Source organism: Harpia harpyja, chromosome Z, assembly GCF_026419915.1.
Source record: "Harpia harpyja isolate bHarHar1 chromosome Z, bHarHar1 primary haplotype, whole genome shotgun sequence".
NCBI lineage: Eukaryota > Metazoa > Chordata > Aves > Accipitriformes > Accipitridae > Harpia > Harpia harpyja.
Genome location: NC_068969.1, coordinates 91,699,128 through 91,800,349, shown reverse-complemented (window position 1 = coordinate 91,800,349; position 101,222 = coordinate 91,699,128). Strand labels below are relative to the sequence as shown.

General features: G+C 44.0%; 8 protein-coding genes across 10 annotated transcripts; all 8 read left to right on the top strand.

The window, feature by feature from the left end:
- Positions 1-5,402: 5,402 nt before the first annotated feature.
- LOC128137131 (zinc transporter 5-like) lies at positions 5,403-30,257 on the top strand. 2 transcript variants are annotated; one of them, XM_052777809.1, is made up of 16 exons: positions 5,403-5,644; positions 5,957-6,079; positions 7,932-7,998; positions 9,301-9,386; positions 11,365-11,452; positions 13,243-13,330; positions 16,072-16,148; positions 17,284-17,454; positions 18,069-18,357; positions 18,718-18,926; positions 20,013-20,170; positions 20,812-20,941; positions 22,422-22,620; positions 24,070-24,296; positions 26,231-26,359; positions 26,966-30,257. In XM_052777809.1, the coding sequence occupies exons 1-16, from the start codon at positions 5,571-5,573 to the stop codon at positions 27,134-27,136; spliced, it is 2,286 nt and encodes a 761-aa protein (XP_052633769.1). In that variant the 5' UTR covers positions 5,403-5,570; the 3' UTR covers positions 27,137-30,257. The 2 variants fall into 2 exon arrangements, with proteins under 2 accessions (XP_052633769.1, XP_052633770.1); XM_052777810.1 differs by lacking the exons at positions 13,243-13,330; positions 16,072-16,148.
- Positions 30,258-31,646: 1,389 nt separating this feature from the next.
- Positions 31,647-34,676, top strand: LOC128137050 (G2/mitotic-specific cyclin-B1-like). Its single transcript, XM_052777654.1, has 7 exons — positions 31,647-31,900; positions 32,032-32,214; positions 32,603-32,761; positions 33,117-33,353; positions 33,758-33,895; positions 34,180-34,290; positions 34,572-34,676. The coding sequence occupies exons 1-7, from the start codon at positions 31,652-31,654 to the stop codon at positions 34,674-34,676; spliced, it is 1,182 nt and encodes a 393-aa protein (XP_052633614.1). The 5' UTR covers positions 31,647-31,651.
- A 751-nt stretch (positions 34,677-35,427) lies between these two features.
- LOC128136685 (centromere protein H-like) lies at positions 35,428-44,095 on the top strand. The gene is made up of 10 exons (XM_052776622.1): positions 35,428-35,470; positions 36,263-36,668; positions 36,820-36,875; positions 37,560-37,608; positions 38,514-38,588; positions 39,264-39,320; positions 40,218-40,281; positions 40,581-40,632; positions 41,801-41,964; positions 43,517-44,095. The coding sequence occupies exons 1-10, from the start codon at positions 35,428-35,430 to the stop codon at positions 43,607-43,609; spliced, it is 1,059 nt and encodes a 352-aa protein (XP_052632582.1). The 3' UTR covers positions 43,610-44,095.
- Positions 44,096-44,635: 540 nt separating this feature from the next.
- Positions 44,636-50,044, top strand: LOC128137626 (alpha-ketoglutarate dehydrogenase component 4-like). Its single transcript, XM_052778737.1, has 4 exons — positions 44,636-44,744; positions 45,555-45,618; positions 48,470-48,672; positions 49,951-50,044. Exons 1-4 carry the CDS (start codon positions 44,718-44,720, stop codon positions 49,966-49,968), a joined length of 312 nt encoding a protein of 103 aa, XP_052634697.1. The 5' UTR covers positions 44,636-44,717; the 3' UTR covers positions 49,969-50,044.
- Positions 50,045-56,053: 6,009 nt separating this feature from the next.
- On the top strand, positions 56,054-80,891 carry LOC128137095 (zinc transporter 5-like). Of its 2 annotated transcripts, XM_052777742.1 has the most exons (16): positions 56,054-56,295; positions 56,592-56,714; positions 58,567-58,633; positions 59,936-60,021; positions 62,000-62,087; positions 63,878-63,965; positions 66,707-66,783; positions 67,919-68,089; positions 68,704-68,992; positions 69,353-69,561; positions 70,648-70,805; positions 71,447-71,576; positions 73,055-73,253; positions 74,703-74,929; positions 76,864-76,992; positions 77,599-80,891. In XM_052777742.1, the coding sequence occupies exons 1-16, from the start codon at positions 56,222-56,224 to the stop codon at positions 77,767-77,769; spliced, it is 2,286 nt and encodes a 761-aa protein (XP_052633702.1). In that variant the 5' UTR covers positions 56,054-56,221; the 3' UTR covers positions 77,770-80,891. The 2 variants fall into 2 exon arrangements, with proteins under 2 accessions (XP_052633702.1, XP_052633701.1); XM_052777741.1 differs by lacking the exons at positions 56,054-56,295; positions 56,592-56,714; positions 63,878-63,965; positions 66,707-66,783 and having other exon boundaries at positions 58,377-58,633.
- A 1,389-nt stretch (positions 80,892-82,280) lies between these two features.
- Positions 82,281-85,310, top strand: LOC128137054 (G2/mitotic-specific cyclin-B1-like). Its single transcript, XM_052777659.1, has 7 exons — positions 82,281-82,534; positions 82,666-82,848; positions 83,237-83,395; positions 83,751-83,987; positions 84,392-84,529; positions 84,814-84,924; positions 85,206-85,310. Exons 1-7 carry the CDS (start codon positions 82,286-82,288, stop codon positions 85,308-85,310), a joined length of 1,182 nt encoding a protein of 393 aa, XP_052633619.1. The 5' UTR covers positions 82,281-82,285.
- A 751-nt stretch (positions 85,311-86,061) lies between these two features.
- Positions 86,062-94,730, top strand: LOC128136684 (centromere protein H-like). Its single transcript, XM_052776620.1, has 10 exons — positions 86,062-86,104; positions 86,897-87,302; positions 87,455-87,510; positions 88,195-88,243; positions 89,149-89,223; positions 89,899-89,955; positions 90,853-90,916; positions 91,216-91,267; positions 92,436-92,599; positions 94,152-94,730. Exons 1-10 carry the CDS (start codon positions 86,062-86,064, stop codon positions 94,242-94,244), a joined length of 1,059 nt encoding a protein of 352 aa, XP_052632580.1. The 3' UTR covers positions 94,245-94,730.
- A 540-nt stretch (positions 94,731-95,270) lies between these two features.
- Positions 95,271-100,679, top strand: LOC128137627 (alpha-ketoglutarate dehydrogenase component 4-like). The gene is made up of 4 exons (XM_052778738.1): positions 95,271-95,379; positions 96,190-96,253; positions 99,105-99,307; positions 100,586-100,679. The coding sequence occupies exons 1-4, from the start codon at positions 95,353-95,355 to the stop codon at positions 100,601-100,603; spliced, it is 312 nt and encodes a 103-aa protein (XP_052634698.1). The 5' UTR covers positions 95,271-95,352; the 3' UTR covers positions 100,604-100,679.
- The last annotated feature ends 543 nt before the right edge of the window (positions 100,680-101,222 follow it).

Genomic DNA, 101,222 nt, shown 5'->3' with positions numbered 1-101,222 from the left:
GCCGCGCCGGGCAGCCCTCTCGGGCGCGGCGGAGACACCGCCCCGCCGCCCCCGCCCCGCCTCCCGCCGCCCCCGCCCCGCCTCCCGCCGCGGGCTGCGACGACGCCCGCCCTTTCCCCGCCCCCGCCCCCTTCGCACCGCCTACGCGTCCTTGGCAGTGGGGGGCGGGGCCTCAGGCGGCTGCGCGCGCAGGGGGCGGGGCGAGGGGCGCGGTGACGCCGGCGGTTGCCAGGGGCGGGGCTGGCTCGCGCGCCGGAAGCGGCGCGGGGCCCGGCGCGGGCCGTTTTTAAAGCCCCGTCGCCGGCCTCGCTGCTGCTGCCGCTGGTGCTGGTGCCGGTGCCGCTGGTGCTGCTGCTGCTGCTGCTGCTGTCGCTGCCGCGCCAGCCGCCGCTGCCGCCCACACCCTCCCCCCTGCCAGCCATGGACGCGCGGGCGCGTGCCAAGCGCTACGAGAAGCTCGACTTCTTAGGAGAGGGGCAGGTGAGCGGCCGTTGGGGCGCGGGGGGGGGGGGGCGTGGAGGGAAGGCGGGGCGTGTGTGGGAGCCCCCTCGGCTTCCCCCCTGGCCCGCCGGGTGCGGGGGTCCCCTCTGAGAAGTACATCACTTAGAAAGTGGCAGAGGTCCTTTTTTGCATCAATTGCCCCAAGATCTCATTTAGTGGAAAAAATGAAAAAAATTATCCTCCCACATTTCTCTCAGCCTTTCTCTTCTGAGTTTCCCTTGGTCTCACTAGGTCGCAGCAACAATCAGGTTTATTGTTTCACAGGGACATTTCTTAGGCATGTGTTCTCCTTCTTACCATGTCACATTTGCATTGAGGAGTAACACAGATACCCTAGGACCACTGCTAACACTCCAACTACACTTTTTCCCCAGAGCTCCAACCTTTTAGATACTCTGATTTCACAACTCAAGTATTCAGGAGCATGCAATACAGGCTTTGCAAGGCTTCTCCAAAAAAAAAAAAACAAACAAAAAAAAACCCACCTAAGCTTTATACACATTTAGAACTAAAAGAAACAATAGGTGTTCATACATGATTTTATGTCTTGATTTTCTCACCATTTCTCCATGTTTTGCAGGGTTTAAATAAGAGCCCTTTCAAACCCTATCCAAGAACCCCATATCTTCCTGCATATGACTTCTCTTTTCAATCATGAAGTCTCTGGGTTTGGGTCTAGTCTTCCTAAGACTTCAGTTTCTCTCTCCTTCTCCTGTCCCTGTAGACTCCAACTTTGCTCTAGTCAATAGTCATTTGTTTTCACCATTCCCTTGAACAATCCTAACCAGTTTCACCAGGTGTTTTTTCTTCTACAATTGTTTTACCTACCTGTCCCCTGTCTTTATAGCAGGGCAGCAGCCATCTATGTGTGCTCCACTTGAATATATGACCATCCACTTTTAACAGCCCTCACAATGACCCTGGCAGGGTCTAGTAATGCATATTTTCACAACTAGTGGAGACATTATATGTTTTCACACATAATAGAGTTCACATGCTGACACCAAGACACCTCTTGGCCAAACCAAATACCACTGCACAAGGCTGACAAGCCAGGGGTGGATTTCCAGTATGTCAAGATCACAGGCAGATCCACTTGCACGTAAGCTCATCTCCTAGGTACGCTTCTGTAGGTACAGGTGAGGCAGGACAGCCGGTGTAGCGGGATACGTGTCCTCCTGGCGGGCTCCTTTGAGCCAGGTGTCCTGCCAGGGTGCACAGCCTGGGCAGGGGTGCCCTTCCACCACTCCAGCCCAGGACACCCAGCACCACCACCAGCCAAGAGGTTGCCACCAGGCACGGCTGCTTGACATCCGTGTTGAGGAGGCGTTCGGTGATGGCCAGCTGAGTAAATTGGCAGGCCAGCGTCTGGGACAACACAAGGCTTGTGCATGCTGTCACCACCCAGGAGTCACAGGCGAGCCACTGCAGGGCGGCAGCCTGCCCCAGCATGCCGCATAGTCCCACCCTTAAAAAGTGCTGAGGATCCATGCCTGCATCCCCCGGTCTTCACAATGCTGTCATTTAATTCACACGTCTATTTTTTGTGCTTCTCCCAGTTTTGGTCCCAGAAAGCTCTCCCCTGTGTCTCTCTAGCCTTCTTCTCTTCCCCCCTCTGCACGAGTCTGACCCAGCAGGTTGATTCTCACCCTCTGCCCGCTCCCACAGCACTCGGTCTCCCTGCTCGGTTCCCGGGCCACCCACCCACCCACCCCTGCCGCTGGTTTGCTGTCCTCTCCCTTGTGCTGTTTGCCAACATCTCCATCTCCCGGACGCAGCGCACACGGCATGTAACTAAACATCTTTTTTTTTCCTGTCTCCAAACGTTATCGACATCTTCTGGTTGATCCATGGGCTTCAGGGAACTTCAGGCTGTGAACTGAGGGCTTTTGGACAGGAGGCAGGACCGGTGGATTAAGCTTTGAAGGGGTCTTCACAAGGCAGCTGAAATAGCAGAGCCGGCATTTCTTTTAATAGGTTTATGCTTGCCATGCAGAGCTCCCCACCTGCACTGGGAACAATTTGCAAATCTCCAAATAAAAAAAAAAAATCTTTGACTTCTGACCAGTGAAATTCTGTGTCCTGGTTTCAGCTGGGACAGAGTTAATTGTCTTCCTAGTAGCTGGTACAGTGCTATGTTTTGAGTTCAGTATGCGAAGAATGTTGATAACACTGATGTTTTCAGTTGTTGCTAAGTAGTGTTCAGTCTGAAGGATTTTTCAGCTTCTCAAGCCCAGCCAGCTAGAAAGCTGGAGGGGCACAAGAAGTTGGCACAGGTCACAGCTACGGCAGCTGACCCAAACTGGCCAACAGGGTATTCCATACCATGTGACATCCCATCTAGTATATAAATTGGGGGGAGTGGGGGGCGGGGGGAATCGGCACTCAGGGACTAACTGGGTGTCGATTGGCGGGTGGTGAGCAACTGCACTGCGCATCATTTGTACATTCCAATCCTTTTATTATTGCTGTTGTCATTTTATTAGTGTTATCATTATCATTATTAGTTTCTTCTTTTCTGTTCTATTAAACCGTTCTTATCTCAACCCACGAGTTTTATTTCTTTTCCTGATTTTCTCCCCCATCCCACTGCGGGGGGGGGGGGGGGGGGGGGATGACTGAGTGGCTGCATGGTGCTTAGTTGCTGGCTGGGGTTAAACCACGACATTCTGAAATTTTCATTTGCCAGCAGCCATACTTCTCTGTGCTCCGACACCTCCACCTCTTCCCACTTAAAAGTTTACCCAAGCTCATTACTTCCAAGAAATCCCAACATGCAGCTGGCCATTGCTGAGACTCATTCAACACATGATGCTAGCAGAAGGGGACTTGAAATAGGCAAGGCCGGTATTTACAGTCCCCCTTCTTCTCACTTGTCCAGTCTCTCCTCTCTGAGACACTTGATCCATATCCCTTTCCCTGTGCCACCCCTCCCCAACTCCACCTCCCTTCAGATCAGTTGATTTCTGATTTCTTTGTCCTGCCTCAGTGCTGAACTAAGGACCAAAATCATGTGTTGGGATGTCCCTAAACCAGGGAGTTTGATACATGGCTAGAAGAAAGCTGCTATCTCACGATATGGGCATTTCCAACCTTCTGCCTCAATGTTGCCACTAGTTTCAGCTGGACATTTTAGTCCCCCATGCTCTTCTGTAGTATCTCCATGAACGGTTACACAGTTTGCATGTCATCCAGGATGTTGTTCCACTTTACCTGTGAGTGAAGCAATCTCTGTGCAGAGACCTTACTGGTACACTGGAGGTGGGGTGAAACCAGCTGGGTGTCAGGCACTTCACTGATAAATACTAAAACTCACCACTGTGGAAGATTTCCCAGCTTCGTGACCATTACCAGAAAATCCTGAGCAACCTAGCGCATGCATGAAGAACCAGCCATATAATAGCTTCACAAGCAAGATCAGGGTTGGGTAGAAGCATGGTCATGTTGATGCCGTCTCCAAGAAGTGGGGGCACGAACAGAGGGAGGCTGACTGTAAACACTGCCACAGGCAGGAGCACCAAGTATTGGTTATTCAAAGCAATGAAAGCTCTCAGGCAACTCACAAGGCACGATCCAAGGTTTCTGGCTCATTCACCAAATCACCAGGCTGCTGGTCTTAAACAAAGAATCTGATCCCAACAATCTGTGTAATTAGAAAATCATCTAGGAAATGAGGACCACACTATGCTTTTGTAGCGCAAGGAAAAAAGAAAAGATACTCGGTGAATGACGGGCAGCAATGGTCCTGAGGAAAAGCAAAAGACTGAATGTAGTTTTGGTGGAAGTACCTGGATGCTTGGAGCCGTCAGCAGGGAAATCCTCTCCTGCTGCTTGATCCTGAGAGTGGTCAGGACAAAAAGGCTTTGCACATAGTAATACAAAACAATACAAAATCGACAGGCTTGCATTAAAAAAAAAAAAAATTACAATTCCACAATTCGCCTCCCCTTCTAATGGAAAGAGGTTGCAATGCTTTACACGTCGAGCAGCTTCTTCAGACGGAAAGGGGTGATGTAACACACTGCAGCCAACTCCTGCTACCGGTTCCACCGGACTGGAACTGCCAGCACAGTGTCCTCCAAAAATGAGTTACTGGTCTATACCATTTTATTAGTGAGGACGGCTGCAGCATACATCTGGTATCAGCCGGCGCGATACAGCCCGGTTTCCAGGGCACCAGGAACACCGAAACCCGCAGAGCCCTGGCAGAGCCTTACCCTACAGCACCGCGTACGAAATTACCGTAAGGCAGGCTGCGTACGTCATGGGCGAGTTTTAAGGACAAACGTGCTTCCTTCACAGCACAGGAACAGTAAAGGAGAAAACTCGAGTATGGGCTGGGAGAGCAAGTCACAGAAAACGCGCGGCACATCCCTCTGTAGCACACATGCGGCGTGTGTTATCATTTTAAGGCTCCGTTTCACCCATGGGCCGTTCGCCCGTGCCCGTGCCCCCCTTGGCTCCCCTCCCACCCCGGCGCCACGCTGCCGGGTCACAGCGCCACGTACCGACAGCGCGGCTCCCTAAAGCGGGCGGGAGCGGGGGGACGGGATGGGACGGACACACGGGGACAGGGCTCGCCGGAACACAATCACCGGTTTTCTTTCCGCATCGGACACCCAAGGCACGCGGACCCAGAGGGGACACGCCCCATCCGCCGACCCCCGCCGGAGACCGACCAGCACGCCCCGCAGCCGGCAGCCCGCTAGGGGCGGAGGCCGCCCCCAGGGCAGCGGAACCCGCCCGGACCGACGGGCCGCGGCCCAAGGCTGGCCCGCCGGGAAAGGCAACGCCGCCGCCCTTCCCGCGTCCCCGCCGCCGCTTCCGGCGCCCGCCGCGGACGTGCCGGCCCACTCCGCTAGGGCGCCTGCGCACGGCGGACGGCGCATGCGCGCGGCGTGGCCTGCCCTCCCGCTCCCTTCCCGCTGCGGCGGCCCTACCGGCCGCGGAGGATGAGGTGCCCCCGCTGCGGGGGAGGCGGGCCGCGCCGCGCCTGAGCGCTCGCACCCCTTCCCTCGCACCTCTCCCCTCGCAGGGGCGTAGGGCCGCGCCCGCTGCCCTGCCCCGGCATGGAGGAGAAGTACAGCGGGCAGGCCTTGGCCGGCGGCGGCGTGCTGGGGCCCGTCGATGTGCCCACCGCCCGGTAACGGCGGCGGGGGGGGGGGGCGGGGGGGGGAGCGGCCGCCCCGCTGGGTGAGGGGGGCAGCCCGTCGCCGTCCCTCCCTCTGGGGAGCAGCGAGCATCGCCCTTCAGCCTTCCGCGGGCGGCGGGAGCCGGCGGCCTCCTCCGCGTGAGGCGCAGGGCCGCCGGGGAGGGGGAGGGACCGGGACCGGGACCGGGACCGGGACCGGGGGCGGGGCCTGGGCCTGGGCCTGGGCCTGGGACCGGGGCCTGGCCCGGGAGGCGGCGGCGTGTGCGTGGTGGCAGGCGCGAACGGCCCTTTCCGCTTTTGCAGGCTGACGCGGTACATCGTGCTGCTGTGCTTCACCAAGTTTTTGAAAGCCGTGGGGCTGTTTGAATCCTACGATCTTCTGAAAGCGGTCCACCTCGTGCAGTTTATCTTTATAGTGCAGCCGGGGTGAGTGTGCAGGGGGTGAAGCCCTGTCCGCCGCTGTTCAGGCACACTTTGTCCATGGTGTTCTCTGTCAGCGTCAAGCTTATACCCCGCCTTATGTTGTTATAGATTAATCGAGGAAGAGAAGGTGTACCAGTGGATCCAGGAAATACTCTGTTCATAGCAGTGTTTTTCTCTCATATCTCTGCTCACTATAATTTCAGAAATGTAGAATATCTCTAGTTGGAAGGGACCCATAGGGATCATCAAGTCCATCTCCCTGCTTCTTGCAGGACTACCTAACACAAAGCCACATGACTAAAAGCATCATCCAGACACTCCTTGAACTCTGACAGGCTTGGTGCCATGATCACTTCCCTGGGGAGCCTGTCCCAGTGACCGACCACCCTCTCAATAGAAAACCTTTTCCTAATGTTCAGTCTGAACTTCCCCTGACACAGCTTCTTTCCATCTCCTCGTGTCCTATCGCTGGTCACCAGAGAGAGGAGATCAGCACCTCTGCTGCCCCCCTTGAGGAAGCTGTAGGCTGTGATGAGGTCACCCCTCAGCCTTCTCTTCTCCAAGCTGAACAAGGCAAGTGACCTAGGCCACTCCTAAGTCTTGCTCTCAAGGCCTTTCACCATCTTGCTCACCCTCCTCTGGACGCATTTAACAGTTTCCTATCCTTACATTGAGGCACCCAAAACTGCACACAGTACTCAAGGTGGGGCTGCACCAGTGCAGTGGAGAGTGGGACAATCACCTCCCTCGACCAGCTAGCTGTGCTGTGCTTGATGCACCCCAGGACACAGTCGGCCCTTTTGTCTGCCAGGGCACACTGTTGACTCATGTTCAACTTGCCATCAACCCAAACCCCCAGATCTCTTTCCACGGGGCTGCCTTCCAGCCTCTCCTCCCCAAATTTGTACGTGTAACCAGGACTACCCCGTCCCAGGTGCAGAATCAGGCACTTCCTCTTGTTAAATTTCATATGGTTGGTGATTGCTCAGCTCTCCAGGTCTATCCAGATCTTTCCATAAGGCCACTTTAGCCTTGAGAAACTTCAATGTTTTTGCTACTTCAAAATTGATCATGCTATGACAGTACTGATCATAGGAAACTCAGACATGTCCAAATTTTCTTAAGAAGGGTGTAGAAGACAAGCTTTCTTCCTTGTAATTTCTATTCCTCTAGTTCTTGTGAGCTTCAACTGCTGTTTTTCCTTGATTGAGATCTGAAGTGTAGAAACTGATAGCAAATATACAGAAACAATCTTTGCAGACACAATCCTGCTTCATGTTTACCTGATATGATGTGGAAGAGCATTTCTGTAATAAACCGGGCAGAGCTGGAACATTTGGAACCTCATTTTTGTCTTCTATTTCAAATTTGTTTACATTTCACCATAGTGTTTTTCCCCACCACTTACTCTTGATCCCAGTTGAGGAAGATGTGTGCTGTTCCTTACCATTTCTAACATGCTGTGTATTCACCATTCTGTATGTGAGTAAGCCTTCAGGTGTATGTATCTTGCTAGTAAAAAACATAGTAGTATTTCTCCTCAAAATTTCTGAGATCAGTATTTTGATTTTTGTAAATCACAGGTAGAGTTCTCATTAGTCATTCTCTGAAGAACTTGCATTTAAAATTGACCAGAACTGAAGTTCACTTGTCATGACCTTTGTACTGATTTCTGACACAATGCAGCAGGGAAAATAAAACCAGTGGGTGTGGTCAGTGTGGCCTTTTAATGAAAAATGTAGAGAAGCCATGTTGTCAACTGAGCCTGATAGGAAAGGCCTAGTTATTTAGAGCTGGTGTGAATAAAAAGCTGACTGCTAATACACAAATAGAGAAAACTTTCTTCTTTTAACAGGTCTGCATTTTTTATGGTTTTGTTTCAAAAACCATTTTCTTCTGGAAAAGTGGTAACCAAGCATCAGGTGAGTTGACACATGTAATAATGATTCACGTCTTTGTAGATATTCTTGACAGCATGGCTCTTGCCAAAAATGAAAGGGGAACAAAGGTTGCTGCACTTGGAAGATGTGATAGCAATTCCCAGAAGCATGTAACTAACTTTGTGTCTAGTGCACTGTAAAAAACAATCAGCATTTTTAGCCATGTATTGTGAAAAGATTGGTCCTTGGCTCCATACAAGCATCTGTTCTGAGGACTGGATTTGCAAGAAGAGCTTAGTCTACTTGGCTGACTTTGACAGTTTCAGAGGGCAGTTTCTGGACTGCCAGAATGTTGAAATGCTCCAGTCATGTTCCCCATGCCAAAAGAGTGCTTTTGCGTGGTGCGTTGTGATGAGGGGCTAGTCTATGCTCTTCAAACCTGTGTTGAGTTCCCAGTATCCTGAGATGTCAGAGTAGGGCCAGGTTGGAACCTGCTGTTTAAGATATTTTCATTTGCTCCATATTCATCTTGGTTTTATGTAATTGTGTGCACAAAAACTTGATCCATGCACGATGTCATCAGTGTATGTGCTAAGTAGAGAGAATCTGAAGGATAGCCTGAGAAATGTTACAAATGTCAACTGCTTTCCTGACTAGACATGTATGGCAGAATTTTAAAGTGTGAACAGGCATAAATTGCATCTTTGATTTGTGTTTGGAAAAATCTGTGTGTGTATTGTTTTGCTCTTGTTTAAAATTTTTAAATTCTGCATTTTGAGGATGTGATGTTTGTTGTAGGTACTTTGTCTTGTTTAATGTATTTCCAAAATGAGTTACTTTTCTTTAAAAATTTGCATTTACAGTTAATAATGTATTGAATAGCTGAATTATAACCTGCATCCTGAAGAAAGAATTTAACACATGCATAAATGTATGTAGACTTAAGGTCTTAGTCTCTTTATCTTGGATGTTTTATCTAGTTCTATATATATTTATCAGATACATAAAATAGATTAGAAAACAAACAGCATCTTTGACAGGTAAATGGACTTGAATTTTTTTCAGCGTTTTTTCAGGCTTCTTATTAAAGAGATCTCAGACTATACTATAGAATCTAGTACTGTGGTAGAAAAGAAATAAGTAATTCTGGTTCATGATATGTCCAAAGAAACCTTAGTTGCCTGGCAAAGTAGTTAAGATAATCGTACTCTAAATTTTGCAGAACTTGCAGAGCGTATGTTTTCCCCTCTATTTCTACAGCTGCTGTGCTAGAAGAATGCTAATAGTGGGGTGTTTATTCTGAAACAGTGGAGAAAATTATAATGAAATACCTTTCTTTTGTAGTGGATCAAAATTTTTAAGCATGCTGTTGTGGGATCTATCATTTCACTCTTGTGGTTTTTTGGCCTTACTCTTTGTGGACCACTGAGGTAAATATATATTAACTGTAAACAATGTGTCATCTTTTTAAGCTAATTTTTGTGATCTTTCCCTGTCTTGTTCCTTTGGTTTTTTGTTTTGTATCCATTAGCTCATGATGCCAGCCTCTTGCTCTATTTTTTGAAATTTTAAATGGATCTTTATGCTTTTTCCAGTGAACTCTGTTGTGCTTGGGAAAAGCTACATGTAATTTTCTGTAGAATTTGTAATTTTCTTCATTCATTCTTTGACAAGATGCCAGTGGAAAGTCTTGATAGTGCTTGAACTATTGATGTGAATGATATGAGATCACTGACTGTGGATTTCATCATTTCCTAGTCTCATTAATGTAACCCCAATTGTTTATGTAACTGTTGGGAGTCCATGGCTTGACAGCTAGTGATAGCAGCTTGTATTCCTGTGCCAGGTAACTAGAATCAATTTCTGCATTTGTTGCAGGGCACTGCTTTATCTAATCATATGCCTGTGCTGTGTTGGAATTGGGTGGCATTAGTGCATATACTCTGAGTAAAATCACTTGTGCTGTTTGTTGGCAGTGCTGACTGAGTAACTAAAAAAGAATAACATTAGACTTCCAGAAATGAAGGTTAATGGATTAGTGTCGTGGTTTAACCCCAGCCAGCAACTAAGCACTGCACAGCCGCTTGCTCACTCCCCGCCGGGTGGGATGGGGAAGAGAATCAGAAGGCTAAAAGTGAGAAAACTCGTGGGTTGCCATAAAGACAGTTTAACAGGTAAAGCAAAAAAAGGAATTCATTCACCACTTCCCATCGGCAGGCAGGTGTTCAGCCATCTCCAGGAAAGCAAGGCTCTATCACGCGTAACGGTTACTTGAGAAGACAGACTCTATCACTCCAAACATCCCTCCCACCTTCTTCCCCCAGCTTTATATGCTGAGCCTGATGTCATATGGTCTGGAATATCCCTTTGGTCAGTTGGGGTCAGCTGTCCTGGCTGTGTCCACTCCCAGCTTCTTGTGCTGCACCCCCAGCCTACTCGCTGGTGGGGTGGTGTGAGAAGCAGAAAAGGCCTTGACTCTGTGTAAGCACTGCTCAGCAGTAACTGAAAGATCTTTGTATTGTTAACACTGTTTTCAGCACAAATTCAAAACGTAGCCCCATACCAGCTACTATGAAGAAAATTAATTCTATCCCAGCCAAAACCAGCACAGTTAGACAGCATCTTTCATTAGAGAGAGGAAGGTAAAGCCTTAAATAATACATTTTATGAAGTTGAAGTTTTATCCTCTACACAGAAGAAGGCACACCCGAGAATAATAGGAGTTCTTAATACTGTAGTGCCTTTCTGGGTGCTGGCAGTCTTCCCAAACAGAACCAGTAACGTGGACCCTAGCAGCCTGGATTGCTGTGTGGAGAATGGCAGAAGCATTTGGTAAACTTGACAGCGATTATTACTGTCATGTTCCACTCTGAAAAGCTGTCAATATAGCTTGTTAGTCAGCCTTTGCTATCTGAAGGAGATAGTGTGCAAGTTAGAATTTCTTATTTTCAGCAATTAAGATGTTCTGAGGTTGCATAAACTACTAGACCATTAACACCTCAATAAACAGGATACAGGACAGGACCTCTTTTTTCTGAGCGCCAGAAACTTTGGTTTAGAGGAGGTATTGTAATGGGAATAATAATTCCATTTTGAGTAAGTTAGTATCTTGTTGTGTTACTAGAAGAAAGTACAACTTAAAGTAATCTATAAATGAATAATTTTAATCTGTTCCTTGATTTAGGAAGTTCTTTGTTTTGTGATGCGTCTAGCTGTCCGCAGCTAGATCTATTGCTGGTGAAGGCAAATAGATTTGCATTTATCCTTTTGAATTGTTTAAACTTGCTATTGAAATCACAGGATAAATCTTTGACTGCTGTGTCATTGAATTTTAGCTGAAATAGTATATATTAAGCTTGTGAGATAAACTTATAAGTGGACATAAGTGTTTATTTCACGTTTTTCTAGGACATTGTTGCTGTTTGAGCACAGTGATGTGGTTGTGCTATCACTCCTTAGTGTCTTGTTCACGAGCTCAGGTGGAGGACCAGCAAAGGTATTTAAAAATTCATTTTACCAAATGTAAAAGATACTGAATGCTATAAATTCAAGTACTTTTCTACCTGGAACAAACAGTGTTTTGGACCTATGTTCATAGAAACTGTGCTTTTTTTAGTTTAATTAGTGGTAAAATTATAAAATGTACTACTTGAAATAATAAATATGACATTAAGAGAGAAACAGTGGGTGAAGCTGCTGGAGATCCATGGCAGATACCTGAGAATTTTTTCTGTTTGAAGGCGGAAAAGAACCTTGAGAATGATTTTTACACTTCAGCATTCTTTGTAACAGGATTTGGGGTCCAAACTGACAAAAGGACATATGTGCATGTCGTGGTCCTGGCCTTTAGGCACTGAAGTCCAGCAATACAGTCTCCAGATCCCTGCCTAGCCTCTTCAATGTCTGTAGCTTTTTCATGTACTTTGTTGGTTTTCTGCCAAAAAGTTCTCTAAGTACTTTAAGGTCTGCATGAGCCTGTGTGTGCTGAATACTTGGGCCCAGTCTTTCACTTAATTAGAGATCTGTACTTGAGACATCCTTTGTCTGAGTCCCATTACACACAATTTCGCAAGGTGTTCTCTAACTGTGCCTAATCAGCCCTAAGTGGAATGAGCTCGTGCCAGCACCTAGGAGTCTTCACCACTTTCACTCAAAAAAGTGGAGCTGGAGGAAGATACCTTATGATGTCATATGCCTGAGGCTAGAATACTTGCTGTGTAGGAGAAGGTCTGGTTTTGGTGCTGCCTCAGGCTGAGAGTTTTGAAAACTCTGAATCATAACTGCTGCTGGAGTCCCTTAATCACTTTTAGGCTGGCCTTAGAGTGAGTAGCACAGTCATCTGCTCTGACTCTCTATGCCCACCCCCCTCAAATTGAGATGCTTAGGGCATCCAGCATGAAGCTCTTCGTCTAGAAGACAAATTTTTTCTCCAGCCAGCCACCCAAGGGGTAGATGCAGAGCTTCAGAGAGGTTCTTTGTCAATCTGTGTTGTGGTGGGCCATGCTTGGCAGTTAAGCTGCATATCTAACGCAGCAGAAACAAGGGAGTGATAACCCTGTCCTTTGAGTATTTCAGCTTTATGAAGTGAACTGTGGCAAAGAGGTCAGCTGACTTTCCAAAACAAGAAGGTGATAGCTGTATTTGGCTTCAGAAGATGAATTGTAATAGTATTTTTTAGCTGTAGAGCTCAGTGTCTTGCCAAGATGATGAATACCAAAATTGCAGTGTCTTAAAACAGGGTGGTGAAAGCTCTGGGCGCTGGGATTTCATAGCTACCTCTGTACCATCCCTATAAAAGCACTGCAGAGCTCTGCTTTCTTAGAGCCTTTGCACAGTGCTCTAGCCTTCGCCTCCCCTAAGACAAAATTCTACAGTTTGTCCACTAGATCTTGTTTATGGCTCCTTGCTGCTACAAAATATTAAATCATCAGGCTAAAGTACCTGTGCACTCTGGCAGGCAGAAACACACCATGAAGAAGGAAGCAATCACACTTGAAGTTTGTAAGATACAGGCTTCTAGCTTGTTACAGTGGTGATTTGCCCTGAGTTATCTGGTAAATCTGAAAACCAGAATAAATATAAAATCATATTGTCCAGGTCAATTTTTTTAAAAAATTAAAAAAAAAAATATTTTTTTCCTCATGTTTTTCTTACTTAACAAAAATATGCTTAGATTGATCAGGAGGAGGGGAGGGAGAGGACTGATTTCCTGGATTTTTTTAGATTAATCTGTTTCAGCACATAAAAATATTTGGGGTGTGTTTTTGTGTTTTGTTTTTTTTACAGACAAGAGGTGCTGCATTTTTCATCACAGCTGTCATCTGCTTACTGCTTTTTGACAATGACGACCTCATGGCTAAGATAGCAGAACATCGTATCCTTTCTTGCTATGTGTAAGAGCAAGAGCAAGTGCCTATTATTACTGGGACAGAGAAAATGTGAAGTTGAGTGCACTGAATTAAATATGCTTGCATTTTTCCTAATAGGAATCTTACCTTTCAAGAATATTATAACATAAGATTTTACTTTTACATCTACATACTGATATTTACAGCGGAATGAATAGCATTGCTTACTTTCAGAACTTAGAACATAGCTATAGATTTTAAATTGTAGTTCAAGGCTCCCTGCCCATTTGCACATCTCAGACCACTTAGGATTGTTAGAAGCTTTTTTGATCAGCTCTCCTTTTTTTTAGAAATTCTAGACATAATGGCTGTAGCCTAAGTCTGTGTATTAAATGGTTGACAGCCTGGCTGGCAGTCTTCTCCATATATCCAGAAAGATTCGTAGAATCACAAAATCATAGAATGGTTTGGGTTGGAAGGGACCTTTAAAGGTCATCTAGTCAAACCCCCCTGCAGTGAGCAGGGACATCTTCAACTAGATCAGGCTCAGAGCCCCATCCAACCTGACCTTGAATGTTTCCAGGGATGGGGCATCTACCACCTCTCTGGGCAACCTGTTCCAGTGTTTCACTACCCTCATCGTAAAAAATTTCCTTATATCTAGTCTGAATCTACCTTCTTTTAGTTTAAAACCATTACCCCTTGTCCTATCACAACAGGCCCTGCTAAAAAGTTTGTCCCCATCTTTCTTATAAGCCCCTTTTAAGTACTGAAAGGCTGCAGTAAGGTATCCCTACAGCCTTTTCTTCTCCAGGCTGAACAACCCCAACTCACTCAGCCTTTCCTCACAGGAGAGGTGTTCCATCCCTCTGATCATTTTTGTGGCCCTCCTCTGGACCCACTCCAACAGGTCCATGTCTTTCCTGTACTGAGGACCCCAGAGCTGGACGCAGTACTCCAGGTGGGGTCTCACCAGAGCGGAGTAGAGGGGCAGAATCAAGTCCCTCAACCTGCAGGCCACGCTTCTTTTGATGCAGCCCAGGATACGGTAGGCTTTCTGGGCTGCGAGTGCACATTGCTGGATCACGTCCAGCTTTTCATCCACCAGTACCTCCAAGTCCTTCTCCGCAGGTCTGCTCTCAATGCCTTCATCCCCCAGCCTGTATTGATACCAGGGGTTGCCCTGACCCAGGTGCAGGACCTTGCACTTGGCCTTGTTGAACCTCCTGAGGTTCACAGGGGCCCACTTCTCAAGCTTGTCTAGGTCCCTCTGCATGACATCCCATCCCTCAGGCATGTCAACTGCACCGCTGAGCTTGGTGGCATCTGCAAACTTGCTGAGGGTGCACTCAATCCCATTGTCTATGTCATCAATGAAGATACTAAACAGTACTGGTCCTAATACAGACCCTTTGAGGGACACCACTCATCACTGATCTCCGTCCGGATAGTGAGCTGTTGACCACTACCTGCTGGATGCAACCATCCAGCCAATTCCTTATCCACTGAACAGTCTACCCATCAAATCCATATCTCTCCAATTCAGAGAGAAGGATGTTGTGGGGGACCATATCAAAGGCCTTACAGAAGTCCAGATGGGTGACATCTTCCCTTGTCCACTGAGGTAGTCACTCCATCATATAATGCCACTAGGTTTGTCAGGCAAGACTTGTCCTTGGTGAAGCCAGGCTGGCTGTCTGGAATCACTTCCCAGTCCTCCGTGTGCCTTAACATGGCTTCTCGGAGGATCTGTTCCATGATCTTCCCAGGCACAGAGGTGAGGCTGACAGGTTGGTAGTTCCCTGGGTTCTCCCTCTGCCCTTTTTAAAAATGTGTGCGATGTTTCCCTTTTTTCAGTCTCTGGGGACTTCACCTGACTGCTGTGACTTTTCAAATACCATGGAGTGGCTTAAAGATTGTTTTGTGCTTTTGCAAATGTGGTAGTCTCAGTTCATCTGCTAGGCTGAAAAGCGGTGTGAAATAGCCTGCGGTAGCTCCAACAACAATGGACTTTAAGCTGCAAGTGGAAGCTGGCTAACATGCTTTCAAAGGCACTGAGTAAATTGAAATTGATCGTGAAGTAAGTTTTCAACAGGTCGTCTCATCATAGTGAAGTGTACTGGCAAAAAGTGGTACATCTTGAGGATGGACAGTAAAAACAAATAAGGTGAAAGTAAACTTTCTCAAGGAGGGATGAAAACATGGAATTACAGATGCAGATGGTATATTCAGGAATAGTATTGATTAACCCACTGAGTTTTCAGTGAGTAAATTCATTGTTAAAGTGCCCTGTAGTAGTTTTCCCAAAAGCTATCATTATTTTAATATTTGCTGCATTATGCTTGTCAATTACTCTTTGTTTTCTAAAGTATAAATATTTAGAAACTGGAAAGATATAGACGATATTTCAGGCAACTTGCTGCTTTAGAGCTTTTAGTGAAAATCAATCTAATTTTTAATGCTGTTGAGTACATTTTTCAAAGTCTCATTGCCAAAATTAACATAAATCCTGTATCATGACTGCTGTACAGTATTTAACAGTGACTATGTGCTCATGTTTTAAAATACTCTTCCCCCTTGTCCTTAATATTTTTAACTATTTTCTGTGGAAATATTTTCATCTTTCCTAAATTTTAAGGATCTGACAAACCTTAAAGCTCAGTTTGCTTACTTCTGCTTTCTGTGGTTGTCTTCTACCTCTGTCTGTTCTTCAGTTAAAAAAAAAAAATCATCAAATGAAACTCTTCCTTAATTTTTTTTTATTTAGCTGAGGGGCATCATGACAGTGCTCTTACCCATGTTCTGTATACAATCATTGCTTTCCTAGGTGTTGCAGATCACAAGGTAAATAACTAAATAACTTGTATTTTAGTAGGTTAATATAAGGTAAGAATTTCACCACCTCAGAGCTAATCAAGCATAAATCAAAACCAAAAAGTTCAACATCTGCACCCCATATTGGAACGGAACTAGCACTTTAATTTTTACATCCTGATTGAGTATGAGCATCTTCAGTATAGCAAACCAAACCATACAATATTCAACTTGTATAGCTGAGAAGGACTTTGCTGTAATGCGTAACCTAAAAAGTCTTATTAAAATTATCATAAAGTATTGTGTCATCAGTATCCTGGATGTTCATAATGCTTTGCATATAAGCTGTTTCTTGCTCACTTTTGGGGTCTGTGTTTTGTTGCTGCTTCTTTATCTTTCCCCAGTCTTTCCTTTATATTAGATGCTTGTATTTGAAGACACAGATTCTGATACTTCTCCATAGTATACTCCCATTATAATTGGTGGCATGAATAACTATCAAAATCTTACTATATGGGATTGACCTATCTGATTGATCTGTTCTGTTAGCTTAGTCTTGTTGCTAAAGTGGCTGCATTGAGGACTAAAACAGGAAAAAAAATATATGGAGCAGCTTAGAGAGACTGGTTAACTGTGCAAAGCAAGTGTGTTCTAAGGGAGATGAGATGCTGTGCGTGCATCTTGTTCATTTGTAGAACAATTTTGAAAGAAAATATTGTGAAGAAATATGGTATGGTGCAATTAAAGGTAAGGGAATGAAAAGGTTATGAAAGGCTTAGAGGCCAAGGTGACATCACACTTTGGGGGTTTACATATGCTTTCAGCACTTTTAATAATGGAAGATGGGAAACCAAGTTTTGTGTGATTTTTCTTTTTCTTCGTATGCTGTTTGCTACCTATTCACTGCTGTTGTATGTCAATTAACACTATTGAGAGTTTTAAACTTCAAGTCATAGTAGGCTGTTGTGAGTAGTGCTGAGGTATAACCATGTATACTATGTTACTGGTTTTAACTAGAGTAACAATTACAGGAAATACCTTGTCTTTGGCTTTTGTTGGTAAGTTAAGGAAAGCATATTAATCTTTTTTCATGTAAGTGTCACTTTGTTTGGAGTGAGGTATCTGGCTCTTAAGAGATGCTAACGTGATCCTTCTGTGTTTCCAGGGAGGAGTACTGCTTCTGGTACTGGCATTGTGCTGTAAGGTTGGTTTTCACATGGCTTCCCGAAAACTATCTGTAGATGTAGGTGGAGCCAAGCGTCTTCAAGCTTTGTCTCATCTTGTTTCCGTCCTTCTGTTGTGCCCCTGGGTCATTGTCCTTTCTCTGACAACAGAGGTAAGATAGCAAGTACAAAAATACATCATTTTTTGTAATGCTTCTGCTTTTGAAGTACAATTTAAATCTTTCCTTTAAAATACCTTTACAATTACCAAAGTTGCCATCTTTATTTTTGTAGTAAGCTCTGTTTGAAATTTTTCCTCTATATTTTGATGTATATCTGTGTGATACCATAATTTCCTCTTCTGTGTGATAACTTTATTTCATCTTTCTAGCTCAGATATTATATCCTGGATTCATATACTAACATAGCACAAGTATTAATGACTGCATAAATACAGGGCTCTTTTATTCCTGAGGAGTAGATTATTAAAGACATGTTCGTGATGCCTGCATGCTTATGGAGAGTAGACCGTTGCAAACATGGCGTTGCATATGGCATTGCTTTTAAGCACACGAAAGTATTTAAAGTAAGGTACTGTAGTGCATATTAACTGTATGTCTCTTTCTATAGCTAGAGTGTTGGTTTTATGTGATAAATTTGAAGTATAAAAGTATTTATGTTTTGATGGATTGCTGAAAACATTTGTAATGAAAGTGAACTAGATTTAATGCTGTATATACACACCTAATGGTGAACAATCCTGTTTGAAATGTATTTTTTGTTGCAGAGTAAAGTAGAGTCTTGGTCTTCTCTCATCATGCCTTTCATAACAGTCATCTTTTTTGTTGTGATCCTGGATTTCTACGTGGAGTCCATATGCTCTGTCAAGATGGAAGCTTCCACGTGTGCTCGATATGGATCCTTTCTTATTTTCATTAGTGCACTGCTTTTTGGCAACTTTTGGACACATCCAATAACAGACCAGCTTCGAGCTATGAATAAGCCACCACACCATGAAAGCACAGAGCATGTTCTTTCTGGAGGTGTGGTAGTGAGTGCTGTCTTCTTCATTTTATGTACGTATTCTTATTTATCTTTTGATAAATCTATTGTCCGTGTGACTGGGAAGCCAATCAGAAAATGGATGTGTGCAGAATTCTTTTGGATGAGCTTTTACGGATTCTTTTGGATAAAAAGGGCCTGTAACTTTGTGCTCTTACTGTCTGTCTACAAAAAAAAGAATGCAATAGATCTGTTGTGAAAGTGATGATCTAATCTTACATAGCAATGAAATCTAATGATAAACTTCAAGATGAAGTTGACAATAACTTTGCTGCCTGCAGATTTCATGTAAGCTTTGACTGCTGATAAAACACATTATAAAATCACTGTGAAGCTTAGAAACAGCAACAAAAACTTCAATACTTTCCTTGCAGCTGCCAATATCCTGTCCTCCCCCTCCAGGAAAGGGCAGAAGGGTACCCTTATTGGCTATTCCCCTGAAGGCACTCCTCTCTATAACTTCATGGGTGATGCATTACAGCAGAGCTCTCAGTCATTACCCCGGTTTATTAAGGAGTCACTGAAAGAAATCCTTGAGGAGTATGATTCTAGGCAGATCTTCTATTTCTTGTGCCTAAATCTGGTAAGTGCCTGTTGGTTTTTTTTGTCAAACCCAACCACAGTAGTACATACATAGTACAGTAAGAAGAGTTATTCTTTAAAAGGGCCTCATGATTGATTGTTTTTAAAGTGACCCTTGATAGAGTAGTTTCATTAGATGGAATGTTAAAATAGAAGATTCTTAACACTAATCTTACAGTAAGTGGCAGGTCACTTTGGTTTGTTGTCACACTGCGGCACTGGTTCTATGTGGTAACTATTATACCAGTAAGTAAATACTTGTATGATGGTACGTTTAAGGTGAGGTATCTCAATGTTACCAGCAGATAAGCTGAAACTAGTAAGGCCTTCAAGGATGGGGACAACAGAAGAGTAAGTGTGGGATTGCTTAGTGTCATTTTGGAGTAGGCTAGTTTTATTTCTAGCTTCTCTTTCGAACAGGAAAAGATCATACAGTAAGCAAGATTGATAGAACCTCATTTGCAAAGATCTCTCTTCATTCTTTGGCAATTATTCAATGAAACGGGGAGAAACTTGAAGTATCCGTGATAACTTTAACAAATTCCATTATAGAGTATAAAAGATGGAAAAGAACGCTTATAGGCAGACCAGTTAATAATAGTAAATCATACAGGGAACATGCATGTATTAAAAATATTTCCTCGTGTACCGTTCTCAAAACTAATTCCTAAGGTTAAACACTCAACTAATTGGTGAAGAAAATTCTTACAGATACATAGACAGCATTGCTTTTACACTAATAATAGATCAGATCAGAGTTGTTACATTGTTTAATGACAAAATGCTGAAAATTTTGTCTGCACAATGTTAGTTTAAAATTCTAAATGAAAACTTAAATTTACTCCTGTGGAGGGTTGTTTTCTTAGGTCTAAGGCTTCTGGGAGTGTAGGTTCAAAAATGTCTCTTCATAGACTTGGAATGTATCGCTTTTGTTTTGTTGGAGGAGAGAGAAAATGGTCTAGAAATACTTCAAACAATACCTTTGAAAACTATCAAGTGTTCTATGATAAGAGTTTCCTGCTAGCTACCAAGACATTAAATTACAAGTTAATCTTTGAGGAAAAATTCAAACTCCCTTTTGTTTTAGGCTTCCACTTTTGTGGAGCTTTTTTATGGAGTATGGACCAATAGCCTTGGTCTCATTTCTGATGGATTTCACATGCTTTTTGATTGTTCTGCCTTAGTGATGGGGCTTTTTGCAGCTCTGATGACAAGATGGAAAGCAACTCGCATATTTTCCTATGGGTATATATATTAGGTTCTTGAAGGACTATCTGAAAATTATTCTACTTGCTCATTTTCAAAATGTCCTGCTATAAAGATATGTTTGGGAAGTTTTAGTGTTGCATGCTTCTGTGGGGTTTTTGCTATGTCTCTTCCATTTGTGGTCATGCTATTCCCCTCTTACCCCTGCAAAAAAGTGTCTGAAATGTAATTTTCATTTATCTCTACAAATAAAACTTTATCACTGTGAATATTATTTAGAAATTGCCTCACTCTGTATATATATATGTATGTCAAACAAAAATATATGTTCAAAGTCAGTGTTTATATGAGGATTTCAATTCTGCTGACATAATCAAAATTTGTATGGCTAAATTGCATAGCAGTTTAGCAGTTTGAAGCCCTGAATGTGCACTATATATAAAAAAATACTTACATTATTATAGCTTTATACTATTGGTGTTTGGACAGTTGCAAACTAGCTTCCTCCTTGTCAGAAGTAAATAACCCAGAAATTAAGGCACAATTTTGTGGCATTGAGGAAAAAAATCAAAGCAATCTTAATGCTGTATTAAATGTATTATGATTTTATTTATTATAACTTTGAAATTTGTTCAGAGTACCCATTCTTCACTCTCAAAAGTACATATGTTTGCTTTCAGGTATGGACGTGTAGAAATTCTCTCTGGATTTATTAATGGCCTCTTTCTGATGGTAACTGCTTTCTTTGTCTTCATGGAATCGGTGGCCAGACTGGTGGATCCTCCAGACATCGATACAAATATGCTAACTGTAAGTTTTGTCATTCTGTTTCAGTGTTGTTTGGCAGTTAATGGTTCATTTATGTTTGTCTTAATTAAAAAAAAAAAAAAAGTTAGGAGACTAAAGTTGCATACTCTAATCTAAACTGTGCCTTGACTTTTTAACATATTCTAATTTTAAAGTCCAAACTTCATCTAGTTTTAAAATATGAAAATATATAGGGGTGAATATAATTTAATTGTAACAGTTAAATTGAATTTTTTTCTAAGATGTTACAGCTGTAATCTTTTTAGATGGTTGTCTTTCTACAATAAAAGATACTGAGTAAATAATCTGTACAAGACTAAATTTGGTTCAGCTGTTATGTATACCAATGTCAGTTATTACAGAAGAGATTTTGTGTTAGTCTCTGAGAAACCTCAGAAATCAGGCAGAATTCATAACATAATGCTGAGTGTGTTACTATGGCATAAACAATCCTGAAGCTGTGCATAGCTAATCTTAACTACACCAGCGTCTCTCTACCTTCCACAGCCTCTTCAGGGGCTCCCTACTTAAATTTTCAAGCTTCCATCCATTTCTTTCAAATGCAATAGTTCATTTTCTTCAAACTAAATTTTTTTTGTTATGGAATTCTGCAAATCCATGCCTTCATTTATCACATTTCCAGCTTCACTTGTTTTCTTTCACACGCACACACAAATTTGTGCTCTCCTGCTCTCTTCGGTAACAAAGAGAAAGATTTTTATGTAGGCACAATTAGAAATGGGCACTGCTGGAACTGAGGCCTGATTTTTTTTTTTTTTTTCTTTTTAATCTTCAATATTTGCTCCATTTTTACTACTGATTTTGTTTCTTGGTGGGGGGGGAAGGGTTGCCCCCTCTATATGAGCACAGTCTGCATAGCCAAGAAAAGGTCTAATAACACCTGAATAGGACTTGCTTAATTCCTCTATTAGCTGGAATTACTCTTATGCTTTGCTTGTTTTTCAAGAGAAGAGCAGAAAAATAGGCAGACAGATAAAAAGCACAACTCGACCAGTAAAGCAGCAGTTGCTGTCTTCAGTTGAGTACAATTTTAGATGAGTGTGCGTGTCCTACATACAATATAGAATTTGGGGGGGAGGGGGCAATGAAAGCGAAGCAAACCTTGTATTCGAACCACTTTACCTCTTTATGAAAGTAGATAAAATCAATCACCCCTTCTTAAAACTAAATTTGCTATCTTGTCCTAATTTGTGGATACCAGGTTTTGCATTTTGGGTGGGGTTCTTGGGAAGGTTGGGGAGAATTGGATTTTTTTGAGAGGGAAGGAAAATTCCTTTGAAACCAGCTTGTATACTGAAAGGAATATGATGAGGAATCCATATTAGAATAATCCTGTTGATGTTAATGCTTCCACAGTTTTTCTTAATTAGGTGCATAGTGTTTCTGATTACCATGTTCTAGAAAATAAACTTGAACTTCTGGGCAGATGTAGTGAAGTTTAAAACTTCTCTTCCTCTCACAGCCAGTCTCTGTTGGAGGGCTGATCGTAAACCTTGTTGGTATCTGTGCCTTTAGCCACGCGCACTCCCATGGGGTTTCTCGGGGAGGTTGTCACTCACACGATCACAGCCATTCTCACCACGGGCACAGCCACGGCCATGGGCACAGTCATGGACATTCCCACGGGACTTCTGGAGGAGGCATGAATACCAACATGAGAGGCAAGTACAGATTGTTGAATCGTAAATGATGTATGTGATTTCCAGCAGGCTTTGAAGATTCTCAGAATCAGACCCAATACTATGCATCATTCTTAAAATCTGTCTCCAGAAGTGATCTGACAGCCATTTAACACGGTATACATGAATTTCTCAAACTGTTTCTTCGTTAGTGAGTTCAACTTGAAGAAACACAACTTGAAACATTTCTTTGCATGGCTTTGAAGAAACATAACTTGAAACGTTTCTTTGCAAGGCTTTCTTAGGTGTGGGTAATACTTAAGGACCAATAAAAAGCATTAATCTACAGCCTTCACTAAGATTAATAAGTAGTCATTGTAAACCTTACTGAATAAGCTTAAAGTCCTTGTTTCTAAGTTCCATCTGGAAATGAAAGTACAAGGTCTCTATCTATAAAGGTATTACCATGCTTCTAGGTATCACATGATAGCTGGTTGTAAAAACACTGGAGGAGGGGATAAGAAGCAGAACAAATGCAGGCCAGCAACCTAGAATATGCTTCTATTTGTGATTCAGAAGATAACAGTGGTAAAGATGAAACTTTCTTTTTCAAATCTAAATTCAGAAGCTAACTGAGAAGGGCAATATATCTAAAATTTCAGCATAGCTACTTCTTAGAATTTTTTCCCCTAGCAGTTAGAAAGTAGTTATTTACCGACCACCTGGCTTATAAAAAAATCTATAAAGGAATGAGTTGTTCGTGTAAGCTTGTCAGAGCATAAGCATTTTAGCGAATAGTCTCATATTTCATTGGTTATATTACTTCCTAATTCAGTTGGCTATTCTGTTGTCTGGCATTTTTGTGAAGTCTGCCCATACTCTTAGCTGTTTCAGTATTCTTTCAAATCCTGACACTTAACTAGCACTAATCTTACAAAAGGTTAGAGATTATTTTTCTATGCCCGTTGAGTGTACATTGAGAATGCTACCCATCCTTAAAGCAGTATAAAGTATAAAATTCATAGCAGTAGCAGATAGACAGTCTTATAAAATTGGAGCAGAACTGGCATACAAAAACCAAATGATACATTAGTGTCTGTCCACATGAGCAGGCCAATGCATTTGCACTGATCTTATCCTCTGTTACGGATCAATGAGTCCCTCTATACGCAGTTAAATGATTATGCTATACAGTACAAATCCCACTAACAATTTAAAGACTCTTCACGTTTGGTTTAATCTGTGAATGCTTGCCTAGATCATTGCACTGCGGAGTAAAAATGGGTTTTTTTACATTGATTTGTAATTAAATTTTAGAAAAGCTAAATGTTTTGTTTAATTTTGCACCAGGTTAGGCAGCTAATTGCCTCTGTTTAGCTTGAGGGGCGTTTATTACGTTTAATAAACCCTACTGTGTTTCCGCTGTTGAACATGTATGTACATTTTAAACAGAGCTGTTCAACTTAATCACTCAGTTCATTTTGTTTTCAGGTGTGTTTCTGCATGTGTTAGCAGACACTCTTGGCAGTGTTGGTGTTACCGTATCAACGATATTTATTCAGCAATTTGGATGGCTCATAGCTGATCCACTCTGCTCTCTTTTTATTGCTACATTGATTTTTCTTAGTGTTATCCCACTATTGAAAGATGCCTGTCAAGTGCTTTTGTTGAGGATACCTCCAGAACAGGAGAAAGATCTGCATGCAGCTTTAGAAAAGGTCAGAACTACAATTCTAAATGTTTTTATACACAAACATACAAAGCTAAAACTTGTTAATAATTATTAAACTCAAGTAGTTCAGTCTGACAGCTTCCGTTGTCTTAGACAACTTAATGTCTTGGGTTGTTTTAATTCTATTTTGCAGATATGTGACAGGATTAGGAGTTCTACTGATGAAAGTTGTTTTGCAGCTAAAAAAACTTGTACTGTTTTTTGCTTTTATGGGTAGCTCATCATTTCAGACAATTATGGTAACAGTGCAGGAAAAGTACTTAGCACTAAGAAAGTAAGGTAGCAATTCCCAAAAGCTTGCGGCCTTTTTAAACTTGATGTGTACAGTTCAGGCTACAAGATTATATCTTGAGCCTGTAATTGCAGGTTTTCTTATTTGTCCATACCATGAAGGGCATGCTGGTTCACAGTAGGTGAGATGGAAAAAGTACAGCTTTTTTTTCTAATTACTTTTTCATTCTAGTCCATTCTTTTCCTGTCTGCTGCAGTACGGTATCTACTTTGAGGTTGTACTTAGTCTTCACTGTTGGCTCATTTGAAGTTCCTGCCCAGAATCATAGTGCAGACCTCAGTGTGGGAAACACCTCTCTGTCAAAGAACTAGTTACATGTTCGTTGAGGATGCCATCAACTAGAGGCAGCAAGGAACACTATCCTGATGTCCTGTCAGTTAGTAGAGAGGGAGATGTGTTCTTGTCTGCATGAGAAAGAAAAGAATGAATGGAAGTTGGCTGGGAGAGGCTTGCTTAGCGAAAGGAAAGTGAGGTGCAGAGTGGGGTTTCACTTTTTGACAAGGGAAGACAGCAATTCTGGGAGACCGAGGGTGAAGAAGGCACTTTTTGAAAACAGTGAAAGAGCAATTCATTGAAAGATAATAGAAAAAGCCTTTTAAAAAATACATCACAGTAAAACAATATGGTTGCTGTAGGTTGACCCCACCCAGCAGCCAGGCATCCACACAGCCACTTGCTTGTTCCCCACTTTACCACCACCACTGCTGGTGGGACAAGGGAGAGAAAAGGAAGAGCAAAAGCAAGAAAAATCTGGGAGCAATACAAAGGCGGTTTAACAAATGAAGGAGAGAGCGAAAAAAAAAAAGCACTGCACCACCTCCCACAAGCACACTGATGCCCAGTCAGTCTCCAGGCAACAGCCACCTTGGAAGCCAAAAAACCCCCTTCTTCCTCTACCCCAGTTTTTACTGCTGAGCATGGCGTTATACAGCATGCAGTTTCCCTCTGGCCAACTTGGGTCAGCTTTCCCAGCTGTTTCCCCTCCCTACTTCTTGCCCACCCCCAGCCTACTCACCAGGGCATGAGCAGAGTGGGAAAAAGAAAGCCTTGACAGTGCCCAAGCACTGTTCAACAATAGCCAAAACATCAGTGTGCTATCAGAACTGTTTTAGGCGCAAATTCAAAACACAGAACCATACGGGTTGTTGTGAAAAGAGTTCACATCATCCCAGCCAGATCCAGTACAAAGATCAATTTAATAAAATGATAAAATTATGGGAAGATACTATGTCTCTGAATTAAGTGCAGCTATGATAACTAAATAGCTGCTTATCCTGGATAGTGAGGTAACAGATGCCCTAGAAATTGTTAAGTGCCCAGCCAGCCTCCTGGTTGGTCTATACGTTGATGTTATTGTGATCTGTACACTAAATGACTTTTTTCTCTTCCTATTTAGCATTGCACTGTGCTCGGTTTTTCATTTAGTTTGACTTTTAGCTTCTTGTCTTTGACAGTAATAGCAAGGTGACCTTTCAGTACTACATACTTCTGAATAACAGCTTAGCTGGAAAGCTGCTTTGTTATACAGCTTTGTTTCCCTGTGAAATATTTGCCACCAACATCCATGTACGTACACAAGTTTAAAATGGGTTCTTAAATTAATTGTTGCTAATGTAATTTCTTTACAGATTCAAAAAATAGAAGGAGTCATATCTTACAGAGATCCTCATTTTTGGTGTCACTCTGCAAGTGTTGTGGCAGGTACAATACATGTGCAAGTGGTATCAGATGTGATGGAACAGAGAATTGTACAGCAGGTAAGGTACAAGGTTTTTAGACCCTAACGTCTTGATTTCTTACTCTGTAGCCCTTTTTCAGAGGCTGAAGTTTGAAGCTGCTGTTTGTGATTATTTTTGTAGTTTTTAGTTAATGTCTTGGAGCTGGTCTCTAGTGCTGTACTTCCTCTTGCCTGCTAGCTTGGAATTAGCTGCATAAAGAGTTGTTTGCTAAAACATCTACCAAAAAAAAAAAGTATGGGCATTTTTTTCTCACTGTTGAAAGTGGCACTACATGTGCTCTGAGACAAGGAGGAGGAGGTGGATTTCGTGCTACAAAACAGGCACTAAACAGTAGGGATATCGGGATGCTAATCATGGGTTTATAACTGGCTTGCTAGTATCTGCCTGCCTTGGGGTTTTCTTTTCCTTAAAAAGGTGGTTATTTACTTATGCAAGACACTGAGAATTACCCATTATGCAGAAGTTGCAAAGCTATACCCTCTGAAGCTCAATTTTCCAGAAAATTGAATTCTTCATGATGATATTTTTTTAATCTACAGTATTTCAGAGCCAGAATACTACTGCAAGTTACTGTGAGATGCATATTAAGTGTAATACTAATGTTAACCATACTGTTCTATTCAGGTTACAGCAATTCTGAAAGATGCTGGCGTAAACAACCTAACTGTCCAAGTGGAGAAGGAAGCTTATTTTCAACACATGTCTGGACTCAGTACAGGATTTCAGGATGTCCTTGCAATGACTCAGCAACTAGAATCCATGAAATACTACAAAGATGGTACTTATATCATGTGATAGAAAGTTATGTTCACCAAAGGAGGTGCAAACGGTGAAGCTGTAGGATTCCATACTCGTATTTTTGACAGGAGATCTTGCACATACATGTACAGAAACAAATGTACTATATATTTGAATTTTTTTAAGCACTATATTAAAATAGGATCAAGGTGCTTTTATAAAGGAAATAAGGACTTGAATATTTGCTGTATATGTGAAAATAATGGAAATCTGTACTTGGTGTTTATTAAACAGAAGTCTGGATATGTTCCATGCTTAATCTTTTACGAATGGAACATCATGATTATAATTTCATGTTAGCAGTGGGAAATGGAAATAGTTTATATTGGAATGCAAACGTAATTGTTGTGGTTTAAGCCCAGCCAGCAAGAAGGCACCACACAGCTGCTCGCTCACTCCCCCCCCTCCCAGTGGGATGGGGAGGAGAATTGGGGACAAAAAAGTAAAACTAGTGGGTCGAGATAAGAACTATTTAATAACTAAAGTAAAATAAAATATCATAAAAACAATAATAATTAATAATAATAATTGTAATGAAAAGGAATATTAACAAAAAAAAGGGGGGGGGGACACAAGAAAAGACAAGCGATGCACAGTGCAATTGCTCACCCCCTGCTGACCAATGCCTGAGCAGTGATTGGCCCCTCCCGGCCAACTCCCCCCAGTTCATATAGAGAGCATGACGTTCTATGGTATGGAATATCTCTCTGGCTAGTTCAGGTCAGCTGTCCTTGCCATGCTCCCTCAGCAGAGCATGAGAAACTGAAAAAATCCTTAACTTAGGATAAGCGCTACTTAACAACAACTAAAACATCAGTTTGTTATCAACATTATTCTCGCACTAAATCCAAAACACACTGTACCAGCTACTGAGAAGAAAATAACTTTGACCTAGCTGAAATCAGGACAATAATCAATTGAAAAATATTTTTCTTTCTTTCAAATGTAGCTTGAAGACTTCTTGAATGAAAAATAATTACATGCTTATTACAGGGAGTAAAAAACAACATGAAGTCATGTTTTTTGCACACTTTGTTAGATAATAGAAATAAACAGTTTTTATATTATGTCTCAGCATACAAATCTGATTTCTAAACTTAATGAATCAGAGCAAATAGATGTTACTGTTTTAAATTTATGTCAAGTTATTTTTTTAAGGAGAGAAATCCACAGGTTAACAGTGAGAAATAGGGGAAAAAATTGTAGACACTTTTTTGTTTCCTGAGAAGACTTAAAAAACACACTGTAAAATAAATTTTTTGTACTTTTTATATGAATAACTGCAAACGCAATAGTTTGAAGCTTAAAGTAATTAATCAGTGAGCATCCTGGCACACAGGTAAACTTCACTTCTTCAAGATACATTATTCTGTCATTTACTTGATTTTTTTCATAATACCATAACACAGCTGTAGGTGTACTGTAGCCAACTATACCTTTTTGTCTTACCCAAGGAAGCAGTCCAGATTTAGAATGCTAAACTGTGACAGTAGTCTGGGACTTGGCACATTGCTGAAACAAACTGTAAATTGAGACTTCTTGACTGGAAAGAGAAAGAGTGTGTTTAAGAAAGAATTATGCGTGTTGGGGTCTTAATACTGCAAAGAAAACAATCTCTTGTCTTCAGTGAAAACCTGTCAACAAGGTAATAACATAGGTCTTCAGAGATAGTTACCTTACAGCTGTTTACAGTCTTCCTGTGCCCTCTTTTCTTCTTGTCTGAAGCCCTTAAATATTTTCCTTGGAATTCAGCAAATCAATTCAGTAGTTGGCAAGAAATGAGGACATCTTTCATCATTCCATGTATCGTGGCAGTCTTATTTTGTCATACTGTTTTCTCGTTCTGGTATTTAGGATCAGTACCTTTATCAGTATCATGATAAAGACTGGACTTGATGTTGGTGGAATTTGAGGATAGACCGATGTAGGAGTTACATGGTCAGATCAGATTTACCAGCAATGCCGTTTGAAACATCCTTGAGCAATTCTGCTTCTCTTGTGATCAGACTGTTTATGGAAACTGCACAGTTTCTTTTGTAACTGTTAAACAAGTTTGCATTCCATTGTCCCCCCACACTCCCCACGGTGCTGTGTTAAAACACTATCTGCAATACGGGGCTGACTTGAAAAACTGCAGCCAGAAAGTTTCTAGAAGTCGCATTGCTTTTACATACAGTAATGAAGATTGAGTGATCACAGTCCCTCATTTCTCGGGGTAATGCTGCAGAACCAGCAGTGTTCTTAAAGCTTGATCCTGTTTTCTTCCGATTTATGCCTTTGGCGGTGCTTTTCTCACCTTGCCTCCTCCAGAAGGCTCAAGTCACTTGAATAACAGTGCTACAATTACACTTGGCCTATAAGCAGGGTGATCTTTCAGTTTTGAAAACCATACTCGAACAAAAACCTTCAGTTAATATTTACACGTGCCACTCATGTTTGAGGTGATTGTACAGCGTTTCACCAAACCAAGCATTAGCCCCATTGTGATAGGTAGATGAAAACGGGGGTGATTTTTCTTTTCAAATCAAGTTAGCTTAACATAATGGAAAAGCCTTCACGCTTGCCACAACTTTCTGTGAGGAAAGGCTGATTTCCTACTTCAGCTGCTAGCAACAGGACCTGGAACCAGTGAAGGTGGCTGGGACCACGTTAGGTGATCCTGGCAGCGAAGGTGAGCTGGTACCTGGATACTTCAGGCAAGTGCAAACCTGCACCTTAACACGCGTTCAGCAGGTTTTTGTGTGTTGCTCAGCAGACATGCAGGGAGGACAATGGCAATAAGTGTTGTCTATCTTAAATTCGTCGAACAAGAACCGGTATCCGGCAGTAATCCTCCAAAGCAGCGTTCAGGCTTCCCCCCCGGCAAGATCTGTTAGAACCGTGCTGCCAGGGCGGGTTTTCAAATCGCAGGTGTGGGCCAGCTGATTTATGTTTTAATAAATACCGTGGTGGGGGAGTTTTTAGTCTAGTCACTTGATTTGCGTGCAGACAATTGCAACAAAACACTTTCGAAGATGGAACAAAGATGTAAAACGAACTGCAGCTATGTATGGTACATCTGGCGGCAAGCCACGTATCTGTGCATAACGAGTTAAAAAATAAACGCGTTTTTCAGCAACGCTGTAAGTGCATCTCGACTTCTCTGGTTCAAACGTCAGCTGGGATGTAAAGCGCAAAGTTGCCGGGGAAGAGCCTGCGTCAACAGCGCGCTCTGGGTCCACCTCCGGCTGGGAGCGCAGGAGCCGGTCGGGGGCAGGCGCCGCCGAAACAGGGGCTGCCGGGCCCTTCCTTCTCCTGGGCCCGAGCGCCGCCTCCCGGCGGCAGCCGGCCGCGGGGCGGGTGGTGGGCCTGTCACCGGCGGCTCGCCCGCACAGGGGCTCCCCGCCGAGGCCGCCGCCTGCCTGTCGCCCCCCGCGCGGGGAAGAGCCCCAACCGCCTCCGGGGCGCGCACGAGCAGGTGCGCCCGCCGCGGCCGTAGTCCCGCCCCCTTTCCAATGACCTTGGGCGTCCGTTTGGGGTCGCCACGGCAACGGAACGCCGGCAGCCAGCAGGGAGGCAGAGGGCGACCAATCAGCGGCGGCGGCCGAGGTGTTTAAACCCTCGGCGGTGGCACTGAGCTCTGTACTTGGCTTGCTGCTGCTACTGCGGCGGCATGTCGTTCAAGGTACGGACGGGACGGGACTGGGGAGCAGAGCGGAGCGGGGCTTCACGCCGCGGCTTTGGGCATCGCTGCTCGCCCTCATACGGGGCGGTGGGGGAAGCGGCTGTGAGGCCCTACGGCGTCCTGCTCCCCAGTTCCCTTCCCCTCTGCCCAAAAACCATCCAGCTTCGCGGGCGGAAAGGTCTGCGGCGGGGCAGACATCGTGACCTCTCCCACTCACTCCAGTTTCTCCCTGGTGGGGGGGATGGTGATGCGTGTGCACAATTCTCCTGGGGCACCCTTTCCGTTCCCCCCGGCTCCCCTTCAGTACTCAGGTCGGGGCGGGGGGGGGCAGCCGTGCAACCCCCCAGGTCCGCATCTATAACCCTCCAGCGCTGGGGCTATGTAGCCGTGCAACCCCCTGCCCCGGGCCCTCTTCTCCAGGCCACCGCTTTGGGGCATGGGGCGAGTGCCTGCAACACCCCCCGGCCCCTCTTCTCCAGACTGCTGCTTTCAGGTGAGGGGTGAATGCCTGCAACCCACTCCCAGCCCCTCTTCTCCAGGCCACCACTTTCGGGTGACGGGCAAGTGCCTGCAACACCCCCCAGTCCCTCTTCTCCAGGCCACTGCTTTTGGGAGAGGGGCGAGTGCCTGCAACCCCCGCCACCAGCTCTCCTCCTCTAACTCTCCAGTTTCGGGGCTGCAGCTGTGCATTCCCACCTGCGCCCCCCGCCCCCAAAGTCACCACTCGTGGGGTGCAGCAGCAGGCCCAGTGCCCCCCCTGTCATGCTGCTGCTGACCGCCCTCCCCTCTCCCCACAGCACACCCATGGGGCCATCCATACAGTGGCGAAGAGCAGACGGATTCCTGTCATGAAACGCAGGTCAGTGATGGTGGCTCCCAAGCTGGGGCTTTGTACCCGCATCGCCCTGGGAGACATCGGCAACTGCACCTCTGAGCCAAAGACACAGGCTGCCGCCAAAGTGATGGTCCTGGGCTGCAGGTGGAAGCGGGCCATCAGGTCCTTTCTCATGATCTCCCTGGGGAAGATGGCTACCAGGAGGACCATGCTGGGGGCCACCACCAGGCAGGTGCTGCCACCAGCCCTGAAGCCCTCCCAGGTATGGCCCGCCGCCTCCTCCCCAGCACTGCGGGGCTGCTGGATGCAGCTCACCCCACAGGAGCCCTCACTTGGCCTGGGCTGAGCTCTGGAAGGAGGTGCTACCCACACTGATCCCGAATTTCCTTGTAGTTGGCGCCTCAGTCTCCAACCCCCATGGAGGTATCTGAATGTTCCCCATCAGACGATGCGCTATGTCAGGCTTTTTCTGATGTCTTGCTTGATATGGAAGACGTAGATGCGGAAGATGCTTCTGACCCAAGCCTCTGCAGCAGCTATGTGAAGGACATCTACAAGTATCTGAGACAGCTTGAGGTTAGTAGGAGTAGGTCAGAAGTGCAAGGGGCATCTGCTGACACTGACAGTGAACCTGTCATAGGCATGGCTTGCAGCTGGTATTCACTTTCACCTATTGATTTTCCTGAGGCACTAATAAGTCATCCCTTAACTTTAAAATACAAGATTAAACTGAGCTGATAACATAAACAGATGCTGGTTGTTAGACCAAACAACTAGTAGTACTAGTATCATGCTCTTTCTAGCCCATCTCTAGTAAACAAAGAAACCTGGTGCCCTATGGCCTACACCTATGGGCTATGCATGTACTGAACTCCTTGATAAGCCTTAAGATGCAACAGAGGCTAGGCATTACAAATCCTTCAGCTAAGTGACGAGATCTAATAACTGTATTCCTTCCACACAGCAAAAAAACCCAGTCAGACCCAAATACCTGGATGGCCAGAAAATCAATGGGTACATGCGTGCCGTGCTAATGGACTGGCTTGTGCAAGTACAGTTAAAATTCAGACTCCAGCAGGAGACCTTGTTCCTGGCAGTTGCTCTCACTGATCGCTTCCTGCAGGTGAGTGTCTCTTGCCCAGTGTCAGGCAATGCTTCTACCCTAAGCTAATGCATAACGAGCACTGATCAGTAACACCCTATGTGGGCATTTGATGTTGAATTGTGTGCACCACATAACCCTCTTAGCTATGAACAGTGACTTGATATATCAAAACTGCTTATGCCTCTCCCCGATTTGATCTCAAAGCCTTCTAAATACCCCTGCAGATACCAATAGAGGTAACAGATGATGTACAGTTATTCCGTATATGCCAGTATGATCATCCTGCTGTAGAACAAACTTCACACCGGCTACCTTTAAAAGCTGTGTTCTGAGCAAAGTCATTCAGATAAATCTCTACTGCTTCTTACTACAGGACAATCTTGTTTCCAAGAAGATGTTGCAGCTGGTTGGTACTACGGCTATGTTCATTGCCAGCAAATACGAAGAGATACTTCCCCCGCATATTGGAGACTTTACCTATATAACTGCTGACACTTATACAAAGCTACAAATCCGCCAGATGGAGGTGAAGATCCTGCAAGCCCTGGACTTTGGTCTGAGCCTCCCTCTCCCTCCGCACTTCCTAAGAAGGATTTCAAAGGTTTCAGAGGTAATGCTGGGAAAATGCGTTACTGTAAGCAACACCTGGAAAAGTCAATACTCTACTGTGGCAGCTTGTTAAAATGGTTCAAAACCTTAGAGTACTGCAACCGTTGGCAACTGAGCCTGGTTGAGACCTGTCTCTTGTGTGTTTGTCTGCTTGTGGTCACATGAGCCTAACCCACCCAAAACCAGAGTTAAAATGTGTGCCTGCTACTGCAGGTGACTGCTAGCCTGCCATTGAAAGGAGTGTTCCTAGACTATGAGCAGCCTGTGATTAAGTTACTTGGATTTCAAGCCTATAGCTCCGAAAATGTTCGCTAAGGGAGTATTTCTTTCTGCTTGACTAAACAAAGGCTTGACAGGATGTTCTTGCCTTGGAGATAGCCAATACTTAACTCTGATTTCCTGCAGATGAACTTCCAACAGCACTGTCTGGCTAAGTACCTGATGGAGTTGTCCATTTTGGACTATGATATGGTTCACCTCCTTCCATCCAAGACTGCAGCCGCTGCCTGCTGTTTGGCTCTGCAACTCACTGGATGTGAGTGGGTAAGTCATGCTTGTCAGACCACCTCCTAGTTTGGAATTTGGTGTGCCTGTGCACCAGCTTAAAAGGCCACCCTGGGCCAGGTGCATGCCTTCTGCTTCCTTCACGGTATCTCAGCATGTCGTCTCCCTGTGGCCCATTACAAGGGCACAGCAGTAGAGCAGTAACTGTTAACCCTCCCCTGTGAGACAGGAGACTGCAATTGCCCAAGCCCAACAGAAGACAAAGAACCCAGTGTACTCAGATTGTTCTAGTAGGCTTGTCTAAAGACTTACCTTCGTTTCAGACACCAACTCTGCAATCCTGCATGTCTTACACTGAAAGCGACCTTCTCCCAGTTATGCGGCATATAGCAAAGAACGTAATCCTTGTGAATAAGGGTGTTACCATGCAGATGGTAAGCAGCATCTCACAGGGCAGTCGGGGAGTATGTGTGGTTAAGTGTCAATATGTGGTGCTTTGAAGCTGGCTTAGCTGAGCCACTGCTGTCAGGCTTGGATCAGACTGGCTCACTTCAGCTGAAGATCTCAATCTTGCCCAAGTGGCATGAGCCAGCTGTGAACTGGTGGTGTGTGCTAGGGTGGGCTATGGGCTTGGCTTGACCATCAAGCCTCAATTGAGCTGGAATAGTGTAGGTTTATGAACAGGATAAACTTAATAACACTTATCTCTCTGCAGGCAATCAGGGACAAATATGCCAGCAGCACCAATGGCAACATAAGCACCACTGGACAGCTGAACTCTTCTTGCTTGTGGGATCTAGCTCAGCCTCTGATTAAGTAGCAAATCGTATCTGATATCAAGCAGAATAATGACTCTCTGCTATTGTGTATATAATGTACCTTATTTGTGTGTTTCAGCCTTTTAATAAAGTATTTCCACTTTGTGTTCTGTGGGGTAGCACAGATGACTTCCTACAGTGGAGGTGTCTGGCAGGGGGGGGCTAGCCCAGCTGGACTGGCTGATCCCCCATCTAGGGCTATAGGCACCTGCTGATGTAGTGGCAGAGACAGCATCTGCCAGGTTAGCCAAATTGGAGTGCAGCTCTATTTAACTTAGTATTTATTTTTTATAGGATATTTTTGTTAGTAGCTGTTGTGGTTTAAGCCCAGCTGGTAAGCCACTCGCTCACCAATCCCCCCTGACCCCCATCCCTGGCCATGGTGGGAGGAGGAGAAAATATAAAGGCAGGCTTGTGGGTCGAGATAAGGATCAGGAGGGATCACTCACCACTTATGGTCACAGGCAAAAGTCAGGCTCAACTTGGGGAAGAAACAAAATCCATTTAATTTACTACACATCAAAACAAGGATATTAGGAAGTAAAACCAAACTTTAGAACACCTTCCCCCCACCCCTGCCTCCTTCCCGGCTCAACTTCTCTCCCTCCTCCCCCACAGCAGTGCAGAGGATGGGGTCAGCTTGCCACACGTCTCTGCTGCTCCTTCCTCCTCAGGGGGAGGACTCCTCACTCATCCCCTGCTCCACCGTGGGGTCCCTCCCATGGGATACGGTCCTTCACGAACATCTCCAACATGGGTCCTTTCCACAGGCTGCAGATCCTCACAAACTTCACTGGTGTGGGTCCTTTCAAGGGGCTGCAGTTCCTCCTGAACTTCCCTGGCGTGGGTCCTTTCTGCAGGCCAATCTTCAGGCACAGACTGCTCCAGCGCGGGCTTTCCCACAGAGTCACGGCCATCTTGGGGGGCATCCCCCTGCTCCGTCGTGGGGTCCTCCCCGGGCTGCAGGTGGGCATCTGCTCCCCTGCTCCCCTCCATGGGCTGGGGGGGACAGCCTGCCGTCTCACCACGGGCTGCAGGGGCATCCCCTCCTCCCCCGCTCCTCCGCCCCCTCCCTCTTCACTGACCTCGCTGTCTGCAGAGGTGTTCCTCTCACATCCCACTCCCCTCTCTGCTGCAGGTTCCCCTTCTTAAATCTGTTCCCCCAGAGGCGCTACCACCGTCGCTGGTGGGCTCAGCCTTGGCCAGAGGCGGGCCCGACTTGGAGCCGGGGAAGCTTCTAGCAGCTTCTCACAGGAGCCAGCCCTGTGGCCCCCTGCCCCACTACCAAAAAAAGCCCCGTGCTGCAGGAACCCGTAACAGTAACTTGTGACTAGTCAGCTCTGCCTCTAGGAGAACACCACTGAGAGAGCTGTATCTGCCTTCACTTGGCAGCAATAACTTTTTTGTCGACCACTTCCCCCGTGGGTTTGTTTTTTTTAAATCTCTGTTACAAGTATTTAACTGTACTTCTCCTTCCCTTCTGTTATTTATCTGAAAAACACCCAGGAGAAGGGACTGCCTCCCTCCCTTCTTGCGCCTGCCACAGGTGAAGGGGCTTTTTACGGGAAGGGCCTGTGTGGGCAATAAGCTCCGCAACCACCACATGCCCTTCTGACGACCGCGGGCAGCCTGGGTCAGACACGGGGCGCTTGTTCGGGCCGGGGTGCCACCGTCCGTGTGCCCGCCCCGCCCCTGGCGGCGGGGCGCGCCCGTCCCCCCCTGGCGGCCGAGCGCCGAAACGCCGATGGGGAAGAAGAGGCGCGGGATTGGCTGGAGCGCCGCCGCACCAGGCAGAAACAACCGCTGGCCGCGCTGCCGAGGGCCGCGCGCGGGATTTTTGAAGAAGAGGCCATGGAGCCGATGCAGTGGGAGCCGGGCGCGGCCGACGTGGACACCGAGGCGGAGGCGGACACAGACACGGACACGGAGGTGGACGCGGACGCGGCGGTGGCGGCCGAGCCCGAGAGGAAGGCGGACGTCCTCATGCTGCTCCGGTCAGTGCCGGCGGGGGGGGGCCGGGGAGTCGGCGGCGGCGAGCTAGGCCGCGGTGGGGTGGGCGTGAGGGGCGGCGGCTGCGGCCGGGCCCCCGCAGCGCCCGCCGTGCGGGGCCTGACCGGTGTCGCTTTGCTTCTGCTCCTGCTCCAGGCTGAGGGACCAGATCAAGCAGCAGCTCGCGGAGTACAGCACGGCGGTTCATGCCCGTAAGCTTCTCCCTGCTCTGACTCCCCCCGACCACCCCCGGCGCTTCCTCTTAATGTGATGTTACAGTAATACAGCATGTGGCGTGGCTGATAGGTGTATTCTTAAAAACTATTTATCAAAAGCGCTCCTCATAGTAGTGAAATACTTTTCTTGGCTGAGCATCTTACTGCATTTTCTAGACGGCTCTTGGAGACCTGTTTGCATACTTACAAAACTGCCTCGTGACTGTTGCCAGCTGCCCTTTCTCCTCTTGGGTTTTCGCTTTAGACCCAGGACTCTGACACGTGATGGTGGTTTTCAGGAATCTGAGTACTGGGGATGAAGTCGTACCAAAAGTCCGCCAAAGTGTTTGGCAGCAATACTGATGTAAAGTGTTTCTTCTTGTTTCCGTTATTTACGCCTTCTTCCACTGAACCAGGCAGCTGCATATATAGAGCAATGCTGTGAGCCAGCTCTGGCATGTCTAAAACATGCTAATGGAAATATTTTAAAGCCTAATTATTTCTCTGCTGCAGCTGATCGACAGTGTAGTCTCACTAACAGTGGAAGAGATGATAAGGCGTGGAGGTAGGAATAAGAAATACCTTGTTAGTATAGCCATCAAACTGCTAATCCTTTACGCTCTGTAGATAGTATTTAAAAGTCTTTGTTGTGCTTTTTTTAGTGACGTTCTTTCTTTGCAGGTCAAGTAATTTGCTGCGATTACGTCAAGAACCAAAACAAAATCAAGAAGTATGTCATTGCGTAACTTCAAGCTTTTTATGTATTTTAAAGTAAAGAGGAGAAGGGTTAAGAACTGAGCTTGGACGTTCTCTTCTAGTTATTCCTTCTTAGTAAATCTCTGGATTAACGATCAGTACTTTGTAGGAGTCCAGTGAAAATAAAGGAAACGAAGAGAATCATAGAACAGTTTGAGTTGGAAGGGACCTTAAACATCATCTAGTTCCACCCCCCCTGCCATGGGCAGGGACACCTTCCACTAGACCAGGTTGCTCAAAGCCTCAACCAACCTGGTCTTGAACACTTCCAGGGAGGGGGCATCCACAACTTCTCTGGGTGACCTGTTCCCATGCCTCACCACCCTCACAGTGAAGAATTTCTTATGTGTAATCTAAATCTACCCTCATTCAGTTTAAAGCCATGACCCCTTGTCCTATCACTATGTGCCTTTGTAAAAAGTCCCTCTGCAGCTTTCCTGTAGGCCCCCTTTAGGTACTGGAAGGCTGCTATAAGGCCTCCTTGGAGCCTTCTCTTCAGGCTGAACAAGCCCAACTCTCTTAGCCTGTCTTCACAGGAGAGGTGTTTCATTCCTCTGATCATCTTCGTGGCCCTCCTCTGGACTTGCTCCAACAGGTCCATCTTCTATATGGGGAAGAAATATTTTACTCAGTCTCCTAATGTAGTTCTGTATCTGATGTGTCTTCTAAACTTGCAGTCTTTCTTGTGATGGCTAGAATTCACTGATATAGTTCCACATGCTAAAATACTCTTGGCCTTAATAATTTGTGGTTTATAAGAAAAATTCTTGCTTTAGACATGTAGAGAGCCAGTTAAAAGTGTGACATTGCTTTTAAGTTTTTGTTATCTTCACATTGTTTGGGGTTGTGGTGTTTTTGTTTTGTTTTTTTTCCCTTCAGGGACACAGAAGATTGGGAAAGACGTCTGGAGGAAGTAACCATCTCTTTACAGAACAAGACGTTAGCCTTGCAAAGGTAGAATTTTCTTCTTGTTTATTTGGAGGTTTTCTGTTTGTTTATGTGTGCGCACGTACGTGCACATATACATTATTCTGATTAAAATAGGATTTCAAAGTGGTATGGTGTGTGTTACAAACATGAGAGATTTTAGTACCATCTAACCAGTAAGAATGCAGATGGAGATACTGTAGAGAACAAAAAAAATTACAAGTTGAAATGTGTAAATCCAAAGTTTCCTGCAAAATTGTGAAAGTCTGACTGTATAAATCAGAAAACGTATTTCTTGGCAGTATTTTGCCAATGCATATGAAAAGGTGGAAGTTTGATAGGTGTTATACATCTCCTGTGTTACATGGCAGTTCATTTGAATTCCCACCTTTGCCCAGCTTCCTTTCTGCAGACTCTGGGATTAATGGTGTCCGAGCATGTTTGGCAAGAAAGGAAGGAGTTGTCACTCTCACAAATAATCACTGGTACGCCTTTCTTGTCCTGAGAGTTAAGCCCCCTTATTTAAGAAGTGTGATATTTAAAAGGTACTGAGTATTTTATACATATAATCCCAATGTGAAAGTGGACATACATACATACATGGAACCTTGGAAATACCTCTTCTGTTACTTAGCTAAATCTGCTTCTCTCAGTTTCTTACCAGTTCTTATCAGTTATATGTTTCTTCCCCACACTATGCAGGATCCAACTTACGTTTGCCCTGAGAAACAAAATGAAGCAAAATGATGATGACTCACGGTAAGGTGTTCTTGGGTAAAGAATGGCTAGAAAGGAATGGACTTTACACAGTTTAATGTGACATGTTTCTACATTACTTCATTGTACCTTGTTTAAAAGCAAGCTTCCTGCTTCTAGTTTTGACTGAATGATATACTGTCCACCTTCTGGCTAGAGTCAGCATGATCAGACCTCTTATACCTAGGGTGGATTTACATTGGGGCTCTGAATTAACCAACCTTTGGTTAAAGAGATCATAATTTTTGATTGACTATTGAGAACTGTTTGTAGTTAAGAGTTTTTTGTCTTTAATGCATGAGTTACCTGCATTTATAATAGCTGAGCACATATTACAGGCTTGTAACAGAGCCTTGCCTCTGCTTTGCTGCCTTCATTAATTAATCATGTAGGAGCTTAATGTCTTTGAAAAAGAACTGAAAGTTTCAAAGATGTTTAAAATTAGCTTTTAATTTCCTGCCCAATATTAATGGGTGTGTGCATGTGAAGTGTTATATGAGAAATTTAATTTCTGCCAGAAATACAGCCGAAAACATTGCATCTCCATGATGTCCCTGCCATGAGCCAGAATTCAGGAGCTTCAGTTCTTAGCCATTCTCAGGTGGCTAGGCTTCCTTGATGCCTTCCAGGCTCTGTGATTTGAAATGTTAAACAGACTTAACTGAAACATTACGGAAACTGAGAGGGAAGTAAGGAGACTCTTTGGCCCCCACAACAATACTTGGTATTAGGAAGGGTGCAGTGTGTCAAAAAAAAAAAAAAAAAAAAAGGTATACTTTATTTTGGTGTTAGGGGAAATGGGGATTTTTTTCATTTAATACAAATAACCTTGATTAAAATATTTATGCTGGTGACTCATATTAGTGGTCTTAAAGTATGCAACTGTGTTTTCTTCCTTAGACTGATCACGGAAACTGTGAAACGCATAGTAACGCTCAGCCAGAGAATAATTAAATGTCAGCAGGTAAGTGGCAGTTGTAGCTTCTGTTGCAGTCGTGCAGGTCTACCAACCTTAACGTGAGCAGGAGTACAATTTGAAAGTAACAGGATCACACAAGTCATTTGAAGCTAAATGTGTGGCCCAAAGGGTGAGGTTTCTACTAATAGTAAAATTACCAAAATGATTACTGAAAGTGAGTATGTAAGAAAGTCTGCTTCTAGAGCCGCCCTTAACTGCTTTTGTGGATTGAATTAGCATCTTTCAATATTTTTTGGAGCCAAGAGTCTAGGAGATACTTTTTTTTTTTTCTTTCTTTCTTTCAGCAAGCACGTGAGAAGGAGCAGAAATTGATTGACATTAGAAGGAAAAGACTCAGTAAGTGTTAGCTGTATTGACTTTGTTTTATATTTGAATGTACAGTTCATTTTTTAAAGTCCTTGTAGCAATATTAATTTACATCTGAAGTAACTGCAAAACTCTCAACACAGTTATAAAACTTCTGAAAAGAGTAGGAAGTACTGTAAAAATGAGCTGGTGTGTTGTCTACTTGAGCATGAGACTGACGTGTTAGAATGAGAGATGCAAGAAACTCAGAGAGTGTGTGGTGGTGGTTTATTATTTAGTGGAAGCTCCCCAGAAAATTACACATCATTAGTAATTTAATAAGTCCTACAACACCTAAAGGATTTTATTTTTTGTCAGACTGTACCTTTATGAAATGTTTGCAGAATAGGGGAGGGGATTTACTTACAAAGAACTCTTGTAATAGTATATATGTTGGTATTCAGTAAGCTTGTTAAGAGTGGATCAAATTTAGATGTGAAGTCAATCTTCAGAACTTAATAAGGTAAATACGTTTTTTGAATGCTCCTAATGTCATATGACCAGGTTTGCCAACAGTTTTAACTGGTTTTTGTTTCATGCATAGGAAGTGGTGTATATGTTGACAGTAATGAACACAGACAATGAAATACCTGCCTTCATAGGAAAATGAACATCCCTAATATCTTCGGAAATAAAGGAAGAAATGCTCTGTCAGCATTCTTTCAATGTATAAACTGTCCCTAACTGACCTTATTCAGTCTAGTTTTTAGCCTGGTTTCCTATAAAAAACTAGTAATATTCACTGGTGTTGTCCATATGTCCCTTGTATGACTTCAGAATTTGGTTTCAATCAAATTTGAAAAAGGGGAAAGGGTCTTAAACACCACTGACTATACAAGTTGTGACAACTGAAGACAGGGTGTAGGACAGATGTTCAAATTACGGTCCGTGTCTGATGGAAATGCAAAGAGCATACAAAGTACTTTCTGTTTTGCTAGCAGCCAGGGATCAATGAGCTTTGACACCAGGTAGCCACAGCACGTGTTGTCTCTCGTGTGAAAGAATTATCTTGAGGTGTGTTGGAGGGAAGGGACAGAGTGTGAAGTTAGGGTTATTGCAGTGGAAGTGCCTTGGATGCCTCTGAGGAAAAAAGCATATCTTTAGTTCTATGGCTCACCTAACTACTTCTTAACACTTCATTTTCCTGATAATGGAACAGCACTAAAAACAGCTGGAAGGGAGAAACTACTGCAAGTTCATACCGTGATGAAAAAACAGAAGGAGGAACAAGCAAGGGTGAACATGATCGAAACACTGGAGGTGATACGTAATAAGTTGGAAAAAGAGATACAGATGACTACAGTAATTAAAAATGTATTTCAGGTAATGTGTTGTAGGTTTTAGTAGCAAGTTTGCGGTTTTGCATTACAGTCAAGATAACATAGTGTATGGTAAATGTAACTTCAAACAAAATTGTGTTTTCTAAAATCTTTAAGTAACTAGGGTGATGGAAAAACTGCTGTATGAAAGGAAAACTTTAGTGCTTTAAAAGCTAAAAGCATGAAATCATCACAAACTTCTTTGGAATAATTATTTACAGAGTTTAGAGATGGTCTGTCTATCTTTATTCCTTTGTTCCCTTAAAGGTACAAAAATAATCCATTTTCTCAGAGAATATCTGTCACAGAAGTGGCTGTCTTTCCTTATGCTGTCACCCTACACCCCTCCAGATCAGTTTCCCCATCTTATGGTTAGGAAAAATAAGTAGGTCTTAATCCCGTGATACCAGCAAGCCAGACTGCTGCTCTCAGTCTGCCCCTTCCGACCACATGCGCTTCTCTGTTTGCATCGCCCACTGCAGCCTTGTGAAAGCCTTGGCCTGCAGCCATGGCCAGTCTCGAAATACTTTCAGTGGTGTAGCCTTCAACCTTTTGGTTACCCACATATCAGAGGCTGCTGACGAGTGTGTATCCATGGAGCTGGCTGGCAGGTCATGTGGAGTGTGGAGTCATGCAAAGTGAGGAAGAAAACCTCATGATTTGGGGTGGGTGGAAGGGCCTCCTGCAGCATCCTCTGCTCCAAGGGGCTCAAGTAAAGCTCACATACGCTGTGCTGCAGTCTGGTACTCTGCGTCTCACTGTGTGACTTGTCCTGGCTTCCTTCACCTGGGTCCACAGATCAGTGGCTTAAGTAGAAAGATGGGAGGCACAGTGAATGGTAAATTGCAATTGCAGTACTCTTGAGTTTATCTGCAAATGGGTTATGAAATCCCGTTCAGTGCACACTAAGTTTATTTAAAAAATATAGGCTGGGGAAAAGAGAGAACATATTGGACAGCTTCAGGTAGAACACAGGATATAACCATGTCGTGAATTTGAATGATCGGAGAATTTCAAGGACAGAAAGTGAGCCACCGGTTTTCATATTACCTGTTATGTCTACTACTAGTTTGCATTAGTAACAATGTTATATCTCAAATTGAGAACGAGAAATTAAACATTTTAGTGGGTTTTAGATTAGATTCCTAGAATTATCTTCTGGTTTTGTATTCCTGAAATCTTCTGAGCTGTGAGTAGAGCAAATCTTCTTTGGTTAAATTTAGTAATTCCCATTTTCAATCCAGATTGGCAGGGTGAGAACATTAACTGTGTTATCTTGTGTTTGAGGCAAACTTTATTCCATGTGTTTAAAAAACAAAAAAAATATCCTCTAGGAAATTCAAAGCACTGCTTTTGCGGGTTTTTTGCCTATGTATTGACAATAGGATCTAAAACAATACTTCCCTTCCTCCTCTTTCCCTTCATCCCGCCTACTTCAAACACTGCTGTGAATTTCAAGGGCTTCTAAATTAAAAAATGGGCAGCTTTTGAGAGGTTTTACTAGGAATAATCCTTTTTAAGGGCTTTTTTTAACCAATAATCTTTCCTTCTTACAGAGTATCATAATTGCAAGCAGAGTTAACTGGGCAGAAGATCCATCTTTGAAGGCAATTGTTCTACAGCTTGAAGATGATGTCTATTTGCTGTGATTCAGGAGAGATACTGTTTAATCTTATATAGTGTATGTAATCAATGGACTAAACTTGATTGCTTTCATAATGCATATTAATCTCACTTTAGGAATTTGAAAATGTAACCTTTCTGGTAGTTGTTGTTCTCTCAAGAGACTCAGAACGTGGCCATGCAACTCTTTGAAGTGAAATTTAATTCTTGGCACACAATGAATGTTTGAACAGGTAGCGTAGCTGGTGAAACTACCTGAAGAGCCGCTTTGTAGCTGTCCTGTCCCAGGTGCTCATCTCCCTCTGCAAGGCAGCAGAAACACAAGAAGAATAATCCATATATCCACACAAGCTTTTTTGTAAAATTTGGCTTAAACCAAGGCCCTGTCATGTCTGTCCTCACTCCCTGGGCACCAGCAGTCTGCAGAGCTCAGACAAGATCCAGGACCCTGCTCTGCCCCTGGTGGAAAGCTCAGACTGGAAAAGTTAGTTAAGTCACTCTTTGGTGTTTTTTTTTTTTAAGCTTTTTTATTAAAGTATTATGTATAACTTTAAACAGCGAAAAGTTTGTAGTTCTTGATTGTAACAGCCACTTGTGACTGTGCTATATGCTGATTAGTGAAGCAGAGCATCCAGCTGTAGACGCAATCTGTAGGTGCCGTCCCACGTAGCAAAATATGACACCACTAGGGAAAATGCACGTGAAGTGGAAGCATTGAGTTCATGCCATTGAATACTCAGCTAAGCAGTATTCTAAATATGGTTTTGCATTGACAATTGTGTTTTCAGTTTTTTGCCTGAAGAAACTCGTTCATGTTTTTATGCGTGTAATGTGTTAAAATATTTTTACTTTTGGCTTGGCACGTGATTATTAGCTTTAAAAAGGTGGATGGCAGGTCTCTTGATGGAATGAAAATAAAACAGGCTATCTTGAAGCGGGTTTTGTTGCCGTTGGTTGTTTTCCTTTTAAGGCGCCGCCCCTCAGGTTTGCCGTAGTCGGTTTTTGACACAGCCCTGCGCCGGGCCACGCCCCCCTGTGGGCGGTGCCGCGCCCTGTGGGCGTGGCCCGGCGCTGCCCCTCAGGCGCGGGTGGCGGGGCGCGGCGCGGCGGCGGGGGGTCACCACGGGCAGTAAGATGGCGGCCGCCACTAGGGTCGTTCAGGTAACGGCGGGGGGCGGACGGCCCGGGGAGGGGGTGGCTGGGGCCGGGAGCCCGGCTGGGGCGGCGGGCCTCGCCTCGCGTGCTGCCGCCCAGGCCTGAGGCGGCCGGGGCCTGAGGCGCCGCTGGGGGGGCCGGTGTCCTTGGCGCGGAGGGAGGAGGCGCGCGGTAGGGCCCGCCCGGTGTCGCCGGTCATTTGATGCCGGTGGCCTGGTTCTCTAGTACCAAAGGATGCTACAGGGCAGCCCGCACCCATCGGTGGGCTGTTCAAGAGGGGAGGGGGCTAGCCGGCAGCTCCTTTCTAAGCCATCCCTCTTCAAGGTGAAGGCGAGACGTGGGGTCTTCTTCAAAAGACGCGCTTGAAAAATAAGCAGTGTGGCTTCGACTCCCAAGCTTTATAATTTACAGTCTTGTCTTACCGGACCTCGTCAGTCCCATCCAGCCAGCTGAACAAACACGTACCGGCAGAGCACAGCTCGCCGTTCTTGTGCTGAAACTTTATAATTGTGTTTATGCCACTGCGGTAGCCGTTTCTGCGCACACACACGCTGACTGCTGTGAGAAAAGGAGGAGAACGCTTGTTCCTGCTCAGGACGTTAGGGTGGAGGACTGCCTTTAAGGGTGAAGTGTCTCTGCAGGTGAACATAGAATGTTAATAGGTAATAAGTTTATCAGAGCGGTGGTGCAGAAAGCAGTGGTATAGAAGTGGTTGTTTAATACGTTGTATGTTCCATTTTATTATTGCAAAGGTAATGTGTGTCTAGAAATATATTTTACTCTCCCTGTTTCTCCTGCTACCTTGCCTTGTTCTAGGTAGTCAAGCCACATACTCCGTTAATTAAGTTCCCGGACAGAAAAAGTAGTCCCAGACCTAAAAGTAAGTTATTTAATCTCTAGATACAACTTGTGCCGCCTTTCTTTGCATTAACTGTTTATATAAGAACCAGCACACAGTTTTTCTGCTTCAGCTACACGACTCAACTGATTTTGAGCAGGGTTTCTGAAACACAGTTGTTCTAGTTTGAAGGCAATGCTTTGACTCTTCAGACTCTATACAGCTGTGGGAATATACATAATACATGCATGGCTTTGTTTCTTGGTCAAGGCAGATTCACAAAGATTTCAAGTGTTGCTTTTCTACTCATATAAAGTCCCATTTTTCTGAATACTAATATTTGCTTGAAAGGATTGTGCCCAAGTCAGTTTGAAGCAGCTTTAGGCATTCGGTGGTACTTGCAGAAATGTTGCTGCATTTTCCTCGTCTCTTCTTTTTTTTTAGTTGGAGCGTGTGATGTCTGTGGTATTTAAAACCCAGATTATAGCTGGGAGAGCCATTCCACTGTACATTTTAAGAAGCGTTTCCTTGTGCTACTAGTTAAGGCTGAGAAAAAATCAATTTCATTGCAATCTTTGACATTAATTTTTATACCCATAGCTATGTTGATATTTAGAGGATTCCCAATATGCTTACATTTAGACACCAAAGTTATATGAGTGGTATGTTGATACTCCTTTTGAGTCAACAAAACATTTGAAACTAAAGTAGGAGACATCTTAAGAAGCTGTTATATTATTCTCACTTGTTTAGAAATCGTACTGTACCACATTATTTGCTGCAGCGTTATCTCGTTTGTGATTCAGCTTTAAGTTTAGTTTATCCATTAACATTACAAAGTATCTACAGAGCACATCAGTGCCACTTCTGACTTACCTGTGAACTCTTCAGGAACTATTTTCTGCAATAACTTTCTGTCAGAATTCTGTATGTTGTGTACCGTTCAGCCAAATGCACCACCTCTCATGCCAGTGCTTTCTCAAAGCCTTGAAAACGTGTTACTTACCTCGTTTATCTCTGCATCAGAAGATTTTTGTGACTGTATCTTTTAAGCATGTTAGACTTTTCTACCTTAATGAGGTTCTGTCATGTCATTAGTAAATTGCAATCTACCTCATCTTGCTTGAATGCTGTAGCAGTAACTGTGTTTCACTGTGCCAGACTGTTGCTTCTACGTAGCCAAACAGAGCTCTGCAGATCAAGACTAAGCTTTGAGGGGTGTGGGTGCTTGAAAGGCTAGCCAAATTCTTTTACCATATTACTACTGCAACATGACGGGTCTCGAACAGGGAAGGGAAGAATGTAGTAGAGACTGTATCTGAGCTAAAGCAACAGCAGTATTAAGTCTGGTACTTTGGAGTCTTGACTTCTGATGTTTTTAATTGGCTAATGCATCTACTCCAACTACACTTCAGACTAAAACATACAGTAGAGGAAAATCCTTGGCAATCTCTAGACATTTTTGTGGTGTATGAAAAAAACCTGGAGAAACTTTTCACATAGAAGGTGTGTTATTTCTTGAAACAAAAATAGTTTGCTCGCCCTGTTCAGAATATGCTCCTTCCAATGGACTCTCTTCCTCTTCACTCTGCGTGGGACCTTCCATTGTTCCTGAACCACCTGATCAGCTTGGGACTTTCAGATACAGTCTTCAGACTGAGAACATCTGAATATGCCTCTCAATGGTGGCGTGGTTTTTTTTTTTTACCAATAAGGTTTGATCACATTGCTGTAGGTGTTTGATGTCCCAATACTGCCATTGACTCAGACTCACTGTGGCCAAAACTGGCTCCTCTCCTTTGTCCTCATTGGTCTTGTTGGAGGCAGGAGGGAGAGAGGCAGGCAATGCTGTGGTATTTTAACTTCTCACATTCTTTGACTCATCCAGTCTTGATGCTGCTTATTTTACAATTATATAGTCCCTCTGTCCCAGACGTTAGATGTTTCATCTGTCTTGCTCGTTTTTCAGGAGCACTGAGAGGGACTTGCTGCGGAAGCATTCTGCTTTATCAGGTGTTTTAACCTTATGTAGAGAGGTCTGAGTGCTCATGAAGTAAACATACTGCTGTGAGACTTGGTCCTGGCTGGTGGGGTAATTGCATACTTCCAGTGTAAAATCAGCCATGGTGGGACAGACCTAAGGTTCAGAATGCTGACTTTGACAACACTGCCCTTTTGTCATCTCTTCTCCTGTCCTCAAACTCAAGGCGACTTCTCTAATGGGAATTCCTTAAGCCTACCTTCTGGGCCTCACGCATAAAGTACTTGATGCACTCCTTGGTCTCTGCATTTCATAAACATTGATTGCTGATGCCCGATATTTGGTGGTCATTTTGCACATCATTAACAAAATTTGATATGGTGCCATTTTGTAATATTAAAAATGGGTACAATACTGCATTGCATGTTGTGATATGTCATAGCTGTGAGCTTTATTGTTCTGTAAGCCTCTACCTCTTTTTCACTTGTCTGTCTTTACAGTCGCAGTACACAAAAAGCATCATCTCAGTGGATCTTAGTGATTTATCTTTGTTTATCTTTCTACATAATTGCCTACACACACACATTTATGGTACTTTATGCTTCTTCTGTAAGTACAGCTTCCCAGTGAAAAAGCCTTTGTTAGGTTATATGCCGATTTATCTTCTGTTTCCACATCAGTATTTCTGCCACTTAAACATGCTTTCTCTCATTGTCAGAATTTTTTCACTTTGCTCTTGATATATTTAAAAACAATAAAAGCAGGTTGTGAGAAGCAGAGTGTCTCAATTCTTTTAGGTATTTGTTATAATGAAGAAAATTGTCAATAACTGGTAACTTTTATTGCCTGCTCATTAATTAATTTTACAGTCTTGTTATATTTCTGTAAATGGTCTTGCAATGTGGGTTTCGGTACAGGAATCTCTACAAGCAAGTGTGCCGTCTCTCCATGCTTCAAAAGCACAGGACTCTGTAGGAGGCAGATCACCGGCCTTTCAAAGTATTTCACCTGTTAGTAGAGTACAAGGTACACCAGACACTTCTGAATTAGCAAGAACCTTACCTCAGAAATACAGAAGGAAACTTATGTCAGACGAAGAGATTGAATATATTCAAGTAAGTTTCATTGATTGGTGTGTATTGTCTGTATTTACCTAGCATTTAGCTTGTATTTCTACACCTTCTTCAAAGTTTCAGACATGGTATTACATTGCAGTTCTTGCTAAGTGTGTGCTCTGAGCTTTCACTGCTTTGATGCACTACACCCAAGCTACAAATTCTTAATACAGAGGGTGCCCAACCCTCACTAATTAGTAGCTTGTGGTATTGCTAAGTAGAGAGATACGGACTTAAAACAGACATGCAGATAGCTTGCGATAGTCATGGCCTATGTTAATCACCGTCACTACCTGTTTTGTAACAGCTGTTTAATGTGTAATTTGAATGCGCTGGACAGGAGCACGGGAGTCTGCTCTTAGATGAGCAAAGGCTATTACCAGGTGATTGAAGTCCAAAATACTTCTCAAACTAGTTTTTATAAGTTATTTATTAGTAAGCTAACTCTTGTATTTCTAGTAGTGGAAACATTTTATTAAACTTCATACAATTTTTTTCTGCAGTATTTGCAAATATGGTATTGTACATGAAAGGCAAGAAGAACCTGCTTTTGTTCTCAACAGTGTTCAGTCATAAACACTGATGCTTTAAAAGGGAGAATGCACAAAATATGAAGAACTCGTGAGATAGTTGTGACTTGAAATGAAAAGACGCTTGCATGGTTTTGTTAAATGATAAGGACACCTAACAGTGTAACCATGTTAGTAGAGGAAAGCAGTTTTCCTGTGTGTGTGTGGGTAGGGTACTATAATTAGAAATAAAATGAGTTATTACCCATAGTAATACCCTTCTTGACCTCTAGCATAAATTTTCTCACGGTGAGGTAAGTTGTAAAATAATTTTCTTGGGAAAATAATGAATTGTGAATACTTTCTGATTTCTCATAAAGATTGTCATAGCTCACCTTGGCTTTGTTTTTACTTTGCACTTTGGAATTTGGGCAGTGAAAATAATTCTAAAACCTGTGTTCGCTACTGCTGCGTTTGTCAGACCTTTCTGAAGTGAGTAAGAGTCAGGTTTCTTCAGAGTGGGAGAGTGGAAGCATCTGTAATTGTAGGTCGCAGGTGTTGATCTTTTCGTATTCTGCCCTGAAAAAAGTGGGAGCTGTTGCTGGTAGATGTTGATACCTGACACTGTGCATGTTCTTGTATGGATTAAAAATCAATGTATAAATCAGAAAATAGAAGTCTCTTAGTCTGTAAAAGTGCAAAAGAAGCTTTGATCTCCATTTCCCTTCCTTTAGTGGAATGTATTTAACTGTCTGCTTGTCTTTTACAGCGTGGAGGTCCAGAATAAGCACGGAAGAGAGTTTGTTGGCCACTGTTGAAGTATTGTGTTCACAATAAAGGCATTTCCTTAATATTAAAAACAATTGCATAGTAATAGCTTTAATAAAAACCCATATGAAGAGTGAGGTTGACACAACACGCTACATACGAGTTTGTGATTGAGAAGGATTTTCTGTTGATGGCTGACTAGCAGTTGAATAGATTTGATGTCCACCCACCCCATTAAAATATTTTTCTAATGAGCCGTTTGCAAACTTGACAATCTAACGGAGTCATTTTATTTTTCTACTTTAAAAGATTCGGGTGTCCCACGAGGAGCAATTTTGCGGGCGGGAAAGGGACACTGAAGCATTCTCTGAGACATGATGGAGGCTTTGTGGTTGCGACGCAGCCTCGGCCGGGCAGTTGCGTAGCAGCCTTTCTTCCCCGAATAGCCCATCTGAGGTCGGGAGCAAAAGAAAAACAGGTTCTTCTGGGATAACTTCGGTTGTCAGCTGTTTCAGCAGACAGCCCGTTGCCTCCGGTTGCAGGTAGGCGGCCACGGTACCCCTGATCTGAGCGCCGAGTTTGCAAGGGGCAGGGTAGCGCGTAGGCCTTCGCTACGCCCTCGGGCGTGTCAGAGGGAAGCGAGCCCCTGCGGCCAGAGGGCCCGCGCCGCGGGCAAGTACCGCCGCCGTTGGGGCCGCGCCGGGCAGCCCTCTCGGGCGCGGCGGAGACACCGCCCCGCCGCCCCCGCCCCGCCTCCCGCCGCCCCCGCCCCGCCTCCCGCCGCGGGCTGCGACGACGCCCGCCCTTTCCCCGCCCCCGCCCCCTTCGCACCGCCTACGCGTCCTTGGCAGTGGGGGGCGGGGCCTCAGGCGGCTGCGCGCGCAGGGGGCGGGGCGAGGGGCGCGGTGACGCCGGCGGTTGCCAGGGGCGGGGCTGGCTCGCGCGCCGGAAGCGGCGCGGGGCCCGGCGCGGGCCGTTTTTAAAGCCCCGTCGCCGGCCTCGCTGCTGCTGCCGCTGGTGCTGGTGCTGGTGCCGGTGCCGGTGCCGCTGCTGGTGCCGCTGCTGCTGCTGCTGCTGTCGCTGCCGCGCCAGCCGCCGCTGCCGCCCACACCCTCCCCCCTGCCAGCCATGGACGCGCGGGCGCGTGCCAAGCGCTACGAGAAGCTCGACTTCTTAGGAGAGGGGCAGGTGAGCGGCCGTTGGGGCGCGGGGGGGGGGGGGGGCGTGGAGGGAAGGCGGGGCGTGTGTGGGAGCCCCCTCGGCTTCCCCCCTGGCCCGCCGGGTGCGGGGGTCCCCTCTGAGAAGTACATCACTTAGAAAGTGGCAGAGGTCCTTTTTTGCATCAATTGCCCCAAGATCTCATTTAGTGGAAAAAATGAAAAAAATTATCCTCCCACATTTCTCTCAGCCTTTCTCTTCTGAGTTTCCCTTGGTCTCACTAGGTCGCAGCAACAATCAGGTTTATTGTTTCACAGGGACATTTCTTAGGCATGTGTTCTCCTTCTTACCATGTCACATTTGCATTGAGGAGTAACACAGATACCCTAGGACCACTGCTAACACTCCAACTACACTTTTTCCCCAGAGCTCCAACCTTTTAGATACTCTGATTTCACAACTCAAGTATTCAGGAGCATGCAATACAGGCTTTGCAAGGCTTCTCAAAAACAAACAAACAAACAAAAAAAAACCCACCTAAGCTTTATACACATTTAGAACTAAAAGAAACAATAGGTGTTCATACATGATTTTATGTCTTGATTTTCTCACCATTTCTCCATGTTTTGCAGGGTTTAAATAAGAGCCCTTTCAAACCCTATCCAAGAACCCCATATCTTCCTGCATATGACTTCTCTTTTCAATCATGAAGTCTCTGGGTTTGGGTCTAGTCTTCCTAAGACTTCAGTTTCTCTCTCCTTCTCCTGTCCCTGTAGACTCCAACTTTGCTCTAGTCAATAGTCATTTGTTTTCACCATTCCCTTGAACAATCCTAACCAGTTTCACCAGGTGTTTTTTCTTCTACAATTGTTTTACCTACCTGTCCCCTGTCTTTATAGCAGGGCAGCAGCCATCTATGTGTGCTCCACTTGAATATATGACCATCCACTTTTAACAGCCCTCACAATGACCCTGGCAGGGTCTAGTAATGCATATTTTCACAACTAGTGGAGACATTATATGTTTTCACACATAATAGAGTTCACATGCTGACACCAAGACACCTCTTGGCCAAACCAAATACCACTGCACAAGGCTGACAAGCCAGGGGTGGATTTCCAGTATGTCAAGATCACAGGCAGATCCACTTGCACGTAAGCTCATCTCCTAGGTACGCTTCTGTAGGTACAGGTGAGGCAGGACAGCCGGTGTAGCGGGATACGTGTCCTCCTGGCGGGCTCCTTTGAGCCAGGTGTCCTGCCAGGGTGCACAGCCTGGGCAGGGGTGCCCTTCCACCACTCCAGCCCAGGACACCCAGCACCACCACCAGCCAAGAGGTTGCCACCAGGCACGGCTGCTTGACATCCGTGTTGAGGAGGCGTTCGGTGATGGCCAGCTGAGTAAATTGGCAGGCCAGCGTCTGGGACAACACAAGGCTTGTGCATGCTGTCACCACCCAGGAGTCACAGGCGAGCCACTGCAGGGCGGCAGCCTGCCCCAGCATGCCGCATAGTCCCACCCTTAAAAAGTGCTGAGGATCCATGCCTGCATCCCCCGGTCTTCACAATGCTGTCATTTAATTCACACGTCTATTTTTTGTGCTTCTCCCAGTTTTGGTCCCAGAAAGCTCTCCCCTGTGTCTCTCTAGCCTTCTTCTCTTCCCCCCTCTGCACGAGTCTGACCCAGCAGGTTGATTCTCACCCTCTGCCCGCTCCCACAGCACTCGGTCTCCCTGCTCGGTTCCCGGGCCACCCACCCACCCACCCCTGCCGCTGGTTTGCTGTCCTCTCCCTTGTGCTGTTTGCCAACATCTCCATCTCCCGGACGCAGCGCACACGGCATGTAACTAAACATCTTTTTTTTTCCTGTCTCCAAACGTTATCGACATCTTCTGGTTGATCCATGGGCTTCAGGGAACTTCAGGCTGTGAACTGAGGGCTTTTGGACAGGAGGCAGGACCGGTGGATTAAGCTTTGAAGGGGTCTTCACAAGGCAGCTGAAATAGCAGAGCCGGCATTTCTTTTAATAGGTTTATGCTTGCCATGCAGAGCTCCCCACCTGCACTGGGAACAATTTGCAAATCTCCAAATAAAAAAAAAAAATCTTTGACTTCTGACCAGTGAAATTCTGTGTCCTGGTTTCAGCTGGGACAGAGTTAATTGTCTTCCTAGTAGCTGGTACAGTGCTATGATTTGAGTTCAGTATGCGAAGAATGTTGATAACACTGATGTTTTCAGTTGTTGCTAAGTAGTGTTCAGTCTGAAGGATTTTTCAGCTTCTCAAGCCCAGCCAGCTAGAAAGCTGGAGGGGCACAAGAAGTTGGCACAGGTCACAGCTACGGCAGCTGACCCAAACTGGCCAACAGGGTATTCCATACCATGTGACATCCCATCTAGTATATAAATTGGGGGGAGTGGGGGCGGGGGGAATCGGCACTCAGGGACTAACTGGGTGTCGATTGGCGGATGGTGAGCAACTGCACTGCGCATCATTTGTACATTCCAATCCTTTTATTATTGCTGTTGTCATTTTATTAGTGTTATCATTATCATTATTAGTTTCTTCTTTTCTGTTCTATTAAACCGTTCTTATCTCAACCCACGAGTTTTATTTCTTTTCCTGATTTTCTCCCCCATCCCACTGCGGGGGGGGGGGGGGGATGACTGAGTGGCTGCATGGTGCTTAGTTGCTGGCTGGGGTTAAACCACGACATTCTGAAATTTTCATTTGCCAGCAGCCATACTTCTCTGTGCTCCGACACCTCCACCTCTTCCCACTTAAAAGTTTACCCAAGCTCATTACTTCCAAGAAATCCCAACATGCAGCTGGCCATTGCTGAGACTCATTCAACACATGATGCTAGCAGAAGGGGACTTGAAATAGGCAAGGCCGGTATTTACAGTCCCCCTTCTTCTCACTTGTCCAGTCTCTCCTCTCTGAGACACTTGATCCATATCCCTTTCCCTGTGCCACCCCTCCCCAACTCCACCTCCCTTCAGATCAGTTGATTTCTGATTTCTTTGTCCTGCCTCAGTGCTGAACTAAGGACCAAAATCATGTGTTGGGATGTCCCTAAACCAGGGAGTTTGATACATGGCTAGAAGAAAGCTGCTATCTCACGATATGGGCATTTCCAACCTTCTGCCTCAATGTTGCCACTAGTTTCAGCTGGACATTTTAGTCCCCCATGCTCTTCTGTAGTATCTCCATGAACGGTTACACAGTTTGCATGTCATCCAGGATGTTGTTCCACTTTACCTGTGAGTGAAGCAATCTCTGTGCAGAGACCTTACTGGTACACTGGAGGTGGGGTGAAACCAGCTGGGTGTCAGGCACTTCACTGATAAATACTAAAACTCACCACTGTGGAAGATTTCCCAGCTTCGTGACCATTACCAGAAAATCCTGAGCAACCTAGCGCATGCATGAAGAACCAGCCATATAATAGCTTCACAAGCAAGATCAGGGTTGGGTAGAAGCATGGTCATGTTGATGCCGTCTCCAAGAAGTGGGGGCACGAACAGAGGGAGGCTGACTGTAAACACTGCCACAGGCAGGAGCACCAAGTATTGGTTATTCAAAGCAATGAAAGCTCTCAGGCAACTCACAAGGCACGATCCAAGGTTTCTGGCTCATTCACCAAATCACCAGGCTGCTGGTCTTAAACAAAGAATCTGATCCCAACAATCTGTGTAATTAGAAAATCATCTAGGAAATGAGGACCACACTATGCTTTTGTAGCGCAAGGAAAAAAGAAAAGATACTCGGTGAATGACGGGCAGCAATGCTCCTGAGGAAAAGCAAAAGACTGAATGTAGTTTTGGTGGAAGTACCTGGATGCTTGGAGCCGTCAGCAGGGAAATCCTCTCCTGCTGCTTGATCCTGAGAGTGGTCAGGACAAAAAGGCTTTGCACATAGTAATACAAAACAATACAAAATCGACAGGCTTGCATTAAAAAAAAAAAAAATTACAATTCCACAATTCGCCTCCCCTTCTAATGGAAAGAGGTTGCAATGCTTTACACGTCGAGCAGCTTCTTCAGACGGAAAGGGGTGATGTAACACACTGCAGCCAACTCCTGCTACCGGTTCCACCGGACTGGAACTGCCAGCACAGTGTCCTCCAAAAATGAGTTACTGGTCTATACCATTTTATTAGTGAGGACGGCTGCAGCATACATCTGGTATCAGCCGGCGCGATACAGCCCGGTTTCCAGGGCACCAGGAACACCGAAACCCGCAGAGCCCTGGCAGAGCCTTACCCTACAGCACCGCGTACGAAATTACCGTAAGGCAGGCTGCGTACGTCATGGGCGAGTTTTAAGGACAAACGTGCTTCCTTCACAGCACAGGAACAGTAAAGGAGAAAACTCGAGTATGGGCTGGGAGAGCAAGTCACAGAAAACGCGCGGCACATCCCTCTGTAGCACACATGCGGCGTGTGTTATCATTTTAAGGCTCCGTTTCACCCATGGGCCGTTCGCCCGTGCCCGTGCCCCCCTTGGCTCCCCTCCCACCCCGGCGCCACGCTGCCGGGTCACAGCGCCACGTACCGACAGCGCGGCTCCCTAAAGCGGGCGGGAGCGGGGGGACGGGATGGGACGGACACACGGGGACAGGGCTCGCCGGAACACAATCACCGGTTTTCTTTCCGCATCGGACACCCAAGGCACGCGGACCCAGAGGGGACACGCCCCATCCGCCGACCCCCGCCGGAGACCGACCAGCACGCCCCGCAGCCGGCAGCCCGCTAGGGGCGGAGGCCGCCCCCAGGGCAGCGGAACCCGCCCGGACCGACGGGCCGCGGCCCAAGGCTGGCCCGCCGGGAAAGGCAACGCCGCCGCCCTTCCCGCGTCCCCGCCGCCGCTTCCGGCGCCCGCCGCGGACGTGCCGGCCCACTCCGCTAGGGCGCCTGCGCACGGCGGACGGCGCATGCGCGCGGCGTGGCCTGCCCTCCCGCTCCCTTCCCGCTGCGGCGGCCCTACCGGCCGCGGAGGATGAGGTGCCCCCGCTGCGGGGGAGGCGGGCCGCGCCGCGCCTGAGCGCTCGCACCCCTTCCCTCGCACCTCTCCCCTCGCAGGGGCGTAGGGCCGCGCCCGCTGCCCTGCCCCGGCATGGAGGAGAAGTACAGCGGGCAGGCCTTGGCCGGCGGCGGCGTGCTGGGGCCCGTCGATGTGCCCACCGCCCGGTAACGGCGGCGGGGGGGGGGGGGCGGGGGGGGGGAGCGGCCGCCCCGCTGGGTGAGGGGGGCAGCCCGTCGCCGTCCCTCCCTCTGGGGAGCAGCGAGCATCGCCCTTCAGCCTTCCGCGGGCGGCGGGAGCCGGCGGCCTCCTCCGCGTGAGGCGCAGGGCCGCCGGGGAGGGGGAGGGACCGGGACCGGGGGCGGGGCCTGGGCCTGGGCCTGGGCCTGGGACCGGGGCCTGGCCCGGGAGGCGGCGGCGTGTGCGTGGTGGCAGGCGCGAACGGCCCTTTCCGCTTTTGCAGGCTGACGCGGTACATCGTGCTGCTGTGCTTCACCAAGTTTTTGAAAGCCGTGGGGCTGTTTGAATCCTACGATCTTCTGAAAGCGGTCCACCTCGTGCAGTTTATCTTTATAGTGCAGCCGGGGTGAGTGTGCAGGGGGTGAAGCCCTGTCCGCCGCTGTTCAGGCACACTTTGTCCATGGTGTTCTCTGTCAGCGTCAAGCTTATACCCCGCCTTATGTTGTTATAGATTAATCGAGGAAGAGAAGGTGTACCAGTGGATCCAGGAAATACTCTGTTCATAGCAGTGTTTTTCTCTCATATCTCTGCTCACTATAATTTCAGAAATGTAGAATATCTCTAGTTGGAAGGGACCCATAGGGATCATCAAGTCCATCTCCCTGCTTCTTGCAGGACTACCTAACACAAAGCCACATGACTAAAAGCATCATCCAGACACTCCTTGAACTCTGACAGGCTTGGTGCCATGATCACTTCCCTGGGGAGCCTGTCCCAGTGACCGACCACCCTCTCAATAGAAAACCTTTTCCTAATGTTCAATCTGAACTTCCCCTGACACAGCTTCTTTCCATCTCCTCGTGTCCTATCGCTGGTCACCAGAGAGAGGAGATCAGCACCTCTGCTGCCCCCCTTGAGGAAGCTGTAGGCTGTGATGAGGTCACCCCTCAGCCTTCTCTTCTCCAAGCTGAACAAGGCAAGTGACCTAGGCCACTCCTAAGTCTTGCTCTCAAGGCCTTTCACCATCTTGCTCACCCTCCTCTGGACGCATTTAACAGTTTCCTATCCTTACATTGAGGCACCCAAAACTGCACACAGTACTCAAGGTGGGGCTGCACCAGTGCAGTGGAGAGTGGGACAATCACCTCCCTCGACCAGCTAGCTGTGCTGTGCTTGATGCACCCCAGGACACAGTCGGCCCTTTTGTCTGCCAGGGCACACTGTTGACTCATGTTCAACTTGCCATCAACCCAAACCCCCAGATCTCTTTCCACGGGGCTGCCTTCCAGCCTCTCCTCCCCAAATTTGTACGTGTAACCAGGACTACCCCGTCCCAGGTGCAGAATCAGGCACTTCCTCTTGTTAAATTTCATATGGTTGGTGATTGCTCAGCTCTCCAGGTCTATCCAGATCTTTCCATAAGGCCACTTTAGCCTTGAGAAACTTCAATGTTTTTGCTACTTCAAAATTGATCATGCTATGACAGTACTGATCATAGGAAACTCAGACATGTCCAAATTTTCTTAAGAAGGGTGTAGAAGACAAGCTTTCTTCCTTGTAATTTCTATTCCTCTAGTTCTTGTGAGCTTCAACTGCTGTTTTTCCTTGATTGAGATCTGAAGTGTAGAAACTGATAGCAAATATACAGAAACAATCTTTGCAGACACAATCCTGCTTCATGTTTACCTGATATGATGTGGAAGAGCATTTCTGTAATAAACCGGGCAGAGCTGGAACATTTGGAACCTCATTTTTGTCTTCTATTTCAAATTTGTTTACATTTCACCATAGTGTTTTTCCCCATCACTTACTCTTGATCCCAGTTGAGGAAGATGTGTGCTGTTCCTTACCATTTCTAACATGCTGTGTATTCACCGTTCTGTATGTGAGTAAGCCTTCAGGTGTATGTATCTTGCTAATAAAAAACATAGTAGTATTTCTCCTCAAAATTTCTGAGATCAGTATTTTGATTTTTGTAAATCACAGGTAGAGTTCTCATTAGTCATTCTCTGAAGAACTTGCATTTAAAATTGACCAGAACTGAAGTTCACTTGTCATGACCTTTGTACTGATTTCTGACACAATGCAGCAGGGAAAATAAAACCAGTGGGTGTGGTCAGTGTGGCCTTTTAATGAAAAATGTAGAGAAGCCATGTTGTCAACTGAGCCTGATAGGAAAGGCCTAGTTATTTAGAGCTGGTGTGAATAAAAAGCTGACTGCTAATACACAAATAGAGAAAACTTTCTTCTTTTAACAGGTCTGCATTTTTTATGGTTTTGTTTCAAAAACCATTTTCTTCTGGAAAAGTGGTAACCAAGCATCAGGTGAGTTGACACATGTAATAATGATTCACGTCTTTGTAGATATTCTTGACAGCATGGCTCTTGCCAAAAATGAAAGGGGAACAAAGGTTGCTGCACTTGGAAGATGTGATAGCAATTCCCAGAAGCATGTAACTAACTTTGTGTCTAGTGCACTGTAAAAAACAATCAGCATTTTTAGCCATGTATTGTGAAAAGATTGGTCCTTGGCTCCATACAAGCATCTGTTCTGAGGACTGGATTTGCAAGAAGAGCTTAGTCTACTTGGCTGACTTTGACAGTTTCAGAGGGCAGTTTCTGGACTGCCAGAATGTTGAAATGCTCCAGTCATGTTCCCCATGCCAAAAGAGTGCTTTTGCGTGGTGCGTTGTGATGAGGGGCTAGTCTATGCTCTTCAAACCTGTGTTGAGTTCCCAGTATCCTGAGATGTCAGAGTAGGGCCAGGTTGGAACCTGCTGTTTAAGATATTTTCATTTGCTCCATATTCATCTTGGTTTTATGTAATTGTGTGCACAAAAACTTGATCCATGCACGATGTCATCAGTGTATGTGCTAAGTAGAGAGAATCTGAAGGATAGCCTGAGAAATGTTACAAATGTCAACTGCTTTCCTGATTAGACATGTATGGCAGAATTTTAAAGTGTGAACAGGCATAAATTGCATCTTTGATTTGTGTTTGGAAAAATCTGTGTGTGTATTGTTTTGCTCTTGTTTAAAATTTTTAAATTCTGCATTTTGAGGATGTGATGTTTGTTGTAGGTACTTTGTCTTGTTTAATGTATTTCCAAAATGAGTTACTTTTCTTTAAAAATTTGCATTTACAGTTAATAATGTATTGAATAGCTGAATTATAACCTGCATCCTGAAGAAAGAATTTAACACATGCATAAATGTATGTAGACTTAAGGTCTTAGTCTCTTTATCTTGGATGTTTTATCTAGTTCTATATATATTTATCAGATACATAAAATAGATTAGAAAACAAACAGCATCTTTGACAGGTAAATGGACTTGAATTTTTTTCAGCGTTTTTTCAGGCTTCTTATTAAAGAGATCTCAGACTATACTATAGAATCTAGTACTGTGGTAGAAAAGAAATAAGTAATTCTGGTTCATGATATGTCCAAAGAAACCTTAGTTGCCTGGCAAAGTAGTTAAGATAATCGTACTCTAAATTTTGCAGAACTTGCAGAGCGTATGTTTTCCCCTCTATTTCTACAGCTGCTGTGCTAGAAGAATGCTAATAGTGGGGTGTTTATTCTGAAACAGTGGAGAAAATTATAATGAAATACCTTTCTTTTGTAGTGGATCAAAATTTTTAAGCATGCTGTTGTGGGATCTATCATTTCACTCTTGTGGTTTTTTGGCCGTACTCTTTGTGGACCACTGAGGTAAATATATATTAACTGTAAACAATGTGTTATCTTTTTAAGCTAATTTTTGTGATCTTTCCCTGTCTTGTTCCTTTGGTTTTTTGTTTTGTATCCATTAGCTCATGACGCCAGCCTCTTGCTCTATTTTTTGAAATTTTAAATGGATCTTTATGCTTTTTCCAGTGAACTCTGTTGTGCTTGGGAAAAGCTACATGTAATTTTCTGTAGAATTTGTAATTTTCTTCATTCATTCTTTGACAAGATGCCAGTGGAAAGTCTTGATAGTGCTTGAACTATTGATGTGAATGATATGAGATCACTGACTGTGGATTTCATCATTTCCTAGTCTCATTAATGTAACCCCAATTGTTTATGTAACTGTTGGGAGTCCATGGCTTGACAGCTAGTGATAGCAGCTTGTATTCCTGTGCCAGGTAACTAGAATCAATTTCTGCATTTGTTGCAGGGCACTGCTTTATCTAATCATATGCCTGTGCTGTGTTGGAATTGGGTGGCATTAGTGCATATACTCTGAGTAAAATCACTTGTGCTGTTTGTTGGCAGTGCTGACTGAGTAACTAAAAAAGAATAACATTAGACTTCCAGAAATGAAGGTTAATGGATTAGTGTCGTGGTTTAACCCCAGCCAGCAACTAAGCACTGCACAGCCGCTTGCTCACTCCCCGCCGGGTGGGATGGGGAAGAGAATCAGAAGGCTAAAAGTGAGAAAACTCGTGGGTTGCCATAAAGACAGTTTAACAGGTAAAGCAAAAAAAGGAATTCATTCACCACTTCCCATCGGCAGGCAGGTGTTCAGCCATCTCCAGGAAAGCAAGGCTCTATCACGCGTAACGGTTACTTGAGAAGACAGACTCTATCACTCCAAACATCCCTCCCACCTTCTTCCCCCAGCTTTATATGCTGAGCCTGATGTCATATGGTCTGGAATATCCCTTTGGTCAGTTGGGGTCAGCTGTCCTGGCTGTGTCCACTCCCAGCTTCTTGTGCTGCACCCCCAGCCTACTCGCTGGTGGGGTGGTGTGAGAAGCAGAAAAGGCCTTGACTCTGTGTAAGCACTGCTCAGCAGTAACTGAAAGATCTTTGTATTGTTAACACTGTTTTCAGCACAAATTCAAAACGTAGCCCCATACCAGCTACTATGAAGAAAATTAATTCTATCCCAGCCAAAACCAGCACAGTTAGACAGCATCTTTCATTAGAGAGAGGAAGGTAAAGCCTTAAATAATACATTTTATGAAGTTGAAGTTTTATCCTCTACACAGAAGAAGGCACACCCGAGAATAATAGGAGTTCTTAATACTGTAGTGCCTTTCTGGGTGCTGGCAGTCTTCCCAAACAGAACCAGTAACGTGGACCCTAGCAGCCTGGATTGCTGTGTGGAGAATGGCAGAAGCATTTGGTAAACTTGACAGCGATTATTACTGTCATGTTCCACTCTGAAAAGCTGTCAATATAGCTTGTTAGTCAGCCTTTGCTATCTGAAGGAGATAGTGTGCAAGTTAGAATTTCTTATTTTCAGCAATTAAGATGTTCTGAGGTTGCATAAACTACTAGACCATTAACACCTCAATAAACAGGATACAGGACAGGACCTCTTTTTTCTGAGCGCCAGAAACTTTGGTTTAGAGGAGGTATTGTAATGGGAATAATAATTCCATTTTGAGTAAGTTAGTATCTTGTTGTGTTACTAGAAGAAAGTACAATTTAAAGTAATCTATAAATGAATAATTTTAATCTGTTCCTTGATTTAGGAAGTTCTTTGTTTTGTGATGCGTCTAGCTGTCCGCAGCTAGATCTATTGCTGGTGAAGGCAAATAGATTTGCATTTATCCTTTTGAATTGTTTAAACTTGCTATTGAAATCACAGGATAAATCTTTGACTGCTGTGTCATTGAATTTTAGCTGAAATAGTATATATTAAGCTTGTGAGATAAACTTATAAGTGGACATAAGTGTTTATTTCACGTTTTTCTAGGACATTGTTGCTGTTTGAGCACAGTGATGTGGTTGTGCTATCACTCCTTAGTGTCTTGTTCACGAGCTCAGGTGGAGGACCAGCAAAGGTATTTAAAAATTCATTTTACCAAATGTAAAAGATACTGAATGCTATAAATTCAAGTACTTTTCTACCTGGAACAAACAGTGTTTTGGACCTATGTTCATAGAAACTGTGCTTTTTTTAGTTTAATTAGTGGTAAAATTATAAAATGTACTACTTGAAATAATAAATATGACATTAAGAGAGAAACAGTGGGTGAAGCTGCTGGAGATCCATGGCAGATACCTGAGAATTTTTTCTGTTTGAAGGCGGAAAAGAACCTTGAGAATGATTTTTACACTTCAGCATTCTTTGTAACAGGATTTGGGGTCCAAACTGACAAAAGGACATATGTGCATGTCGTGGTCCTGGCCTTTAGGCACTGAAGTCCAGCAATACAGTCTCCAGATCCCTGCCTAGCCTCTTCAATGTCTGTAGCTTTTTCATGTACTTTGTTGGTTTTCTGCCAAAAAGTTCTCTAAGTACTTTAAGGTCTGCATGAGCCTGTGTGTGCTGAATACTTGGGCCCAGTCTTTCACTTAATTAGAGATCTGTACTTGAGACATCCTTTGTCTGAGTCCCATTACACACAATTTCGCAAGGTGTTCTCTAACTGTGCCTAATCAGCCCTAAGTGGAATGAGCTCGTGCCAGCACCTAGGAGTCTTCACCACTTTCACTCAAAAAAGTGGAGCTGGAGGAAGATACCTTATGATGTCATATGCCTGAGGCTAGAATACTTGCTGTGTAGGAGAAGGTCTGGTTTTGGTGCTGCCTCAGGCTGAGAGTTTTGAAAACTCTGAATCATAACTGCTGCTGGAGTCCCTTAATCACTTTTAGGCTGGCCTTAGAGTGAGTAGCACAGTCATCTGCTCTGACTCTCTATGCCCACCCCCCTCAAATTGAGATGCTTAGGGCATCCAGCATGAAGCTCTTCGTCTAGAAGACAAATTTTTTCTCCAGCCAGCCACCCAAGGGGTAGATGCAGAGCTTCAGAGAGGTTCTTTGTCAATCTGTGTTGTGGTGGGCCATGCTTGGCAGTTAAGCTGCATATCTAACGCAGCAGAAACAAGGGAGTGATAACGCTGTCCTTTGAGTATTTCAGCTTTATGAAGTGAACTGTGGCAAAGAGGTCAGCTGACTTTCCAAAACAAGAAGGTGATAGCTGTATTTGGCTTCAGAAGATGAATTGTAATAGTATTTTTTAGCTGTAGAGCTCAGTGTCTTGCCAAGATGATGAATACCAAAATTGCAGTGTCTTAAAACAGGGTGGTGAAAGCTCTGGGCGCTGGGATTTCATAGCTACCTCTGTACCATCCCTATAAAAGCACTGCAGAGCTCTGCTTTCTTAGAGCCTTTGCACAGTGCTCTAGCCTTCGCCTCCCCTAAGACAAAATTCTACAGTTTGTCCACTAGATCTTGTTTATGGCTCCTTGCTGCTACAAAATATTAAATCATCAGGCTAAAGTACCTGTGCACTCTGGCAGGCAGAAACACACCATGAAGAAGGAAGCAATCACACTTGAAGTTTGTAAGATACAGGCTTCTAGCTTGTTACAGTGGTGATTTGCCCTGAGTTATCTGGTAAATCTGAAAACCAGAATAAATATAAAATCATATTGTCCAGGTCAATTTTTAAAAAAAATTAAAAAAAAAAATATTTTTTTCCTCATGTTTTTCTTACTTAACAAAAATATGCTTAGATTGATCAGGAGGAGGGGAGGGAGAGGACTGATTTCCTGGATTTTTTTAGATTAATCTGTTTCAGCACATAAAAATATTTGGGGTGTGTTTTTGTGTTTTGTTTTTTTTACAGACAAGAGGTGCTGCATTTTTCATCACAGCTGTCATCTGCTTACTGCTTTTTGATAATGACGACCTCATGGCTAAGATAGCAGAACATCGTATCCTTTCTTGCTATGTGTAAGAGCAAGAGCAAGTGCCTATTATTACTGGGACAGAGAAAATGTGAAGTTGAGTGCACTGAATTAAATATGCTTGCATTTTTCCTAATAGGAATCTTACCTTTCAAGAATATTATAACATAAGATTTTACTTTTACATCTACATACTGATATTTACAGCGGAATGAATAGCATTGCTTACTTTCAGAACTTAGAACATAGCTATAGATTTTAAATTGTAGTTAAAGGCTCCCTGCCCATTTGCACATCTCAGACCACTTAGGATTGTTAGAAGCTTTTTTGATCAGCTCTCCTTTTTTTTAGAAATTCTAGACATAATGGCTGTAGCCTAAGTCTGTGTATTAAATGGTTGACAGCCTGGCTGGCAGTCTTCTCCATATATCCAGAAAGATTCGTAGAATCACAAAATCATAGAATGGTTTGGGTTGGAAGGGACCTTTAAAGGTCATCTAGTCAAACCCCCCTGCAGTGAGCAGGGACATCTTCAACTAGATCAGGCTCAGAGCCCCATCCAACCTGACCTTGAATGTTTCCAGGGATGGGGCATCTACCACCTCTCTGGGCAACCTGTTCCAGTGTTTCACTACCCTCATTGTAAAAAATTTCCTTATATCTAGTCTGAATCTACCTTCTTTTAGTTTAAAACCATTACCCCTTGTCCTATCACAACAGGCCCTGCTAAAAAGTTTGTCCCCATCTTTCTTATAAGCCCCTTTTAAGTACTGAAAGGCTGCAGTAAGGTATCCCTACAGCCTTTTCTTCTCCAGGCTGAACAACCCCAACTCACTCAGCCTTTCCTCACAGGAGAGGTGTTCCATCCCTCTGATCATTTTTGTGGCCCTCCTCTGGACCCACTCCAACAGGTCCATGTCTTTCCTGTACTGAGGACCCCAGAGCTGGACGCAGTACTCCAGGTGGGGTCTCACCAGAGCGGAGTAGAGGGGCAGAATCAAGTCCCTCAACCTGCAGGCCACGCTTCTTTTGATGCAGCCCAGGATACGGTAGGCTTTCTGGGCTGCGAGTGCACATTGCTGGATCACGTCCAGCTTTTCATCCACCAGTACCTCCAAGTCCTTCTCCGCAGGTCTGCTCTCAATGCCTTCATCCCCCAGCCTGTATTGATACCAGGGGTTGCCCTGACCCAGGTGCAGGACCTTGCACTTGGCCTTGTTGAACCTCCTGAGGTTCACAGGGGCCCACTTCTCAAGCTTGTCTAGGTCCCTCTGCATGACATCCCATCCCTCAGGCATGTCAACTGCACCGCTGAGCTTGGTGGCATCTGCAAACTTGCTGAGGGTGCACTCAATCCCATTGTCTATGTCATCAATGAAGATACTAAACAGTACTGGTCCTAATACAGACCCTTTGAGGGACACCACTCATCACTGATCTCCGTCCGGATAGTGAGCTGTTGACCACTACCTGCTGGATGCAACCATCCAGCCAATTCCTTATCCACTGAACAGTCTACCCATCAAATCCATATCTCTCCAATTCAGAGAGAAGGATGTTGTGGGGGACCATATCAAAGGCCTTACAGAAGTCCAGATGGGTGACATCTTCCCTTGTCCACTGAGGTAGTCACTCCATCATATAATGCCACTAGGTTTGTCAGGCAAGACTTGTCCTTGGTGAAGCCAGGCTGGCTGTCTGGAATCACTTCCCAGTCCTCCGTGTGCCTTAACATGGCTTCTCGGAGGATCTGTTCCATGATCTTCCCAGGCACAGAGGTGAGGCTGACAGGTTGGTAGTTCCCTGGGTTCTCCCTCTGCCCTTTTTAAAAATGTGTGCGATGTTTCCCTTTTTTCAGTCTCTGGGGACTTCACCTGACTGCTGTGACTTTTCAAATACCATGGAGTGGCTTAAAGATTGTTTTGTGCTTTTGCAAATGTGGTAGTCTCAGTTCATCTGCTAGGCTGAAAAGCGGTGTGAAATAGCCTGCGGTAGCTCCAACAACAATGGACTTTAAGCTGCAAGTGGAAGCTGGCTAACATGCTTTCAAAGGCACTGAGTAAATTGAAATTGATCGTGAAGTAAGTTTTCAACAGGTCGTCTCATCATAGTGAAGTGTACTGGCAAAAAGTGGTACATCTTGAGGATGGACAGTAAAAACAAATAAGGTGAAAGTAAACTTTCTCAAGGAGGGATGAAAACATGGAATTACAGATGCAGATGGTATATTCAGGAATAGTATTGATTAACCCACTGAGTTTTCAGTGAGTAAATTCATTGTTAAAGTGCCCTGTAGTAGTTTTCCCAAAAGCTATCATTATTTTAATATTTGCTGCATTATGCTTGTCAATTACTCTTTGTTTTCTAAAGTATAAATATTTAGAAACTGGAAAGATATAGACGATATTTCAGGCAACTTGCTGCTTTAGGGCTTTTAGTGAAAATCAATCTAATTTTTAATGCTGTTGAGTACATTTTTCAAAGTCTCATTGCCAAAATTAACATAAATCCTGTATCATGACTGCTGTACAGTATTTAACAGTGACTATGTGCTCATGTTTTAAAATACTCTTCCCCCTTGTCCTTAATATTTTTAACTATTTTCTGTGGAAATATTTTCATCTTTCCTAAATTTTAAGGATCTGACAAACCTTAAAGCTCAGTTTGCTTACTTCTGCTTTCTGTGGTTGTCTTCTACCTCTGTCTGTTCTTCAGTTAAAAAAAAAAAATCATCAAATGAAACTCTTCCTTAATTTTTTTTTATTTAGCTGAGGGGCATCATGACAGTGCTCTTACCCATGTTCTGTATACAATCATTGCTTTCCTAGGTGTTGCAGATCACAAGGTAAATAACTAAATAACTTGTATTTTAGTAGGTTAATATAAGGTAAGAATTTCACCACCTCAGAGCTAATCAAGCATAAATCAAAACCAAAAAGTTCAACATCTGCACCCCATATTGGAACGGAACTAGCACTTTAATTTTTACATCCTGATTGAGTATGAGCATCTTCAATATAGCAAACCAAACCATACAATATTCAACTTGTATAGCTGAGAAGGACTTTGCTGTAATGCGTAACCTAAAAAGTCTTATTAAAATTATCATAAAGTATTGTGTCATCAGTATCCTGGATGTTCATAATGCTTTGCATATAAGCTGTTTCTTGCTCACTTTTGGGGTCTGTGTTTTGTTGCTGCTTCTTTATCTTTCCCCAGTCTTTCCTTTATATTAGATGCTTGTATTTGAAGACACAGATTCTGATACTTCTCCATAGTATACTCCCATTATAATTGGTGGCATGAATAACTATCAAAATCTTACTATATGGGATTGACCTATCTGATTGATCTGTTCTGTTAGCTTAGTCTTGTTGCTAAAGTGGCTGCATTGAGGACTAAAACAGGAAAAAAAATATATGGAGCAGCTTAGAGAGACTGGTTAACTGTGCAAAGCAAGTGTGTTCTAAGGGAGATGAGATGCTGTGCGTGCATCTTGTTCATTTGTAGAACAATTTTGAAAGAAAATATTGTGAAGAAATATGGTATGGTGCAATTAAAGGTAAGGGAATGAAAAGGTTATGAAAGGCTTAGAGGCCAAGGTGACATCACACTTTGGGGGTTTACATATGCTTTCAGCACTTTTAATAATGGAAGATGGGAAACCAAGTTTTGTGTGATTTTTCTTTTTCTTCGTATGCTGTTTGCTACCTATTCACTGCTGTTGTATGTCAATTAACACTATTGAGAGTTTTAAACTTCAAGTCATAGTAGGCTGTTGTGAGTAGTGCTGAGGTATAACCATGTATACTATGTTACTGGTTTTAACTAGAGTAACAATTACAGGAAATACCTTGTCTTTGGCTTTTGTTGATAAGTTAAGGAAAGCATATTAATCTTTTTTCATGTAAGTGTCACTTTGTTTGGAGTGAGGTATCTGGCTCTTAAGAGATGCTAACGTGATCCTTCTGTGTTTCCAGGGAGGAGTACTGCTTCTGGTACTGGCATTGTGCTGTAAGGTTGGTTTTCACATGGCTTCCCGAAAACTATCTGTAGATGTAGGTGGAGCCAAGCGTCTTCAAGCTTTGTCTCATCTTGTTTCCGTCCTTCTGTTGTGCCCCTGGGTCATTGTCCTTTCTCTGACAACAGAGGTAAGATAGCAAGTACAAAAATACATCATTTTTTGTAATGCTTCTGCTTTTGAAGTACAATTTAAATCTTTCCTTTAAAATACCTTTACAATTACCAAAGTTGCCATCTTTATTTTTGTAGTAAGCTCTGTTTGAAATTTTTCCTCTATATTTTGATGTATATCTGTGTGATACCATAATTTCCTCTTCTGTGTGATAACTTTATTTCATCTTTCTAGCTCAGATATTATATCCTGGATTCATATACTAACATAGCACAAGTATTAATGACTGTATAAATACAGGGCTCTTTTATTCCTGAGGAGTAGATTATTAAAGACATGTTCGTGATGCCTGCATGCTTATGGAGAGTAGACCGTTGCAAACATGGCGTTGCATATGGCATTGCTTTTAAGCACACGAAAGTATTTAAAGTAAGGTACTGTAGTGCATATTAACTGTATGTCTCTTTCTATAGCTAGAGTGTTGGTTTTATGTGATAAATTTGAAGTATAAAAGTATTTATGTTTTGATGGATTGCTGAAAACATTTGTAATGAAAGTGAACTAGATTTAATGCTGTATATACACACCTAATGGTGAACAATCCTGTTTGAAATGTATTTTTTGTTGCAGAGTAAAGTAGAGTCTTGGTCTTCTCTCATCATGCCTTTCATAACAGTCATCTTTTTTGTTGTGATCCTGGATTTCTACGTGGAGTCCATATGCTCTGTCAAGATGGAAGCTTCCACGTGTGCTCGATATGGATCCTTTCTTATTTTCATTAGTGCACTGCTTTTTGGCAACTTTTGGACACATCCAATAACAGACCAGCTTCGAGCTATGAATAAGCCACCACACCATGAAAGCACAGAGCATGTTCTTTCTGGAGGTGTGGTAGTGAGTGCTGTCTTCTTCATTTTATGTACGTATTCTTATTTATCTTTTGATAAATCTATTGTCCGTGTGACTGGGAAGCCAATCAGAAAATGGATGTGTGCAGAATTCTTTTGGATGAGCTTTTACGGATTCTTTTGGATAAAAAGGGCCTGTAACTTTGTGCTCTTACTGTCTGTCTACAAAAAAAAGAATGCAATAGATCTGTTGTGAAAGTGATGATCTAATCTTACATAGCAATGAAATCTAATGATAAACTTCAAGATGAAGTTGACAATAACTTTGCTGCCTGCAGATTTCATGTAAGCTTTGACTGCTGATAAAACACATTATAAAATCACTGTGAAGCTTAGAAACAGCAACAGAAACTTCAATACTTTCCTTGCAGCTGCCAATATCCTGTCCTCCCCCTCCAGGAAAGGGCAGAAGGGTACCCTTATTGGCTATTCCCCTGAAGGCACTCCTCTCTATAACTTCATGGGTGATGCATTACAGCAGAGCTCTCAGTCATTACCCCGGTTTATTAAGGAGTCACTGAAAGAAATCCTTGAGGAGTATGATTCTAGGCAGATCTTCTATTTCTTGTGCCTAAATCTGGTAAGTGCCTGTTGGTTTTTTTTGTCAAACCCAACCACAGTAGTACATACATAGTACAGTAAGAAGAGTTATTCTTTAAAAGGGCCTCATGATTGATTGTTTTTAAAGTGACCCTTGATAGAGTAGTTTCATTAGATGGAATGTTAAAATAGAAGATTCTTAACACTAATCTTACAGTAAGTGGCAGGTCACTTTGGTTTGTTGTCACACTGCGGCACTGGTTCTATGTGGTAACTATTATACCAGTAAGTAAATACTTGTATGATGGTACGTTTAAGGTGAGGTATCTCAATGTTACCAGCAGATAAGCTGAAACTAGTAAGGCCTTCAAGGATGGGGACAACAGAAGAGTAAGTGTGGGATTGCTTAGTGTCATTTTGGAGTAGGCTAGTTTTATTTCTAGCTTCTCTTTCGAACAGGAAAAGATCATACAGTAAGCAAGATTGATAGAACCTCATTTGCAAAGATCTCTCTTCATTCTTTGGCAATTATTCAATGAAACGGGGAGAAACTTGAAGTATCCGTGATAACTTTAACAAATTCCATTATAGAGTATAAAAGATGGAAAAGAACGCTTATAGGCAGACCAGTTAATAATAGTAAATCATACAGGGAAAATGCATGTATTAAAAATATTTCCTCGTGTACCGTTCTCAAAACTAATTCCTAAGGTTAAACACTCAACTAATTGGTGAAGAAAATTCTTACAGATACATAGACAGCATTGCTTTTACACTAATAATAGATCAGATCAGAGTTGTTACATTGTTTAATGACAAAATGCTGAAAATTTTGTCTGCACAATGTTAGTTTAAAATTCTAAATGAAAACTTAAATTTACTCCTGTGGAGGGTTGTTTTCTTAGGTCTAAGGCTTCTGGGAGTGTAGGTTCAAAAATGTCTCTTCATAGACTTGGAATGTATCGCTTTTGTTTTGTTGGAGGAGAGAGAAAATGGTCTAGAAATACTTCAAACAATACCTTTGAAAACTATCAAGTGTTCTATGATAAGAGTTTCCTGCTAGCTACCAAGACATTAAATTACAAGTTAATCTTTGAGGAAAAATTCAAACTCCCTTTTGTTTTAGGCTTCCACTTTTGTGGAGCTTTTTTATGGAGTATGGACCAATAGCCTTGGTCTCATTTCTGATGGATTTCACATGCTTTTTGATTGTTCTGCCTTAGTGATGGGGCTTTTTGCAGCTCTGATGACAAGATGGAAAGCAACTCGCATATTTTCCTATGGGTATGTATATTAGGTTCTTGAAGGACTATCTGAAAATTATTCTACTTGCTCATTTTCAAAATGTCCTGCTATAAAGATATGTTTGGGAAGTTTTAGTGTTGCATGCTTCTGTGGGGTTTTTGCTATGTCTCTTCCATTTGTGGTCATGCTATTCCCCTCTTACCCCTGCAAAAAAGTGTCTGAAATGTAATTTTCATTTATCTCTACAAATAAAACTTTATCACTGTGAATATTATTTAGAAATTGCCTCACTCTGTATATATATATGTATGTCAAACAAAAATATATGTTCAAAGTCAGTGTTTATATGAGGATTTCAATTCTGCTGACATAATCAAAATTTGTATGGCTAAATTGCATAGCAGTTTAGCAGTTTGAAGCCCTGAATGTGCACTATATATAAAAAAATACTTACATTATTATAGCTTTATACTATTGGTGTTTGGACAGTTGCAAACTAGCTTCCTCCTTGTCAGAAGTAAATAACCCAGAAATTAAGGCACAATTTTGTGGCATTGAGGAAAAAAATCAAAGCAATCTTAATGCTGTATTAAATGTATTATGATTTTATTTATTATAACTTTGAAATTTGTTCAGAGTACCCATTCTTCACTCTCAAAAGTACATATGTTTGCTTTCAGGTATGGACGTGTAGAAATTCTCTCTGGATTTATTAATGGCCTCTTTCTGATGGTAACTGCTTTCTTTGTCTTCATGGAATCGGTGGCCAGACTGGTGGATCCTCCAGACATCGATACAAATATGCTAACTGTAAGTTTTGTCATTCTGTTTCAGTGTTGTTTGGCAGTTAATGGTTCATTTATGTTTGTCTTAATTAAAAAAAAAAAAAAAGTTAGGAGACTAAAGTTGCATACTCTAATCTAAACTGTGCCTTGACTTTTTAACATATTCTAATTTTAAAGTCCAAACTTCATCTAGTTTTAAAATATGAAAATATATAGGGGTGAATATAATTTAATTGTAACAGTTAAATTGAATTTTTTTCTAAGATGTTACAGCTGTAATCTTTTTAGATGGTTGTCTTTCTACAATAAAAGATACTGAGTAAATAATCTGTACAAGACTAAATTTGGTTCAGCTGTTATGTATACCAATGTCAGTTATTACAGAAGAGATTTTGTGTTAGTCTCTGAGAAACCTCAGAAATCAGGCAGAATTCATAACATAATGCTGAGTGTGTTACTATGGCATAAACAATCCTGAAGCTGTGCATAGCTAATCTTAACTACACCAGCGTCTCTCTACCTTCCACAGCCTCTTCAGGGGCTCCCTACTTAAATTTTCAAGCTTCCATCCATTTCTTTCAAATGCAGTAGTTCATTTTCTTCAAACTAAATTTTTTTTGTTATGGAATTCTGCAAATCCATGCCTTCGTTTATCACATTTCCAGCTTCACTTGTTTTCTTTCACACGCACACACAAATTTGTGCTCTCCTGCTCTCTTCGGTAACAAAGAGAAAGATTTTTATGTAGGCACAATTAGAAATGGGCACTGCTGGAACTGAGGCCTGATTTTTTTTTTTTTTCTTTTTAATCTTCAATATTTGCTCCATTTTTACTACTGATTTTGTTTCTTGGCGGGGGGGGGAGGGTTGCCCCCTCTATATGAGCACAGTCTGCATAGCCAAGAAAAGGTCTAATAACACCTGAATAGGACTTGCTTAATTCCTCTATTAGCTGGAATTACTCTTATGCTTTGCTTGTTTTTCAAGAGAAGAGCAGAAAAATAGGCAGACAGATAAAAAGCACAACTCGACCAGTAAAGCAGCAGTTGCTGTCTTCAGTTGAGTACAATTTTAGATGAGTGTGCGTGTCCTACATACAATATAGAATTTGGGGGGGAGGGGGCAATGAAAGCGAAGCAAACCTTGTATTCGAACCACTTTACCTCTTTATGAAAGTAGATAAAATCAATCACCCCTTCTTAAAACTAAATTTGCTATCTTGTCCTAATTTGTGGATACCAGGTTTTGCATTTTGGGTGGGGTTCTTGGGAAGGTTGGGGAGAATTGGATTTTTTTGAGAGGGAAGGAAAATTCCTTTGAAACCAGCTTGTATACTGAAAGGAATATGATGAGGAATCCATATTAGAATAATCCTGTTGATGTTAATGCTTCCACAGTTTTTCTTAATTAGGTGCATAGTGTTTCTGATTACCATGTTCTAGAAAATAAACTTGAACTTCTGGGCAGATGTAGTGAAGTTTAAAACTTCTCTTCCTCTCACAGCCAGTCTCTGTTGGAGGGCTGATCGTAAACCTTGTTGGTATCTGTGCCTTTAGCCACGCGCACTCCCATGGGGTTTCTCGGGGAGGTTGTCACTCACACGATCACAGCCATTCTCACCACGGGCACAGCCACGGCCATGGGCACAGTCATGGACATTCCCACGGGACTTCTGGAGGAGGCATGAATACCAACATGAGAGGCAAGTACAGATTGTTGAATCGTAAATGATGTATGTGATTTCCAGCAGGCTTTGAAGATTCTCAGAATCAGACCCAATACTATGCATCATTCTTAAAATCTGTCTCCAGAAGTGATCTGACAGCCATTTAACACGGTATACATGAATTTCTCAAACTGTTTCTTCGTTAGTGAGTTCAACTTGAAGAAACACAACTTGAAACATTTCTTTGCATGGCTTTGAAGAAACATAACTTGAAACGTTTCTTTGCAAGGCTTTCTTAGGTGTGGGTAATACTTAAGGACCAATAAAAAGCATTAATCTACAGCCTTCACTAAGATTAATAAGTAGTCATTGTAAACCTTACTGAATAAGCTTAAAGTCCTTGTTTCTAAGTTCCATCTGGAAATGAAAGTACAAGGTCTCTATCTATAAAGGTATTACCATGCTTCTAGGTATCACATGATAGCTGGTTGTAAAAACACTGGAGGAGGGGATAAGAAGCAGAACAAATGCAGGCCAGCAACCTAGAATATGCTTCTATTTGTGATTCAGAAGATAACAGTGGTAAAGATGAAACTTTCTTTTTCAAATCTAAATTCAGAAGCTAACTGAGAAGGGCAATATATCTAAAATTTCAGCATAGCTACTTCTTAGAATTTTTTCCCCTAGCAGTTAGAAAGTAGTTATTTACCGACCACCTGGCTTATAAAAAAATCTATAAAGGAATGAGTTGTTCGTGTAAGCTTGTCAGAGCATAAGCATTTTAGCGAATAGTCTCATATTTCATTGGTTATATTACTTCCTAATTCAGTTGGCTATTCTGTTGTCTGGCATTTTTGTGAAGTCTGCCCATACTCTTAGCTGTTTCAGTATTCTTTCAAATCCTGACACTTAACTAGCACTAATCTTACAAAAGGTTAGAGATTATTTTTCTATGCCCGTTGAGTGTACATTGAGAATGCTACCCATCCTTAAAGCAGTATAAAGTATAAAATTCATAGCAGTAGCAGATAGACAGTCTTATAAAATTGGAGCAGAACTGGCATACAAAAACCAAATGATACATTAGTGTCTGTCCACATGAGCAGGCCAATGCATTTGCACTGATCTTATCCTCTGTTACGGATCAATGAGTCCCTCTATACGCAGTTAAATGATTATGCTATACAGTACAAATCCCACTAACAATTTAAAGACTCTTCACGTTTGGTTTAATCTGTGAATGCTTGCCTAGATCATTGCACTGCGGAGTAAAAATGGTTTTTTTTACATTGATTTGTAATTAAATTTTAGAAAAGCTAAATGTTTTGTTTAATTTTGCACCAGGTTAGGCAGCTAATTGCCTCTGTTTAGCTTGAGGGGCGTTTATTACGTTTAATAAACCCTACTGTGTTTCCGCTGTTGAACATGTATGTACATTTTAAACAGAGCTGTTCAACTTAATCACTCAGTTCATTTTGTTTTCAGGTGTGTTTCTGCATGTGTTAGCAGACACTCTTGGCAGTGTTGGTGTTACCGTATCAACGATATTTATTCAGCAATTTGGATGGCTCATAGCTGATCCACTCTGCTCTCTTTTTATTGCTACATTGATTTTTCTTAGTGTTATCCCACTATTGAAAGATGCCTGTCAAGTGCTTTTGTTGAGGATACCTCCAGAACAGGAGAAAGATCTGCATGCAGCTTTAGAAAAGGTCAGAACTACAATTCTAAATGTTTTTATACACAAACATACAAAGCTAAAACTTGTTAATAATTATTAAACTCAAGTAGTTCAGTCTGACAGCTTCCGTTGTCTTAGACAACTTAATGTCTTGGGTTGTTTTAATTCTATTTTGCAGATATGTGACAGGATTAGGAGTTCTACTGATGAAAGTTGTTTTGCAGCTAAAAAAACTTGTACTGTTTTTTGCTTTTATGGGTAGCTCATCATTTCAGACAATTATGGTAACAGTGCAGGAAAAGTACTTAGCACTAAGAAAGTAAGGTAGCAATTCCCAAAAGCTTGCGGCCTTTTTAAACTTGATGTGTACAGTTCAGGCTACAAGATTATATCTTGAGCCTGTAATTGCAGGTTTTCTTATTTGTCCATACCATGAAGGGCATGCTGGTTCACAGTAGGTGAGATGGAAAAAGTACAGCTTTTTTTTCTAATTACTTTTTCATTCTAGTCCATTCTTTTCCTGTCTGCTGCAGTACGGTATCTACTTTGAGGTTGTACTTAGTCTTCACTGTTGGCTCATTTGAAGTTCCTGCCCAGAATCATAGTGCAGACCTCAGTGTGGGAAACACCTCTCTGTCAAAGAACTAGTTACATGTTCGTTGAGGATGCCATCAACTAGAGGCAGCAAGGAACACTATCCTGATGTCCTGTCAGTTAGTAGAGAGGGAGATGTGTTCTTGTCTGCATGAGAAAGAAAAGAATGAATGGAAGTTGGCTGGGAGAGGCTTGCTTAGCGAAAGGAAAGTGAGGTGCAGAGTGGGGTTTCACTTTTTGACAAGGGAAGACAGCAATTCTGGGAGACCGAGGGTGAAGAAGGCACTTTTTGAAAACAGTGAAAGAGCAATTCATTGAAAGATAATAGAAAAAGCCTTTTAAAAAATACATCACAGTAAAACAATATGGTTGCTGTAGGTTGACCCCACCCAGCAGCCAGGCATCCACACAGGCACTTGCTTGTTCCCCACTTTACCACCACCACTGCTGGTGGGACAAGGGAGAGAAAAGGAAGAGCAAAAGCAAGAAAAATCTGGGAGCAATACAAAGGCGGTTTAACAAATGAAGGAGAGAGCGAAAAAAAAAAAGCACTGCACCACCTCCCACAAGCACACTGATGCCCAGTCAGTCTCCAGGCAACAGCCACCTTGGAAGCCAAAAAACCCCCTTCTTCCTCTACCCCAGTTTTTACTGCTGAGCATGGCGTTATACAGCATGCAGTTTCCCTCTGGCCAACTTGGGTCAGCTTTCCCAGCTGTTTCCCCTCCCTACTTCTTGCCCACCCCCAGCCTACTCACCAGGGCATGAGCAGAGTGGGAAAAAGAAAGCCTTGACAGTGCCCAAGCACTGTTCAACAATAGCCAAAACATCAGTGTGCTATCAGAACTGTTTTAGGCGCAAATTCAAAACACAGAACCATACGGGTTGTTGTGAAAAGAGTTCACATCATCCCAGCCAGATCCAGTACAAAGATCAATTTAATAAAATGATAAAATTATGGGAAGATACTATGTCTCTGAATTAAGTGCAGCTATGATAACTAAATAGCTGCTTATCCTGGATAGTGAGGTAACAGATGCCCTAGAAATTGTTAAGTGCCCAGCCAGCCTCCTGGTTGGTCTATACGTTGATGTTATTGTGATCTGTACACTAAATGACTTTTTTCTCTTCCTATTTAGCATTGCACTGTGCTCGGTTTTTCATTTAGTTTGACTTTTAGCTTCTTGTCTTTGACAGTAATAGCAAGGTGACCTTTCAGTACTACATACTTCTGAATAACAGCTTAGCTGGAAAGCTGCTTTGTTATACAGCTTTGTTTCCCTGTGAAATATTTGCCACCAACATCCATGTACGTACACAAGTTTAAAATGGGTTCTTAAATTAATTGTTGCTAATGTAATTTCTTTACAGATTCAAAAAATAGAAGGAGTCATATCTTACAGAGATCCTCATTTTTGGTGTCACTCTGCAAGTGTTGTGGCAGGTACAATACATGTGCAAGTGGTATCAGATGTGATGGAACAGAGAATTGTACAGCAGGTAAGGTACAAGGTTTTTAGACCCTAACGTCTTGATTTCTTACTCTGTAGCCCTTTTTCAGAGGCTGAAGTTTGAAGCTGCTGTTTGTGATTATTTTTGTAGTTTTTAGTTAATGTCTTGGAGCTGGTCTCTAGTGCTGTACTTCCTCTTGCCTGCTAGCTTGGAATTAGCTGCATAAAGAGTTGTTTGCTAAAACATCTACCAAAAAAAAAAAGTATGGGCATTTTTTTCTCACTGTTGAAAGTGGCACTACATGTGCTCTGAGACAAGGAGGAGGAGGTGGATTTCGTGCTACAAAACAGGCACTAAACAGTAGGGATATCGGGATGCTAATCATGGGTTTATAACTGGCTTGCTAGTATCTGCCTGCCTTGGGGTTTTCTTTTCCTTAAAAAGGTGGTTATTTACTTATGCAAGACACTGAGAATTACCCATTATGCAGAAGTTGCAAAGCTATACCCTCTGAAGCTCAATTTTCCAGAAAATTGAATTCTTCATGATGATATTTTTTTAATCTACAGTATTTCAGAGCCAGAATACTACTGCAAGTTACTGTGAGATGCATATTAAGTGTAATACTAATGTTAACCATACTGTTCTATTCAGGTTACAGCAATTCTGAAAGATGCTGGCGTAAACAACCTAACTGTCCAAGTGGAGAAGGAAGCTTATTTTCAACACATGTCTGGACTCAGTACAGGATTTCAGGATGTCCTTGCAATGACTCAGCAACTAGAATCCATGAAATACTACAAAGATGGTACTTATATCATGTGATAGAAAGTTATGTTCACCAAAGGAGGTGCAAACGGTGAAGCTGTAGGATTCCATACTCGTATTTTTGACAGGAGATCTTGCACATACATGTACAGAAACAAATGTACTATATATTTGAATTTTTTTAAGCACTATATTAAAATAGGATCAAGGTGCTTTTATAAAGGAAATAAGGACTTGAATATTTGCTGTATATGTGAAAATAATGGAAATCTGTACTTGGTGTTTATTAAACAGAAGTCTGGATATGTTCCATGCTTAATCTTTTACGAATGGAACATCATGATTATAATTTCATGTTAGCAGTGGGAAATGGAAATAGTTTATATTGGAATGCAAACGTAATTGTTGTGGTTTAAGCCCAGCCAGCAAGAAGGCACCACACAGCTGCTCGCTCACTCCCCCCCCTCCCAGTGGGATGGGGAGGAGAATTGGGGACAAAAAAGTAAAACTAGTGGGTCGAGATAAGAACTATTTAATAACTAAAGTAAAATAAAATATCATAAAAACAATAATAATTAATAATAATAATTGTAATGAAAAGGAATATTAACAAAAAAAAGGGGGGGGGGACACAAGAAAAGACAAGCGATGCACAGTGCAATTGCTCACCCCCTGCTGACCAATGCCTGAGCAGTGATTGGCCCCTCCCGGCCAACTCCCCCCAGTTCATATAGAGAGCATGACGTTCTATGGTATGGAATATCTCTCTGGCTAGTTCAGGTCAGCTGTCCTTGCCATGCTCCCTCAGCAGAGCATGAGAAACTGAAAAAATCCTTAACTTAGGATAAGCGCTACTTAACAACAACTAAAACATCAGTTTGTTATCAACATTATTCTCGCACTAAATCCAAAACACACTGTACCAGCTACTGAGAAGAAAATAACTTTGACCTAGCTGAAATCAGGACAATAATCAATTGAAAAATATTTTTCTTTCTTTCAAATGTAGCTTGAAGACTTCTTGAATGAAAAATAATTACATGCTTATTACAGGGAGTAAAAAACAACATGAAGTCATGTTTTTTGCACACTTTGTTAGATAATAGAAATAAACAGTTTTTATATTATGTCTCAGCATACAAATCTGATTTCTAAACTTAATGAATCAGAGCAAATAGATGTTACTGTTTTAAATTTATGTCAAGTTATTTTTTTAAGGAGAGAAATCCACAGGTTAACAGTGAGAAATAGGGGAAAAAAATTGTAGACACTTTTTTGTTTCCTGAGAAGACTTAAAAAACACACTGTAAAATAAATTTTTTGTACTTTTTATATGAATAACTGCAAACGCAATAGTTTGAAGCTTAAAGTAATTAATCAGTGAGCATCCTGGCACACAGGTAAACTTCACTTCTTCAAGATACATTATTCTGTCATTTACTTGATTTTTTTCATAATACCATAACACAGCTGTAGGTGTACTGTAGCCAACTATACCTTTTTGTCTTACCCAAGGAAGCAGTCCAGATTTAGAATGCTAAACTGTGACAGTAGTCTGGGACTTGGCACATTGCTGAAACAAACTGTAAATTGAGACTTCTTGACTGGAAAGAGAAAGAGTGTGTTTAAGAAAGAATTATGCGTGTTGGGGTCTTAATACTGCAAAGAAAACAATCTCTTGTCTTCAGTGAAAACCTGTCAACAAGGTAATAACATAGGTCTTCAGAGATAGTTACCTTACAGCTGTTTACAGTCTTCCTGTGCCCTCTTTTCTTCTTGTCTGAAGCCCTTAAATATTTTCCTTGGAATTCAGCAAATCAATTCAGTAGTTGGCAAGAAATGAGGACATCTTTCATCATTCCATGTATCGTGGCAGTCTTATTTTGTCATACTGTTTTCTCGTTCTGGTATTTAGGATCAGTACCTTTATCAGTATCATGATAAAGACTGGACTTGATGTTGGTGGAATTTGAGGATAGACCGATGTAGGAGTTACATGGTCAGATCAGATTTACCAGCAATGCCGTTTGAAACATCCTTGAGCAATTCTGCTTCTCTTGTGATCAGACTGTTTATGGAAACTGCACAGTTTCTTTTGTAACTGTTAAACAAGTTTGCATTCCATTGTCCCCCCACACTCCCCACGGTGCTGTGTTAAAACACTATCTGCAATACGGGGCTGACTTGAAAAACTGCAGCCAGAAAGTTTCTAGAAGTCGCATTGCTTTTACATACAGTAATGAAGATTGAGTGATCACAGTCCCTCATTTCTCGGGGTAATGCTGCAGAACCAGCAGTGTTCTTAAAGCTTGATCCTGTTTTCTTCCGATTTATGCCTTTGGCGGTGCTTTTCTCACCTTGCCTCCTCCAGAAGGCTCAAGTCACTTGAATAACAGTGCTACAATTACACTTGGCCTATAAGCAGGGTGATCTTTCAGTTTTGAAAACCATACTCGAACAAAAACCTTCAGTTAATATTTACACGTGCCACTCATGTTTGAGGTGATTGTACAGCGTTTCACCAAACCAAGCATTAGCCCCATTGTGATAGGTAGATGAAAACGGGGGTGATTTTTCTTTTCAAATCAAGTTAGCTTAACATAATGGAAAAGCCTTCACGCTTGCCACAACTTTCTGTGAGGAAAGGCTGATTTCCTACTTCAGCTGCTAGCAACAGGACCTGGAACCAGTGAAGGTGGCTGGGACCACGTTAGGTGATCCTGGCAGCGAAGGTGAGCTGGTACCTGGATACTTCAGGCAAGTGCAAACCTGCACCTTAACACGCGTTCAGCAGGTTTTTGTGTGTTGCTCAGCAGACATGCAGGGAGGACAATGGCAATAAGTGTTGTCTATCTTAAATTCGTCGAACAAGAACCGGTATCCGGCAGTAATCCTCCAAAGCAGCGTTCAGGCTTCCCCCCCGGCAAGATCTGTTAGAACCGTGCTGCCAGGGCGGGTTTTCAAATCGCAGGTGTGGGCCAGCTGATTTATGTTTTAATAAATACCGTGGTGGGGGAGTTTTTAGTCTAGTCACTTGATTTGCGTGCAGACAATTGCAACAAAACACTTTCGAAGATGGAACAAAGATGTAAAACGAACTGCAGCTATGTATGGTACATCTGGCGGCAAGCCACGTATCTGTGCATAACGAGTTAAAAAATAAACGCGTTTTTCAGCAACGCTGTAAGTGCATCTCGACTTCTCTGGTTCAAACGTCAGCTGGGATGTAAAGCGCAAAGTTGCCGGGGAAGAGCCTGCGTCAACAGCGCGCTCTGGGTCCACCTCCGGCTGGGAGCGCAGGAGCCGGTCGGGGGCAGGCGCCGCCGAAACAGGGGCTGCCGGGCCCTTCCTTCTCCTGGGCCCGAGCGCCGCCTCCCGGCGGCAGCCGGCCGCGGGGCGGGTGGTGGGCCTGTCACCGGCGGCTCGCCCGCACAGGGGCTCCCCGCCGAGGCCGCCGCCTGCCTGTCGCCCCCCGCGCGGGGAAGAGCCCCAACCGCCTCCGGGGCGCGCACGAGCAGGTGCGCCCGCCGCGGCCGTAGTCCCGCCCCCTTTCCAATGACCTTGGGCGTCCGTTTGGGGTCGCCACGGCAACGGAACGCCGGCAGCCAGCAGGGAGGCAGAGGGCGACCAATCAGCGGCGGCGGCCGAGGTGTTTAAACCCTCGGCGGTGGCACTGAGCTCTGTACTTGGCTTGCTGCTGCTACTGCGGCGGCATGTCGTTCAAGGTACGGACGGGACGGGACTGGGGAGCAGAGCGGAGCGGGGCTTCACGCCGCGGGTTTGGGCATCGCTGCTCGCCCTCATACGGGGCGGTGGGGGAAGCGGCTGTGAGGCCCTACGGCGTCCTGCTCCCCAGTTCCCTTCCCCTCTGCCCAAAAACCATCCAGCTTCGCGGGCGGAAAGGTCTGCGGCGGGGCAGACATCGTGACCTCTCCCACTCACTCCAGTTTCTCCCTGGTGGGGGGGATGGTGATGCGTGTGCACAATTCTCCTGGGGCACCCTTTCCGTTCCCCCCGGCTCCCCTTCAGTACTCAGGTCGGGGCGGGGGGGGGCAGCCGTGCAACCCCCCAGGTCCGCATCTATAACCCTCCAGCGCTGGGGCTATGTAGCCGTGCAACCCCCTGCCCCGGGCCCTCTTCTCCAGGCCACCGCTTTGGGGCATGGGGCGAGTGCCTGCAACACCCCCCGGCCCCTCTTCTCCAGACTGCTGCTTTCAGGTGAGGGGTGAATGCCTGCAACCCACTCCCAGCCCCTCTTCTCCAGGCCACCACTTTCGGGTGACGGGCAAGTGCCTGCAACACCCCCCAGTCCCTCTTCTCCAGGCCACTGCTTTTGGGAGAGGGGCGAGTGCCTGCAACCCCCGCCACCAGCTCTCCTCCTCTAACTCTCCAGTTTCGGGGCTGCAGCTGTGCATTCCCACCTGCGCCCCCCGCCCCCAAAGTCACCACTCGTGGGGTGCAGCAGCAGGCCCAGTGCCCCCCCTGTCATGCTGCTGCTGACCGCCCTCCCCTCTCCCCACAGCACACCCATGGGGCCATCCATACAGTGGCGAAGAGCAGACGGATTCCTGTCATGAAACGCAGGTCAGTGATGGTGGCTCCCAAGCTGGGGCTTTGTACCCGCATCGCCCTGGGAGACATCGGCAACTGCACCTCTGAGCCAAAGACACAGGCTGCCGCCAAAGTGATGGTCCTGGGCTGCAGGTGGATGCGGGCCATCAGGTCCTTTCTCATGATCTCCTTGGGGAAGATGGCTACCAGGAGGACCATGCTGGGGGCCACCACCAGGCAGGTGCTGCCACCAGCCCTGAAGCCCTCCCAGGTATGGCCCGCCGCCTCCTCCCCAGCACTGCGGGGCTGCTGGATGCAGCTCACCCCACAGGAGCCCTCACTTGGCCTGGGCTGAGCTCTGGAAGGAGGTGCTACCCACACTGATCCCAAATTTCCTTGTAGTTGGCGCCTCAGTCTCCAACCCCCATGGAGGTATCTGAATGTTCCCCATCAGACGATGCGCTATGTCAGGCTTTTTCTGATGTCTTGCTTGATATGGAAGACGTAGATGCGGAAGATGCTTCTGACCCAAGCCTCTGCAGCAGCTATGTGAAGGACATCTACAAGTATCTGAGACAGCTTGAGGTTAGTAGGAGTAGGTCAGAAGTGCAAGGGGCATCTGCTGACACTGACAGTGAACCTGTCATAGGCATGGCTTGCAGCTGGTATTCACTTTCACCTATTGATTTTCCTGAGGCACTAATAAGTCATCCCTTAACTTTAAAAGACAAGATTAAACTGAGCTGATAACATAAACAGATGCTGGTTGTTAGACCAAACAACTAGTAGTACTAGTATCATGCTCTTTCTAGCCCATCTCTAGTAAACAAAGAAACCTGGTGCCCTATGGCCTACACCTATGGGCTATGCATGTACTGAACTCCTTGATAAGCCTTAAGATGCAACAGAGGCTAGGCATTACAAATCCTTCAGCTAAGTGACGAGATCTAATAACTGTATTCCTTCCACACAGCAAAAAAACCCAGTCAGACCCAAATACCTGGATGGCCAGAAAATCAATGGGTACATGCGTGCCGTGCTAATGGACTGGCTTGTGCAAGTACAGTTAAAATTCAGACTCCAGCAGGAGACCTTGTTCCTGGCAGTTGCTCTCACTGATCGCTTCCTGCAGGTGAGTGTCTCTTGCCCAGTGTCAGGCAATGCTTCTACCCTAAGCTAATGCATAACGAGCACTGATCAGTAACACCCTATGTGGGCATTTGATGTTGAATTGTGTGCACCACATAACCCTCTTAGCTATGAACAGTGACTTGATATATCAAAACTGCTTATGCCTCTCCCCGATTTGATCTCAAAGCCTTCTAAATACCCCTGCAGATACCAATAGAGGTAACAGATGATGTACAGTTATTCCGTATATGCCAGTATGATCATCCTGCTGTAGAACAAACTTCACACTGGCTACCTTTAAAAGCTGTGTTCTGAGCAAAGTCATTCAGATAAATCTCTACTGCTTCTTACTACAGGACAATCTTGTTTCCAAGAAGATGTTGCAGCTGGTTGGTACTACGGCTATGTTCATTGCCAGCAAATACGAAGAGATACTTCCCCCGCATATTGGAGACTTTACCTATATAACTGCTGACACTTATACAAAGCTACAAATCCGCCAGATGGAGGTGAAGATCCTGCAAGCCCTGGACTTTGGTCTGAGCCTCCCTCTCCCTCCGCACTTCCTAAGAAGGATTTCAAAGGTTTCAGAGGTAATGCTGGGAAAATGCGTTACTGTAAGCAACACCTGGAAAAGTCAATACTCTACTGTGGCAGCTTGTTAAAATGGTTCAAAACCTTAGAGTACTGCAACCGTTGGCAACTGAGCCTGGTTGAGACCTGTCTCTTGTGTGTTTGTCTGCTTGTGGTCACATGAGCCTAACCCACCCAAAACCAGAGTTAAAATGTGTGCCTGCTACTGCAGGTGACTGCTAGCCTGCCATTGAAAGGAGTGTTCCTAGACTATGAGCAGCCTGTGATTAAGTTACTTGGATTTCAAGCCTATAGCTCCGAAAATGTTCGCTAAGGGAGTATTTCTTTCTGCTTGACTAAACAAAGGCTTGACAGGATGTTCTTGCCTTGGAGATAGCCAATACTTAACTCTGATTTCCTGCAGATGAACTTCCAACAGCACTGTCTGGCTAAGTACCTGATGGAGTTGTCCATTTTGGACTATGATATGGTTCACCTCCTTCCATCCAAGACTGCAGCCGCTGCCTGCTGTTTGGCTCTGCAACTCACTGGATGTGAGTGGGTAAGTCATGCTTGTCAGACCACCTCCTAGTTTGGAATTTGGTGTGCCTGTGCACCAGCTTAAAAGGCCACCCTGGGCCAGGTGCATGCCTTCTGCTTCCTTCACGGTATCTCAGCATGTCGTCTCCCTGTGGCCCATTACAAGGGCACAGCAGTAGAGCAGTAACTGTTAACCCTCCCCTGTGAGACAGGAGACTGCAATTGCCCAAGCCCAACAGAAGACAAAGAACCCAGTGTACTCAGATTGTTCTAGTAGGCTTGTCTAAAGACTTACCTTCGTTTCAGACACCAACTCTGCAATCCTGCATGTCTTACACTGAAAGCGACCTTCTCCCAGTTATGCGGCATATAGCAAAGAACGTAATCCTTGTGAATAAGGGTGTTACCATGCAGATGGTAAGCAGCATCTCACAGGGCAGTCGGGGAGTATGTGTGGTTAAGTGTCAATATGTGGTGCTTTGAAGCTGGCTTAGCTGAGCCACTGCTGTCAGGCTTGGATCAGACTGGCTCACTTCAGCTGAAGATCTCAATCTTGCCCAAGTGGCATGAGCCAGCTGTGAACTGGTGGTGTGTGCTAGGGTGGGCTATGGGCTTGGCTTGACCATCAAGCCTCAATTGAGCTGGAATAGTGTAGGTTTATGAACAGGATAAACTTAATAACACTTATCTCTCTGCAGGCAATCAGGGACAAATATGCCAGCAGCACCAATGGCAACATAAGCACCACTGGACAGCTGAACTCTTCTTGCTTGTGGGATCTAGCTCAGCCTCTGATTAAGTAGCAAATCGTATCTGATATCAAGCAGAATAATGACTCTCTGCTGTTGTGTATATAATGTACCTTATTTGTGTGTTTCAGCCTTTTAATAAAGTATTTCCACTTTGTGTTCTGTGGGGTAGCACAGATGACTTCCTACAGTGGAGGTGTCTGGCAGGGGGGGGCTAGCCCAGCTGGACTGGCTGATCCCCCATCTAGGGCTATAGGCACCTGCTGATGTAGTGGCAGAGACAGCATCTGCCAGGTTAGCCAAATTGGAGTGCAGCTCTATTTAACTTAGTATTTATTTTTTATAGGATATTTTTGTTAGTAGCTGTTGTGGTTTAAGCCCAGCTGGTAAGCCACTCGCTCACCAATCCCCCCTGACCCCCATCCCTGGCCATGGTGGGAGGAGGAGAAAATATAAAGGCAGGCTTGTGGGTCGAGATAAGGATCAGGAGGGATCACTCACCACTTATGGTCACAGGCAAAAGTCAGGCTCAACTTGGGGAAGAAACAAAATCCATTTAATTTACTACACATCAAAACAAGGATATTAGGAAGTAAAACCAAACTTTAGAACACCTTCCCCCCACCCCTGCCTCCTTCCCGGCTCAACTTCTCTCCCTCCTCCCCCACAGCAGTGCAGAGGATGGGGTCAGCTTGCCACACGTCTCTGCTGCTCCTTCCTCCTCAGGGGGAGGACTCCTCACTCATCCCCTGCTCCACCGTGGGGTCCCTCCCATGGGATACGGTCCTTCACGAACATCTCCAACATGGGTCCTTTCCACAGGCTGCAGATCCTCACAAACTTCACTGGTGTGGGTCCTTTCAAGGGGCTGCAGTTCCTCCTGAACTTCCCTGGCGTGGGTCCTTTCTGCAGGCCAATCTTCAGGCACAGACTGCTCCAGCGCGGGCTTTCCCACAGAGTCACGGCCATCTTGGGGGGCATCCCCCTGCTCCGTCGTGGGGTCCTCCCCGGGCTGCAGGTGGGCATCTGCTCCCCTGCTCCCCTCCATGGGCTGGGGGGGACAGCCTGCCGTCTCACCACGGGCTGCAGGGGCATCCCCTCCTCCCCCGCTCCTCCGCCCCCTCCCTCTTCACTGACCTCGCTGTCTGCAGAGGTGTTCCTCTCACATCCCACTCCCCTCTCTGCTGCAGGTTCCCCTTCTTAAATCTGTTCCCCCAGAGGCGCTACCACCGTCGCTGGTGGGCTCAGCCTTGGCCAGAGGCGGGCCCGACTTGGAGCCGGGGAAGCTTCTAGCAGCTTCTCACAGGAGCCAGCCCTGTGGCCCCCTGCCCCACTACCAAAAAAAGCCCCGTGCTGCAGGAACCCGTAACAGTAACTTGTGACTAGTCAGCTCTGCCTCTAGGAGAACACCACTGAGAGAGCTGTATCTGCCTTCACTTGGCAGCAATAACTTTTTTGTCGACCACTTCCCCCGTGGGTTTGTTTTTTTTAAATCTCTGTTACAAGTATTTAACTGTACTTCTCCTTCCCTTCTGTTATTTATCTGAAAAACACCCAGGAGAAGGGACTGCCTCCCTCCCTTCTTGCGCCTGCCACAGGTGAAGGGGCTTTTTACGGGAAGGGCCTGTGTGGGCAATAAGCTCCGCAACCACCACATGCCCTTCTGACGACCGCGGGCAGCCTGGGTCAGACACGGGGCGCTTGTTCGGGCCGGGGTGCCACCGTCCGTGTGCCCGCCCCGCCCCTGGCGGCGGGGCGCGCCCGTCCCCCCCTGGCGGCCGAGCGCCGAAACGCCGATGGGGAAGAAGAGGCGCGGGATTGGCTGGAGCGCCGCCGCACCAGGCAGAAACAACCGCTGGCCGCGCTGCCGAGGGCCGCGCGCGGGATTTTTGAAGAAGAGGCCATGGAGCCGATGCAGTGGGAGCCGGGCGCGGCCGACGTGGACACCGAGGCGGAGGCGGACACAGACACGGACACGGAGGTGGACGCGGACGCGGCGGTGGCGGCCGAGCCCGAGAGGAAGGCGGACGTCCTCATGCTGCTCCGGTCAGTGCCGGCGGGGGGGGGGCCGGGGAGTCGGCGGCGGCGAGCTAGGCCGCGGTGGGGTGGGCGTGAGGGGCGGCGGCTGCGGCCGGGCCCCCGCAGCGCCCGCCGTGCGGGGCCTGACCGGTGTCGCTTTGCTTCTGCTCCTGCTCCAGGCTGAGGGACCAGATCAAGCAGCAGCTCGCGGAGTACAGCACGGCGGTTCATGCCCGTAAGCTTCTCCCTGCTCTGACTCCCCCCGACCACCCCCGGCGCTTCCTCTTAATGTGATGTTACAGTAATACAGCATGTGGCGTGGCTGATAGGTGTATTCTTAAAAACTATTTATCAAAAGCGCTCCTCATAGTAGTGAAATACTTTTCTTGGCTGAGCATCTTACTGCATTTTCTAGACGGCTCTTGGAGACCTGTTTGCATACTTACAAAACTGCCTCGTGACTGTTGCCAGCTGCCCTTTCTCCTCTTGGGTTTTCGCTTTAGACCCAGGACTCTGACACGTGATGGTGGTTTTCAGGAATCTGAGTACTGGGGATGAAGTCGTACCAAAAGTCCGCCAAAGTGTTTGGCAGCAATACTGATGTAAAGTGTTTCTTCTTGTTTCCGTTATTTACGCCTTCTTCCACTGAACCAGGCAGCTGCATATATAGAGCAATGCTGTGAGCCAGCTCTGGCATGTCTAAAACATGCTAATGGAAATATTTTAAAGCCTAATTATTTCTCTGCTGCAGCTGATCGACAGTGTAGTCTCACTAACAGTGGAAGAGATGATAAGGCGTGGAGGTAGGAATAAGAAATACCTTGTTAGTATAGCCATCAAACTGCTAATCCTTTACGCTCTGTAGATAGTATTTAAAAGTCTTTGTTGTGCTTTTTTTAGTGACGTTCTTTCTTTGCAGGTCAAGTAATTTGCTGCGATTACGTCAAGAACCAAAACAAAATCAAGAAGTATGTCATTGCGTAACTTCAAGCTTTTTATGTATTTTAAAGTAAAGAGGAGAAGGGTTAAGAACTGAGCTTGGACGTTCTCTTCTAGTTATTCCTTCTTAGTAAATCTCTGGATTAACGATCAGTACTTTGTAGGAGTCCAGTGAAAATAAAGGAAACGAAGAGAATCATAGAACAGTTTGAGTTGGAAGGGACCTTAAACATCATCTAGTTCCACCCCCCCTGCCATGGGCAGGGACACCTTCCACTAGACCAGGTTGCTCAAAGCCTCAACCAACCTGGTCTTGAACACTTCCAGGGAGGGGGCATCCACAACTTCTCTGGGTGACCTGTTCCCATGCCTCACCACCCTCACAGTGAAGAATTTCTTATGTGTAATCTAAATCTACCCTCATTCAGTTTAAAGCCATGACCCCTTGTCCTATCACTATGTGCCTTTGTAAAAAGTCCCTCTGCAGCTTTCCTGTAGGCCCCCTTTAGGTACTGGAAGGCTGCTATAAGGCCTCCTTGGAGCCTTCTCTTCAGGCTGAACAAGCCCAACTCTCTTAGCCTGTCTTCACAGGAGAGGTGTTTCATTCCTCTGATCATCTTCGTGGCCCTCCTCTGGACTTGCTCCAACAGGTCCATCTTCTATATGGGGAAGAAATATTTTACTCAGTCTCCTAATGTAGTTCTGTATCTGATGTGTCTTCTAAACTTGCAGTCTTTCTTGTGATGGCTAGAATTCACTGATATAGTTCCACATGCTAAAATACTCTTGGCCTTAATAATTTGTGGTTTATAAGAAAAATTCTTGCTTTAGACATGTAGAGAGCCAGTTAAAAGTGTGACATTGCTTTTAAGTTTTTGTTATCTTCACATTGTTTGGGGTTGTGGTGTTTTTGTTTTGTTTTTTTTCCCTTCAGGGACACAGAAGATTGGGAAAGACGTCTGGAGGAAGTAACCATCTCTTTACAGAACAAGACGTTAGCCTTGCAAAGGTAGAATTTTCTTCTTGTTTATTTGGAGGTTTTCTGTTTGTTTATGTGTGCGCACGTACGTGCACATATACATTATTCTGATTAAAATAGGATTTCAAAGTGGTATGGTGTGTGTTACAAACATGAGAGATTTTAGTACCATCTAACCAGTAAGAATGCAGATGGAGATACTGTAGAGAACAAAAAAAATTACAAGTTGAAATGTGTAAATCCAAAGTTTCCTGCAAAATTGTGAAAGTCTGACTGTATAAATCAGAAAACGTATTTCTTGGCAGTATTTTGCCAATGCATATGAAAAGGTGGAAGTTTGATAGGTGTTATACATCTCCTGTGTTACATGGCAGTTCATTTGAATTCCCACCTTTGCCCAGCTTCCTTTCTGCAGACTCTGGGATTAATGGTGTCCGAGTATGTTTGGCAAGAAAGGAAGGAGTTGTCACTCTCACAAATAATCACTGGTACGCCTTTCTTGTCCTGAGAGTTAAGCCCCATTATTTAAGAAGTGTGATATTTAAAAGGTACTGAGTATTTTATACATATAATCCCAATGTGAAAGTGGACATACATACATACATGGAACCTTGGAAATACCTCTTCTGTTACTTAGCTAAATCTGCTTCTCTCAGTTTCTTACCAGTTCTTATCAGTTATATGTTTCTTCCCCACACTATGCAGGATCCAACTTACGTTTGCCCTGAGAAACAAAATGAAGCAAAATGATGATGACTCACGGTAAGGTGTTCTTGGGTAAAGAATGGCTAGAAAGGAATGGACTTTACACAGTTTAATGTGACATGTTTCTACATTACTTCATTGTACCTTGTTTAAAAGCAAGCTTCCTGCTTCTAGTTTTGACTGAATGATATACTGTCCACCTTCTGGCTAGAGTCAGCATGATCAGACCTCTTATACCTAGGGTGGATTTACACTGGGGCTCTGAATTAACCAACCTTTGGTTAAAGAGATCATAATTTTTGATTGACTATTGAGAACTGTTTGTAGTTAAGAGTTTTTTGTCTTTAATGCATGAGTTACCTGCATTTATAATAGCTGAGCACATATTACAGGCTTGTAACAGAGCCTTGCCTCTGCTTTGCTGCCTTCATTAATTAATCATGTAGGAGCTTAATGTCTTTGAAAAAGAACTGAAAGTTTCAAAGATGTTTAAAATTAGCTTTTAATTTCCTGCCCAATATTAATGGGTGTGTGCATGTGAAGTGTTATATGAGAAATTTAATTTCTGCCAGAAATACAGCCGAAAACATTGCATCTCCATGATGTCCCTGCCATGAGCCAGAATTCAGGAGCTTCAGTTCTTAGCCATTCTCAGGTGGCTAGGCTTCCTTGATGCCTTCCAGGCTCTGTGATTTGAAATGTTAAACAGACTTAACTGAAACATTACGGAAACTGAGAGGGAAGTAAGGAGACTCTTTGGCCCCCACAACAATACTTGGTATTAGGAAGGGTGCAGTGTGTCAAAAAAAAAAAAAAAAAAAAAGGTATACTTTATTTTGGTGTTAGGGGAAATGGGGATTTTTTTCATTTAATACAAATAACCTTGATTAAAATATTTATGCTGGTGACTCATATTAGTGGTCTTAAAGTATGCAACTGTGTTTTCTTCCTTAGACTGATCACGGAAACTGTGAAACGCATAGTAACGCTCAGCCAGAGAATAATTAAATGTCAGCAGGTAAGTGGCAGTTGTAGCTTCTGTTGCAGTCGTGCAGGTCTACCAACCTTAACGTGAGCAGGAGTACAATTTGAAAGTAACAGGATCACACAAGTCATTTGAAGCTAAATGTGTGGCCCAAAGGGTGAGGTTTCTACTAATAGTAAAATTACCAAAATGATTACTGAAAGTGAGTATGTAAGAAAGTCTGCTTCTAGAGCCGCCCTTAACTGCTTTTGTGGATTGAATTAGCATCTTTCAATATTTTTTGGAGCCAAGAGTCTAGGAGATACTTTTTTTTTTTTCTTTCTTTCTTTCAGCAAGCACGTGAGAAGGAGCAGAAATTGATTGACATTAGAAGGAAAAGACTCAGTAAGTGTTAGCTGTATTGACTTTGTTTTATATTTGAATGTACAGTTCATTTTTTAAAGTCCTTGTAGCAATATTAATTTACATCTGAAGTAACTGCAAAACTCTCAACACAGTTATAAAACTTCTGAAAAGAGTAGGAAGTACTGTAAAAATGAGCTGGTGTGTTGTCTACTTGAGCATGAGACTGACGTGTTAGAATGAGAGATGCAAGAAACTCAGAGAGTGTGTGGTGGTGGTTTATTATTTAGTGGAAGCTCCCCAGAAAATTACACATCATTAGTAATTTAATAAGTCCTACAACACCTAAAGGATTTTATTTTTTGTCAGACTGTACCTTTATGAAATGTTTGCAGAATAGGGGAGGGGATTTACTTACAAAGAACTCTTGTAATAGTATATATGTTGGTATTCAGTAAGCTTGTTAAGAGTGGATCAAATTTAGATGTGAAGTCAATCTTCAGAACTTAATAAGGTAAATACGTTTTTTGAATGCTCCTAATGTCATATGACCAGGTTTGCCAACAGTTTTAACTGGTTTTTGTTTCATGCATAGGAAGTGGTGTATATGTTGACAGTAATGAACACAGACAATGAAATACCTGCCTTCATAGGAAAATGAACATCCCTAATATCTTCGGAAATAAAGGAAGAAATGCTCTGTCAGCATTCTTTCAATGTATAAACTGTCCCTAACTGACCTTATTCAGTCTAGTTTTTAGCCTGGTTTCCTATAAAAAACTAGTAATATTCACTGGTGTTGTCCATATGTCCCTTGTATGACTTCAGAATTTGGTTTCAATCAAATTTGAAAAAGGGGAAAGGGTCTTAAACACCACTGACTATACAAGTTGTGACAACTGAAGACAGGGTGTAGGACAGATGTTCAAATTACGGTCCGTGTCTGATGGAAATGCAAAGAGCATACAAAGTACTTTCTGTTTTGCTAGCAGCCAGGGATCAATGAGCTTTGACACCAGGTAGCCACAGCACGTGTTGTCTCTCGTGTGAAAGAATTATCTTGAGGTGTGTTGGAGGGAAGGGACAGAGTGTGAAGTTAGGGTTATTGCAGTGGAAGTGCCTTAGATGCCTCTGAGGAAAAAAGCATATCTTTAGTTCTATGGCTCACCTAACTACTTCTTAACACTTCATTTTCCTGATAATGGAACAGCACTAAAAACAGCTGGAAGGGAGAAACTACTGCAAGTTCATACCGTGATGAAAAAACAGAAGGAGGAACAAGCAAGGGTGAACATGATCGAAACACTGGAGGTGATACGTAATAAGTTGGAAAAAGAGATACAGATGACTACAGTAATTAAAAATGTATTTCAGGTAATGTGTTGTAGGTTTTAGTAGCAAGTTTGCGGTTTTGCATTACAGTCAAGATAACATAGTGTATGGTAAATGTAACTTCAAACAAAATTGTGTTTTCTAAAATCTTTAAGTAACTAGGGTGATGGAAAAACTGCTGTATGAAAGGAAAACTTTAGTGCTTTAAAAGCTAAAAGCATGAAATCATCACAAACTTCTTTGGAATAATTATTTACAGAGTTTAGAGATGGTCTGTCTATCTTTATTCCTTTGTTCCCTTAAAGGTACAAAAATAATCCATTTTCTCAGAGAATATCTGTCACAGAAGTGGCTGTCTTTCCTTATGCTGTCACCCTACACCCCTCCAGATCAGTTTCCCCATCTTATGGTTAGGAAAAATAAGTAGGTCTTAATCCCGTGATACCAGCAAGCCAGACTGCTGCTCTCAGTCTGCCCCTTCCGACCACATGCGCTTCTCTGTTTGCATCGCCCACTGCAGCCTTGTGAAAGCCTTGGCCTGCAGCCATGGCCAGTCTCGAAATACTTTCAGTGGTGTAGCCTTCAACCTTTTGGTTACCCACATATCAGAGGCTGCTGACGAGTGTGTATCCATGGAGCTGGCTGGCAGGTCATGTGGAGTGTGGAGTCATGCAAAGTGAGGAAGAAAACCTCATGATTTGGGGTGGGTGGAAGGGCCTCCTGCAGCATCCTCTGCTCCAAGGGGCTCAAGTAAAGCTCACATACGCTGTGCTGCAGTCTGGTACTCTGCGTCTCACTGTGTGACTTGTCCTGGCTTCCTTCACCTGGGTCCACAGATCAGTGGCTTAAGTAGAAAGATGGGAGGCACAGTGAATGGTAAATTGCAATTGCAGTACTCTTGAGTTTATCTGCAAATGGGTTATGAAATCCCGTTCAGTGCACACTAAGTTTATTTAAAAAATATAGGCTGGGGAAAAGAGAGAACATATTGGACAGCTTCAGGTAGAACACAGGATATAACCATGTCGTGAATTTGAATGATCGGAGAATTTCAAGGACAGAAAGTGAGCCACCGGTTTTCATATTACCTGTTATGTCTACTACTAGTTTGCATTAGTAACAATGTTATATCTCAAATTGAGAACGAGAAATTAAACATTTTAGTGGGTTTTAGATTAGATTCCTAGAATTATCTTCTGGTTTTGTATTCCTGAAATCTTCTGAGCTGTGAGTAGAGCAAATCTTCTTTGGTTAAATTTAGTAATTCCCATTTTCAATCCAGATTGGCAGGGTGAGAACATTAACTGTGTTATCTTGTGTTTGAGGCAAACTTTATTCCATGTGTTTAAAAAACAAAAAAAATATCCTCTAGGAAATTCAAAGCACTGCTTTTGCGGGTTTTTTGCCTATGTATTGACAATAGGATCTAAAACAATACTTCCCTTCCTCCTCTTTCCCTTCATCCCGCCTACTTCAAACACTGCTGTGAATTTCAAGGGCTTCTAAATTAAAAAATGGGCAGCTTTTGAGAGGTTTTACTAGGAATAATCCTTTTTAAGGGCTTTTTTTAACCAATAATCTTTCCTTCTTACAGAGTATCATAATTGCAAGCAGAGTTAACTGGGCAGAAGATCCATCTTTGAAGGCAATTGTTCTACAGCTTGAAGATGATGTCTATTTGCTGTGATTCAGGAGAGATACTGTTTAATCTTATATAGTGTATGTAATCAATGGACTAAACTTGATTGCTTTCATAATGCATATTAATCTCACTTTAGGAATTTGAAAATGTAACCTTTCTGGTAGTTGTTGTTCTCTCAAGAGACTCAGAACGTGGCCATGCAACTCTTTGAAGTGAAATTTAATTCTTGGCACACAATGAATGTTTGAACAGGTAGCGTAGCTGGTGAAACTACCTGAAGAGCCGCTTTGTAGCTGTCCTGTCCCAGGTGCTCATCTCCCTCTGCAAGGCAGCAGAAACACAAGAAGAATAATCCATATATCCACACAAGCTTTTTTGTAAAATTTGGCTTAAACCAAGGCCCTGTCATGTCTGTCCTCACTCCCTGGGCACCAGCAGTCTGCAGAGCTCAGACAAGATCCAGGACCCTGCTCTGCCCCTGGTGGAAAGCTCAGACTGGAAAAGTTAGTTAAGTCACTCTTTGGTGTTTTTTTTTTTTAAGCTTTTTTATTAAAGTATTATGTATAACTTTAAACAGCGAAAAGTTTGTAGTTCTTGATTGTAACAGCCACTTGTGACTGTGCTATATGCTGATTAGTGAAGCAGAGCATCCAGCTGTAGACGCAATCTGTAGGTGCCGTCCCACGTAGCAAAATATGACACCACTAGGGAAAATGCACGTGAAGTGGAAGCATTGAGTTCATGCCATTGAATACTCAGCTAAGCAGTATTCTAAATATGGTTTTGCATTGACAATTGTGTTTTCAGTTTTTTGCCTGAAGAAACTCGTTCATGTTTTTATGCGTGTAATGTGTTAAAATATTTTTACTTTTGGCTTGGCACGTGATTATTAGCTTTAAAAAGGTGGATGGCAGGTCTCTTGATGGAATGAAAATAAAACAGGCTATCTTGAAGCGGGTTTTGTTGCCGTTGGTTGTTTTCCTTTTAAGGCGCCGCCCCTCAGGTTTGCCGTAGTCGGTTTTTGACACAGCCCTGCGCCGGGCCACGCCCCCCTGTGGGCGGTGCCGCGCCCTGTGGGCGTGGCCCGGCGCTGCCCCTCAGGCGCGGGTGGCGGGGCGCGGCGCGGCGGCGGGGGGTCACCACGGGCAGTAAGATGGCGGCCGCCACTAGGGTCGTTCAGGTAACGGCGGGGGGCGGACGGCCCGGGGAGGGGGTGGCTGGGGCCGGGAGCCCGGCTGGGGCGGCGGGCCTCGCCTCGCGTGCTGCCGCCCAGGCCTGAGGCGGCCGGGGCCTGAGGCGCCGCTGGGGGGGCCGGTGTCCTTGGCGCGGAGGGAGGAGGCGCGCGGTAGGGCCCGCCCGGTGTCGCCGGTCATTTGATGCCGGTGGCCTGGTTCTCTAGTACCAAAGGATGCTACAGGGCAGCCCGCACCCATCGGTGGGCTGTTCAAGAGGGGAGGGGGCTAGCCGGCAGCTCCTTTCTAAGCCATCCCTCTTCAAGGTGAAGGCGAGACGTGGGGTCTTCTTCAAAAGACGCGCTTGAAAAATAAGCAGTGTGGCTTCGACTCCCAAGCTTTATAATTTACAGTCTTGTCTTACCGGACCTCGTCAGTCCCATCCAGCCAGCTGAACAAACACGTACCGGCAGAGCACAGCTCGCCGTTCTTGTGCTGAAACTTTATAATTGTGTTTATGCCACTGCGGTAGCCGTTTCTGCGCACACACACGCTGACTGCTGTGAGAAAAGGAGGAGAACGCTTGTTCCTGCTCAGGACGTTAGGGTGGAGGACTGCCTTTAAGGGTGAAGTGTCTCTGCAGGTGAACATAGAATGTTAATAGGTAATAAGTTTATCAGAGCGGTGGTGCAGAAAGCAGTGGTATAGAAGTGGTTGTTTAATACGTTGTATGTTCCATTTTATTATTGCAAAGGTAATGTGTGTCTAGAAATATATTTTACTCTCCCTGTTTCTCCTGCTACCTTGCCTTGTTCTAGGTAGTCAAGCCACATACTCCGTTAATTAAGTTCCCGGACAGAAAAAGTAGTCCCAGACCTAAAAGTAAGTTATTTAATCTCTAGATACAACTTGTGCCGCCTTTCTTTGCATTAACTGTTTATATAAGAACCAGCACACAGTTTTTCTGCTTCAGCTACACGACTCAACTGATTTTGAGCAGGGTTTCTGAAACACAGTTGTTCTAGTTTGAAGGCAATGCTTTGACTCTTCAGACTCTATACAGCTGTGGGAATATACATAATACATGCATGGCTTTGTTTCTTGGTCAAGGCAGATTCACAAAGATTTCAAGTGTTGCTTTTCTACTCATATAAAGTCCCATTTTTCTGAATACTAATATTTGCTTGAAAGGATTGTGCCCAAGTCAGTTTGAAGCAGCTTTAGGCATTCGGTGGTACTTGCAGAAATGTTGCTGCATTTTCCTCGTCTCTTCTTTTTTTTTAGTTGGAGCGTGTGATGTCTGTGGTATTTAAAACCCAGATTATAGCTGGGAGAGCCATTCCACTGTACATTTTAAGAAGCGTTTCCTTGTGCTACTAGTTAAGGCTGAGAAAAAATCAATTTCATTGCAATCTTTGACATTAATTTTTATACCCATAGCTATGTTGATATTTAGAGGATTCCCAATATGCTTACATTTAGACACCAAAGTTATATGAGTGGTATGTTGATACTCCTTTTGAGTCAACAAAACATTTGAAACTAAAGTAGGAGACATCTTAAGAAGCTGTTATATTATTCTCACTTGTTTAGAAATCGTACTGTACCACATTATTTGCTGCAGCGTTATCTCGTTTGTGATTCAGCTTTAAGTTTAGTTTATCCATTAACATTACAAAGTATCTACAGAGCACATCAGTGCCACTTCTGACTTACCTGTGAACTCTTCAGGAACTATTTTCTGCAATAACTTTCTGTCAGAATTCTGTATGTTGTGTACCGTTCAGCCAAATGCACCACCTCTCATGCCAGTGCTTTCTCAAAGCCTTGAAAACATGTTACTTACCTCGTTTATCTCTGCATCAGAAGATTTTTGTGACTGTATCTTTTAAGCATGTTAGACTTTTCTACCTTAATGAGGTTCTGTCATGTCATTAGTAAATTGCAATCTACCTCATCTTGCTTGAATGCTGTAGCAGTAACTGTGTTTCACTGTGCCAGACTGTTGCTTCTACGTAGCCAAACAGAGCTCTGCAGATCAAGACTAAGCTTTGAGGGGTGTGGGTGCTTGAAAGGCTAGCCAAATTCTTTTACCATATTACTACTGCAACATGACGGGTCTCGAACAGGGAAGGGAAGAATGTAGTAGAGACTGTATCTGAGCTAAAGCAACAGCAGTATTAAGTCTGGTACTTTGGAGTCTTGACTTCTGATGTTTTTAATTGGCTAATGCATCTACTCCAACTACACTTCAGACTAAAACATACAGTAGAGGAAAATCCTTGGCAATCTCTAGACATTTTTGTGGTGTATGAAAAAAACCTGGAGAAACTTTTCACATAGAAGGTGTGTTATTTCTTGAAACAAAAATAGTTTGCTCGCCCTGTTCAGAATATGCTCCTTCCAATGGACTCTCTTCCTCTTCACTCTGCGTGGGACCTTCCATTGTTCCTGAACCACCTGATCAACTTGGGACTTTCAGATACAGTCTTCAGACTGAGAACATCTGAATATGCCTCTCAATGGTGGCGTGGTTTTTTTTTTTTACCAATAAGGTTTGATCACATTGCTGTAGGTGTTTGATGTCCCAATACTGCCATTGACTCAGACTCACTGTGGCCAAAACTGGCTCCTCTCCTTTGTCCTCATTGGTCTTGTTGGAGGCAGGAGGGAGAGAGGCAGGCAATGCTGTGGTATTTTAACTTCTCACATTCTTTGACTCATCCAGTCTTGATGCTGCTTATTTTACAATTATATAGTCCCTCTGTCCCAGACGTTAGATGTTTCATCTGTCTTGCTCGTTTTTCAGGAGCACTGAGAGGGACTTGCTGCGGAAGCATTCTGCTTTATCAGGTGTTTTAACCTTATGTAGAGAGGTCTGAGTGCTCATGAAGTAAACATACTGCTGTGAGACTTGGTCCTGGCTGGTGGGGTAATTGCATACTTCCAGTGTAAAATCAGCCATGGTGGGACAGACCTAAGGTTCAGAATGCTGACTTTGACAACACTGCCCTTTTGTCATCTCTTCTCCTGTCCTCAAACTCAAGGCGACTTCTCTAATGGGAATTCCTTAAGCCTACCTTCTGGGCCTCACGCATAAAGTACTTGATGCACTCCTTGGTCTCTGCATTTCATAAACATTGATTGCTGATGCCCGATATTTGGTGGTCATTTTGCACATCATTAACAAAATTTGATATGGTGCCATTTTGTAATATTAAAAATGGGTACAATACTGCATTGCATGTTGTGATATGTCATAGCTGTGAGCTTTATTGTTCTGTAAGCCTCTACCTCTTTTTCACTTGTCTGTCTTTACAGTCGCAGTACACAAAAAGCATCATCTCAGTGGATCTTAGTGATTTATCTTTGTTTATCTTTCTACATAATTGCCTACACACACACATTTATGGTACTTTATGCTTCTTCTGTAAGTACAGCTTCCCAGTGAAAAAGCCTTTGTTAGGTTATATGCCGATTTATCTTCTGTTTCCACATCAGTATTTCTGCCACTTAAACATGCTTTCTCTCATTGTCAGAATTTTTTCACTTTGCTCTTGATATATTTAAAAACAATAAAAGCAGGTTGTGAGAAGCAGAGTGTCTCAATTCTTTTAGGTATTTGTTATAATGAAGAAAATTGTCAATAACTGGTAACTTTTATTGCCTGCTCATTAATTAATTTTACAGTCTTGTTATATTTCTGTAAATGGTCTTGCAATGTGGGTTTCGGTACAGGAATCTCTACAAGCAAGTGTGCCGTCTCTCCATGCTTCAAAAGCACAGGACTCTGTAGGAGGCAGATCACCGGCCTTTCAAAGTATTTCACCTGTTAGTAGAGTACAAGGTACACCAGACACTTCTGAATTAGCAAGAACCTTACCTCAGAAATACAGAAGGAAACTTATGTCAGACGAAGAGATTGAATATATTCAAGTAAGTTTCATTGATTGGTGTGTATTGTCTGTATTTACCTAGCATTTAGCTTGTATTTCTACACCTTCTTCAAAGTTTCAGACATGGTATTACATTGCAGTTCTTGCTAAGTGTGTGCTCTGAGCTTTCACTGCTTTGATGCACTACACCCAAGCTACAAATTCTTAATACAGAGGGTGCCCAACCCTCACTAATTAGTAGCTTGTGGTATTGCTAAGTAGAGAGATACGGACTTAAAACAGACATGCAGATAGCTTGCGATAGTCATGGCCTATGTTAATCACCGTCACTACCTGTTTTGTAACAGCTGTTTAATGTGTAATTTGAATGCGCTGGACAGGAGCACGGGAGTCTGCTCTTAGATGAGCAAAGGCTATTACCAGGTGATTGAAGTCCAAAATACTTCTCAAACTAGTTTTTATAAGTTATTTATTAGTAAGCTAACTCTTGTATTTCTAGTAGTGGAAACATTTTATTAAACTTCATACAATTTTTTTCTGCAGTATTTGCAAATATGGTATTGTACATGAAAGGCAAGAAGAACCTGCTTTTGTTCTCAACAGTGTTCAGTCATAAACACTGATGCTTTAAAAGGGAGAATGCACAAAATATGAAGAACTCGTGAGATAGTTGTGACTTGAAATGAAAAGACGCTTGCATGGTTTTGTTAAATGATAAGGACACCTAACAGTGTAACCATGTTAGTAGAGGAAAGCAGTTTTCCTGTGTGTGTGTGGGTAGGGTACTATAATTAGAAATAAAATGAGTTATTACCCATAGTAATACCCTTCTTGACCTCTAGCATAAATTTTCTCACGGTGAGGTAAGTTGTAAAATAATTTTCTTGGGAAAATAATGAATTGTGAATACTTTCTGATTTCTCATAAAGATTGTCATAGCTCACCTTGGCTTTGTTTTTACTTTGCACTTTGGAATTTGGGCAGTGAAAATAATTCTAAAACCTGTGTTCGCTACTGCTGCGTTTGTCAGACCTTTCTGAAGTGAGTAAGAGTCAGGTTTCTTCAGAGTGGGAGAGTGGAAGCATCTGTAATTGTAGGTCGCAGGTGTTGATCTTTTCGTATTCTGCCCTGAAAAAAGTGGGAGCTGTTGCTGGTAGATGTTGATACCTGACACTGTGCATGTTCTTGTATGGATTAAAAATCAATGTATAAATCAGAAAATAGAAGTCTCTTAGTCTGTAAAAGTGCAAAAGAAGCTTTGATCTCCATTTCCCTTCCTTTAGTGGAATGTATTTAACTGTCTGCTTGTCTTTTACAGCGTGGAGGTCCAGAATAAGCACGGAAGAGAGTTTGTTGGCCACTGTTGAAGTATTGTGTTCACAATAAAGGCATTTCCTTAATATTAAAAACAATTGCATAGTAATAGCTTTAATAAAAACCCATATGAAGAGTGAGGTTGACACAACACGCTACATACGAGTTTGTGATTGAGAAGGATTTTCTGTTGATGGCTGACTAGCAGTTGAATAGATTTGATGTCCACCCACCCCATTAAAATATTTTTCTAATGAGCCGTTTGCAAACTTGACAATCTAACGGAGTCATTTTATTTTTCTACTTTAAAAGATTCGGGTGTCCCACGAGGAGCAATTTTGCGGGCGGGAAAGGGACACTGAAGCATTCTCTGAGACATGATGGAGGCTTTGTGGTTGCGACGCAGCCTCGGCCGGGCAGTTGCGTAGCAGCCTTTCTTCCCCGAATAGCCCATCTGAGGTCGGGAGCAAAAGAAAAACAGGTTCTTCTGGGATAACTTCGGTTGTCAGCTGTTTCAGCAGACAGCCCGTTGCCTCCGGTTGCAGGTAGGCGGCCACGGTACCCCTGATCTGAGCGCCGAGTTTGTAAGGGGCAGGGTAGCGCGTAGGCCTTCGCTACGCCCTCGGGCGTGTCAGAGGGAA

Bases quoted from the DNA above. Each gene is read 5' to 3' on its own strand.
- LOC128137131 (XM_052777809.1), top strand. From the start codon at position 5,571: ATGGAGGAGAAGTACAGCGGGCAGGCCTTGGCCGGCGGCGGCGTGCTG. The intron at 20,171-20,811 runs GTATATATATTA...GTTTGCTTTCAG, and splicing joins ACTCGCATATTTTCCTATGG to GTATGGACGTGTAGAAATTC. The intron at 24,297-26,230 runs GTCAGAACTACA...ATTTCTTTACAG, and splicing joins TGCATGCAGCTTTAGAAAAG to ATTCAAAAAATAGAAGGAGT.
- LOC128137050 (XM_052777654.1), top strand. From the start codon at position 31,652: ATGAAACGCAGGTCAGTGATGGTGGCTCCCAAGCTGGGGCTTTGTACC. The intron at 32,215-32,602 runs GTTAGTAGGAGT...CCTTCCACACAG, and splicing joins AGTATCTGAGACAGCTTGAG to CAAAAAAACCCAGTCAGACC. The intron at 32,762-33,116 runs GTGAGTGTCTCT...TTCTTACTACAG, and splicing joins TCACTGATCGCTTCCTGCAG to GACAATCTTGTTTCCAAGAA.
- LOC128136685 (XM_052776622.1), top strand. From the start codon at position 35,428: ATGGGTCCTTTCCACAGGCTGCAGATCCTCACAAACTTCACTG. The intron at 36,669-36,819 runs GTCAGTGCCGGC...CTCCTGCTCCAG, and splicing joins GACGTCCTCATGCTGCTCCG to GCTGAGGGACCAGATCAAGC. The intron at 38,589-39,263 runs GTAGAATTTTCT...CACACTATGCAG, and splicing joins AAGACGTTAGCCTTGCAAAG to GATCCAACTTACGTTTGCCC.
- LOC128137626 (XM_052778737.1), top strand. From the start codon at position 44,718: ATGGCGGCCGCCACTAGGGTCGTTCAG. The intron at 44,745-45,554 runs GTAACGGCGGGG...GCCTTGTTCTAG, and splicing joins CCGCCACTAGGGTCGTTCAG to GTAGTCAAGCCACATACTCC. The intron at 45,619-48,469 runs GTAAGTTATTTA...TGTGGGTTTCGG, and splicing joins AAGTAGTCCCAGACCTAAAA to TACAGGAATCTCTACAAGCA.
- LOC128137095 (XM_052777742.1), top strand. From the start codon at position 56,222: ATGGAGGAGAAGTACAGCGGGCAGGCCTTGGCCGGCGGCGGCGTGCTG. The intron at 58,634-59,935 runs GTGAGTTGACAC...TTTCTTTTGTAG, and splicing joins AAGTGGTAACCAAGCATCAG to TGGATCAAAATTTTTAAGCA. The intron at 63,966-66,706 runs GTATCCTTTCTT...TTTTTTATTTAG, and splicing joins GGCTAAGATAGCAGAACATC to CTGAGGGGCATCATGACAGT.
- LOC128137054 (XM_052777659.1), top strand. From the start codon at position 82,286: ATGAAACGCAGGTCAGTGATGGTGGCTCCCAAGCTGGGGCTTTGTACC. The intron at 82,849-83,236 runs GTTAGTAGGAGT...CCTTCCACACAG, and splicing joins AGTATCTGAGACAGCTTGAG to CAAAAAAACCCAGTCAGACC. The intron at 84,925-85,205 runs GTAAGCAGCATC...ATCTCTCTGCAG, and splicing joins AGGGTGTTACCATGCAGATG to GCAATCAGGGACAAATATGC.
- LOC128136684 (XM_052776620.1), top strand. From the start codon at position 86,062: ATGGGTCCTTTCCACAGGCTGCAGATCCTCACAAACTTCACTG. The intron at 86,105-86,896 runs GTGTGGGTCCTT...GTGGGCAATAAG, and splicing joins GATCCTCACAAACTTCACTG to CTCCGCAACCACCACATGCC. The intron at 87,511-88,194 runs GTAAGCTTCTCC...CTTTCTTTGCAG, and splicing joins CAGCACGGCGGTTCATGCCC to GTCAAGTAATTTGCTGCGAT.
- LOC128137627 (XM_052778738.1), top strand. From the start codon at position 95,353: ATGGCGGCCGCCACTAGGGTCGTTCAG. The intron at 95,380-96,189 runs GTAACGGCGGGG...GCCTTGTTCTAG, and splicing joins CCGCCACTAGGGTCGTTCAG to GTAGTCAAGCCACATACTCC. The intron at 96,254-99,104 runs GTAAGTTATTTA...TGTGGGTTTCGG, and splicing joins AAGTAGTCCCAGACCTAAAA to TACAGGAATCTCTACAAGCA.